General features: G+C 40.8%; 3 protein-coding genes across 10 annotated transcripts; 1 reads left to right on the top strand and 2 right to left on the bottom strand.

The window, feature by feature from the left end:
- Nucleotides 1–33,730: 33,730 nt before the first annotated feature.
- Nucleotides 33,731–34,262, bottom strand: LOC119234391 (60S ribosomal protein L38-like). Its single transcript, XM_037497301.1, has 3 exons — nucleotides 34,158–34,262; nucleotide 34,044; nucleotides 33,731–33,837 (listed from the first exon to the last, which is right to left on the bottom strand). Exons 1-3 carry the CDS (start codon nucleotides 34,260–34,262, stop codon nucleotides 33,731–33,733), a joined length of 213 nt encoding a protein of 70 aa, XP_037353198.1.
- Nucleotides 34,263–44,188: 9,926 nt separating this feature from the next.
- On the bottom strand, nucleotides 44,189–52,261 carry TIGD4 (tigger transposable element derived 4). 2 transcript variants are annotated; one of them, XM_037496924.2, is made up of 3 exons: nucleotides 52,181–52,261; nucleotides 46,541–46,622; nucleotides 44,189–46,374 (listed from the first exon to the last, which is right to left on the bottom strand). In XM_037496924.2, exon 3 carries the CDS (start codon nucleotides 45,830–45,832, stop codon nucleotides 44,294–44,296), a length of 1,539 nt encoding a protein of 512 aa, XP_037352821.1. In that variant the 5' UTR covers nucleotides 45,833–46,374; nucleotides 46,541–46,622; nucleotides 52,181–52,261; the 3' UTR covers nucleotides 44,189–44,293. The 2 variants fall into 2 exon arrangements, with proteins under 2 accessions (XP_037352821.1, XP_037352822.1); XM_037496925.2 differs by lacking the exon at nucleotides 46,541–46,622.
- Nucleotides 52,262–52,680: 419 nt separating this feature from the next.
- Nucleotides 52,681–126,043, top strand: ARFIP1 (ADP ribosylation factor interacting protein 1). Of its 7 annotated transcripts, XM_037497795.2 has the most exons (11): nucleotides 52,681–52,788; nucleotides 53,143–53,281; nucleotides 61,444–61,523; nucleotides 69,834–69,935; nucleotides 85,727–85,835; nucleotides 91,718–91,813; nucleotides 93,368–93,480; nucleotides 99,442–99,663; nucleotides 106,876–107,033; nucleotides 112,478–112,652; nucleotides 125,434–126,043. In XM_037497795.2, exons 3-11 carry the CDS (start codon nucleotides 61,446–61,448, stop codon nucleotides 125,587–125,589), a joined length of 1,209 nt encoding a protein of 402 aa, XP_037353692.1. In that variant the 5' UTR covers nucleotides 52,681–52,788; nucleotides 53,143–53,281; nucleotides 61,444–61,445; the 3' UTR covers nucleotides 125,590–126,043. The 7 variants fall into 7 exon arrangements, with proteins under 7 accessions (XP_037353692.1, XP_037353691.1, XP_037353694.1 ...); XM_037497794.2 differs by lacking the exon at nucleotides 53,143–53,281; XM_037497797.2 differs by lacking the exon at nucleotides 61,444–61,523.
- Nucleotides 126,044–144,179: the final 18,136 nt, after the last annotated feature.

The raw sequence follows: 144,179 nt of genomic DNA, 5'->3' as shown, positions 1-144,179 counted from the left end.
CTTTTAATTACATACAGTTCGTATATTACTACTACATTTTGCGATTTGCCAGGTGATATGTGCTCACCACAGAAACATTAAAAAATGCAGACAAGTAAATGACAGAAAATACTATCACTGTTGACTTATTTTTTCCAAATTAATAAAGATATAGTTTTTTTCAAAGAATAATTCCAAAATCATACGTGTTTTCCTGTTTTGCAAATTAAAATTTTCCTCTTAAGTGAGTATGTGAACCTCACCTATTCCCCAGGTAACTTTTTTTGTTAGGGAAGTTTATGCCAATGTGATAAATACTTATGGAACTCAATGGCCAAAACTTGTATGTTGCAGCAGTTTCTAAACCATTCAAATAGAGTGCTCGTGTTTGAAGGCCCTGCTGGAGCAGTAAATTCCCTGTGAGTCTGCTGGAGGCCCCGGTACTGTGGGGTCTCAAAATTGTGCAAGTCTGAGGAAGGAATGTTCTGCAGAGCAATGCAAGGGGCTTTTGAAGACACCTCAGGCGGGAGACGCCTCCAGTCGAGATCTTCCTCCAATGACACAGAAACCACCAGGAGGTGCCCTGGACCAAACCACCTGCCCTGCTCAAGGGAGTGGATGGCCATCATGTGTCCCCCAAAACAGAGCCGCCCTTGACCTCTACTGCCCTTGGAGCCAGAAAGGAAAGGAAAAGGAGAATTTTCCCACTGCCAAATTACACCTTCATTTATAAAATATGAAGCCAGCATTGGAATCTCTTCAAGCAGGCTCAGTCTTGTATGACTTTGCCCCTCATTCCCAAGCACCACTGATCTGCTTTCTGTCACTATAGATTAGTTTATGCTTTCTAGAGTTTTAAATAAATGCAATCATACAGAGTTGTGCCTTTGGGGTGGGGAGTTGGCTGCTCTCAGAGAAACAATTTTTTTTAAAGATTTTTTTATTTATGCATACAAGAGCTGGGGCACAGGCCAGAGATGCGGGGGTTGAGAGGATTCAACAGAGACAGTGGGGAACAGAACAGGCAGACTGACTGAAATACACTGCCGAGGGGAACAGCGGGCGAGACAGATGAGGTCTGCTACATCATGTGGATTGAACTGCAGAGGCTGCGGATTGCTTCATAGTGTGGTGTTAACCCCTTGCACCTCCTGGGAGGCCCTCTCAGAGAAACAATTTTGAGAAGTATCCATGTTGCTGCAAGTCTCATTAAACTCTGCCCTTCTTGTTGCTGACCAATGTCCACCATGTGCCTTCACTACAGTTGTTCTCTCTTCATCTGTCAGTGGACATTTCCATGGTCTCCAGGTTTGGGGCAGCCTTTTGCTTAAACCAACCAGGGTAAGAGCTCTTTAGGAAGCACCTAGAACTCCCTGCTGCCAAGGCTTCTTGCTCTGTCACAGTGGGAGTGACAGGAGCCAACTGCAGTGTGGGGACAGTTGTGGGAGAACCAAAGAGGCTTCTCTGTCCAGCCCCCATCCCAGTGGCCTCTCAAATCACAAACACTTCTTGATTGGAGTCAGGAAGGGCTGTGAGCCCACGGGGACTGGAAGGATGGGGGTGGTTCAGTGGTGACACCTTCTGTTTCTTTGGTATCTTTGGAGAAGACACAGCCCTTTGGAGAAGACACAGCCCTTCAGAGTGGGAGACTGCCGACAGCCTGCCCAGCACCAGCTCTTAGAAGATACTTTTAAGAGCTCAATATAGAACATCTATGGCAATGATCGTAAACTTGGACATAGGACCACACTAAATCGCTGGTTCTGATTCAGTCGGCCTGGGGTGAATGGCCACAGACTCTGGCTTTCTAGCAAGATCCCAGGTGGCTTGATGCTGCTGTTCTTCACACCATGCTCTTGGAAGGGGTCCATCACAGCATTTAATCATTTAATAATTGCTTTTTAACAAGTGTTTAATCACTACCTATAAACGTCCACTAAACACAGGCTAATTCCTGGCTTCTTCTCTCCTGGATTTCCCTGCAGCTGTTCTGGCTGGGGTGTCCTCCTGAACCCCCAGTGCTCCCGGGGGAGCTGGGATGACTATCAGAGATGGGTGGTGTGAGATTTCAGTGTCAAGAACAGTTGGACTAAAAAAAAAAAAAACAATTGGACTGGCAAAATATTTACTGTTTATCTTGTTATCTTTATACTTCAGTTCCTGGAAAAAGAAAAGTTCTGGAACCAAAACTGCAGAAACGGGTTATGGAATAGGCTGAGAAATTGTAAAAAAAAAAAAAAAAAAAGAAAAAAAAAGAAAGAAAGGAAATGAGGGTATTACTAGGAAAAGGAGGAAGAACTAACAATATTTCCAAAACCCGCCCAGCCCCAGCCCTAAACAGCGAATGTGAAGGGTGCTCTAAGCATAAAACCTGGATTCGCAGGAAAATGGCCCCGCAAGTCCTCCCCAGGCAACTGTTCCTAGTAAGAGCCTCTGCCCTTTTCACTGGCCCCTGATAGGCTGTAATTTGGCTCCTTCTCAGGCTGTCTACGCTGCACCCAGAGCCTAACTCTCATGGGATCTTGATTTCACGTCAACTGTCACACACTTAGGCTGGAAATGAGCTGGTTGTGGCAACTGGAAATCACAGGTCTCTGCCTGCAAAGTTGTGATGAAGTGATTCAATCATGCAGATATTAACACTCATCCCCAATACTGTGCAGGGCGCTGTGCACGCGGCTTTCCCATGAGGCATTAACTGCTGTATCTTAACTCGTTGGTGCTGGGAGTACAAACTAAAGGTTTCGTGACATCAGGGGAGAGAAGAGTCCCTTTCAGCCGTCGTCCACAGGCAGCCTGGACCACGATCACCGGAGCTGTGAGGGGGCAAGTTGGGAGAGGACATTCCGAGTGGCGGCCTCCTACATGGGAACGTCTGCCATTTGGCAGGGTGGGAGGGCACTGCCAGTCTTGCTGTTGGGATGACTGGAACAGGTAGCCAGAGGCCTACCTTCGCTCCACCTGAACTCTGTCTGAGGTTAATTGATAGAGCCCCACAGGCCCAGTGTGCTTTCATGGAACAGAACGGGGGCAGGAGGCAAGGACAACAGCTGGGAACCCACTTATCAGTCTGGCAGGGAGGACCTCGGCTAGGACGGGGCTCTGGAATAGAACAGATCTGAGCGTGATGAGGGGTGGGTCGCGAGGGAGTGCACCACTGGGGGGCTGTATGTTGGGGATGATGGAGACAAGGTAGTGATCACACTGTGATCCTGAGTTTATGGGAGCACAACAATCCCAAGGTGGGAGTTTGGGTGTCGTTAAGCCAAGACACTGATGTGAGATTGTCCAGCAGGCAGCGAGTAACACACATGTGCAGCTTCGGAAGCCCAGGGCCTCCTGGAGACAGACTAGGTCACACATGCAAGGTCCTTCGACAAGCAGGCAAAGAACGTGAGCGAGTCCAGCGGTGCAGACGGCACTCCTCGGGGGGGCTTCCCAACTGGAGACGGCGGGGCCTTTCCCTGTGGCGTCCTCAGGGACGTGGAGGAGACAGGTTCCCATTCCCTGGGGGACGTGGCACAGGGGGAGGAGTGAGGGGTGTTGCAGGACGGACAGGAAAGCCTTGGGTGGATGAGAGGACCTGGTGCTACAGGGCAGGGAGGCGGCACCCCAGGCCCCACAAACCTGCCTGCTCTAAATAGGTTCTGCCATCTGCTGCATCAACATAAAACATGAGACTTTAATGGGAAGGAACTTTAATACAATTAGGAAACAACACAGGAAAGGCAAAGAATCTAGTTTCTAAATCAAGCACCCAAAGTGACCCGTCCCCTCGTGGGTAAAAGTCCAGCCAAGCAGGATTGGCCCAAAGCAAGGCCCCAAAGCCTGCCACAAGTCCTAAGCATCTCCCAGGGGGGACCCACAGAAAAGGATCAGAAACAGCCAGACAAGTCTCGAAGGAAAAGAGCAAAATCAAAATCAAGACAAAAACCACCATTGTCACCTCCCCACGGGTCTCACCCACATCTGTGTCACCCGGTCCATGACCAAAAGGCAAGCGCAGTTTCTTCACGTATCTCTCAGCTCCACGTGCCTCCTCCAGGTCTCCTTCTGGCTCCATTCTGCTTCCTTCCTTCCTCAGTCTCCTCTGCAGCTTCTTCTCTCTGCTAAACTCCACCCTCCTTTTGGGTGGGGCAGGAAACCTGGAACCTCCCCCTTTCCTGGGGACCACACCCTTACACCAGGAGGCCCGGGCAGCGCCTTACAAAGTGCCAGGCCCTGTGCTAAGCCCAGGTGTGCTTAGATGTGTGCCCCTGAACTACTGTCTGCCTTGGGCAAGCAGAGGAGAGAATTACAGAGAAGGACTGGAGGAGAAGGCCCCAGCAGCAGGGACTCAAGATATAGCAGGTCCTCAAATAATGGCATTTCATTCTCTATAATGATGATTAGAAAAATATAAGCCAGCTTTCACTACCCCTCATTTCACTTAAAGTGGTGGGGTTTAGGGAGGACTTGCTGTACTTTGAGGCCCCTGAAGTCCAAATAGAAAGTTTCAACTTGAGAGCAGATGTTATCCCAAAAATTCAAGTAGAAAAGGAACTGAGCAGAGATGACTAATTCGGGGACTTGGAGGTCATGGTGACCTTTGGCTGCAATTTCTGCTAAAAACAGTCAGGAAAGTCATCTAAGGGATAAGGAGTGAACAAGTTATGGGGAAAGGAGGGACTTTGAGTGTCTAAGTCTTTTTGCTGAGAATTTTGGTAGTGAAAGGGAAGAAAGATGTGCTGATAGTCCTTGGGGAGATAAATTTAGGATTTTTTCATATAAGGAGTTTGGGTCGCCTGGTATTTACAGGAAGAAGGACCCAACGGAGAAGAAATGTTGAAAAATCGAGACGAAGAGTAATGGGCTAGAGTCCCAAGTGAGCACATAACTCTCTCCTTCACTGCTGGCCGCTAGGGACCCCAGTCTCCACGTAACAACCATCCCCAGTCTCCACGTAACAACCATTTTGTCCTCACCTGTGCTCGCAGCCCTTAGGGGGGCGATGGGGCTCCCAGGGGGTGGCTCCTCCAGTCCTTCCAGAGAGGCCCTGCCCTGATGAGTGGTATCTCCCTAGGGCTGATTTCTGAGCATGAATCATCAGAGTGAGCTCTGTTTCCTTATGGTGTTATTTCTGCCTTCTTACCTTTAAATAAGCTCGAAACCTGATTTTCCTTGTCCTAAAACACACTCCCCAGATAGCCAAGGGTAGCTCCTTTAAGCCCTTAAGCCATTTGTCCAGCTAGATTTCTACTGAACCCCAGTTCACATGGACACCAGGATTTGGGACTTGGTTTGGAAATTTTGCTAGTTGTCCTTCTCCCAAAAGACTTTGCATGCAAAACACCTGAACCCTCAGCTATCAAAGAACCTCCCTTATTTACACAAACAACCTGTGTTTAGCCTGCTATGGCCTCTGCTTCAATGTTGGGAGCAGGATAAATTGTAATACAGAACCAAGGTGAGTGGGGTGCATCCTTCCCTCTGAGAAGTTTAAAGGAGGAGAAAGATTAAGGCAGTTCAAGTAGGTCAGCCTGGAGCTCCGCCTTCCCCAGCCAGGCAGCCTCCCACCCACCTGTTCCTGTGTTCATTCTCCCAATCACCCCTTTAGCTCTTCACCACCCAGTTGCATTGTGGAGCACCCCCACTCTGCAGGCTCCAGAAATAAGTGGTAAAACACAGAAAAAGCCTCAGAGAATGAAACTAACCCATCAGTGACTCAGAGACCAAGACACACCCAAGTCCCATCTGCTCTCAGCCAAAGAGAGAGGGTAGAACCTTCCTGTGTGCTGTGACTTCCCTTTACCATTTAGGATCAGAGGCCTCTTTTGCTCCTGGTTCTCTCCCCTGACCCAGGAGATGAGAGCAAAGTCAATATCTAGCCATCCTGGGCAATGAGACAGAACAGGAAGTCAAGTCACTGAGGACAATAAGTATTTTATAACATTCAAAATGCTTATCTGACACCAGCCCTGCTCCTGCAGAAGCCCCACTACAGGAAGCTTCTCAACATTCTACTGCCGAGCAGTGAGAAAGCAGCTGTGGGCCACTCGCTGCATCCCCCCAGGGGGATACCCGTGTTGGTTCCACTTCCTCCTCAAACAGGATTCACTCTGGGGCTGTCCCGACACCCCAAATCTCACCAGCTTCGGCTTTTCCACTGGAACAGCTGAGCCCAGGCTCAGGCTGGCTGGGGAAGGGAAGACACAGGGACAGAGGCAGAGTGAAATTAGAGCCTTTAGCAAGAGCAGGAAGGATGCTCCACCCTGCCCGCCGCGCTGGGCCCCAGGGCCACATCTGAATAGTGCGCCTTTCCAAATAGATTTTTGTATTTTTAAATTTTCTGATTAAAAGCAAAAATAGTATGGTGAAAATTTGCAAAATTTGAAAAAATTAAGAGGAACTAAAAGTCACCCAGAAACAAACTGTATTAATGTTTTGTCTGTTGCTAGTCTTTTTCCCTCTGCAGGTAGACACAGAACAGCTACAGAGACACACCATAAAATCATCGATATTAAGGATACTCTTCGGTCATCTGCTTTTTTTTCCCGCTTGATATATATCAGACTATTTCGTTGTGCTTTTCCATGTTCGTCTACACACATATAGTGACTCCTGTTGTATCATTAGGAAGAAAAACAATAGTAACCACTAGCAGACTCTGCAGGAACTTTGCACAGTGTAAGGTTTAATGCTCATGATAACCTAACGAGGCAGGTGCTATACAATTATCCTCGTCCTACAACTGAGGAAACTGAAGTACAGAGAAGCCACACAACTCCTAAGTGGGGAGGCAGAATGTGAGCCCAGACAGCCCATGGTCCCGCCTGAGCCACTGACCACTACTGCAGTGGAACCCACTGAGTCGCCCCTCTTGTTGGAGACAACATTGCAACTCAGGGGCTCTTTTGTTCTAAACAATACTGAGCTGAACATCGTTGAGGACTCGTTCAATTATTTCTTGGCAATAATTCCTAGGCCAAAGGGAAAACTTACTTTTAAGACTTTTGAAACAAGTTGCCAAATTTCAGAATCATGACTTGGTATTCTGCATATGTGCAAACACCACTTTTTTTTTTGCATAGAAGAACAGGGTTGTAGGCCAGAGGTTCAGGGGGTGAGAGAATTCACTAGAGACAGAGTGGGGAGCAGAATGGGCAGATTTACTGAAATACACTGCTGAGGGGAGCAGCGGGTGAGACAGGAGAGGTCTGTTGCACCATGTGGGTTGCTCCCTGGCTGGGGATGGAACTTAGGCCTCAGTGGTGATAGCCCTGAGGCTTAACCCCTAGGCCACCAGGGAGACCTGTAAATACCACTTTTGATGGACATTTATCAATCCTAGTTGGGTTTTTTTTGTAATTTGATGAATATGATTCCTCAGGATTGTTTTCATGTCCATTTCCTTGTTTACTAGTTTTATGGAACTTTTTTTCATAAAATTATTGTCTATTTGCATTTTTCTTTGATAAATAGCCAAGTTGTTTATTGACCTATTTTTTCCTATTAGGGTATCTAATCCTCTTTTACTTTCTTTATAAGAGTCCTTATATTTAAGGACCTCCCTGGTGGCGCAGCAGGTTGAGCGTAGTCCTGTGAAGCTGTCCACAGCCTCTGCAGCATGGGTTTGATTCCCAGCCAACCAGGGCGATACCCACATGGCGCGTCAGACCTCTCCTGTCTTGCTGGCTACTCCCCTCAGCAGTGCTTTCGGTCCGTCTGCCTTTTCTGCTCCCCGCTCTGTCTCTGGTGAATTCTCTCATCCTCCCGCGTCTCTGGCCTGTACCTCAGCTCTTGTATGAATAAATAAATCTTAAAAAAAAAATCCTTATATTTAAGATTTTAGATCTTTTGTCTGCTGTGTTTATTGGAAACACTCGAGGTTGTTACTTGCCTTTTAATATTGTTTATTGAAGGCCTTTTTATACAGACATTTTTCATTTTTGCTGCGTCAAATTCATTGATCTTTTCCTTTCTGTTCTATCTTTAATGCTATGCTTAGGAAACATTTTTTTCTACCTCAAGAGAAGATAAATATTCACTTACATTTTCTGACAGTTCTTTTCAAACTATGTCATGCAATGGCTTTCTGATCAAGTGAGAAAAACTACAGAAAACCAAACTACTCTTCTAGCCACTCGATGGATTGCCCAGCTCCACATCTACTTTCCTGCCATTTTTAAAAAGTTCCTCTTGGGGAAAGACAGGACTCAGAGGCACTCTGTGGGTTTTCTGGGGCAGCTTATCATTCTGATTCAGAGACTTCCATTCCTCACATTCCCCCCGAGGCTTCATTTCCCACCTCAGAGGTTGCCTTAAGTGAGATTTCCCTCACTGCTGCTGCTGGAGCGGCTGGCTTGACATCTGCATACAATTGGACCACACTTCTTTCCTCTCCAGACTTCTCCAAAGAGTATGTTTAGGAAAAAAAGACACAAGAGCTTTCAGAGACATTGAAAAATGGGCCCAAGAAGGCAACATCTCCTTTCAGAAAGAGAGAGAGAGAGAGAGAGTGAGAGAGAGAGAGAGAAGAGAGACTTGACTTCATAGATTCTTGCTAAACTTTGTCCCTGCAAAAACAAGCCCACCCAGGGAACCACCCACCCCAAGGGGATCCAACCTTAAGGCTGCCTGTCATGTCCTGGTGAATGACAGGACTCATTGTATGAAGCTGCTTCCCTCAGCAGCCCCTGGAAGAAAGAAAAAGATGCCTCGAGTGTAGGAGAGTCACACACGGCTGGCAGAGTATCTTTCTAGACAAATCTACCCAGCGGGGGATGAGAGAGACTCATCCTAAATCTGAGCAAGAAGCTGGCAGTCAAGGTAATGGGATCCCTAGTGAGTGCAGAGCCCGCGGGTTCACTATTGCAATGTTTCCCTCTCCCCATTTTGAGGAAACTGTTTTCTCTGCGTGATTTCTCTTTATCTTGTGACCTCATCATCTTTAGGGCACTTGTATGAAAATCACCACTGTGGCGGTTATGTCAGGAGGCCTCTCCAAACGAGTGCTTGCTCCCTACAACAACAAAGGTACAAATGAATTTCTGCCCAAAGAAACAAAACAGGACTTTCTGCTTATAGAAACGAAAAACTGCAGAAAATCAAGGTACTCTTCCAGCCAGGTACTCTGCCCTACCAGAGGGCTGAGGGGAGGGGCTGAGTATTGGGCAAAAGAATTGGCAAAGTAATTGTGTTACAGGGCAGGGAGAGGGGCAGCCCAGACCCCACAAACCTGCCTGCTGTAAATGGGTTCTGCCATCCGCCGTATCAACACAAAACATATGAGATTTTAAAGAAAAGGAACTTTAATACAATAGGAAACAATACAGGAAAGGCAAAGAGTCTAGTTTCTAAATCAAGCACCCAAAAGTTACCCGTCCCCTCGTGGGTAAAAGTCCAGCCAAGCAGGATTGGCCCAGAGCAAGGCCCCAAAGCCTACCACAGTCTAAAGCATCTTCTAGGGGGACCCACAGAAAAGGATCAGAAACAACCAGACAAGTCTGGAGGGAAAAAATAAAAATCAAGACAAAAACCAACAATGTCACCCCCCCACGGGTCTCTCACCCACATCTGTGTCACCCAGTCCATGACCAAAAGGCAAGCTCAGTTTCTTCATGTGTCTCTCAGCTCCATGTGCCTCCTCCAGGTCTCCTTTTGGATCTTCATCCTGCTTCCTCCCTTCCTCAGTTTCCTCTGCAGGCTTCTTCTCTCTGCTAAGCTCCACCCTCCTTTTGGGTGGGGCAGGGAACCTGGAACCTCCCCCTTTCCTGGGGACCACCCTGTTACAATTGCATGGTGGAAACCAGACTTATGGAGGCGATTAAGATGTATATACAGTTGTCAAATGGCAAAGCTGTGCCCCTGAAAAACATGCAGTTTTAAACCAATGTTACTTCAATACACTCTTTTTTTTTTAATGAAAGGAACTTTTTTCCAGTTAGGACAGGAAGGACTAGAACCATCCTGCTCAGCCTCTCAAGAAATAAGATGTCCCATAGTCCCATAGTTCTCCCTGTCCCCTTCCACCCCAGCCCTGCAAGATGCCGGCCTGCCCGTGCATCCCAGCAGGGAAACTACCCTGGAGCCAAAATGAGCAGCCACCTGTCCCTTCTCCTGCAGCAAAGGTCCATCAAACTTAGACACAGAGAAATGCGTGAAATATCAACTTACAGTACTTTTTCATTTCTTCTATCACAAACACACCGAATGCAGTCTTAGGCCAAGGAGTGCTGGGGGCAGAATAACAGTAAAAAGTAGAAATGCAAAATCCCAAGAGCCTCAGTACATCCCACTATCATATTATAACCAACCATTTTTTTTTTTTAGTATACTTCCTATTTTAGGACAGTTTTAGATTCCTGGAAGTCTTGTGGAGACAGTGCAGAGAGTTCCCACATATCCACTTTCACTTCCTCCAGTGTTGACATCCTACATTAGTACAGTGCGCTTCTTACAATGAAAAACCAACATGACACCTTATTATTGACTAAAGTTCATACATGATGCACATGTTCTTAGATTGCACCTACTCTCCCTTCTCTGTTCCAGGATCCCACCTGCATTTATTTGTCAGGTGATCTCAGGGTCCTCTTGGTTCAGATTTTCCTTGCCTTGATGGGCTTGACAGCTCTGGGCATGAAAGGTGCCCTTAATGAGGGTTTGTCCGATGTTTTTCTCAAATGTTGGACATGGGGCCTCCCTGGTGGCACAGAGGGTTAAGCACCGCACTGTGAAGCAATCTGCAACCTCTGCAGCACAAGTTCAATCCCCGGCTGGCCAGGGAGCAACCCACATGGTGCAGCAGACCTTTCCTGACTTGCCCGCTGCTCCCCTCAGCAGTGTGTTTCAGTCAGTCTGCCTGTTCTGTTTCCTACTCTGTCTCTGGTGAGTCCTCTCACTCCCCTGCATCTCTGGCCTGTACCCCAGCTCTTTTATGCATATATAAATAAATCTTTAAAAAAATGTTGGACAGAGGTTAATGTCTTTTTAGAAGCAAAATCATAGCGCAAAGGGCCAATCTCATCACATCACATCAAGGTACATTCTATCAAAATGACTCATCACTGTTTGTGTTAAACTTGGCCCCCTGACTTGAGGAAATACCTGTCAGGTTCCTCCTGTAAGTTACTCTTCCCAGCCCTGCCCCACCTTCCACTTTACTCTTAGGAAGAAAGTCTGTGTTCCATCCACACTTCAGAGTGGGAGCTAGGAAGGTTACATTATTTATCTGGAGTGGTTCTGCATTTTTCTCTTCTTCACCATTCATTTATTTATTCAGTTATTTACTTGTATCACTATCGATTCATGGACATTTATACTTTAGGTTACAATCTAACACTTTATTAACCAATAGTAAAAAAAAAAACAAAACTTGTTATTTATGTAGAATTTTGGGTGGGAACAAAAGTAAACCAAATAGTATTATCAGCCCTCAAGTACCAATCACCCAGCCCATGACTGATAAGTCCTGGGCAGTGCTGCCCCCCATTAAATCATCCCAACCCTAAATATTTCTGTGTGGATCTCTAAAAGACAGGATTTAAAAAAAAACTAATTCAATGATCACAGCTAAAACAGTTAGTAATAAATCTTGAAGACTAAATAGTCAATGTTTAAATTTCAAATTATTTCATCATTGTATATTTTAGTTTTACTTTTAAATCAAGATCTGAATAAGATCTATACATTGTGATTTGTTGATATGTCCTTTAGTTCTTTTTAAAAATCTATAAATTCCCCATTTAGCTCTTGTGTGGGCTCTCTCTCTCTTTCTCTATCTCTTTCTCATAATATATTTGATGAAGGAATCAATTGAGTGTCCTGGGAGTATTCCACTCTGGATTTTGATGGCACCCTGGGGGTGTACTCAGCATCCCCCTGGGTTCTGTAGCTCCTTTGCATTGGTAATTGTACCTAGAGTCACTAATAGTTCTGAAAGCATCTATCACTGGTGTAGCCAAAGACACAGAAGCTGGTCTGGCCCAAGATGTGTTCAAGCCTTGAACTCGTGTTGCCTGAAGATGGAGCAATTTCTGTGTCTTCAGAACCACATCCTCTCCTGGAGCTGGCGAGCATCCCTGCTTGCTGTGAAATCTGTAGTATATGAACTTGGCATTCTTTGACTGCAGAATCCCCACAGAATTCAGGGTCAAAGTGGTCTGTGTGGATCTCCAGGTCCTGTTTCCACTCATTTAAAAATGTTTTGGGGTTTTTTATTAGCAGTTGCTAATGTTATAAGATTCTTAACTAGTCAAACTTCTGTACCTGTGATCAGAATCAGTTACATGATACGGACATAGTATGGGGCCTCTTGTTCAAACTCATGAAGAATTTCGAGGCAGCAACAGGAAAGCAGTAAACGAGCACGGTCCTTTCAAGCATAGGACCTGAGTGCCCGCTGGCACGTAAGCCAGTCTTGCCTATGATCCTCCTTTGGGATTAACCTGGGCGATGCCCACTCTTACCCCATCCTTGAATCACTCAGGTCAACAGAACAGCATTTTTACAGAACAGAACACTACCAGCCCAGAATTCACTTCATGGAACACCATGAAAACCTAACTCCGACACCCCTCCAGGGCAAATACCCCCTCATTAGCTCCCGGGGACACAGATGCAGAATTGCGCAGTCTCTGCTCTTTATCCAGGGCCAGTGGGACTGTTTCCTGGCTGGTTGCACTTTGGGGAGTTCAGATTCCAAGAGCCCCATCTTCAGGATGATGCTCCCAATGGAAACTTTCTTGTTCTTAAGAGTTCTTCCTTAATATAGCATCAAAATGCCTGCAACTTATTCTCATGTGGCTCAGGGTATGTGTGTATATATCTATAGCATATACGTAGTGGTAAGGGAAGGCGTCAGAGTACTCCATGTGGGATCTGGGGGAAAGGCTGTTCCAAAACAGAGATGTGCAGGAGCAGAGCTTTGAGCTGGAGTGTCCTGCCCAGGCACCTCAGTGGCAGGGCTAAGCTTAAATTTTGACTTTTAAATCTGAACATGTAGTCCTCACAGATCCCACTTTGCACCTTTGCAGGGATTTTACCAGCAGGACTTCCTCAAACTACAGTGTGAGCTCAAGAGAGAAGGAACCTTGTTAGCCCTGTACCACCACACCCAGCAGGAGGGCAGCGCTGCAGCAGTTGTTGCTCAATGATTCAGTGCTGACTGATGCACAGTGTCTGATAAATGATCACACGATCCTTCACTCAAGATCGTGCCCAGGCCTGTCTCTGGCTCGTTCTCCTGTGCTCTGCTGGCTCAAGAAGAAATCAGTGTTGTCAATTAACTTGACTGGTCAAATTTCACGCTGCAGCTTCTCTGGACTAAGAGAGATTACAAAGAAAGCAAAGGAAGAGGATAGTGCTGTTGTTACAAGGACGAACATCTATCTGTGGAACTGATGTTGGGAAGAGCAGAAGAGGAGGCAAAAGAGGGCTAGTGTTCTGCCTTTCAAATTATTCCATCGAAACAGTGTGTGAGCCCACCTGCCCTTCCCTTTTATAGACCCCCCTTAAATGTGTGTGTGGGGGGGGGCATGGGGAATTGCTGCTGAGTGTTATTTCATCTTTGCTCAGCAAGCCCTCGTTTATCAAAAATAGGAATTCAAAGTTATCATGGTTAAAATGCCACTAAAACCACTCACCAGGCTTCCCAGTGGGTTTCTCAACCCGCTGAATGAAGCTCCTAAGGTTTAGGCATAACCCACCCACTGATTTTATTATTATAATTTTTTTAGCCTGGCAATACACAGTAGCAGGCAGGATTTAATGGGAGATTGATATTGACCTGCTTAGAATCTTGATGAGCTGGCAGAATACAGTGGAATCCAGGGCCACATTTATTTTTTTCATTATTTTTAGCAGACAGGCTTATTCTGGTGCATAGAAAAAGAAAATGACTTTCTGAGAGATCAAATAAAATGATAATTCCCCATCTTAAATATTCGAGGAGGCCACATGCGGCAGAGCTCAGCACACTTGTCGGACACATTTCAAGAACAGCAGGTTTCTGCAGACATGTGGGGTGGTTCCCCGTCTTGTGCAAATGTGTGTACTTATTCACCTTAAACACTTTGAGATTGTCATATTAAATATGAAAAGTAAAAATAGGGTTTTCCGTGTCCTATAAATAGTATTTATGAACTAAATTGACTTGTATGTCAGAGAGCAAACACCAGAAGTATGCAAGGAGCTAGAAGCTTGAAAATCTAAATGGAAATCTGTCTGTCTAGATAGACAGATAGAAAGGCAGATAATTTTCCAGACCAAGTAAACAAAGGGAGAATAATGATGAAGTATTCCAAGGCTTCTCTTTGCTGCAGACTGTAAAATCTTTTTAGGAATATCCACCTGTTTAGACGAGAGAGCCCCTCGGCCTTGACGCAGGTAACACTTCTTGCATTTGACTCTTTGCCTCAGGCCAAGTCCATGGGCATATCAGAAATGAGGTGATTCCTTTTCAGGAACAAATATCAGTTTAACCAGTGGGCAAATGAATAGGTGAGTGTCCTGATAGCAGACAGACACTGAAGCAGACAGCTTGAAAGGACCTGTAGCTTCTCCCCCAAAGAAACAGAGTTGGTTAGCTCAGCCAGTCCAATATGGACAAGAAAAATTGGCATTAACTTAAAAAATTGCAGCTGAGCTTGCGTCACACAAATAAGCAATCTGAGCAATCTAGAGAATATAACAATAAAACACCTCCTTTAGAAGAATTGTCACACAAGTATTTGTTAGAAGTCATTGTAAGTTTTAAGAACAAATTTAAAAAGATAAATCAGTTTATTTTAGATGATAATCAAGAATCTAAAATGACCTCAGAAATGAAAGGAAAGTCTGAGTTCCTTGTCTTATTTTTCCTTTAATTCTTTACTTCTGGATTTGTTTTGTTTTGTTATGTTGCTTCTAAGCTGGGGTAAGTCCGTTGTTAACAGTAACCACCTGTTTAGACGATTTAGATAAACCACCTGTTTAGAGATTAAACAGGTAGGAAGAGATATAGGCACATTTGCTATTAAATTACTCTGCAAAACAAATGACTTCAATAAGCGAATTTTAAAAAATGGTTTGAAATCTGAAGCCATTTTCTAAGCCCTATGTTTATATATTAATCTGATAACTTTATAAAAGTCCAGGTTTTCATGAACTCATTTAGAAAAAAAAATTTGTTACTTACAGATCTTGGAAACAAAACACCACCTTTTTTTCATTTTTAATCTCCTTTTCTTTATTCATATAAGTAAAATAACGATTGCTGTCATACGGTTGCTTAAAAACAAAAAGCCCCTACGTGAAGATTTTCAGCTAAGAGGACTGATCACAGGGACAGCTTTGGTCTCTCTTGCCTGTAACAGCACCATCCTTCCTCCGGCCACCTCTGAGAGGTGCGTGTGCAGAGAAATAAGCTGAGGACTTCGGCACCTCTCTCTGGGAAGCTCAGATTGGGACCTTCTCGTGTGGGATGTCTAGGATAAAGAACACACAAGATGGGAACTGGGAGACTGAGCTTAGTCCTGGCAGTGCCACCACCTGTGTGACTCTTGGCAAACTGCTGAACCGCTGGAGGCCTCACCTAAAAAACAAGGAGGAAACTAGGTCCGTGGGTCTTACTTAGCCTGTCATTCATGATCACTAAGGTGTTCAAAGGTATAATCCAGGCCTATAAACGTTGTACAGGGAAAACTGCATTTTACTTCCACAAACCTCTATGCCTCCCAGTGCGCAGGTAAACAACAAAGCTGAATCAAGAAACCCAGGGCATGGATCAAGAAGATGTGGCATATATACACAATGGAATATTATTCAGCAATCAAAAAGATAAACTCATGCCATTTGCAGCAACATGGATGGAGTTAGAAGGAATTATGCTCAGTGAAATAAGCCAGAAGGAAACAGAAAAATATCAGATGGTTTGTTTCACTTATAGCAGGAATATAGGGGAAACAAATAAGACATCAGTGTAAAAATTAACAACAGTACAAACACAACAAAGCAAAAACGGACAATTATAAATCAGAGACATCCTGCAGGGGAGGAGGCGGGAGAGGGATCAGAGGGAGGGAGGGAGGGAGGAGCCCAGGGGACTGAGGTGATGGTACACGGGTGCATCGGGGAAGGAAACTCTATGGGGACTACACCTGAGGCGGGGGAAAAATATTGCTTAAAAATGAACAACAGTGTAAAAAAATAAAATAATAATAATAATAATAAAAAAGAGAAAGAAAGAAGCCCAGGGCAGATGGTTTCAGGGAACCACGGCCCAAGGATTTGGTGACAGGGATGTTCCTGCTTTCCACTCGGGCTCACACAGAGAGGACATCCCCCAGCAGGGCAGGGATTGAGGTGCTGGGTAGCTCCTAGGTTAGCAAACAGCCAGTGGTGTGGGAATTATGTTTTGGGGAGTAAGAATAGATTCTACAGTTTAATTTTGGAGATGAGGGGTAGTAGGTAGACAGCCTTACGAGTTGCATAGGCTGGGCTGTGGGTAACCATTCAGGGCACAGATGGGATCTTCTGAGTGGGGAAATGAAAATTCCTATGACTGGAAGTCAGCACTGTCCAATCTTCCCACTGAAGCTGCTGCCAGCAGGCAAAGGAGAGCAGCCTCTGAGGTCTGGAGACAGGAGAAAGCCCAGACAGGAGCAGCCTAGACAGAAGAAATGAAAAGACACTTCTCCAAACAGCAAATGCATTGGCCAACAGTCATATGAAAAAATGTTCAACATCATTTAGAATCAGGGAAATGCAAATCAAAACTACAATGAGGTGCCACCTCACACCAGTGAGAATGGCCCATACTTAAAAAAACTGGCAACAAATGCTGGCAAGGATGTGGAGAAAAAGGAACCCTCTGACACAGCTGGTGGAAATGCAAACTGGTCTAATTACTATAGAAAGCCGTGTGGAGGACCCTCCTATTACTAAAAATGGAGCTACCATATGACCCAGCAATTCCACTACTAGGAATCTACCCAAAGGACACAAAAACATTAATTTGAAAGGAAATCTGCACTCCTATGTTTATTGCAGCACTATTTACAATAGCTAAGATACAAAAACAACCTAAATGCCCCAAAAACAGATGAATGGATCATGATGTGGTACATATACACAATGGAATACTACTCAGCAATCAAAAAGGATAGCCCACGCCATTTGCAGCAACATGGAAGGAGCTGGACGGGATTATGCCCAGTGAAATAAGGAAAAAGAAAAACATTGAATGGTTTTACTTACATGAGGAACATAGGGAAACTGAACAAAGTGTCAAAAAAATAAATGACAAAACTTTCAGGCAAAATATAGATCTGAGGCAAACAGCAGGGGAGAGGGTGGGAGAGGGATCAAAACAAGTGTGGAGAGAGCTCAAGGGACTATGGGGACAGTTCACAGGTGACGTGGTGGTGGGAGATTTACAGGGACTACACCTGAGGGAAGAAATGAAATACTGTATGAAAATGAACGGCAGTGTAAAAAAATGGAAAGGTTTAATAAAAATAAATGAACTAATTAAAAATAAATAAAATACACTAATGAAAGCAAAAAAAGAAGAAGGAGCAGCCCAGAGGCACCAGCCACAAACTCAATGTTTCTTTTAAGTGTCCTGTTCATCTTTAATATTCTTGTGAATATAATACTTTTGTTCTTAATGTTTGTTTTCATGTATCATTTAGGTTACATACTAGTTAAATTCTTAAATATCTTCTCAAATCCTCAAGTAAAATGGTGTTACAAGAAAGTATATTTTATGTGTGTGATTTCTCACATCCACACCCAGAGTGCCCTTGTATTCTCCAGGGAGATATGCAAATTCTCAAGCATTCATTCAGCAAACATTGATTAAGTGCCTCCTCTGGGCCAGATGGTAAGAAGAGAGAAGTGAGTAATTACTAGTGAGGACCCTTCTCTCATGGGGTGATGGTGTGTGTCACATTCCCCTCTGGGGAGCATAAATTCTAGAAGTCTGTGAGTGTGGTTTGAGAAGTATAGATGGAGCAGATCATAGACTAGATCTCAGTGCAATGGACAATAGGCCGTAATGAGAAAAGAGAATTTATTCTGAGTAGGAGATGCAGACAGGAAGAGGAGAAACAGATTCAGAGAGTGGGCAGGAAATGTATAAAGACACATAATATATACGATGTAGTTCTTAGTAGAAATATTTGAAAAAGACAGCACAATGGAGACAGGATTGACTTCTACAGGGGAAGAGATGGTGGCCAGAGGAGCGTTTTAAAGGATGAAGAGGAGCCGGCCACGTAGACACGGGGAAGGGTGTTCTGGACGACAGCTGTGGGCAGCACGTGTGTTCTCAGTGTGTCAGTGCAAGGGAGGGAGAGGCGAGAAGGTGGCTAGAAATGAGGCAGAGGCCATATTTCAGGAGGTGCTGTGAATGCTGGGACTTCACCGGAAGGGAGTGGGGAGTCACTGAAAGGTTTTTTACAGGATGATGAAAGGATCAAGCTTGTTTTTAAGAAACATACCTCTGGAAACAGTGGGCGGTTCTAAAAGGCAAAAGAGGCGGCTGAAAGACAACTTTTTTTTTTAAGATTTATTTTTATTTATGCATACAAGATCTGGGGTGCAGGCCAGAGATGCGGGAGGTGAGAGGACTCACCAGAGACAGAGTGGGGAGCAGAACAGGCGGATTGACTGAAATACACTGCTGAGGGGAGCAGCGGGAGAGACAGGAGAGGTCTGCCGTGCCATGTGGGACACCTCCACGACCAGGGATCAAACTCATGCTGCAGTGGCTGCAGATACCTTCATAGTGCGATGTATTAACCCCTTGTACCACCAGGGAGGCCCCTGGAAGACAGCTTTTGAGACTTAAAGTCTAGGCAAGAGCTAATGAGAGCCGAAATGAGGAGCCTGCTTTAGGGATGAAGAGGGTAGACCCAGCAGTGATGATGAAGGTGATGATGAAGAGGATGATGTTATGGCAATAAAGATATCAGGTAAGATTAATAAAAAAGTTGTATTGTTTTATCATGCTAGGTACTGTTCTAAGGACATTTCATGAATTTTTTACTAATTCACTCAATATATGTTTGTTGAACACCTACTGTGTGCCAGACATGTCTAGGAGAAGACAGACAATAAGCCAGTGTTGGTCCTAAACAAAAGCAGTCAGTTATTCTATCAGCAAACTGGGTTTATTTGGAAATGAAACCGCAGAAGAGAGGTGTAGGGTAAGGAAAAATGTCAGGCTTTTCTGCCCTCCCACCATCAGGATAGATGAAAGAACCCTGCGGTCCTGAATGCATGCCTGATGGCAGGTACCTGGAATAGGGTCTGGGCATAGGTAGATGGGATTCACCTGGGCTAAGACTGGGCTTTTAAGGGTGGCATCACGGGGAAGCCAGCAGAAGCCAAAAGAGAAGCCAAGAAAGAAGCGGCAGAAGCCGAGAGAGAGGCAAGAGAAGCAGAAGCCGAGAGAAGGTTGGAGAGCCCAGAGTGAAGACTTGCTGGGGCCTGGGAGGCTTGCCAGCCTCCCGGCCCCCCAGCACCCCTGCCTGCCATATGCCGGGTAAACCCCAATAAAAACCTGCAAAAGCCACTGAGGGCTCCAGGACTCCTCCTTTACCTGGTCTGCTGGATCAGAAACCTGCACTGTGGTCCTTCCTGACCCTACAAGAGGGCACTCCCTATATCTGAGACTGGCAACTCCCTAAGTGAGTGCCAAGGCACAGGGGTCAATGGACCCTAGCCAGGAGCTTAATTCATCTTAGGAAGAAGACAACAAAGAGAACATATGCACATGTGCTCCACATTCAAACTCGTTCAACATGAAATAAAATTTAAATTCAATTCCTTCAGTGCATTAGTCACATTTCAAGTGCTCGGCAGCTACCCTGGCAGACCGAGCAAATATAAACCTTTCTATCATTGCAGAAAGTTCATTTGGAAAGCCCTGGCCGACAGTGTGACCATGGCAACACCTGGCTGAGGTCAGGTGGAGGACGAGATGGCTGGAGGAGAGGTGGGTGGTGGAGGATCATCTGTAAGCAATTTGAAACTGCTAAGACTTAAGACGGGGTTAATATTGGAGACAGTGAAGGTGAGACAGACAGTAAAAGAATCAAAAATTGATCAAAATGACTGGAGACTAATGGCAAGGTGATTGTAGAGTAAGGTAAAAAGTATCAGGCTTTTCTGCCCTCCCGCCATTAGGATGGATGACGGAACCCTGCTGTCCCGAATGCATGCCTGATGGCGGGCACCTGGAGAAGGGTGTGGGCCTATGTAGATGGGATTCACCTGGGCTAAGACTGTGCTTTTTAAGGGTGGCATCACGGGGACTTCAGCAGAAGCAGAGAAGAAGCCAAGAGAGAAGCAGAAGCAGAAGAACCATGAGAACAAGGCTACCAGAGAACGCCAGAGAGCCCAGATAGTGTGAGGGCCAGCCTCCCGGGCCCCTGGCACCCCTGCCTGCTGTGTGCCTGGAAAATCCCAATAAAAGCCTGCAAATGCCACCGAGGGCTCCAGGACTCTCTCCTCCTTTACCCCGTCTGCTTGGGTCATAGAAAACCTCTGTGACCATTCCTGCCGTTACGGTGATCAAAGCTGGGTGCTTTATGAGGGGGCTGAGCCAGTATGGTCTAGAAGCTGCTAAGAAGAAGGAGATGAGTAACACCCACCTCCCAACCCTGAGGGGAGGACTCAGCCTGCTACTGAGGGCTGCAGGAAAGCAGGGTCCTGGGGCACAGAGTCTGTCAGTTTGGAGGTGAAGGGGCCACTCAGAGGCGAGGTCAGGGGATGCAGGGTTTTGCTGATAATTGACCCAAGTCCAGAAGGTGGATGACAGGGTTTCAGGAGATGCGGAGGGGTAGTAGAGGAGGTCAGCAAAGGGGTTGCACTGAGTCCTAGGGAAAGTAGATTCTCAAGAATAAGAGAAGACTTGAGAGGCCCAAGTCTTGTGGGGATGGAAATCTGCAGGGATAGGGGACATGATGGCGCTAGTCTTGATGGCCACAAGGCAGATAGTGAGGGATCTGGGGGTCTTGATAGGAACTGGAGAGGTTCTGGGGATCCCCCTTCATGATGCATGGATCTGGAACAGAGTGGTCTTACAGTGACTCCTCTCTCGACTGCTGTCTACAGGTGGCTTTATTTAATTCCCAGGAGACTAGGCAGTGAATACTGTTGTTATTCTGATTTCACAGAAGGCATGCCCACCCCCACCAAGCAACTGGGGTGCAAAAACAGCCGGATCTGGCGAATGAAGCCTTGAAATTAGCAGTCGAATCTGGTGTTAATCACCAGTGAGGAAGTGGAGCAAGGCAGTCTGTTTGGCTATGAAAGTGCAAAACAAGAAATGAGGAGAAGCAGGTTCCCACCGAACAGGTTTTGAGTTGAAGGTGCAGATAGAGGGAACTGACAAGTGGAAAGGGGCTGAAAGTGCCAGAAATACAGGAGGAGGCTTGGCCCATGGGTCAGAGCAGGAGAGGTTGATCTGAAACCTGCAGTTCAAGCTGCAGCAGGCTTTTCAGTCCCAGATCTTCCCCGGTAGAGGTCTTACTACAACAGGGAAAACGGAATTGTTTTCTAGAGGTGAGAAACAAGAGGAGATTAGAAGTGAATTTCAATTTAGGAACTTGATAAAATCCCAGCTGTTGCCCTCAAACGATTCATAAAATATCTTTTCACTAACCTGTGTTCTGAAGGAGTCTTTCTGTTTTATTGCTACTTCAAAGCTTATGCTTTTGAAATATTGCTTTAACAGTGACCTCTAGTGTTGTGAAAAGATCTCTGCACTCAAACTTCCAAACTTCCAGTTACAAAATAAGCCGCAGAGAGGTGCACAATATAGGGACTATAGCTAATAACACTGTATGGCATATTTGAAAGTGGCTAAGAGAGCGAGTCTCCAAAGTCAATCACAATAAAAAATTTTTTTGTTGACTATGTATGGAGATGGATGTTAACTAGGTTGAATGTGGCGAACATTTCATTACATAAACAAATCCAGCTGTGGACTTACTGGGTTGCATACCTGAAATCAATGATGTTATATGTCATCTGCACTTCAGGTGGGGAAAAGGTGAGCTCTCTGCCACCACTGAGGCAGACGGAAACCTTGATTCCCTAACCCGAGATTCACCGCACAGGTTGATGTTGCCAGAATGTACCTTAATAAATTATTCAGGTCATCTTTCTGCCTTTAGTGAGGATATTGCTTGAACAATTCCAGATCACTTCCCTTCAAGGCAGATGTAATGGAGCTTGAGAAAGTTCAGAGAATGGCAACGAGGGTACACAAGGGGGAGAGGTCCATCCCTTATGAATAGGTTTAATAAAAAAAGAAAAAGCACTAGACTGGAAAGTGGGCCCATGTAAACTCTGAAGTAAGAGTACAAACCTCTCCAACTGCTAGATCCAAGAGGCTCCTCTTTAAAACTATGAAGAGGTCCCTTTAGTATAATACTGGCCCCCACTTGTGGACATTTGTTTCTTGGAAGGTGTGCAGGACTGGCATGACTTCTTTCAGCCCCCCAAGGATCCCCTTCACCCCCACTGCCCAAGACCCTCCCCTGCATTCCCCCCAGATCTCCTTGAACCTGGGCAGCTCCCGAGAGTCCCTGCTCATTCTCACAGGCTCCCTCGGGAAGCTGATGGTGGGGAGATGGGGGAAGGGTGTCCAGAGGAGATGGCCAGATCAGAGGCCCAGAGGAGAGAGGACAGCCCAGAATAGGAAGTTTAAGGGGTGTCTGCTACAAGGCTGGTTTTACTTCTGCTCTGTAGTATTACCCAACGGACAAAAGGAGCCTTCACAAACAGCAGAGAACACCTCTGTTGTTTTCACATGAGGTGGAGAAGCGCGGTTGGTGTCTAAATATGGAAACAGCTGTCTGTGGTGTGGCAGTGTCCTGGGGAGGAGAGAGGACCAGGTCCAGAGGGCTAGAATGAAGAGGAAGGGATTTCTCTGGTGTTTCTTGGGTAGAGGCATGAAGGGGGGCTCTCGAGAGATCACCTGACACATGTGGGGCCGCGGCCTGGTGCTCGTTGTTTGTGCACTTCCTTAACTGACTAAGTAATGATGTAAGATGTTTAAAACAGAGCAGTGAAATAAAACTCTAATACATGCTTTAAAAAAAAAGAAAGAAAGAACGAAAGAAAGAAAGAAGTAAAAGAAGTAAAAGAGAGCGAGAAAGGAAAGAAAAAAGAACAGCAAGAGTCTGTTTTCAACCCGGAGTTGAGCAGGGCATTATGTTAGCTCCAGAGTAGACAGGCAGGGGGCAGGGAGCGCTGGCCGGATAAGAGGACATGGTTTCAGCAAAAAAACCATAGCCTCTGCAAAGGGCCAGGAGTTAGAAGCACCCCTGCCTGGCAGTGCCGCAGGCTGATGCCGGAGGAGACACATTATGGGCACTGCTGCCCCACAAGAGGCATGATGCCCTAGAAGAGTCCCCTACTCTCTCTGCGACTGGCTAGGGTGCACTTGACTTTCAGAAACAAGAGATCCCTGGCTAAGAAATAAAAGCAGACTCGCCCCACTCCCCAATGTGTTCGAGTGAAAACTGGTAACAAAATCAGGTGCCACTCTAAGAGCAGACGCTGGAGAAGAACCATGCAGGGTCTGGAAGGAGAATCGCACCCAAGATGCACCCATCTGTGCCATTACTGGGGTCACAAGCATCTGACCCTGCTGTGCCCAAAGCATCGCTGTTTGGACAGGTTCAGAAAATGATTTCTCTCTGTATGCTTCTGCACCTACTAGGTCAGCTCGGTAATAAATATGTGAGATCTTTATTCCAACTGCATTTGTATTCTGGTTTGAGAAGTATTGAATTCCCCTGCCTGTCAGGTCTTACAGCACTGTCCAAAAACAAGCAAACAAACAAAAAACTCTGCAATGAGGGGGCTGGGGGAGGGACCCCTGAGCACAGCTGACTTTCCCCAATGTAAACCCACCCAGTTGGTTCTCGTCTCCTCAGGTAGAGCTTGAAGAAAGGACAGACGAGGCACCATCCATCTGCCCGCACACATCCCTGCCAGCGCCCCCAGGGCACAAGCAAGTGAGCAGAGGCAAAAATCAGGATGAATGTTACAGGGCGAGAAGTCAAGATGGTGAAAGTCAAGCAACAGATGAAGTCTGAAAACTAGAGGGAGTTTGTGAAGAAGTGTTACTTAGTCAACAAAGACATTCCACAAAGGCTCACACCTTCCTTTAATAACCTCACTCTTGGAAGGCTACAGCAGAAAGAGAATTGAGTCATAAAAAGCAAAAGATGTTTGCATTACTTTCCCAGTGCTGGTGACTTAAACTACAGAAATTTGTTCACTCACAGCTCTGAAGGCAGAAGATCGAGGCATAGGTGATGGCCACAATCCCTTCAAAGGCTCTAGGAGAGGGTGCTTCTGTTCCTTCACCAAAGCTTTTGGGGTCTCCTTGTTCCGGGGCTGTGGAAACGCAGCTCTCATCTCTGCCTCTGTCTTTACATAGCATCTTCCCTGTGTGTTTCTATGTCTTTCTTCTTTTTATAAGAACACAGGTCATTGGATTTAAGGCCCATCCTAAATCCAGGTAATTTCATCTCCGAAAAGACCCTATTTCCAAGTAAGTCCACATCTGTGGTTCTGGTGGACATGAATTGGGGGAAGAGGATACATTGTTTAACCCACTACTTTATGTGACCCATTGCAGACAATGGACAAAAGGGGGAGATTGTGCATATAAGATGGGCAATTTGTTTGTGATTACCTTGTCATTACTCTTTGTGATTACCTTGTTTTTCTTACCACAACTGCCTACCTGCTGATTTTTGACAATCAAAAGCCAACTTGATATTTATCTACATCCTGTAGGATACCATTCTCAGGATGGACAATGGAACAGCACTGGTGAGGGGACGTTTTAACAGACTAGGACATTTTTTCCCATATGCTTGAGGGCTCTGAGTTAAGGTGCCCGAGGCTCCCCACCCAGTCTCAGCTAACAGAAGTCACTGAGCAAGAGCTTCTGGGTTCCACCTTCCAGATTCTTCAGGGCCCAATAAGGATTAAGGGGAGCATCAGAACTGCTGGTTAACTTGTTTCAATTACACAGAAAATTCCAAATTAAGGGAAATGTATGAGTATTACCTCCATTTTTGTTGGCACAATTATGAGAAACAAATATAATAATATTATAATGAATGATAACGATAAAACATGAGAATAAATCAAACATCTGTGCTCCACTTTAAAGTACTCCATTAAACATATAACCACAAGCTGAAAATGTGTATCAAACCAACAACTATAGAAAATGCATTATGAAATGAACTTGTACATTGCAATTCTTCTAAACACGAAAAGTATGTATATATTTGTATACATACATTTCACCTGTTTATTATCAAACTAACTGTCCTTAATGCTTTGGGGATGCCAAATTATTATATATTTTATGAAATAAGAAAATATTAGATTTTTGCCTTACAAAATATAAAGGGGACAATTGTTTGCTGGTCCCATGCTTAAAAAAATACTGAATATATTTTATATTTCACCAATTTAATATTTATTGTTTTGAAATACACAATGACTACAGAAATAAATTTCAGAATGTAAAGTTCCTTTACCTTAAGAAAACCTGCGGTTTATATGTCAAACTTAAAGGATATATTGATTAAAATATGATTATCTGTGTTGTTTTGCTTTAAAGGAAGAGAGTTTGCAGTTAAGGAAAGATAGAGTATGAATGTCCTTGACACAGTAAACTCCTAAAATGTTTTCCTAATATGATTCCATTTTATATTTAAATCCAAAAATTCAAGAATACAGACCCTTTTGCAAGTCAAATTACACATCCTATTTTTCTGGAGGCAATTTTCAGGAGGCAGGCTGTTCCAGCGACAGCTCTCCAGGCACTGTGGGATCAGCCAGGGGGAGACTGCAGCTGGGAAGCCAGACCCAGACTGGGCAATATTATTCCACCCAGGACCTTTGCTTCTCTTGCCCCTAGGCCTTTGCCCCGATTGACCACTGTCTGCCAAAAACTGATAGGAATGGCAGGGTGACTAGATATCACTGCAATCATTTTCAAATGTCCCAGTGTCTCAGTAAGTTTTCAGATGGACCTTCAATCCCTGAGTACCTGCTCGTCCAAGGTAGAGCAAAGGGATTGGCTAACGGTCCCATCACATTTTATCTTCTTTACCCCCTTGATGCTTTTGTGCTGTGGTTTCTGTATGTCCCTCCCTGTATAGGTAGGAGAAGAGGCAAAAGCATGAGATACCTTACTAGGAATGGCTTTAGTCGGTTGCTTGTAATCAGAAAAACATAGATTGTCTTCTAGTCTTTCTGAATATTTCAAACTTTTACACACTAAAGTCATATTCATTGGGTTTTAAATGGTTTTTGAATTACAACCAGTTACCTATGAATCAATATCCAGTATAAAGTCATATTCTAAGTGATATATGTATGCTACAACTATCTAATTGATCCCTATAGAAAAAGTGAACCAGATGTGAGTGCAGGTATATGCATACCTTTGATGGATTCCCACTGAAATCTGATCTCCACCTCCATGGAGATACAGTTTAACTTGGCGCAACAAACTGCTCAAACCCTGCCTTCCAGAGAAGCTGGCATAGACTCGTGAATGGTGGGAGTCTGCAAAAGATAAAAAACACATATCAGCTGCTTCTTGATCTTTGTTCTGCTTCTGCAACTCATGCATAATATATATTATGTCCTTGGAAATGGGCTTTTATCTCCTGTCTCCTCCCACCATCATGTCAGAGTCTAATATATCATAGCGTAAGCCAGACATAAGCATCCTTTTGGAGTGAGCTGGCCAGTAAATTAACTTATGCTAAACGGCTGTCTGCCCATGACCATCAACTCTATCATCCTTGTCTGTCTTTTCTCCTCTTTCCCAGACATTTCATTTCACTGTGGATGACATTTCATTTCATTCTCAATACCATTTCATCTCCTTGCAATGTATGAAATTTTTCAGTGAACAGGATACTCACTGACCCTTCTGAAACTGACAAGGATACTAGCACGCCCAAAACATGTTCAATAATACAACACTGCTTGGCTTCCCTTCTAGTCTCATCCAAGCTCATCTATACTTCAGGGGCTGAGTTATTAAAAAGAGCACCTGTCCCACCTGTGCTTGATTTCTCCAACTGGACTGGGCCTTCACTGTAGACACACACACACACACACACAGCCTCAAGGATAGACTGTCATGGAAGGTCCTTCACAGGCCAGTAGGCAAAGGTCACCAAGAAATCAAAACTCAACAGCTCTTTTCTGTGTCCTTGCAGTGAGACCTTGGATGCTGGTCACCTGGAGAGCATTTGGTTGCTATGTGCTTTATGATAATGTAAAGAGATGTATATTCTTAGGTTAGTAACTTTCTGGAATCCTCTATAAACATACTAGAGTTGTAACTTCTCCCTACCTCTTCAGTCCAGATAAGGAATTATTTTTGTTATATAACTATTTATTAAGGTCCTACTAAGTGCCAGGATGTATGTTAAATGTTGAGGAGACAATGCTGGAAAAAAACATCAGGCTTAGTTCTTTACAGAGTTTATGGTCTGGTTGAGGAGCTGAGCCTGAAAACTATTAAGCACATGGGAAGCACAGAATGCTACAGAAGCACAAGAAAAATCCCTTATACAGGGCTCAGGTATCAGGAGGATTTCCAAGTGGGAGCCATGTTTAAGCTAAGCCCTGATGAGTGAGTGGAAGTGACATAAGAGACTAGCGAGGGGGCACAGAAGAACTTTCCTGTGCATGAACACTTTGTTGTAAACACACACACACACACCCTTCTCCAGGAACTGTAACTGACATCTTACTATATATGCTCTCCTGAAACCTGAGAGATAATTTCTGGTCTGTCGTCCAGTCCCTACAGCTCAACTTTGTCCCCCCTCACTCCCAGCAACCGTGATCAGAGGCTCCCAGGAGGGGAAATGTCTCTCCCGTAGAGCAACAATGGCCAAAATGACAAAGATGTTTGTGACAGTTCTTAAGTGCTGGCATGTGATTCATTTCCTTGGATTCTTACAATTTGTGAGATTTTATTATGCTCATTTAATAGGTAAAGTAACCAAGGCCCAGAGAAGTTATCTAACTTGGCCATGATCACACAGCTTATAAATGGCAAACTGGGACTCAAATTGACTCCTAAGAGGTTTTGACATTTGTAAGATGTTTTAGACAGTGTCTGGTGCATAGCGAACGACACCTGTGTTGGTTAAACAAATAATGAAAAAAGGTAATAAAATGGGTCTTCTGATTATAAAAACTTTTGCCTAAATCAAAATGTTTCTCTTGTGGAGCCTCCCTGGCGGCGCAAGGGGTTAAGTCTCAGCACTATGAAGCTATCAGCAGCCACTGCAGCATGAGTTCAATCCCAGGCCAGGGAGCTGACCCACATGGCACGGCAGACCTCTCCTGTCTTGCCTACTGTTCCCCTCAGCAGTGCATTTTAGTCAATCTGCCTATTCTGCCCCCTACTCTGTCTCTGGCAAATCCTCTCATCCCCTCACCTGCACCTCTGGCCTGTACCCCAGTTCTTATATGCATAAATAAATAAATTTTTTTTTAATAGAGGCATGTTTTATTTATTTGTTTGTTTGTTTTGTTTATACATGCACTGGGTACAGTCAGAAGCGCGGGAGGGTGAGAGAATTCACCAGAGCCAGAGCGGGGAGCAGAGCAGGCAGAAAGACCGAAGCACACTGCTGAGGGGAGCAGCGGGCGGCAGGAGAGGTCTGCGGGCCATGTGGGACCCTCCTCAAGTGGCCGGGGAGCAGCCGGGGATCGAACCGGTGCCGCAGAGGTCGCTGGCAGCTTCGCAACCCAGCGCTCAACCGCTGCGCCACCAGGGAGGCCCCAATAAATAAATATTTTTTAAAAATGTTTCTCTTGTGTCCTGTGGAGCAGTGAAGTTGTTTGGGGGATTTAGTAGGGGTCACTTTAAAGACTGTAGGATAAGACAATTAGAGTTCAAGGTCCACACCCTACACCCCCCAACCAGAAAGTGAAGGCTTTCCGGGGGCCGGGGGTGCGGTGCCAGGCTCACCAGTGACATAGAATGCATATATTGTAAATATAGCATGCATATATTATCTAATTCTGTACATATCATGCATTTACTTTATAAACACTCTTTGGGAATAATGGCAATTTTAACCCAAACATGAGAAAGAGAAATAACACTTCCATATTTTCAATTGTATTATGCCCTATGGGAGAAAGTAGGTCCTACCCAGTGGATCACAGATAAGAGTAAATAGCATTATCTCCTCTTCGAGAAAGACCTGGAAACGTGAAATTTGAGAGATTTACATTTAAACCCCAAACCTTCAACCGCAGCCAGTTGCAGATTTGGGGTTTAAATATAAATACCGTTTGTAATAATGGATCCAATAAACCCTCTTACAGGATCATTGTGAAGAAGGCCTTCTTGAGTTTCACTGCTGAGTCTGGGCTAGAAGTGTCTGACACAGAGTAACATTGGTAAGTGCTCTGTAAATATTTGTGGAATGAATGAATTGAAGTGAGAGTATGAAACTTTCTAGCCCAGCATCTAGCTCACCAAAGATGCTTTATTTTCTTCCGGGGAAGATGAATGAATGGGTGGACAAAAAGAATGCTTTTGGAGAAGCACTAGAGTGAAATACTAATGGCAATAATGATAACACTTACATAGTCTGTGCTCCAGACACTAGTCTATGTGCTCACATTTTAACTCCTGTGCCCTTAGGAAAATTGTTTAACCTCTGTCTGTCTCAGTTTGCACATCTACAAAGTAGAAATATTAATGGTAGTGACCTCATAGCTTTGTCGAGACTGAAACTGGCAAATCCACACGGAATTCTTAGAACGAGTCCTCGTACGTAGTAAGTACTCAATATGCTTTCTCTGTGGTTAGGTTGTGCACTTCTGAGTTCGATAAATAAATGCTTTACAAATTCTGAGTTGAGTTTAAGGTCAGCAGTACAAGCATTTCAGAGGACATAGGACTTAAGCTGGATTGTCACTAAATTTGAGTGGCAGAGCAGAGTGGAAGGGAATTCCAGGAGGAGGGAGCTAAGACGCTGGGGATGGAGTTAAGAGTCGTCCTCTAAAGCGGTTGGATCCCAGCGTGACCATTCACTATTTTCCCCACCTGCCAAGTCAGGGTAATATCTGCCCCACGGGGCTATTGTTAATAGGGCGTTATATGAACTTGTGAACATGAAGTTCTCAGCATGGTGCCAGGTACATTGTGCGCACTCAGTGTAGGTGACTAGTGTTACTGTTACCAAGAGCAATAGGAGGGCAGAAAGAGAAGCTGGTGAGACAATAAGAAAACCAGTGGTTCTTCATCTTCGCCCTTCTTAGTAGCACAAACCTGGTTTAAACGGAGTCTTAAATTTTAATGGTTTGGATTCGGGGGTGAGGCGTGAAAACTGAACCTGAGCATACTACTTAAAATAACTATTGTTCTTATTTTTAAATTGGCTAATGTTAATGGTTCTGTGAAACTAAATTACAAGAGTGTAAAACAAATAGTCAGCTTTTCGGGGAGAAATGATTGCACTTTCTTTAAGCCCTTTCGTGCTGAGAGAATTGAGCCCTACATCACTTTTCTGTTGCTGGGGCAGGGGACAAGCAGAAACACGAGGTGGATCACTTTCCAGCCACTCCTTTGCATGCTCAATATAGTAAACTTCTAGGTCCCAAAATAATCTTCTTGACCTCAGCACTCTTTTGGATTCTGGTATTCCCTGTCTGAGCCTCGCGCCCAACCCCAGATAACTTACGGAAATATAAGCTGAAGCCTTTCTTTGCTCCTATCTATGACATGAATTGTTACTTTACTCAAGGGAACGCTCTCTCTGTGAAGATTACCTGCACATTTGGAATGGAAGGACCTTTTTTCATTGGAGCTTTATGCAATCAAGGGTGGAGTTCTGTGTATTTATATACCGTCTGCATAAGACCTAAGTGAATTGACACACTGTTTGAAATATTGTAAATGTACACTCTTCCTTAGCTACCATACAGGCAATATCAACTGAAAAACATTGGGAAATTCCTCCCACCTGGATTTATTACTCTGCACTCCACCTGTCCAGGCCGGGGCCCTCTGCGTGAAGCCATCCTGACCTAGCAGCTCACCCCAAGCTCCTTCCCCTCTCTTCTGTCACACCATTGCGAACTTAGCCAGCAATGGGTTTTATCATCCAATGTGCTCACTGTCTTCCCAATAAGATGACAAAATCCAAAGCGGAGGGCAGTCTAACTGCTCTTCTCTGCCATCACTACCAAGTCCCATGCACTGGCAGGGTAACTTTTTAGCCTTGGGTGGCAGAACTCCTCCCAGCTCTGAAATAGCTCGAGTAATAACGATGGCATGATTGCATAGTTATTTTCTTTGCTCCCAAAACAGAAAACACTTCATTCCTGAGAGGTCAACTTGAGGACAGGCATGTTCAGTTTTTAAACACTGTTTTTGATGCTTTACTACATGATAGAGTCAGCTAGTGTAGCAACGAGCCAGTCCTGATTATGGAGATTCAGTCTGTGACTCATTCCGGACTCTGTCCAGCTTCTAGAAAGCCCAAGGCTTCAAACAGTTCTATTTATTAATTGGATTTGGCAAGAAGAGTCAATTCTTTGTAAAAATACACAAGCGAGCTATTAAAAATAACATTCAAAGAAGAAAGTTAAATATAATGTGCAAAGGACCCAATTGCTTAATTCAATTACAAGTTTAGAAAAATAATTCTATTAAAATCTAAGTATTTCTTGGTAATGTTGAAGTGTTAAAAAGAGGAATACATATGGGATATTAGCTGAGTCTCCTCAGAGGTTGAGGTGGTTTTTTTTATTTCCCCCACATTTTGTATAGATTTTAATCAGGAAGACTCTATAAATGGTAGAAAGAGGAAGCAGGGTTTCTTAAGAGCAAGTGTCTTGAAATTTTATGCAATTTTTACACATGTCTTTTTTTCAGAGAAAATCCAAAGCTTTTATTTGACTTCTCAAAGGGGGCTGTTAAAAAAGAATTAAAAACAGAGGCGTCCCTCCTACTCCAAGTTTGGGAGAAGGAGTAGCTTCCAGATTACACTTATTCCCAGTGTGTCTCTAGCTCCAATGCAGTTTTCACTTAGTTCAGAATAAACAAGCAAACAAAGAAAACAACTATCTTTAATAGTCTCCAAAAAAAAAAAAAAACCAAACCCCCACGGATAGTATTTATTCAGCTGCTAACGTCGTCCAAGCCTCCCCTGGGCTCAGGAACCTGACAGGATTTCTAGACTTGCTATTGAGGACTTTGAACATCTGGAGTCCTCAGAGGAGTCGGGCTGCGAGGTCATTAAAAAGTGCTCGCTTTTTTGTTTGCCTGATTAAAAACTAGCATCATCTCCCTCAGGCCCCACAAAACCCACTAGAAGTGCTTAACTGATTCCGCCCCCCTCCAGTGGAACCACTCTCTGGACAGTTCATTAGGAGCTTCCTTTCCTAGAAGCTTTGTTTTCAAGCCGCTCAGCAGTGTCTATTACACATGCCACCAAAGCAAAAAAACAGTCGCCTGAGCTTGTGCAGAAAGTTCCTACAGAAAATAAAAATCAAAAAGACCACCTTCCAACCAGGGGCAGTGGACAAAATAAAGAAGTCTGCCTTCTTGTTAGTGAAATGGGGTGGGAGAAACGGGCTTTGAAAGCCCCCTGCCCACCAGTGCGTCCTCAGTGCCACTGCTGCTGGGGACCGTGGTCGTGACAGCGGTGACAGACTTTGGAGGGGACAGAAGATCTGAGAAGATTGCTCCTGGCTCTTGTGCTGTTGGGGGCTGCAGAATAGGATTAAAATACCAAGGATGATACAGAAAATAAAAAATGAGAGGACAAGCCTTATCTGTTACGCTTTCTGAGTCCTGAAACAGGTTTTTACCCTTCCTTCTCACCCCCAGAGCCCCGTTCTGTCGCCCAGAACAGCACGGTGTTTCCGCAGTGGGTAAGGGAAGGGAGGTATCATTAGAGGATCCTTCTTAGACATTTCGCCTTTTGTCATTTTTCTTAAGCATCTTTAAATCCTCCTTTTGATCCTTGCATGTTAAAATACATAGCTTTGGGGAGATTATTTACTTCTTTTCCAAAAGCCTTGAAGATGTTTTATTACAAATAGGTTGTTAATTCCCTGTGAGGCCATTTGAGAGCATTGGCCTCATATAATTCAAGCTGCCCCATGAAAAACTGCATCTCAAAGCAGAGGATTGGGGTGATTACGATTCAGCCTTTGCTTCCTTCTTTTTTTTTTTTTTTTTTTTTTTTTTTTTTAAATAGAGGCATGTTTTATTTATTTATTTATTCATTTATACATGCACTGGGTACAGTCAGAAGCGTGGGAGGGTGAGAGAATTCACCAGAGCCAGAGCGGGGAGCAGAGCAGGCAGAAGGACCGAAGTACACTGCTGAGGGGAGCAGCGGGCGGCAGGAGAGGTCTGCGCGCCATGTGGGACCCTCCTCCGGTGGCTGGGGAGCAGCCGGGGATCGAACCGGCGCTGCAGAGGCTGCTGGCAGCTTCGCAACCCAGCGCTAACCGCTGAGAGGCCCAGCCTTTGCTTCCTTCTTACCTACTACAGTCATACATATTTATAGAGATGTGGCTGTCAAGAATTTCATTGTTGTTGTAAAAGCATATGTCTTATAACCATATCTATTTGTTCCATATATACACTTTTATTCTAGGTTGTAACTTCTAAAAAAATTATTTTCTTAAGAATTAAAAAATTTTTAATACAGTTCAAGTCATCAGGCCCAGCTCACTTCAACTCCTTTACTGCCAAACCTGGGGGCAGGGACTGCTTCAGCTTCTCTACCTTCTCTTTGTCTGTGATGACCAAGGTGTACAGGTTTCTGCTGCATTGGACTTTATTTTTTTTTTTTCTATTTTTTTTTTTTTTAAATTTCATTTATTTATTTATTTATTTATACAAGCACTGGGTACAGTCAGAAGCGCGGGAGGGTGCGAGAATTCACCAGAGCCAGAGCGGGGAACAGAGCAGGCAGAAGAACCGAAGTACACTGCTGAGGGGAGCAGCGGGCGGCAGGAGAGGTCTGCGCGCCATGTGGGACCCTCCTCTGGTGGCCGGGGAGCAGCCGGGGATTGAACCGGCGCTGCAGAGGCTTTGGGCAGCTTCACAGCCCAGCGCTCAACCACTGCGCCACCAAGGAGGCCCTGCATTGGACTTTAAACTTCACATTATCCTTGTTTTTCTTGATCTTCACAGACTTGGCATCCTTGTGCCAGGCTGCGAGCAGAAAGTCCTTGATTTCCTCAATTTTGTGAGGCATGGTTGGTTACAGGGCATTCAGGACCTTGCGGCCGGCACAGCCACTGGCGAGAAGGAGGCCGGAAGCTAAAAAAAATTTTTTTTAAAGGTTTATTTATTTATGCATACAAGAGCTGGGGTGCAGGTCAGAGATGCGGCGGGTGAAAGGATTCACCGGAGACAGAGTGGGGAACAAAACAGGCAGATGGACCGAAATACACTGCTGAGGGGAGCAGCAGGAGAGACAGGAAAGTTCTGCTGTGCCATGTGGATCACCTCCCTGGCCTGGGATAGAACTTATGCTGCAGCGGCTGTGGATAGCTTCATAGTGCTGTGTCTTAACCCCTTGCGCCACCAGGGAGGCCCCTAGGTTGTAACTTTATTATTAACTTAAAGGAAAAGGTTTCAGCAAATTGGTATGTTGACAGGAAGGGGAGAGAGGTCAGTTCAGGTCCTGGTCCACGTTCAGGAATGGGAAGACTTTCCTTCCTTACCTCCTAATCTTGCCAGGTGTTCAGGGCCAACTGCTCTTCTTGTGCAGTTCAACGTTGTTTGCTCACGTGCAAAAGGACACAAATCTGCCATGACTGGAATCATTTCTGTAAGGTGCTCACCAAGCCAAGTTCTGGCTGCTGTCAAAGAAGTTTTCCCTGGGGATGCAGAGAGGAGAGACCATGCCCATTCCCTGACTCATCCCTGTGGGCAAATCTGCACAGCAAGCTCCGTTCTCACAGTTCCTTGACCTTCAAATAACGTTCCTCTCAAGTGACCTTGGCTATAACTTTCTTCATTATCACATGGACCCAGTGATCTCTCTGTGCCGGGCCTTTTTCTCTCTTTCCTGCCACACCTGGAAGGGATGTTTTGTCATCTTGGACTTTGACTCCACTTTCCTCAAGCTCTGCAGGAGCTGGGTGTCACTCTCAAGGTGTGACACTCTCAAGGTGCTCTGCCTCTAGAATCACTGCTGCAAAACCAACATTGAACATTATCTCACTTTTCACCTTTGTTGCAAAAGTAGAACCTCTCTCGGATTTCTTTCAATTAGCAAAAATAGGCGTTAATGTAGGTATTTCATGAAAGCCAATGCTAACTTTCAAAAAGTGGGGGATAACTATGTTTTGCTATGGTTCAGACTTTGGGGAAAAAAAGATGAAGAGTCTTCTCATTTTTTCCTACATCTTTTCTATAAATAAGAAAGCTAATGTTTCCCCAGCCCTAACTATAGGCCTGTCGTTGCAGGACCTGGCCTCTATCTGCTTCATCACACTTGTCCTTTCTCGAGATGCTTTCTTTAATTTCTTATCTGATTCAGGCTCCTTCCTTCCCAGAGTCTTTGCCCAGAATAGTTTTCTTCACTTCCTTTGCTTAGATAGTGCCTGTTCATATCTCAGGCCCCAGCTCCTGCTCCTTCTTTGGTGAGTCCTTTCTGATCCTTAAGACTAGGTAAATTCCTGCACATGAGTTTATAGAAGCAGATGATTTTCCTTCAGCATATTTAGTGAAGTTGCATTTTATGTTTCTTTGTGTCATTATTAAGTAATGTCTGCCTCTTTCACTAGGTTGCCCATGACATGAGGGCAGGGATATATTTTCCCATTCTCACCATTATATCCTCAACACCTGGCATAATGTGTGACAGGAATGAACTATTATATTTACTATAATAGTTGACTAACTTTTAGTCACTAGGCTTGAATCAGTACTATTTGGAAAAACCCCTGAGTAATTAAATTAGGTAAGATGAATCTGGATTTCCTAAGATTTTGTGTGATTCTCTAACAGAATAATTGAATCTGGCAGACAATGATCAAATTTGGAAGAAAAAGACTCAAAGTTGAAATTCCGCAGCATAAGCTAAGTAATTATTCTTATTAGCTTTGTAGTTGACTTAAATCGTACAACACAGAGCAGAAATATAATTCTAAAAAAGAAATTAAGCTTCACCTGCCCACAAGCTCCCATTTCTAGTCAGTAGCAGAAAAGTAAACAGATATTATATTTCCATTTAAATATGACTGTATTTTGGTTTCAAATTTAATTTCTTCTTGGCGATATTTGGACATTGTGGGATTTAAACTTTCCCCAGCATTGCCTCTTGGTACAAGTGCAAGAACTTGTCATATACAGAAAAATTATTACCAAAGAGTAAACTATATGGTGGTGAATTCCCCTTAGGAAATATAAAATTAGATCCTTGCCCTCATATCACACACAAAATAAGTCTAAATATGAAAACAAAACTTGTAAGCTGGTAGGAAAAAACACAGAATAACATGACCTTCAGTTAGAGACAAGAAAAGTCAAATAACTAATATTAATTATAATATAACGAATATAGCGATAAAATAACTAAAAGAAACAAAGAGAGTAAGTTATCTCTATTGGTAAATAATAATTTAGAAATGGCCTAACTAGAAGATATGCTTGGATTAATAAGAAACTTTGATGTGTCTTGCTATAAAATAGTAAAAAATCATTCATTTTTTTCTATACTCATAGTAATCAGAAAATTAAAAAGGAAAAGTATTCTACTTGCAGTATATAAACTACAAAACACTACAAAAAACTACCAAATGCTAAACTATGAAAACACTTGCAACTAAACTACAAAGCTCTTAGGATAGGGCCTCCCGGGTGGCGCAGCGGTTGAGTGCCGTGCTGCGAAGCTGTCTGCAGCCTCTGCAGCACCGGTTCAACTCCCAGTCGGCCAGGGAGAATCCCACATGGCACAGCAGACCTCTCCTGCCTCGCCCACTGCTCCCCTCAGCAGTGTATTTCAGTCAGTCTGCCTGTTCTGTTTCCCACTTTGGCTCTGGTGAAATCTCTCACCTTCCTGCATTTCTTACCTATACCCCAGTTCTTGTATAAAATAAATAAATCTTTAAAAAAATTAAAATAAAATCCTGATACTAAAAAAAAATAATAAAACCCAAACTCTTAGGATAAATTAAGAAAATAAAGGTAATCTATGGTAATATGAAACAAAATTGATTATATAAATTGATAGGTATTCGTATTATATATACTTTCCCAAACTTTTTAACTGAAATTTTAAAACTAAAATATATCAAATGAATGCTTATTTTCTTGTGAGTTTATACATGAGTCTTTTTCCAAGTTTATCATTGACTGACTTTATAATAATCCTAAGAAATTAACTTGGTAGTAGTACATAGCTGTCAGTCTTTTTTGTCATTTGTTTTATTTGGTTTCCTTACATTTTGGTATCTATTTTAATTTTTTTAAAAATACAATGATGGGGCCTCCCTGGTGGTGGAAGGTTTAAGTAGCAGCGTGACCACCAGTACCACCATGAAGGTCCACTGCAGCCTCCGGTGTTCGTCACAGACGGTGATATTGCTGTCCCACATGGCACAGCAGACCTCTCCTGTCTCCCTCACTGCTCCCCTTAGCAGTGTATCTCAGTCCATCTGCCTGTTCTGCTCCCCACTCTGTCTCTGGTGAGTCCTCTCACCTCCTCCCCCACACTGATGGCCTGTACCTAGTTCTTCTAAGGAAAAATAAATAAACAAACACTTAAAAAATACAACAATGTTAATTACATAAACAGTATAAAACTCTTAGATATTTACTCTAGAGTGTAGGGGGCAACTTCCAGAACTGTTCAGAGGAGTTGCAGAGACTCAGCCAGGCAGGTGGTAACATGAAAATGGCTCTAATCTTTACGCTCAGTTACCTGTTTCACAACAGGGAAAAGGAGGCTCGATAACACAGACAATGCCATTGCATTAACAGGAAGAGCTTAGTGGCCTACAAAGAGGAAGTTAGGGGAAAAACAAAAGCAAAAACAAGTGACAGCTCTTTCTTCCTAATACTGGAAACAAGACTGTCAGTAATTTTTCATTTAATTCTTCAATTGAACAAATATCTAAGCATATTAACATCTACTTGTATTTAATAGGTCCCATTGGGGAGATATAAAGGGATACAATCCCATCTTTAAAAAAGAACCATGATGGAGCCTCCCCAGTGGCACAGTGAGTTGAGCAGCGCTGTGAAGCTGTCTGCAGCCTTTGCAGCGTGGGTTTGATTCCCACCGGCCAGGGAGATTCCCACATGGTGTGGCATACCTCTCCTGTCTCGCCCACTGCTCCCCTCAGCAGTGTATTTCAGTCGTCTGTCTGTTCTAATCCCTGCTCTGTCTCTGGTGAACCCTCTTACCCTCCTGCGTCTCTGGCCTGTATAAAAATAAATAAATCTTGTATAAAAATAAATAAATCTTTAAAAAAACAACTCTCATTCCAAAAAAAAAAAAAAAAAAAAAAAAAAGAACCATGATCTTGTTGAGGTTTGGTGACTAAAATAAGCCAAAATGGAGTACAGTGCCACCCCAAGTCTTTTGATTTTTCTCCCCAACACATTGGCTGAGTTTTCTGATTAAAAAAAAAGTTGACTTCTTTGGGCTTAAATTGACCTGATGCATGAAGATGAATGTGCAATTTATAGTATGTGAAACCAGCAGGTCCAGTTTTTCTCAATACTATGTTCTAGTTCTTGTTTTACTTGGCAAAGAATTTTCTAGCCCTGTAGTGACAATAAGATGTTCAACAAGTAAGAGAAGATTTTAGTTCCAGAATTTGCAAGTCAAATTGAGAAAATATCTACTTCAGTTTAAGCAAATTTGCACAAACACACAAGTAAAGGAATTTAAATTTTACTTGTCTTCATTCAAGATAAACATGTATATTTAATGTCTTCTTTATTAAAAACATTCTAGCAGTTTTTAGGATTTATTTTTGCTTTTGTTTTAAGCTGTTACAGTCCCACAATCTTTTATATGGATTCCGAAACATGAAACACTCTGAAAGCTTTTTTGTAATCCATTTGGTGGTAAAAGCTCACTTAACATGAATTTATTTGGTTATAAGAATTATTAAGCTATTAAGTTATTTATAGCCTCTACATATCTGACTCCATGTGAATGTTTTATTGCAAACTTACTAACATTTGATTGTAGGCTGTGTGTATATTAACTCTTCAACTCTGAGCAACTCTGAAATATGATAAGGGACAGTGAATTTGGCTACAGTGCAACAAATGTCCTTAATGTCTGTATTGTTAGGGTTAATTTTTATCATGCACAACAGAGTTTTGAGTCAGATTCTCTGGGTTTGAATTCTAGTTCTGTCATTTGTTAGCTGTAGCTATACTCAAATTTTCTCAGCAGTAAAATGGGGATGATAACCGTTGGAGTAATTCTAAGGATTGAGGTAACACGTGCAAACCACTTAGAACAGTCTGGTAATTAGTAAACACTTAATACAAATCAGCTATTATTATAACAATGGGGTGGGGCAGTCCCTATTTCCAATAACAATGCATCTTTGCTATGCTCTTACCTATGCTTGGTGCTATCCTTTATAATTTTGCCTAATATGGTAGTGCCTACCAGTATCACACTGCTTTGCTTGCATTTCCTCGATTTCTAGTGATGTTGAAAATATTTTTACATTTTATTTGCATTTTTATACTAAGCTATTCTTGTCACTTTTCAAAAGATATCCCCTATTATATTAAAATATCAGTAAACTATTTAGACTTAACCTGTTTTCCTAGTATCTGCAAGCTTCTTTTCTCCCCTCTCCCCCTCCCTCCTATCCCTGTTCCTTCCCTTTCCTTCAGTTTATGCTAAACCTTCATCTTTTTCTAGACATGTTATTCCCTTCATTGACATATTCTCTTGCCCACATTACATTGTTTAAACTTCTGGCAGGTCAAATACTCCCTTATTTTTATTTTTCAAAATTTCCTTAGATATTGACACATTCTCCCACATAAAAATCAGCATTATTTTGCCAAATTTTCAATAAGCTTACATTGGGAATTTGACTGGAATTAACTTGGAGGAAATGGACTTGTCCTCCCCATGCACCCCTCAGTGGGATGGTGTTTGGAGATTTGTTTGGGTGGAGGTAATTAGGATTAGATGAGGTTGTGAGAATGAGTTCTTATAACAAGAGATTCCGGGTTACCCCGCCCACCCTCACCCACACACATCCCAAAGTGAAGGCACAAAGAGGTTACGTGATCATACATCAAGAAGGCGGCTGTCTGCAACCCAAAGCAAAAGACCTCACCAGAAACTGACTACGCTCCACCTTAATCTTAGACTTGCAGCCTCCAGACTAAGAGGAAAAATTGTAAATTAAACTACCCCATCAAATGGCATTTGTTATGGCAGTCCCAGCCGATCTCCACATTAGTGGTTACTTTATCTTCCTCCAGACTTGGTTACCCTCAGCTTTACAAGTGAATCACAGTCCAAGAGATAGTAGTTTCCTTCAAAGTCTTTTCATTATAATGTTGAGGAGAAAAAATGCCTCCGCCTATGTTGAATGAAACGATGTATTCAAGGATCTGCTTTCATTACACATCATTTCATTTAAAATTGCAGATTCCAAGAATCGGAGACATTGAGGACTTGCTGTGCAATTGAATCAGCTACTGTGGTGACAGGAAGGGCTACTTAGTGATATTTATGTATTGAATTGCTTTGTATGAGGATCAATTCAGAAAGAAAAAAAAAAGAACTTTCTAAGTCCCTTTATCCCTCATTCAAAATGGAAGTAATATTTTAGTCGTACAGATAGTTTGTTTCTAGAAACATGGACCTCCTGCATGCCAATGAGGACATTGGCATCGATGTCTACTGACAACAATGTCAGTACTTGGGCACATGGAAACAGCAACACGGTGCCCCCTCTCTGGTCACTCCGCCCAGTTGTAGAACACTTTAGAGTTTGCTAAATGCATTCACATGCAAAATACATTTGTCCTTAAAATAAATTCAGATGAAGGTTTCATTTTATATGTGGGGTAAACAGATTCAGAGAAAAAAAAAAGTCTTTTGCAGGTAGCATAGAACTATGACGGATTTCATTTATTCCAGTGGAATTTTCTCAGAAGACTCACCGTGCACACATCATAACTCCCAAACTAGGCTCTCTCTCCTGCGGTGGTAGGCTCTCCTCCCCACAACTGGTGTAACCTCTTGGCTGTCCTGACCACGCTATTTCTCAAGTAGCTCGTGTAGAGATCCAGCCCAGCACTGGACTCTGAGCCTGTGGTCAGGGGTGTGGAGACGCTCTTGTAAGAGGGAGACCACCCTCCTCTACTCTCCTGAGCCCCTACTGGGCCAATGATTGGGAAGGACTCTTCTTAATATCTGAGGGATTTGCTTGGGAAGCTCTAGTCTCACTCTGCTTCCCCTGTTTTTCTCTCCTTCCCCATTATTCTGCTTTGTATACAGTAAAAGGGAGGTTTGACTTTCATCTCAGATGCAAATGAAAAGCCAGGCAGGCAACATGAAACTTACAGGCCTTGATTTAGTCACTGTCCTACTTTATGATGAAGCAAACCTTTCACTAGTAGTCCAGTAGCCACTGGGAGTGAAACAGTCCCAAATTAGATTTGCTGCTTGATAAAGTAGAAAGCAGAACATTGCTAAAACAGCTGGAAGCTACAAGGCAGGTACAATGAAAATAATGCCACTTTTAATTGAAAAACAGGTGTATTCCAAGTCAAGGCCTCTTTTTTTAAATTATTTTTATTTATTTTTGCATAGAAGAACTAGAGTATAGGGCAGAGGTGTGGGGGAGGGGGTGAGAGGATTCACCAGAGACAGAGTGGGGAACAGAACAGGCAGATCTACTGAAATACACTGCTGAGGGGAGCAGTGGGTGAGACAGGAGAGGTCTGCTGCACCTTGTAAGTCACCTCCCGGGCTGGGGATCAAACTCAGCCTTCATGGTGGTAGCACTGTGCCTTAACCCCTAGGCCACCAGGTGGGCCCCTCAAGTCCTCTTTTGAAAAGACAGATGACATTTACTCCAAGTCGATACTGCTTACAGAGAAGATAAATAGGAAAGAGGTATGTAGTGATTGTCCTAGGAAAAGTGAACTTAAAATGTTTCTGTTCTTAAAATTATTTAAATCTCCCTACCTTGTGATGGACACAGAACAGTGCACATCAACAAGCTAAGATTTATCCTGAACTCGCAATCAGCAGGCATCTTTTATTATTTATAGTAGCCTTGTATTATTCTGTTATCTTTGGATTTATTTCCAGAAGTAAAGGTGGTGAAAAGAGAGTAGGTAATGTCAGCACTTTGGAAATATTTTCATTAGAACTCCACTGGGACTTCAGTGTCCTGGTGGCACTGAATTACCAAATCAGAGGTAACAGGGTCCTGAGGAGAGATTTTGGGAATAGAGCTATCAGCGTTCGAGCCAGCATGTTCTCTGAAACACTCTGCACTCAGGCCCCTACACTTAAGGGAAACATTAGAACTTCTTTTATAGAATATAGGAAAGCAGCATTGGGATAAGGTGAGAGGACTGTGTGTGTGGGGGGTGAGGTTGGCAAGGAACTACTGCATTTTAATTTGGGGCTAAGATTTTAGCTAAATGATCTTTCTAGGTTTTAGTTTTCTCATTTATAAAAATGGAGATAAAAAGTCTTATGGAATAATTCTTATAGAATATCTGGAATAATTTAATAAAACAGTTGATATCTAGCTGGAATAAAGTAGACAACAAAAGAAAAAAAACTTATTGAGGGCTCAATAGATGCCAGGTTCATTAGCTGCAGGTCAGGTTTATAAAAGCTGTCACCACGCTAAGATTGTACCACACTAAGATTTTTAATCAAATGACTAATCAAATGCTTTTAATTAAATTTAAATAACATATTTCACACTAAAAGAAACATTCTGAATTTTAATATACTTCAAAGTTTACTATTACTAAATCTCAAAAGCAGATTAAATCAGCAGTAGAAAATTCTATATTTCTTTCCAAATATGTCATTTGTTGGCAGACTAGTAATTCATAACAAAAATAATCTGCATGTTTTATGTTTTTTAAAAATACTTTTCAAAGAGAACCCCAAATTAGCTGTAATGTTAAATAAGCACAGTACATAAAATTTAACAGCAGAAAGGTCTGACACATTGTTATATTTTTCTTCTGTAGAAAGTCTATTTTATGGGTGGAAAGTAAATAATTTCAAACAATATTTTAAAATCTTCTGCAAACCAACAGAAATTTAACCCCAAATGTCGCTCACTGAATTTGAAAAAAACAAAAAAGATTAAATACATCAAAATATATTGAAAGGACACTCAAGATTATCCTGAAAATAAAATTCAGTAAAATCAAGAAAATCAATATTATAGATTAAAAGCTTTAGCTGTGGAAATTAGAAAACTAAGAACCACTTTATTTTCTTTTTAATAACTACATAAATTTTTTTTGTATTTACTTTTTAAAGAGTTACTGTATTAAAATATAAATATCACAAGAGCTTAATAAATGGTTCAATGTATTTTTCTATTAAACACACACATAGATATACAAATATTTAGGAAGAATCTGCATCATCTTCTGGTAACAGATAACAAAAAACACCTGATGATGTCATAGTCTTTCACTAAATCTTACCTAGAAATAACTTGAAAGTAGTGAAACATATTTTAATCACTTTGGTGTTTAATTGGGCCCGACTTTATGTTCAGTAGTTTTTCATAATTTTTTTATAAGGAAGATTATCTGGTTATGAAAAAAACTAATTTAAAATTAATGCTTGTTACTTAGCAGTTTGAATATAATGGTCTTTATAAAAATAAATATCCAAGCAATTGATATTTTGAAACTTAGATGAGGTAGACAAAATATTCTAGAACATGTCCTAACTTAAAAAGAAAATAGGAATCACCAATTCAACCTGGATGAATCAGAGAGGGGGAAATCCTTTTTATTTTTGACATATTTAACATATGTTTCAAGTACAAGGTCTCTGAAGTACATTTTCTACTCCCCAAAACCTTGGTAAACTGAAACTCATATATTTCATTTACATAATCTGTATTTAATCTACCTAGGAAACTTTGTTATTCAGACCAGACATTTGAGATTAAACAGATTAGCTTTTCATTTTTATGTTTAAGTGGTATTTTCCTTTTACATACCTTTTATGGTAAAAAAGCATCAGGAAAAGCTATGACTCTTCAGATATTGTACAATAAATAGTTATTTAGATGACAAAGAGTTAATAAAAATCTCAAGGTCTGCTAAAGAATTATGTAGCCCATCATTCATATCTTGACTTCTAAGAAAATTTTTAAGAGTCTCTAAAGCAGTTATTGCCTCAGTTTTTGAAGGTGAAGGGGGCTCAGTTCCCAGAGATCCACCATCATCCTCTTCATCAGAAGCATAAAATCCAGTTTCATCTGACTGACTTTCTCTGTTCCACACTGCGTCACTGCTTGGTGACCCTTCGCAAGTCTCCAGATCGTCATCCAGGGCAGCATACTCTTCCACAGATAAACCTTCAGGAAACTCCACTCCGGCTGCCTGGGCATGGGCAACCAAATCAAAACCAGTGTCCAGCTCTGCATTTGTCTCATCGCTTTCTCCCTTCTGAAATTTGAATCCGGCCTCCTCAAAGCTCTTAACAATGGTCTCTGTGGTTACAGCCCTCCAACAGAGATGCAAGGTATCAATTGCATCCAGTAGAGAAAATGTAAATTCTCTGCTACCTTCAACAGAGCTTAAAAATTTCTTGATAAGACAACGTCGATATTTGATTTTCAGGTTTTTGATAACACCCTGTTTCATAGCTATAAATTTGGAGGATAAACATGATGGAAAAAATGCTAATTCGATGGATTTTAGGTTCTTTACTTCTGGATGAGCAGGAAAAGAGTCAACAAAAATCACCACTCTTCGTTGCTGGGCTTGAAATTTCTCATCAAGCTGGCGCATCCACTGTTCAAATACAGCTGAGGTCATCCAAGCCATTCCATTAGCTTCATAATACACAGGCAATGATTTTATACCTTTGAAACAATGTGGGTTTCTGTTTTTTCCAATGACAAGCAAAGGTAGTTTCTCTGAGCCATCCATGTTTGTCCCAACCACCAAAGTTATTCTATCTTTGCACAATTTTCCAATTGAGCACGTTTCTCCTTTAAATGCAAATGTATTTGTAGGTAACATTCGATAAAATAGCCCAGTCTCTTTTATATTAAAAACATTTTTAGGATGATAATCATTTAAATAATAAGGAAGCACATTTTGGTGCCAGACAGCTGAAGGGTCTATCGATACGCCTGTAGCTTCCACAGGCTGAGCTCTGAACACCAAACCATACCTGGATTTAAAGCGATCCAGCCAACCGTTACTGCACTTAAAATCATTATGTCCCAGTTTCTGGGCAAAATCATTAGCTTTTAGACGCAACATTGGACCATTAACTGGGACATTTAGACACTGAGCAATTCGATACCACCTCATTAAAGCCTCTTCCAGATCTGTGTAAAAAGCAGTTCTCAGTCTTTTTCTCTTCGGATCAAATCTCAGAGATTCGAAGGCTTCTAGAACTTTGTCTTTATTCTTCATAATAGAAGACAGTGAATTTTTCTTTATTCCATATTCAGCTGCAATCTCTGCTTTTTTCTTGCCACTTTCTACTGCATTTATGATGTCAATCTTTTCTTCAATGGATAGGCTTTTCTTCTTCTTCACTGTTGCAGGCAGAGACGAGGCATCCACAGAAGCTTCTGCCATCTCAGTTAGTATTTCTGCAGCGGTTTTCTCAGATTCCTTGTATCTGTTTCTTTTAATTTACTTTTCCAGTATGGCACAAATTGCTGTTTTCTAGTCTACTTCATATACTGAAAGAGTCTAATCACCTTATTTCTCAGGAAATTGATGACTAAATATATTTTTTTCAAAGGATTTGAGTAAGAAAAAGGTTAGATGCAGCGAGAATATTTTAGAAGAGAAACTGCCTTCCCAGAACCTAATGTAGCTCAGTTTATAGTTTATTCAGAGTTCCAGAAGTCAAGCTAAAATAGAAATCTCATTATGTCAAGCCTGTCCAGTCCTGCTGATATATTTTTGGAACTTCAATCCTTTAAGGTGATCCATTTTATCCATGTGCGCATTCGACCTCTTATTAATTCTCCACAGAAGGCCTCAGAGATAAGGAGAAAAAGCATTCAGTAATTTTCAGGCAAAACGTTATCCATTAATTTCCAAGTATCTTCAGGGTGGAGAAGAAAATGGTAGAAAATCCTTCTAGAACTTGACAGTATATCTTCTTGTCTCTTGAAAATATTAAAAAACCCAAAACCATCAATGTTAGCAATGGCATTTTAATTGAATATCAAAAAGAACATTTATACTAATTAGTTATGCTTTTCATAATAATGAAAATAATAGGAACATATTTCTGAGAATACAATTACCAAAGCTTCTAGGAGAAATGCTTACCGCCTAAAGTGCTCCTCTGTAAAAAAGCACTCTAGCTCTACTTGGTGCATTTGAATTCTCACGTGCCTTGGAATATATACTTCTGAAATAAATCAGACACATTTAATCTGGTTTGAAAATGTAGACTTACTGAAATTAAAGCACTAAAAATGATGCTGGCAAGATCCTTGGTGGCTATTTTTTACGTGAAGTCACAGACTGCCCGCTCTGACTTCTCTAAAGAAAACATACTCAGACAGTAGTCACAAGGTTCAACTTTTAATAGCACATGGGAGACAGTGTCTCCTAGAAGTCTGGTAGAAGATGGTTCACTAAAACGCAAATCAAATTTTTCCATTATACATTTAAAAAATCTAAATCTTATTCTACCCAAGTGCTTAAAAACCTAGTAACTTTCCTTTCAATTTGACACATTAGCCACGGTGCAGAGAGGCCAGGAATAGTTGACAAAAATGCATGGGAATAGACAATGAGGTGGATATAATGCAGAAGACCTAGACTAAGAGAAGAAGGAGAGTGACTGGGTCTTGGCTTAACCTCATAGGACCTCTACCACCTTATCTGTAGAATGAAAGTTTGATCATAGTGTAAGGATATGGACTTTGGTGCCAAACAGACCTAAATTGAGAAAGTGACTGCCATTTAGTACTTATGTGCTCCTGGGTAGTTTACTTAACCATCTGAATTCCTTATTTGTAAAATAGGGGTGACTACTCCACCCCCCCATAGTTACTGCATAGTTGATGAGATTCAATGAGAGTACAAAGACTTAGCATAGTATTTAGCACTTTACACAGTCTTCAATAATATTTGAAAATCTCATCATCATTATCTATACTAATGTCCCTTTGACTGTGTCAACCTATAAAATTCAGAGTTTACAGAATCCTACTTGCAAACATAAGCAAGAGTCTCACCTTAAATATACACTGTGAGAACAGTCACAGGTCCCCAAATGGGCTCCCTGCTGCCTTCCCAGCTAGCATCCCCCCTACCAGAATCTTGGGTCTTCCCCAGGGCAAGGTAAGAAGCTAAGCAGATGTTGCTAAAATGGAAATAGCATGGGTGCTCCACCCTCTCATTCTTTTCTGATCCCCCAGGTTTCAAGATGGTACGTGATTTTTGCACAATTTTTTTGACAAAACTTTTTGTCAAAACTCCTCTTCCTTGACTGTCCAAATCAAAGAAGTAATTTTTTATCATAGGAACTACAATCATAAAAGAGCTTTTTATTGTTGTTATTGCAAAACCTTAAAAAAAAAAAAAAAAAAAAAGGTCTTAATAGCCCAATCATTGTTAGTCCAGGGCTTTTGTTTCCAACCTGCTTTACTTTCTGTATTTCAGATGACTCAGGAGGAAGGCAGAACAGGATTTATGTGGACACAATTAGCACATGGCTGAGTGCAGTCCGAAATCCAAGCTTTCTAATGTCAAGTTTACTGTTCTCTTCATCATATGCCAGGGTTCTTGAAACTGGGTGGCCTCCTCTGATATTAGTTACACATTTTGTGCCCCTAGCCCCAAGCCAAGTCAGCATTTCCAATGCCTATTCAAACACAACCTCTCCCTGCCACAAAAGCAACATCAGGGCACCATAGACCAATAGGCCACAATGAATTCTGTGAACACAAACAGCAACCAAACCAGGAAAACTGACTTCTCGAAGTAAGTAATATTTGCCCATTCACCTAAAAAAAATCTTGCCCCTATAGGAGACCTTCTTGCAATTTCTTCTCCCATTTCCTGTAATCTACAAAATATTTCAAAATAAAAATTCAAAAATTTCTTGCATTTCTTGCATACCTCCAGAAACTGAGGTAGCAAAAACCAAATTTTTAAAGAAAAGCAAAACCAAGCAAAAGTACTCTCCAAATTCAAAGTTAAAATCTCCTGACTTCTCCTTCCCTCCTTCCCTTTCTTCCTTCCATCCTTCTTGTCAGAAATAAACTCTAGCATCTCAAGTAACAAAGATTACAGAAAAAGTAAACTGAATTTCCTCCCTTACCGCATCCCAAATAAATGACTATTATACATAATCAGATATTATTGATTATTTGATCAAATTGAAAATAGTCACATGCAGGGCCTCCCTGGTGGCACTAGGGGTTAAGCACCACACTATGAAGCAATCTGCAACCTCTTCAGCACAAGTTCGATCCCAGGCCGGCCAGGGAGCTACCCACATGGTGCAGCAGACCCTCCTGACTCACCTGCTGCTCCCCTCAGCAGTGTATTTCGGTCAATCTGCCTGTTCTGTTCCCCACTCTGTCTCTGGTGAATCCTTTCCCACCACCCCACCCCCCCGCATCTCTGGCCTGTACCCCAGCTCTTGTATGCATAAATAAATAAATCTTAAAAAAAATAGTGACATGCATAAGAAGATAATAATTTTTTCTGAGTTTACAGTATGTTTCCTTCTAAACTAGCAGTCAAGTTACAATTTTCCAAGGTAAGATATACTCTATCTTTATTCTTAAGACAACCACATTGTTTAAAACAACCAGACTAGCTTTTTCCCTAAAAAAGAATAAGGCACTAATACTGCCTGATCAATGAAGCTAACAACTTTTCCACCATAGTATAACATCTGGGACTATTATTATTATTATTTTTCTTGCAGGGAGTAATGGCAAAAGTACTCGTTCTGTCAAGTAAGCTCATTATCCCTTGAAAATATTACAGCAGAAAAATGCTGATGTAGCACACAATACTTTCTTTATGTCAATAGTAAAGCTAACTGAAGAGTAAGAATGGGTAAAATTCACCAAAAAGAGACTTACCAATGGAACTCCAGAGAAAACCTTTCTACTGTTAATAAAATGTAAATCTTTGAAAAAAGGAGATAGCTTCTTTTGTTTTTGCCAATCAGAAAGGCAGTATCTAGTGTTTGCCAGGATGTGCTAACAGGGGTTGTTAGGAGGCATATAAATTGGTACAAAGCTTATGGAGGGCAAATCAGCACTGATACAAAAGGCTTAAATATGTGCATAGCTTTTATCCAGCAAGTTCATATCTAGGATACTATCCCACATGAATAATTGCAGATGTAAAAAAATACCTAGTACACAAATATATATTTTTCTATATCTATATAACAGTTACCACACATTTAGTTTCTTAAAACGACACTCATTTATCATCTAATAGGCTTGTAGGTTGAAAGCCCAGGTGGCCTCTACAGGGTCCTCTGTTTAGGGTCTCACAGGGCAGAAATCAGATGTCAGTTAGTTGGGGCTCTCCTCTGGGGGCTCCAGGCCAGAGTCTGCTTTCAAGCTCATTCACTTTATTTGCAGCCCCGACAGCTGTAAGAATGAGGTCCCTAGGGTTTTTGCTGGCTGTCAGCAGAGAATTCTCTCAGTTCTTAGAGGCCTGTGGCCATCTTCATTTCAGCAAGACAGCACCTTTCTTGTGCAGGATTTCTCTCAAGCCTCCCATTTTTCTCTTACTCTGCTACCACTAGCTGCAGAAAATACTCTGCTCTTAAAAGTCTCATGTGATCAGTTTAGATCCACCCATATTATTTCGTCTTTGATAAACTCAAAGCCAACTGATTAGTAAGCTCTTACATTTGCAAATAAATAGTACCTGCCTTGTTAAAAAATATATATTTATATCAGTAAAAGCAATAGCAGTGCAAAGGTGAATGAGCAGATAATCCCTATGTCATAAATATATATGGTGGTTATTCCCTTTTTTTCTTTCTGACCTCTTCAAACATAGCAATTGAGAGAAAAGTAGTACTCTATTCTTGCTAAGCAGAACAGAATTCTGGGGAGGCAGAATTCTTCAACCTCATGGGCAAAGAGATAGATAGGTGATAGCTAGATGGAAAGATAGGCCCCATCTAAGCAGAGATAGATTTAAAATACGATTTTTCTTAGTATGTAAAAATTTCCCACAAGTCCAAAGAATACTGGCTACTATTTCTTTTTCCCAAAGAAAGCCCACAGAATTTCACCATTCCCATCACCAATTGAAGTAGCTTCCAGGATTGTCTGCAAGCCAATCTGCATTCTAACTTCCCCAAGGGGCAGCAGATTAATACTGTGGACAGTCTTATACAGCAAAACACTGTGTATGGGACTAATTATGCACAGGACCAGCATCACACTTAGTACTACCTAACTTGATCAAATGCACTTTCACCCAGTAGAACTTGACATTAGTTCTAAGTCCACCAGAATCACTATCAAAACCACCAGCAGCTACCAAGGCAATAATCCAGTGAAGGATAAATAACAAGCACCCTTTCTAATACAAGAAACACCCACCTTTCTAATATAAGAAACACCTCTGAGCCTAGCAGTCTGATAGTGAAACTAAGTGTGTCCAAATGCAAGACACAACTTGCAAGAATCTTTAAGGCAGCAGCCAGCTCAAAAGGTTAAGTACATGTTGTTCAAGCATCACTGAGCACTGCTGTGAACCCCCTCCTAGTCACTCTTCCGAAATTCTAAGAGGAACACTTGGATATAGCTACTAATTTCCACTCCATACTTATACAATAAGAGCAGCAATTATCCTAGATTGGCATCTTTTTCTTCCATGTGAAGACAAACAGGGTGTCTCTGAACAAGAAATTCATAGTAGGCTACAGAACTTAACTTACAGTTGGAGAGAGTTGGAACATACATCTGCTCTTTTTTGATTAAGGAGAGAGCCATTTAAAACAAGAGCCTTTGATACACAGATACATGTTTTCGGATGGCAACACTGTTGTCAGAGGCGGTGTCCTGGAGATCTCACACAACAAATATCTTTATCTACTTTAGAAAGATTTGTGGTGTCACTTAATAGTCATGGCAACAGCAAGTCATATGCTTTCACTACGTTGAAGTTCCCCAGCAGTGCAGAGTCCTGCATGGAAGCATTTAGTCATTAAAAATGTCTTGTCCCTTAACGTGACAAGTAAAGGAGAAAAGGGTAAATCTCATCGAGGGCACTTGTCACCCTTCACCGTCTACAAGTGAAATGGTGGTACAAGTGAGCATGGAGAGTTGTCAAAAGAAAAGCAGCCCCGAAGTGTGAGGGAAAATGTGTGTGGTGGGTCCACTCCAGGCACTGCACGTGAGTTCAGGTAAAGGATGGCACCACCGTGGACTCACACGCCCCCTCCAACCAGTGCTGGGGACAGGGACAGACAAACAGGGTGTCTCAGTCCGGACAGGGGCCTCAACTTAGGAAACCACAAAGGGCTCTAAGAGAAGGAATCGCTGACCGGAGCCTGCAGACAGGAGGGCGAGCTGCTTAAGAAGCGACGGGGAAAGGGAGAGAGCAGAAGTCGGTCACGAGGAGAGAGAGAGAGTTGCAGGAGAGACCAGTGTGGGGACTCCCCGCCCGCGGGCGAGATGAGAAAGTGGACACAAAGGCGGCGAGTGACAGGAGCGCGGAGATGAGGGGCGCGGAGGGCCTGGGGGTCCTGGGGGGGGGCGTGAGGGATGCGGCCGGAGGGGGCCCCGGCGCTGGGGCAGCAGGAGGAGCCCCTCGCAGCCCGCCGGCCTCCGCGACCCCGCGCGCCCTCGCGCGCCCGCCCTCGGGCCCGGGGTAACCGCTGCGCGCTCGGCGGCGGCGGCGCGGAGCCCGCGCTCTCCAGGGCGCTCGCGGCGGTGAGCTACGTCCGCGCCCCTCCCGCCGGCTCACCGTGTGGCGGGGGCGCCTCACGCGCGAGGCCGGGGGGCGTGTGAGGACGGCGGGGGCTGAGGGCTTCTGGAGACGCCCGGCCCCGCAAGCCCAGCCCGGCGCGCCCGTGCGCCAGCTCCCCGCGCGGGCAGGTGCCTCGGCCCCGCGCGCACACGCTCTGCGATCCCGCGGCGGCCAGAGAATTACCGGGGCAACGGCGCCAGCGGGGCCCCGGATGTGGTTGCTAGGGCCGCAGCGCGGGGGGCGGGGCAGCCGCCCGCGTCGGGGCGGAGGCGCCTGGGGGAGGGAGGGGCGCGCACCACCGAGACGTGGCGGGGCCGGCCGCGCGCAGGAGAGAGGGGCCGTCCGGGGCCGCTTCCGGTCGCCTCACTTCCGGCTCCGCGGCTCCGGGCACTGGGGCCGCAGGGCGGGTGCGGAGGCCGCCGGCCGGAGTGTCCTCGGCGGTTGGTCAGTGGGCGGCGGTGGCAGCCGCGGTGCGCCCCGCCCCCGAGGATCCGGGGCGCGCGGGGGGAGGGGAGGGAAGCAGGCCCGGGGCGCGCTTCCGCTCGTTTCCTGCCAGGCTTGAGGCGACTCCTGGACGCGAGCGCTGCCGGGTCGCCCGCGGACAGGTGAGGGCGGAACTGGCCGGCGGGAGGAGGCGGGGAAGCCGGGCGGGGTGCGGGGGGCCGGGGGAGGGCACGTCGCCTGGGGGTGCCTGTGCGGGACTCTTGGTGCGCGTCTTCCCGCAGTCCGCGCTCTGTCTGCCCGAGGGCTTGGCCTTTGGTTTCTGCCCCTTCGTCCCTCCTGGTGCCCTGAGTGCACCCCGCGACAGCCGGGGCAGAGGGTGCTTCCAGGGCGCACCCTCTTCCAGCTCGGCGCCCCGTGGGTGGGCAGAGGGTGGCACGAGCCAGGTCTTAAGGCTCGGAGGGGGCCACCTTCGGGTTTGGGGTCCAGCCTTGAGCTCTCTGCCCCTCGCCCTGCAGCCCCACTTCCTGGCCCCCGCCGAGAGAGGAGGGAGCCCGGGAGAGGTTGTCCGGGCCGCGGTGCAGGGAGGAGCCTTGCCGAGACGTCCCAAGCCCGCCTGTGCTTAGAGACCGTCCCAGGAATGCTGGAGTTTGGGAAGTAGGTCGTGCTTGTTGTCTTTTCGCTCGTTCCCTTGCCAAGTGACTACTGTGTACGTGTCCGGGGGAAAGTTTTGTGGGGTGTGTGGGTGTGTTTAAGAACAGTGTCTAGAAGCTTTTTCCTTTTATTTTATTATTACTTCCTTTGTTTTGTTCTTATCTCCCTCTGGAGCCCTTTGATCTCTCAGTTTGTCGTATACACTTGCAGATCTTTCACCCCCTCCTATTAAGATTTTTCTCACTCCCTTCCTTTTCTCCTGGATGAAGGGTGTATCTCTCACTCCGTTCTTGTTTGGTAAGGGAGAATGGGAGATTGGTAGGGCTTTTCAGAAACCTGTGCCTTCACCTGCAAGGCCGTGTTCACGTTTGCCATTTAATTAACTTACTGGCGTAGAAATGTGCACCAGAATTGGTTATGTTAAGTCAGCCCTGTGTTAAGCTTGCGGGATTAGTTTCATTGCTGTCACAGGTTTCCCACTTCCTATTTGGTATAATTTGGTAGGTTATTTTTTGGATCTCACAACGCTCAAAAAGTTTGGTAATGTCACTTAATGATCATAGTATTCCCAGACCCAAATCATACCAAATAGGAACTTTCTGCTGTATAGTAGGGAAAACCTGCATCTGTAAGTGACTGCAAGTAGGCCATCTGTTGGTCCTGTTTTTAATTCCACTTTTTTCCGCTTGTCTTGTGTTTTTTTTTTTTTTTTCTTGTTCAACATCACTGTCACCTTCACCTGATCACATCTAACACTCATTATCTGAGAAAGTGGACAGTATTTCTAATCTTATTTTTTGGATTAAAATCTCTGCCTTGGAACTTTGGTTCCTTTTCAAATTGATAAATTATCTTTCCTTGAGTCATGGTTTGCCTTAATCCTGCGGGGTTGGGGCCCGTGGACTAGGGGTCAGTGACTTTCAGCCTCATCCCCACCTATGAAATTATAGGCAAAGTTTTGTTTGCATGCATTTCCCCCCCTCCCCATGTCCATTCATTTAATCAAATTGTCAAAGGAAATATAAAACCTCAGATACATTAAAAACCACTCCTTAGGACGAGTCTTGTTGAAGTTAATGAAACTTTTTTTATGGAACCTTATTCTTTCAAAATATAAATGGTTTTGAACCAAGGAGAGTAAAATGCAGAGATTTTGGCATTACACTGAAATCTTTTAACTACTACAAAACTTCATGGTTTCTAAATTTCTTTCTAGAACTAGAGAAGGAAGTAAAACTGCCTACTTACTTAGTTCCTGAGTCTACTTATTTAGTTCCTGATTTGTGGTTTTGAGGTTTCTTTTTAGTGATAGCTGATTGTGGCCAACGCTGTGAATATCCAGTGGATTTATAAATTGACATTTCTGCTATTGATGTGTCTTGATACATATTAAAGATCACTAGCCTGCTGAGTACAATGCAGGATAAAATAGTTAAGTTCCATTAGTGTTTTACTTTCATTTTCTTGCTTTTCACTTGAGGCATCATCTCCTGTAGACTTTTCTAGGATGTTTCAGTTGTGTCCCATAAACTTTGGTACGATGCACTTTATCTTGACCTCTCCTTACTCTCCAGTATATATGAGGCATTTTAGTGATGGTTCTCTCTCATGAATAAGTTACTATCCTTCCAAGTTTAGGAAGCATGGTTGAACTTACTGGTTTGGTTCTGAAGTGTTTGTTGGTTGAAGGTTGAAGTTCTAAGTTTAACCCTAGTTTGGTAGAATGTGAGAACTCCAAGAGAGAGACCTATACATCTTACTAGAGTCTAGAGAGTAACTAGTTCTTCTCCTCACAAAATAAAATACTTTCCCTCTGTCTGGCATCATCCTCACATGGGGAAGCAGAAAACATAACATTTCTAAGGAAGCATAACTTTTATAAAGAAAGAGCAGATGATGCTAAATTACTTTCCTTCTGAGTAAATGACAGTCAGAAGGTAGATTATATTGTAACAATATTTGTTTGCTTGCTGTGTGCTGGGCATTATACTGAGATGATTATTTCATCTAATCCTAACAGCAATTTATAAACGTGGCTAAATTTCCCATTTATTAGATGAAGAAACTGAAACTTAATGATTCACCGATACACTTTACAATATAAAGTAATGGACTCACAATTACACTGCTGGAGCCAAAATTGCACGCATGGATGGTCTGACTCCAGATTGTGATCTCTACTACTAGTACACAGTCTGCTTCCACCAAATTTACGTTGTGTCTTTTTTGGAAGAGTTAGGGTTATTGCACCATTTTCTAGCAAATGTTAGGGAAGGGTTTCTCTTAATCTTTAAGCAGCTGAACACCTGGTTGAATGTCATGCCAAAAAGAATCATAAAAATAAATGAATTTGGAGGAGGTTTATATAATGTTGATAGAATTTTCTCATGGAGATTGATAAAAATCTGTATGTGGAGTGTATATGTTTGTATTATGACATGGGGAGTGGAAATGTGAAAATAAAGGTTTTAAGAAATGAACTTGGCCTTGTAAGAGTCTGACAGTATAAATACATTTCAAAATGATAAATTTGTGATGGAGTAAGGAATAAATTAGGATGAGAAGGAGTAATTCAACAGGGAATTTAAGATAATATGGCTGTGGATAAAAAACTAGCAATATATGTATATACTGGAAAATGAGTAGTATGAAAGATGGTGAACTTATAGACTATGACAGTCTAAAAGTCATTCCAGTATTCGTTGCCGGATGTATGGGAAAAGCTATTTTTAAAAAAGAGAAATAATCTTATCTTTAGTCTTAACTTTTAGGCATTGAATAGCTCTTGGAAATTTTTAGCCATTCTATACAAGATAAACGCATATATTTCCTTTCTCCTTTATTCCTTTCTTATTCTTCTTCCCTCCCCCTCTTATTCCCTTCTCTTCCATTGCTTCTGAGATGATTATAGGCAGGTGTTGCTGGAAATGGCTCAGTTGTTTGTGAAAATACAGCAATATCTTTGCCATGGTCTCACTGCTAGCATTGGACTAGCAGCCTCCAGTTCAGGTTTTTTCTCCTTTGGGGAAGTGTGAGTGCATGTCTCTGGAGCAGGATTGAGTTGGAGGTGAGGCCTAAATCATCCAGAGGAGGGGATCTCTGGACTAGCTGCAGTTTCTGTTAGCATGAGAGTGACTTAGAGCAAGGTTTCCATTTTCCTTTTTTGCTTGATGATACACATAGAAAGTAATTCTGTTTGTAGGCACACTGAAGCCAGGCTCTCCCTGGCTCCCTGAAGGCTGAGGAGACAGGGTCGACGTGTGAGCACATCTGTAATCCTTTCTTGGCACGTTGGTTTTGCCATAGAGAAGAGGAATATGCTATTCTTTGTTTAATAACATCTATTTATTTAGCATGTAATGATTTACAAAGCACTTTCACATATTTTATTTTTACCCCAGCCATGTCAAGTAGATAGAGCAGATAGCTTTATAATGTTAGAAATGAAGAAATGGAGGTTTTAGATAAAGTGCTCTGTATTAGCTCACATACCTAATAAGGTAGATCAGGAATTGAAATCCCAGGTAGAGTTTCTGGGGGAAGTCAGTGCGGTGGTAAAGCAGTGTTGTGTAACCTCCAAATGGCTGGCACCCTGTCTATTTTGTTTCAAGTGCTACCTTCAAGCATCTGGGGCAATGCTAGTTGTCATTATTGAGTGCTACTCTGCCTAGGTTACTGCGCTTTGTAGACGCTCTCTGTGTATTAGTCTTACTTCCTAAAAGCAAATGAAGAAACAGGTATAGAAACAGCAGAAGTGTTTGGTGCAGGGTAACCCAAGCAGTGAAAAGAGAACCAGGGAACTCATCTAGAGTCATTCAACTCCAAAGCTTGTACTCTTTCACTGCCATGACTACGTGGTTTCAGGACATTGCAGGGTAAAGATGGGGTTCCAGTTAACGGGTTTGACATTGGTGGCAGAGGGGATGGTGATGACAGTGGTGAAAGGGAAGTAAGCAGGTGACTAGTGTTGTTGACAGTTTTGAGGTAGAATTTTAGAGATGATGGTTATCAAATAAAATTTCTAAGGTGTTTGGGGGTGGGGTGAGGTAGAAGAGAAATGTGGTAAAACTCAAAGGAAGTAATTTGGGCCAGTGGCACTATAGGTACTTCTAATGAAAGTGTTAAAAATGTAGATCCTTTTCATGTATGACTAAATGTTAGCTGTATATGATTAAAGGTAAGATTTACAAGATGAATTTTACTTTTTCTGTATTTCCTAATTTTTCTATGTGGCATATTAATTAAAGTAAAAAACATTTTAATTGTAGGGACCTCCCTCGTGGCCTAGGGGTTCTTAGTGCTATCATCACTATGTGGCCTGAGTTTGATCCCTGGCCAGCGAGCTAACCCACATATGGCACAGCAGATCTCTCCTGTCTCACCTGCTGCTCCCCTTAGCAGGATATTTCAGTAAAATCTTCCTGTTCTGCTCCCCACTCTATCTCTGATGAATTCTCTCACCTCCCCGCCCCCATACCTCTGGCCTACACCCCAGTTCCAAAATAAATAAATAAATATTAAATATTTTAATTATATAAGTAATATATATTCTAGAAATAAAATTCAAATACTATAAAAAGCAGATGGAATAACAATTTCTGTTTCTCTAATCTCTCTATTGTCCACACCTGCTCCCAGTTAACTCACACGGCAGTTGTTGGGAATCAGATGAAATATGTTAAGGAAGCTCTAAACCTGTTCTGTCAATACCATGGCCATTAGCCACATGTGGCTTCTTAAATTAGTTGAATTAAAATAGAATAAAAAGTTCGGTTCCTCAGTCACACCACTCACATTTCAAGTACAAGGAGCCACAGTGGCTAGTGGCTGCTTTATTGTACAGCAAGGGTATATAGCATGTCTCCAGGAACATCTGCCACACCTGCTCAGACTTTAAAATACCAGACATTAGGGGCCTCCCTGGTGGCGCAAGGGGTTAAGCACCACACTATGAAACAATACGCAGCCTCTGCAGCACGAGTTCAATCCCCGGCCGGCCAGGAAGCAACCCACATGGTGAAGCAGACCTCTCCTGTTTTGCCTGCTGCTCCCCTCCGCAGTGTATTTCAGTCAATCTGCCTGTTCTGTTCCCCACTCTGTCTCTGGTGGAGCCTCTCACCCCCCGCATCTCTGGCCTGTGCCCCAGCTCTTGTGTGCATCAATAAGTAAATCTTAAAAAAAATAAAATACTAGACATTAGTGACATCATCAATATACTGGTGAGCCAAGTTTAAAAAAAATCTGTGTTCCCTGTGGTGCCTAGCAGTTTTGTTTTAGCTGATGAAATATTATTGCCATGTTCTCTCTCAGCTTTTTGTTTTAACTAAAACCAGATGGTTCAAGTCTCATGTTTGTTTTGGCTATTTGGGAATTTATAGTGAGCTGCTTTTCTGTGATAAAGATGGCAGCTTTTCTGAGGGCATGAGTGTTTTCTGTTTTCCTCTGAGCTCTAGACCTGCACATCTTTCTAGTTGACACCCTCTCTTGAAGATCTTAACAATATCTTAAATGACATCTAAGATTAAATTAATTTCCCCTTGCTCCCCAAATAAACTATCGAATGTTGGTCATCTTTGTTCCTTATTTCAGTGAATGACTCCATCATCTTTCCAGTTATAAATTCCAGAAAACTGAGTGATCTTTAATAGCTCCCTCTCTCCGACACATAATTTGTCAACAAGTTTTGTTAATTTTACTTTCTAAATCTTTCTTAAACCTGTCCATTTCTACTACCACTACTTTAGTTTGTTACTATCATCTTGCCTGAAATTTCTACAGTAACCTCCATTCTTGTTTGCCCACTTCTGTTGTGACCCATCTCTAATCCATTATCTGTCCTGAAGGCACAGTGATATATTTTAAAACACATCTGATTGTACCTCTCCCCTTCTCCTGACTCTTTCTGTGGTTTTCCATTGTTTCTAGGGTAAATATGAAATTCCTTAACAAATACTTAGTTATCTTCCATTGGGGAAAAATACCAATGAATATTGAGGGGGTTATTATATATGGTTTTGAGGATTTAATAGAATAAAAAATTAACTTTTTAATTCTCTTCATCCTTGGTTTTCTTTACTGCTAATGTTCTTGAACTCAGGCATCCAAGAAGAATGAGGCCACAGACCACTGAAAAATTTAGAGTTTCAGCTGCTGTTCACAAGTAATTTAGTTTTGAGAGTCTTATCATTCTACTTATTTGTTTCTCTGTGGCACAGTCTAAATGGGGAAAATAAAAAGAATTCTTCAAATAGTTAATTTTGGTACTTGGTTAAAACTTGGTAATGATGGTGGAGATGGGAATCGTTGAATATCTGGCTGACTTTTAGATTGTTTCTCACTATTGCATACAATTGAGGTTAACCATATTTCACCAGTACTTTCTACTTTTGAATTATCTAACTGATGTGTCTGGCTTAATGAGCATCCTGAACTTAATTTACCACAATCTAAAGGGACTTAGTGGCATCTAGCAAAATAACTTTTATAGATCCCAGATAGTTGTTGATATAAAGACAGTAGCATAATATAAATGCTTCTCTTGTTGTCTTATTTCTTTTTATTTGGTTATTCTGTTTATGAAAGGAACGTAATTGCATATTATGTGGTAAGCCATTTTTGGGATTTTCTCTGTCATTGTGTCCACTCATAATTTTTGTAGATGAAAGCTATTAATTTTAAATGTTAACTTTGTAGCCTACTTTTTCACTGAATTATTTTTAGTTAGTTTTGCCGTTAATTCTTTGGAGTTTTTTAAATGTACTATCGTATCTGCAAATAGTGATAGCTTTACTTCTTTACTTATTCTGGTTGATTAATCTTACCTAATTGTATTGGCCAATATCTCTAATACAGTGGTGCATAGTAGCAGATGGTGGACATTTGTGCCTTGTTCCTGATCTTGGTGGAAAGGCCTCTATTTTTTATTAAATAAAAGAGATGATTATAGGACAAAAGTGTATATATATTTTTATCTTGTTGAGCAAGTCTCCTTTAATTTCTTTTCTTTTGAGTGTTGAATTTTGAATGGCTGTTGGGTTTTGTTGTTATTTATGGAATTATCCATTTTTTTCTGCTTGGACTTGTGAATATGGTATATTCTAATACATATCCTTAACCAATTCAGGAACCAAAATTCCTGAACAAATCTTCTATTTCTGGATAAATTCTACTTGTTCATGTGGTATTACTTTCTTAATGTGGTATTAGATTAGATTTGGAAACAATTAATTTATTCTCTCCAGCATGTATCAGGACTAAAAATTTGTTCCGTTGCATTATAGTACCTAATATGGTATCTTAAAATTAGATTAGATTCAGAGTGCTCTTAATCTTCTTTCTCCTTAGCAGAGTTCTTCATATACAGTAAGCACTCTAAATGTTGTTGAATAAGGTAGAAACAGAAATAGCTCATTATTCTTTAATTAAATTATTAATTAAATAATGTTTCACTTAGAGTATGAACTGTCACCTCTGTTGTCAATACTAAAGAGCCCTGGCCAGTGAGGTGAAAGAGGTCCGAAACTGCTTTTAAAAAAAAAAAAAGAAAAGAAAAGATTTATTTATTTATTTATACAAGCACTGGGTACAGTTAGAAGCGCAGGAGGGTGAGAGAATTCACCAGAGCCAGGAACAGAGCAGGCAGACTGACGAAATACACCTCTGAGGGGAGCAGTGGGCGAGGCAAGAGAGGTCTGTGTGCCATGTGGGACCCTTGCTGGGTGGCTGGGGATCGAACCAGCGCTGCAGAGGCTGTGGGCAGCTTCGCAGCTCAGCGCTCAACCACTGCGCCACCAGGGAAGGCCCTGAAACTGCTTTTTTATAGGCCATGAGAAACTAACTTTTGACTTCAGGCATCTTTGGATCTCAATTTTTTATTCTGCCAAATCAAATTGACTCTGATCTTTTAAATTCTGCTTTATACATAAAATGATTTTATGAAATTTTTTAATCAGTGAGGTATGCATTTTTATATTCTGTTTAAATACTTTATCGGAATGTTTTTAGACTTGCTTACCTGCTTTAATCAATAAATATGATTATATGTAGTTTTGTAAATCAAGTTAATTATGTTGTGGAATATTTATAAGAATATCAGTGAGGTGATGCAGCTATCTAACAAATTTTAATAAATTATTTATTTTATGCTTAACACATTTTACTTTTAGGTATGTCTGACTGCAGCAATGATACTACAACTCTTGGTGCGTCTAAACCAGCCACAGAAGTCGTCAAGTCTAATTCTGAGGTGATTGGATGGTATTTATATTGTTTCTTAAAGTCAGCCCATTTCAAAGTATTAGACTTTCCAAATTTACTTAGTTGGTCTGAACTACGTGCCCTTGTAAACAATTTTCTACCCACATAGGTATAGGAAAGGGGTGGGTGGATGAGAGATTTCTTCATAATGGGAAGTTACCATTTGCCTTCCAGCATCTGAAATTTTAGAGAATATTTAGCTCATAAAAGTTGTGGATTGAACTACAGTTTTTAATTTAAATATGAAATGAGGTGAGAGAATTCACCAGAGCCAGAGTGTTCAAGGAGAGGTAATAGTAGTAGGCAACTCACTTTTAAGCTAGTCTCCCATATGCTCTCTAATTGTTATGTATCAGAATCCAAGTATAGCGTTTTCTAAGCAAAAATATTGAATTCCAGACTCCACTTCAAATTCAGCTGAATCTGAATTTAAAGTGCTAGACATTAGGTCAAGTGTATGGGGTTTTTTGGTTGTTTTTTTCCCCTTCCTTTTTTAAGTTCCACAAGCGATTCTAATATATACCACCTAAGAGCCACTGTTCTAGTTCACTAGAATAAAGAGAAAACTGTTAATTTTATATTGAATTCAAGTCACCAAATGTTTTTGAAATGCCTAATAGTAATAAGACTCATGGATACAGTGCTGACAGTTTTACAGCGCAGCATTTCATATAGTTCCACCTTGATTCCTAGCACAGTTGGGTATAATTCAAATAAATAGAACAACTGTTTGTTTCCTCACCTTTTAGTTGAACAATTTCGGTTTTCAAAGAGGTGGTCACGGACTTAAAGGAATTGTTGAGGCTGGAACATAGAACATAGTTACAGTGCTTCTCAGCCAAGTGGTAGGCACAGTATAATTAAACCAAGACTGAGTCTTTGTGATAAGCTTTAATGTAGTATTTAGAGTGTGATAATTTACTTTTAGTCTAAAAATCAAAGGTGGGTTTTTCTGATGGACAAAATATGTACTATCTGTGATAGATTCAGGATTCTTTGTGCTTTCAACTTGTATGTTTGTCATTTGTCAAAGCAGTGTTGTTAGATTTCGTTCTGAGACACTAGAGAATAATGTATATTGCCTCTTAGTTCATGGATTTGAGTTTTTATGCTCAGATCTCTGAATCTGTACTGTTGATAATCAGAAATTTGATGCATGTAAGTTACAGAAAGGATTGGCATCCCAACAAATGCTAGAACTCATTGTAATAAATGAAAGTGTTCTGTTTGTGATCTTTGCCTATGTGATTGTCATTTAAGTAGATGCTAAATTGGATATTTCCTGTTCAATAGAGAGTTAAGCCTGGACAGCGGTGAACTGAAGGAAACCACTGTCAAGTAATTGGTCAAATTTGACTATAAATTAATTTGACTATAAAAGCATAAAAATTAATGTTAGGCATTCCTTGTGTTTTTAGAAATTCCCAAATGTGTAGCATTTGCAGGGAATATTGCAATTAAAAAAAAAAAAGGCTAGGTGTGTGGCGTATAATTTGAATTTTGTCACAGCATTGTCTGAGCTAACCAAAGTAGGACTTAGGAATATTTTGTGACTTCAGAATTCCCCATTTATTAGTATTCTGCTAACTTGAATCTACTTTTTTTCAAATTCCACAATGAAATTAGGGGGGGGTTGTTCAGATTTGCTTACAAGAATTCTTTTAATACATTTCAGCTATAGTGTATTATGACCATTAACTCTTTAGGTAAATGTTCTCTGTACATCAGACTTCAGTATCGTGGACTAAGTCTAGCAGAACTTGGCACATCATTTGGCAGTCACATGAAGGTGATAATGAATTCTTATTCCACTGTTGTAAAAGATATGTAGACATCGATTTCTTAGGAATAGAATATATCAAGATGATAATTTTAATTTCTTTAAAAGCAAAACAAAACAACATCAACAAAAGAGCCAGCATTTTGAATTGAGCCAAAACCATTATCAGTTGTGGACAAGAAGTGACTTCAAAGTGCATTTAGGTTCTGAAAAGTGAATTGTCTTGCTCATGACCACTCAGCTAGTTAATTATTGAACCCAAGCTGATGTCTTCTCAAGTGATCTTAAAATGTCTATCCTATCAAGTGACCATAAAAATGTGGTTTTATAAAAATGTTACCAGTTTTTTTCTTTTTGAATTTAAAAAAGACAACATGCGATTGCTTCATTGTACTCTAATCCAGTATTGATTAGAGCAAATAAAGGTGGGTTTTGTTCTATATATTTTTAGTTCTCAAACTTTATCTCTTGCAATGTGGCATATCTTAGAAGAAATAATAGACTAATAGGCACCAATCACTGAGAGTCTCTTAGGCGCCAGGTACTGTACTTGGATTATATATGTCATCTCATTTAATACTGTAGTATCCCTGTTTGCAGTTGAGATTCTCGCCCTCATTTTATAGATTTGGAAAGGTTGACATAGCTAAGGTGCAGAGCTGTGATTTAAATCTAAAGTAGAAAAAGTGAGTAAATTTAAGAAACTAGGAAAAAAACTTTAAAAGTAGAAACAAGGAGGCTTGAAAAACAAGCAAATGAGGTATATATTCAACACAACAATAAAAAAGGAAAGAAAGCAAAGCAGTTGTACTAGATACACTAGTAGTGTATCCTGAAATTCTTTACTGCTAGCACTTCAGTATATTACTAGTACGCATACCAATTTGCAGTGTCCATGAATAATATACTAATATTTGCATTCTCTTTTTGTAATTAACTAAGTCTTAAAAAGTGTTTTGGGTACAGATCCAGCACTCAACTTGCATGTTCATTAATAAAGGACATTTTAAATATGTAGAAAATAATGCCTTTGAGTGGTACAGATAAAGAATCTTAGCATTTCAGAGGAGAGCCAGGACAGTTGGTGACGATAGCATTTAAACTGAGTCTTGCATTATGGGTAGGATTTCAACATGTGAATGATGATAGTTACTGTTGAGCAAAGACATAGAGGCAGGAAGTTGAGAGACATGTATGAGGAAGTGTGAGTAATTAAGTTTGATTTAATAGAGTTTTTATAGAAACATAATTGGCAGAGAGAAGATAGTTCAGGACCAGGAAGGACTTTAAGTGTTAGGAGGAGTTGGTTTTATATTGTAAACATTTTGGGGAGGGAGATGCAGATTAAGCACATACACAAAGTGTGTTATAATGTGGTGTAAAGTAGTGTTTCTGCCTGTAAAGCTGGGTAAAGGGCTAAAGAGTGATGAAGAACGGCTAATTTACATCAGTCAGGGAAGGCCCTTCTGAGATAATAATTGAGTGCAAACCTGAATGAATTGAGAGAGAATCATGTGAAAATCTGGGAATAAGAGCCTTTAAGAGAAGGAAACAGCAAGGGCAAAGATTTGTGTGTTTCAGGAAGAGTGATGAAGACTCTGTGGCTAGAAATGCATGTCAGTGAGGAAAGTGTGGGAGGAAATGTGGTTCAGGTGGCAGCTAGCAGCTGGGTTAGCTTGAGGTAGAAATGCTAATGACAGGCAGATGAGGAAGATGGGGAAAGATTTGAAATGGAACTTTCAGGTAGCAGGCGGTTGGAGATATAAGACAAGTTAGGCATTAATACTAGTAGATTAAAACACTTAAGAGAGCTTTGCAGCACATGCCAAAAAGACAAAATAGTAAATGTATTCCCCTACATTCATCATTCAGATGAAATAATTATCTGAACGTTAGCACATTTCCTTTATCCATACCTTTAGAATAAGAGATTTGAGGGTCATCTACTTTTTATAACTATGAAAATGCCAAGGTAATTGTAATAAAGAGAAAGAAAGAACAAGGCTAACAGCAATACCATTTATAACCGTATTTCAACTCTGTTTGATGGTGGTCTGTCTGTTCTAGAAAGTGCAGTTATTAACCATAGTACTAAGCTAAGAAGAGTAGCTGTGCTGGTAATTACTGTTGCTGTTGGAATTGCTCCATTATTTGTCCCATTGGTCCTGAGCTGAAATAATCATACTATGATTATATTATCTTTACATAGTGTTTTCAGTTTTCTATCAATTTCATATTTGATTCTTGTAACTATATGGTACATAGATGAGGTTAATAACCTCATTTTATTATTGAGGGAATTGAAGCTTAGGGAAGTCAAGTGACTTCTGAAAAGTTACAAAAGGTAATAAATCCATGTCTCCTGATACCTGGGTTAGCTCCCCAAGACGTCTGGTAGGCTTATTTACCTAATCCTAATGCTTTTAACCAGGTTGAATTAACTTTTTAAAATCATTTTTACTAATACAGAAACCAATTTCAAAGACTTTTAAGTTACGAATTTAATAGAATTGCTTTCTCCTTTTTGTGGGCAAACAAAAATCTAAATAATTTCATTTTACACAGAAGGCATTTGTGCTTTTGGGTATTGGAATAAAATATGGCCTCTGTTGACACGCATAATTAGTCCAAGCACTGCGACCTCCATTGTCTAAAACCCTCACTTAGAACAATTTTGAATATTTGTGCCTTCTCCTTTTTCTTTTCTTCTTTCACAGTTTATTTTCTTCACTTTTTTCCTAGAATTAACAGATTAAGAATTTAGTCCTTGGGCCTCCCCTGGTGGTGCAGCGGTTGAGCGCTGGGCTGCGAGGCTGTCCGCAGCCTCTGCAGCGTGGGTTCGTTCCCTGGCTGCTGGCGAGTGTCCCACCAAAAAAAAAAAAAAAAAAAAAAAAAAAAAGAATTTAGTCCTTTCAATTAGAAGAAAATGTAATTACTTGATGGCTGAACAAAATGCCTGCTGATTTCCACAGTATTTCCTCTGGGGAATCCTGTTCTGAGAAGCCATGACTTCCTGTTTTCCTTTCTCTCTCCAGTTGGCACCGGGGGAGGAGGAGGAGGCAGTTGAAAGTGTTTTGACTCTATACTTCCCACTCTGTCCTGCCTACTGTCTTCATCATTTGCTAGTTTTCTTTTTGAATTGAATTTTGAAATGTGCAGTACATACTTGTGTCTGGCTTAATTTGCTCAACATTATGTCTGATTTCTTAGGAGTATTACTGGGTCATAGGGGGCATATGTTTAACTCTGTTAATACTGCCAAATAGTTCTCTAAAAAGATTTTCCAGTTTTTGCTTAGAGACCACCAGCCATATGTAGAGTCCAGTTGCCCCTCATGGTTGCTAACCCTTGGTTTTGTCAGTCTTTCTAATTTTGGCCACTTTGTTGATCATGTAATAGTATCTGATTGGGGTTTTAATCTGCATGGCATGTTTTTTGTTGTTGTTGTTGCTTTCTGTTGGTTTGTTTAATGAGCCGGGGGCATGCTTATAGCAGTGATTCCCAATTGCCTGTACATTACAATCACCTGGTGTGTTTTAAAAACTATTTTGACAACTTACTGATCATATATACGGAAATTTGTGGCCCATCATTGATCTCTGTGGGGTGATATTTTTACAAAGCTCCCCAGGTAGTTCTAAGATGCAGAGAGGGCTAAGAATGAAACACTCCTTCCCTGTCAAGAGACTTTGGTCTAACTTTTGGGAATGAAGCATCCACTATAAAATCTTTATTAGAGGCTTTTACTTTTTTGGTTGTAAAATATTGTAACTAACTATTAAGGTCAGTTCCATGCTCATTTTTTTGGTTTTGCATTCTTCTTCATGTTTTAAGGCTAATTCTGCCTTTAAGTTGCATTCTAGCACATGTGAATCAAGAAAATCATGTAGTGTAAAAGAAATGCACTTTTTGTTAGCACATAAAGCAGTGTCAAAGTCACACATAGTATTTGTTCAACTTTGATCTCCTTAAGCAAGACTCTGGATTTAGATTGCACTTAGTATTATTAATAAGAAGCACATGCAAACAGACATGATTTGATTGTTGATTTGTAAAATAAGAAGTGAGTAAAAATGCGTTCACCTTCTTATTTATGACTATAGTAGTAAACCTAACCTCCTTTTAATATGTAGTTTTGCCTCATGAGGATGCTTTTAGTCCCTCTCCAAATAAGTAACAGTGTAATCTGGAATGTGATAGCCATATGTTGGATTTTTAAAGATTATTTTAAGTTTAGGTCTCAGCATTGTTTCAAGTGAGTAAACTCTATAATGTGTGTGCACAAGACTTGTTTTCTGACTTGGAAATAATTTAGTGGTGGCTAAAACCAGTTTTTACTAACATGCAAGACCTGTTTGTTAAATTTCCAAGAATTTTGTAAGCCAACTGCTAAACATGGACGTTATTTTAAAATTTACTTATATAAGCTATAAGTAAAAACATATTAAAAACAAAAGTATTAATAACCTAGAACTTATCAGTTCCTAGCTATTTTTCTGTTATCTGTGCTCTTGAGGTTATTTCTGTCTGGTTATTTCTAGGGAAGAAATGTTTTAATGATATACTGCACATCTATTCTTGCCCCTGGATTCAGTGAGATTATATTGGAAGCTTGAAATTGACAATTGACACCATCAAAATAGGAAAATGTTGCAAATTCGTACTTTTTAAAAATTATCTGGAGAAGGGCCTCCCTGGTGGCACAAGGGGTTAAACACCACACTATGAAGCAATACGCAGCCTCTGCAGCATTAGTTTGATTCCCAGCCAGCCAGGGAGCAACCCCCATGGTGCTGCAGACCTCTCCTGTCTTGCCGGCTGCTCCCTTCAGCAGTGTATTTCAGTCAGTCCTGTTCTGCTGCCTTCTCTGTCTCTGGTGAGTCCTCTCACCCCCTGCATCTCTGGCCTGTACCCCAGCTTTTGTATGCATAAATAAATAAATCTTAAAAAAAATTATCTGGAGAACTGGTTGGTAAAAATTTAGTAGCACACCAGTGGCAACACTTCCTTTTATTCAGTGAGTACTTAATTGTGTGCAAGGTACTCTTTTTTAATATTTTGAATACATGTCCTTTTAAGTATTATGTGAGATACATGCATTTCTCAATTTTCATAAATGAGAAAAATAAGATTAACAAATACCACAGAACAGCCTCTATAGTCACGAGTTGCTTATTGAGGCAGATGAGAAATAGATCTTAAGGTGATGTCATCACAGTGTGAACATCCTGTAGTGTAAGGACACAAACCTAGATGGTGTAGCCTGCCACACACCCACATGTCAGGGCCCCTGTTGTATGTAAAATGCAGCACGTGACAGTATACTGTAGGACTGGGTTTTTAACCAAATCTCTCATTACCGCTCTCATTGTATTGTGCTATGTCTTGGAGGCTTTGGAATAAGTTTTATAGATACGATAATATTTGAACTAAGGCTCAAATTATGGGCAAGATTTTGTTAGATAATGATGACGGAGGAATATTTTAAAAATTGAAAACCATTTGAGCAAATATTCACAGATCTCAAAGTGATCTCAAAGTGTATTTCATTCTAGAAAAAGCAAGTAATGATTTTAGTAGTAGAGGGTCTTTAGAAGGGTAAAGAGAAGTAAAGCTTTAAAAGTTGGATTGGACGCTATTGTGAAGGACGTTGTCTTCATCAGTTCCAGCTGCTGAAACAATACCACAAACTGTGTAACTTGTAAACCACAGAAATTTATTTCTCATAGTTTTGAAGGATGGAATCCAAGAACAGGGCCTGCAGGATTCTAGTGAAGGCCCTCTTCTGGGTAGCAAACTGCTGACATTTCACTGTGTCCTCACTTGGTGGGAGGAGCTGGGAAGCTCTGTGGGGTCTTTGTTGTAGGAACATTAATCCCATTCATGAGAACTCCACCCTCAAGACCTAAGCATCTCCCAAAGGTCCCACCTTTATCTCTGCGAGTAGACAGCACTTTTAAAATTACTGGTTAAAAAGGAATGGGGGAGGTGAAAAGGGGGCCTGTTCTCTCTGAGAAGTAGAATAAATTACTTAACTTATTTACCGAAAGTTTCTGAAGTTTAATTTTTAAAATAAGGGAAAATAGATTTTTTTTTTTTAACAGATATGAAATTCTCATTTTAACTTGTAGGCCCACATGTTTTTTCGAAATCATGCACAGTTGTAGCAAGAGCTGCTTAGTTGAACTGACAATCAAGCTGGGCTTTCTGTAATAATTTTCCAAATTGTGAGTGGTAGTCTGTCCTAACTTTATTTACAAGGCAAGAACATTGATCCCCTAGTACCTATAGCAAATAACTTGTTTTTAGTAAAGAAATGTGAGTACACTTTTAAAAGGCCATTTTTCATTTTATTAGTATCATGTTTATCGTATTAGTATTAGGTAGTTACAGTTATTTAAAAAAATTTAAAGTGGGGGTGCTTAAGCATTATAAACACAAATAGTGTTTCATGTGAATACTTGCCCTTTATGATTTCATGTAATTTATGAATATTTCTTTTCTTCTTTCCTTTTTAAGGAGGCTACCATGGCTCAGGACTCTCCCAAAAATTCAGTAGCAGAAATCCCGGTTACTAGTAATGGAGAGGTTGATGACGCCCATGAACATGGCTTTAATAGGGTAAGTACACTTTACTTTCTTTTAATGCAAAGAATTGTGATAAGCTCTTCAATGTTGATGCAAAAATAATAAAGTTTAATTTAGTCTTATTTTCTTAGATTGGCTGAAATGCCAGGAATCTAATGTTATGTAAGGATTACTATGTAGGTTATGTTAGTGATTTCTCAAGATTAAGTTCCAGGCTATGGTGTTATTAGTAGTAATTCTGTTGAATTATCAGAACAAAAGTGTCAGACAATGGCATGTCATTTTATAAAACTACTTAATTTTATTTGTAATAAAGTAAAAAACTGCAGATTAATCAATTTTCTGTGTGTCCTTATATAATTCCTAAGTAGGCTGCTCCTGATTTTACTCTTCACTTTATAAAGTGGCATACTTGACTCAGTGGAAAATGAAACTTGGGGTACTTCTGGTTTCCTCTTATTTGAAATTGAAATTTAATACGTTTTAATGGAATGCCATGGGTTTAGAGACAATTTAGGCTCAGATTTTGGTTGTGCCATTTCTAGTGGTGTAACTTTGGTCAGGTATTTTAATAACCTCGTGTAGTTTTTGTTTTCTAGTCTCTAAAATGAGAATCTTACTTCCATGGGGATAAGTTAATATTGAATGAAATAAATAATGATAGTGATGGCTATTATTCCTGGAAATACATTTAACATCCCTTTTATGCTCTTTGATACATGTGTGCAAATTTAACTTTACAATAGTTTTCATAGTCTTAGAAAAGTAATGGTGGAAAGATTTGAATTATTTTTCAGTGTAAGGAGAATTTTTTTAGTTTTCACTTTGCGTTTTTAAAACTATTAAAATCAAAATCAACAAGCAACTATAAACCAGAGTCACACCGCGGGGGTGGGGGGAGGGGAGGAGGGATTAGGGTCAAAATAAGGGGGGTGGGAATTGTATGGGGAATATAACCAAGATGAAAATGCATACATTGTGCAAAAATGAAAAATGATGTGAAAAATATATAAAATAAAATGAAATTAAAAAATAAATAAATAAAAATTAAGTTTATACACACACACACACAGAAAAAAAACCCTAAAATCATTAAGAAGGTGATACTGTACATCAGGATTACTGAATCTCAGCACTACCAACATTTGAAGAAGGTAATTCCTGGTGGCGTAAGGTTATCCTGGACCTGTGGGACAATCCCTAACCTCTTCCAAGTAGATAACAGTAGCGCCCTCCAGTTGTGACAAGCAGAAATATCTCCAGTTGTGACAAGCAGAAATATCTCCGCACATTGCCAAATGTCCCAGAGGTGATAAGAAACTCACCTCTGGTTGGAGATGCACTGTTTTAGGTAGATTATTTTAGTCAATTTTAGAAAATTAGATTGAATTTCACTTTTTAAAAAAGATTTATTTTATTTATGCATATGAGAACTGGGGTGTAGGTCAGAGGTACGGGGGTGGGGGTTTGAGAGGATTCAGAGTGGGGAGCAGTACAGGTGGATCTACTGAAATACACTGCTGAGGGGAGCAATAGGCAAGACAGGAGAGGTCTGCTGTGCCATGTGGGTTAGCTCCCTGCCCGGGGACCGAACTCATGCTGTTGTGACTGGCAATAGCTTGATAGCACTGAGACTTTAACCCCCCCGCACCACCCGGGAGGCCACGAATTTCACTTACTTTGTCTCAGCAGTCCTTTGGGAAGGAATAAAGGTGTCTTCAAGCTTGAGGTTTGTTAATGTAATTGCAAATGCTTTAACTAACTTGGCTTCTGAACCCATGTGACCCAGTATAGAGTGACTCAGAAGAGACTCTTAAATTCTGAGCACACAAAGGAAGTTTTCACTTTAGGTTTTAGTTTTTCTAGTGCTTGAAAACATTACGACACACCTGAATAATAAGGAACTTAAGTCACCATCATCAGACTACCAATCACTTTATATAAATTTCTGTTAACTCTTATAACTCATTATACTGGGATCTTAGTTAATGGCTTCATCTTATTTTGGTAACAGTTCCTCTAGAAAATTTATTCTGCAAATATTTATTGCTTGTGCAAATATATACCACTGGTGATGAAATAGGGAACAAAAATGACAAAAACACCTGCCATCAGGTGTTCTTACTTTCATGGGGATAAGTTAATATTCTAATAGACTGTCTAGTCAAAGTTAAGGGCCAAGAAAAATGTGTTTTATTTTGAAGATTCACCTCCCATCTTAAGCCTATTCTTTTTCTTCTTGACCTTTTTTCCCCTTCCTTTTTCTTTTCTTTCTTTTTTTGAGATAGCTTATATACAGTAAAAAGCCCAGATGTTGTGTCCAACTTAATGGACCCACCATCTGCATCAAAATGCAGAAAAGTTCCAGAACCTTAGCTGACTCCCTGTTCCCCGCTTCCGGGTGGTACTCCTCTGTCCCTCCCTCCCAGGGTAGTCACCACTGCTCTGTTATCAAGTTGCTTATAGCTGTTCCTGACTGCATATAAATGAAATTATACAGTGTTTATTTTTTTTATTGGCTTTCACTCAACATTGTATCCATGAAATTCATACATGTTGTTGCTTTTATTTGTGATTTAGCTTTTCATTATGTTAAAATACCCCAATTTGTACATCCATTCTTCAGGTGATATTTAGGTTTTTGTAGCCGGTGGCTATTATGAATAAACCTGCAGTAACCATTCTTAAGTAGGTCTTTTGGTGTACATGATAATCACCATTTCTATTGGATATAGAGCAGGTCATCAAACAGTGTCATTTCATTCATTGTCGTTTTGTTATAACATTGATGAGAGAAAAGAATCCCAGCTAACATAGAATGAAAGGATATTATTTGAGGACCTGCTTTTGTTATTTTTGCTTCAAGTCACAGTTTCCACGAATCTGTCTTTGTCCTTAAGTGATGATTTGCTGCACATCCAAGAGTGAAATTGCCAGGCCATGGGTATACTAATGTTTGACTTTGGTAAATATTGTCAACTACTTTTATGAAGTAGCTGAACCAGTGAGAGTCCTGCCAGCAGTGAATGAGTTTTCTAGTTGTTCTACCTCCTTGCCTGCTCTGGGTATTATCATAGCTTTTATTTTCAGCCATTTCTGATGGAAGCATAATGGTATCTCATGGTTTTAATATGTTTTTATTTCTTAACATTTTCATATTTTTATTGACTATTTGGATCTTTCTGAAGTATCTTTTCACATTGTTTGCCCATTTTTCTTTTGGGTATATACCCTTTTCCTAACTTACCAATATTTATAGGAGTTATTTATATATCCTGGATATAAATTGTTTGTTTGAATATGAATTATTAGCCTTCCTTTCTATAACTTGCTTTTACATTTTATTAATGGTTTCTTTTGATAAGAAAAAGTTTTCAATTTTAATGAAGTCTAATTTATTAGTGCTTTTCTTTTAGTGATTTTTGAGATCCTTTTAAAGGACATATTTGTCTAGCTTGGTATCATTGAAGAATGTTCTTTTTTTAATTAATATTTTATTTTATATAGTTCTTACATCATTTTTCATTTTTGCACAATGTATGCATTATCATTTTGGTTATATTCCCCATACAATTGCACACCCCCCCTTATTTTGACCCTAGTGGTTCCTCTCCCCTTCTCTCCCCACTCCCCCTATAGTGTGTCTCTGGTTTATAGTTGCTTGTTGATTTTGATTTTTACTTTGTATTAGTCTTTTTCCTGGTCCCTTATTTAGGTATTCTAAATTCCTGCTATGAGTGAGACCATCTGGTATTTTTCTTTTTCTTTCTGACTTATTTCGCTGAGCATGATCCCTTCTAGCTCCATCCATGTTGCTGCAAACTGCATGTGTTTATCTTTTTTGATTGCTGAGTAATATTCCATTGTGTATATATACCACATCTTCTTGATCCAGTCATCTGTTGTTGGGCATTTGGGTTGTTTCCACAGCTTAGCTATTGTAAATAGAGCTGCTATAAACATAGGGGTGCAGGTGCTCTTTGGAATTGATGTTTCTGTGTCCTTTGGATAAATACCTAGGAGTGGAATTGCTGGATCATGTGGAAGCTCTATGTTTAGTAGGTCCAGAAATCTCCACACAGCTCTCCATAGTGGCTGGACCAGTTTGCACTCCCACCAACAATGCAGGAGAGTTCCTTTTTCTCCACAACCTCGCCAGCATTTGTTGTTGCTAGTTTTTTTAATATGTGCCATTCTCACTGGTGTGAGGTGGTATCTCATTGTAGTTTTGATTTGCATTTCCCTGATTACAAGTGATGCTGAACATTTTTTTCATATGTCTGTTGGCCATTTGCATTTCCTCTTTGGAGAAGTTTTTTTTTTTTTTTTTTAAATTTTTTTTTTTTTTTTTTATAGAGGCATGTTTTTATTTATTTGTTTGTTTGTTTGTTTTGTTTATACATGCACTGGGTACAGTCAGAAGCGTGGGAGGGTGAGAGAATTCACCAGAGCCAGAGCGGGGAGCAGAGCAGGCAGAAGGACCGAAGTACACTGCTGAGGGGAGCAGCGGGCGGCAGGAGAGGTCTGCGCGCCATGTGGGACCCTCCTCTGGTGGCCGGGGAGCAGCCGGGGATCGAACCGGCGTCGCAGAGGCCACGGGCAGCTTCGCAACCCAGCGCTCAACCGCTGCGCCACCAGGGAGGCCCTGGAGAAGTTTCTTTTTAGTTCTTCTGCCCATTTTTTGACCGGATTATTTTCTGAAGAATGTTCTTTTTCTAAAGGGTTTATTATTTTGCTTCTTATGCTTATATCTGCAATTCATCTTGAATTACTAATGTTTGTGTGTGGTGGAAAGGAGGCATTAAGATTTTCCTTTTTTCTCCTTCCTATGAATATCCATTTGTTATTCATCATTTATTGAAAAAAGTGTTCTTTCTCCACTGGAGGCTTTTGTTAATCAGATGATCATATATATATATATATATATATATGTGTGTGTGTGTGTGTGTGTGTATGTATATATGTATGTATATATGTAAGTTTATTACTGTACTCCCTGTTTTATTATTTGATCTTTTTGCCCTTCTATTAATACCACATTATCTTACTTATGACAGTAATTAAAGTTGGAATAAATATTAGCTTCAACCTTTATTCCTGGTAGTTAATTCCTCCAATTCCATTGTTCTTTAAGGTTACCTTGTACCTATAAACCCATTCATAATTCTTTTGAGTCGCACTGAAAAAATTATTTTTATCCTTCCAAATTTTAACTTTAGAATAAAGAGTTTCATTAAAGTGAGTTTAAAACATAACATCTGTATGAATTCTTTGCCTATGAAGTCAAATCCAGTTAACTTGTTGCTTTGTAAGTTTATTCATTGGTTAATGTCAGATTCTCTTTTTGAAGATTCTCCTGAAATATTATTTCACATTCTATTGAGAGAAGGTAAAGAAGGAAAAAAAATAGATCTTGTCGGGGAGCTGTCCCCTTATTGGATGTGAACTTTACCAGGGAGCAGAGCTCCTTAGAAGCAATTATCCACTTCAACCAGGCCACTCCCACTCTACCTCCCTAAAGAAATTCAGTGCATTGAAACATGTTTCTGTCCCTACCTCCTTTCATGAAAAATAAAAGCAGTATGAGAGTCTCATATATTTAATATCCTTTAATTAAAATAAAAATTGGCTATGTGCTCCTTTTCCCTGTAAGTTAAAACAATTATTCAAGAAACCTCTTCTGTTTTGACTACATTGTGCTCAAGATCTATTAGGCATATATTTGCCAAGTTTTGGCACATTTTCCTTCCTTTATTTTCTTGAGCAATAAAAGGGAAATTGCATTTAAACTCCCAATTCATGTTTCCACTTTAATATGTATATAATTTCATAGGGAAAATAAGTGTTAAAATGTGTTACTTAGAATTTGACATTATTTTCTAGACTAGTAAAGAGATCTCAAATGTAAAACTGAATCATAACCAGAGTTTTCTGAGGTAATTTATAAGTCTAGTTTTATATAAAATTAAGGTATCTGTCAAGTTGTTATAACTTGACTGGCCATTTGGCGTCACTGTGGCACAGGCAGTGAAGCTGTAAATGTTTCTGTTCCTGCTTTTGACTGTCTGCTTAGTTGTTCATTTGATTTCCTTTCTTAGTCTATCCTAGGAGAGTCCTGGTTAGATTCCTACTCAACATTCATATTTATGTAGAAATTATGATGGAAGAACTCATCCTAGAAATCCCCAGCAGCATTTTACATGTTAATATTTTTATTAAGATGAGAGCCAACAGCTATGTGTAGGGTGTGTGGGATGTATAATGATCTTAGTATATTATTGAAGTTTTTAATACTAAAAATACTTATAAGTAAAAATTAATTTGTGTTTTCAAAGATCAATAAAGTTTAATCACTAAAGAATACAAATCACTCTGACTTGCAAGCTACATGTTATTTATAATTTATGCTGTTTTAAGTGCTGGTCAAAGTATTAGATTAGAAACGTGTGATCCTTGCCATGAGTTAAAGAAGCAAATATTATAACACTGCTTGGTTGAAATGCCTTGCAAATTTGTATTGGGCAGATTTAGAAAAATTACCTTAGTACACAGAGCTAAGATGAAACTTTCCTGTGAACCCTTTCTCCAGGAAAATGTACATACACCCAAAACTTACCAAATTTTTAGAGTTTAGGGCCTGGGACCTCCCTGGTGGCGCAAGGGCTTAAGTGTCAGCACTATAAAGCAATCTGTAGCTACTGCAGCACGAGTTCAATCCCCAGCCAGGAAGGTGAACCACATGGCACAGCAGACCTTTCCTGTCTGTTGCTCCCCTCAGCAGTGTATTTTGGTCACTCTGCCTGTTCTGCTCCCCACTCTGTCTCTGGTGAATCCTCTCACCCCCTGCACCTCTGGCCTGTACCCCAGGTCTTGTATGCATAAATAAATGAATCTTTAAACAAAAGAGAGAGAGAGTTTAGGGCCTCCTATATTCTGCCTGTGGATCTTTAGGTTGCCTGGTCTTTGAAACCTCTGTTATACAAGTTTTGAGTTAAATCAAAAATTTTAGTTTGGTACAGTAGGAATCCCTTCAAGAGCCCCAAAATTCATTATTTTGCAACTGAGGGAAAGGGCCCTTGAATTTGCAATGGAATCACCATATTAACTAGCTGTGCCAAAAGCTTGTGTGATTTTACTCTTGAGTGAGAGTAAAACACTCAGGGCTTTAAGGAAATGTTTGGTGAATGAATGAATAGGTGTTAGAGCCAGCACTAGAAACAAGGTTTCTAGACTTTCGTGGAACATCAGGAAAGAGATAGGTGCTATTTGACTTGTTAAATTTTATTTGTTTGTTTCTAATTTCTTAGTGTGCTTCTTTGTGGTGGTGATTATAGTTTATATATATTCAGTCTCTATTGTTTTAAGCTTTAATGCTTTTGTTGAGGTAAGTGGTTTCTCCATTCCTCTATACTTACCAGTCCGGATAGCATACTCTAGCCATCTGGACAAGATTTGGGGAGGACACATATCTTCTCCTCACCTTAATGTTCTTATTTATCTGCTTTTTCCAAGGTATTGGAATCACCTTTGGGGCAGAGACAGAGTGTGCACACAGTACAGTTTATGATTTATTGTAGTTGCTCAATGGTGGGATGAATTCCAGTATAAGGACTTCAAGTTTAATGTTTTTGACTTCAGCCATTCTACCCTGAAGTTTGAATAGGGTATGATGACAGTTTGTCTTCATACCATTTAGTGATACAATAGAACATGCAGTTTTTGTATTACTCACATGTAAAAGCTTAGTAGCTCAGTCATTAGCAACATGGGTGTAGTGCAAGTTTTTCCAAGGATTAGTTTTTACCAAATGTATCTCTTGGACCCTTTTAGAGTATGACAAATGTTTCACAAGGTATGTCGAAGTATTTAGCCCATGCAAATCTAGATTTATTTTAATGTTTACTTTTTAAGTATAGAATATATTATTAGTGCTATTACCACAAATTAAGTTCTAAAAATATTTTATATATACATCTATTAAATTAACTGAAATTTGTGCATAAATATATTATTTTTAATAAAAGGCTGAAGCCTTTTCTAAATTAATCTGTAGATTGTGCCTTTACTTACAAGTAAAAACTATCATAAATAATTTTTTTTGATTTCTAGGGGTAATAGCTTTGAATATAGTTACAAAAAAATATATCCACAGTGAGAATCTTTGAGTGTATTCAGCATTTTGTTGATGCAAGTTGGTATGTGATTTTATTCTTACTAAACTTCAGTATTACTTAGAATCTAGACCAAGGTGGTTGAGAGGTGTGTGGCCAAGAGGACAACCGGTAAACCACTAACAGGTAGTGATACAATAAGATGTTGTAAAGTATTTGTTACCAAGGAGAGAGGGAGAGGAGGGGAGACTGGGAGAGAGAGAGAGAGAGAGAGAGAGAGAGAGAGAGAGAGAATGTGTGTGTGTGTGTGTGTGTGTATTAAAATGGAGAAAATAGCTAAGTCAGGAGGTTTGCTGTCTTGATCAGGTGGAAAACAGATATAGGTGGAGATTATAATCATAAAGTGAATTATTAGACTTAAGACAACAGATGTGTTGCTTCCTGAGGGATCACAAGGTCTAAAGACTGACCATGGAGTTCAGGTTGCCTAAGTGGAACAGGTGTTGTACTGTGTTAGTCTACTGTATCTTTTATCTGCCCCCATACTTTTTTTGGTCCCTTGTCCAACTACAAATTACCATGTCTGAATCAAAACTACCAGCTTTAGGCGTCCTACAAGTATTTTGAGCTAATAGCCTATGGGGAAAGAGAATATAGACAAACTGATTTTAATGCCATGTACAAAGTATTATGTTAGGTCATAGGTCAAGTACAACATGTTCTGAGAACTGTTAGGAGGAGTATGGAAATATTTTGAGTATTTGCTGCCCAAGCTGAATCAGAAGGATAAGCTAGTAAAGAAGGATGAAGAATGTTCTTAAAAAGGACAACTATAAAGACCTAAAAAAAGTTCAAGACTATCCACTATTGATGCAATGGAAGTTGAGGGAAGGGGGCAGATGTGAGAGAAATGAGGCAAAAGAGGTACTGCAAGAGGTTCAAACCATGTTGAGGAATTTGAACTTTACTTAAAAGCAGTGAAGGGCCCCTAAATGGCACACGGTGGACATGTCTCAACCAGATTGGCATGTTAAGAAGTTCTTAGCCTACAGTTAGAAGAATGAATGTCAAGGAGGGCAAGATTATTGACAGTTAAAATCAGGGAGTTCACCAAGGGAAGAGGAGAGGGAAGACTTGTCGGCTTGTCCCCTGAATAGAAGCTATAGGGAAAAAATCACAAGCCCTTTTAAGAGGAGGAAAACTGGAAGAATATTCTGTAAGGAAACTAAGGAAGAGAAGAGTTTATGTAATTTATAGAATGCTTGGCAAAATCTTATAGATGGTTGTTATAGTACATGCTTTGAGTATCACTCCTTTATTCAAGATTTCTCTGATTTGCCCTAATTAGAAGAGAAAGAGTAATTAATCTCTAATTGTGTTGTTTCTATACTGTAGTGTTGTACATCTTATAAGGGTGTATGTTTTAAAACAAATTTACTGAGTGTTTTTTGTTTTCTATGTGTTGGTTTTGCACTAACTATAGTTCAAAGGCAGATTATCACACTAAATTGTAAATTCTAAAATTACATTTTAACTCATTCTTAACCTGCGAAATGGAGGTAATGTTATTTTGGCTGAAAATGAGCACCATTTTTCCAGTTTTCTGGAAACTGTTACTTACAAGTATAATTCTTTTCTTTAAAAAAGACTTAAAATATACATGAAACTTTTGTCAAAAGTATTTTGTTTTTGCTTAATTGTTTGGAAATTTATTTTAAAACTATTAAAGATTCTAGCATTATCCTAATAGTTGAGTAGAAAGTTAACTTCAAATTTATCCCATTTTATTGTGCCTTTGTTAGATACAACTTTGCAAAATCTTAAACTTTTAGTTGCATGTCAGCAACATAAAAATGCAAATTAGGAATTTTATATACTTGATTATAAATGGAGTCATTGTCTCTCAAATATATTCTGGACGCTATAGAAATAAATGTACTACAGATCTTTATAAAGTTATTAAGCCAGGCGCAGCCTTATTACTGAGACACTTTAAAAATGTGAGGGTTATTTAAAAGCACATTTAAATTTATGTGAGCTATGAGGCTAAATTATATGACTTACAGAATGTGTGATTTACAATAAACAGTCAACAAGCTCATAAAATACAGTTATCTCATAAGTCATGCATTCCTCTCACATAGTCTATATCATTTTGTGTTCCACTTAGCTGCCAGACCACTGCCAAAATGATAGGTCTGTTCAGAATCTGAAAGCACCCATTTGTACCACTTTTAGTGAGGCTCCTTCTGTTAGTAACAGTTTAGATATAGAAAGACCTTACTGCTTTTCAGATTGTGTGGCAGTTTTACATAAAGGATATGACTTTTTTCTGGAAGAACTTTTGTTTGTTGAGTAAAGGACCCTAAAGTTCCCAATGGCAGGCTATTCATCTTGTTTTTAACAAGATGTCATATACTCAGAGGACTAGAAGTCTCTTCTAGACTACACTGCATGACAAAATGGAGGGTGTGCCTTGAAAATTTAGGTAATCAGGGCCTCCCTGGTGGCGCAAGGGGTTAAGCACCGCACTATGAAGCAATCCGCAGCCTCTGCAGCATGAGTTTGATCCCTGGCCCGCCAGGGAGAAACCCACATGGCAAGGTAGACCTCTCCTGTCTCGCCTGCTGCTCCCCTCAGCAGTATATTTCGGTCAATCTGCCTGTTCTGCTCCCCACTCTTATTTCTGATGGAGCCTGTCACACACCCCCCTCACATCTCTGGCCTGTACCCCAGCTCTTGTATGCATAAATAAATAAATCTTTAAAAAAAAAAAGAAAATTTAGGTAATCAGATATCCATCATAACTACTATTTAACCTGTTAGTGACTCCTCTCTTTCTCTCTTTTCAAACATTACTACTATAAGTCCCTTTTTTTTTTTTTTTTGTGGGACCCTTGCCAGTGGCTGCAGAGGCTGCAGGCAACCTCGCAACCCAGCACTCAACTGTTGAGCCACCAGGGGAGGCCCAAGTCCCTTTTTTTTGAATTTCCACAATATTCTGTGGTGATCAAATGAATAAAGTGCTTTCAGATAAGTTCCAAAAAGACACCAAATACAAAACACAACTTGTATTGCTATTTGTATGCTGTTTGAGTATAATTTTTTGTACCTTATATTTTGAGAGGTGTCTTTGGTACTTTTTCTCTTAGGGAAAGCTGAAAATCTTTGAAGACTTAGAGCAAGGCAACATCCAAGGAAACAATTCTGAAATTAGTTGACCTTAATGACTAAGCTTGTAAAGTTTAAGAAATATCTTGGTAGCTTGACAGTACTTTATTTTGTAAGTAATATGTCTAGAAAAGCTTGTCTGGTTTTAATGTAACTATGAATAAAAGGATTGATAATGTTTAAAACTAGAAACCATTGATTTAGATATTACAGAATAAACTCAGGGGCCTCCCTGGTGGCACAGGGGTTAAGACACAACCTATGAAGCTGTCCGCAGCTTCTGCAGCATGAGTTCAATCCCTGGCTGGCCAGGTAGCAACCCGTTGCGCAGCAGAACTCTCCTGACTTGTCCACTGCTCCCCTCAGCAGTGTATTTCGCTCAATCAAATAAAAAAAATTAAAAATTAACTGAAAGGGGTAAAAAATCATTAAGTAAAATAAACAGACTCAGATTTGATTTAAAAATAGTAAGTAAATAAAACTCAGTATACAGAATGATTTTTGTTTCAAGCACTCTTCAAAATAATACACAAATGAAAAGGATATTGTCCTGTGACAAGAGGTTTTAAGTGATATTAGGAAATAAGTGAAATGGAATGAAGACTATTCCTCTATTTTGTACTAATAGGAAACTATTGGTAGGAAATTACAAGTTAGAACATATTTGTGTTGATATGTTTAAACTTTAGTAGATTATGAAATAATGATTTTTAAAAGGTATTTCTTTAAATCGTTCAGAAAACATACTAAAATGAATTCTGTTACATATTGTTACCACTTCTGTTTAATTTAGTATTAAAGTAGACTGTTTTGGTGAAAAATCAGACAACAGAAAATAAAAGGAATACCAATTGAAAAAGAGGAAGTGAAACTGTCGTTGTTGGCAGACAATGTGATATTATATGTCAAAAACACTAAAAACTCCACCAAAAAGCTATTAGGAACAATAAAACATGGGGGAAAAAAATTGGCAGTACATTTCATGACATCAGTGATAAAAATGTTTTTGGAGATAGAGGCAGATTATAAAATCAACATACAAAAATCCATTGTATTTTTACATACAAACAATGAATGAGAAGAAAAAGAAATTAAGAAAATAAAAATTCCATTTACAATTGATCAAAAAGAATGGAATACCTAAGAATTAATCTAACCAAGAAAGATGAAGGACTTAAACAATGAAAAGTATAAGACTTTGCTAAACTGTACAGATCATGACACAGGCGATAGACAATCTATGCTCGTGGATGGGGAAGATCAATATAGTCAGAATTACTACTCTACCCAAAATTAGTACTTAATACTGTATTCATCAAAAATACCGTCAGTGATCATCAAAGAAATTGAACAAAAATGTTGAAATTTATATGCAGCCATAAAAGGCCTCAATTACCTAAAGCAGTCATGACAGAAAAGGAAAAGGAGAGAAATGGAGGCATCGCGTTACCTGATATTAAGCTGTACTATAAAGCAACAGTATTTAAAGCAATAATGGAATAAGGGATGGTGGTGGGGAAAAGTTTAATTTACTATCCTTCTCTTCCACACCCCTCATATTAGTCTAAAATGGGCAGACACTTATCTCTTTCCTGTCCTGCAGTATGTATAGTGTCCAGAGCAATGGCTGTCATGAAGTTGGTGCTCATTAAATGTTTGTTCAATGAATAAATAAATTCTTTGTGTTCTAGAACTCAGGCAGTACTTTTGCCCTTCCTCTTGGTTCTCATGGACATAGATCCTGCACTGAATTCCTCTTATACTTTAACACCAACTTCAACTTTTATGTTAATGTTTGCATATCTTGTCTCTCCAGTGAGGCTCGGACTGTACCTTATCTTGGCTCAGAAAGTCTAACATATAGTAAGAGTAAGCAAATGCTCATAAAATTAATTTAAAAGTAAACCAATGGCAGCTTCTTAATCTATATTAATCTATATATATTGTTGAGTCATAAGTCCTTTAGTGCATTCAACAAATTTATTCAATACATACTTGCTGAATATGTACTACAACTCAGTTACTATTTAAGGATATAACAATAAACAAAGTAGGCAATATCCCTGCTCTCATGAAAATATAGCATAGTGAGGAGAGACAAAAATAAGCAAATATACACATTATTTCATAACTGCCATGAGAACAATAAAACAGGGTAAGCAGAGTAGGGAGTTCTGGTGTAGAGGTTGTAGGGATTGCTACTTCATACAGTGTTGGCTTCAAACTTGTGTGGCTGAAGGAGCAAGTTCTGTGGATTTCTGGTAGGAGAGCATTCCAGGAAGAAGGAATAAAAGTTCAAAGGCCCTGAAACAGATGTAGTTTTATTGTTTTTGAAGAAACTGCATGAAAAAAAAAAAAAAAGAAAAGAAACTATGGCTGTAATACTGAGGCCAGTAGATGAATCAAAGTATAAAATTCCTTAAGAATATTAAATAGTCTGAATTTGACTTCGAGCCACTGGAGGGTTTTGTATAGGGGATAACTGGTTGACGTGTAGAATTAGAGGTGTGTGTCATGGATTGAAGTACTGATGCCAGTTGGGGCGGGTCTTGGAATAATCCAGGTGATGCTGGCCTAGACCATGGTGGTACTGGAGGAGGACAAGGGATGATAATTAATTTGATCCTGGATGTACTTTTTAAAAAAAAAAAAATTATACAAGAGCTGGGGTACAGGTCAGAGGCGTGGGAGGATGAGAGGATTCAGCACAGAAAGAGCAGGGAGCACAACAGGCAGACAGACTGAAAGCTCTGCTGAGAGGAGCAGCGGGCTAGAAAGGAGAGGTCTGCTGCGCCATGTGGCTATCTCCCAGCTGTCCAGGAATCGAACCTATGCTGCAGAGGCTGCGGACAGCTTCACAGCGCTGCGCTCAACCCGCTGTGCCATCGGGGAGGCCCGATCCTGGATGTATTTTGAGGATAGATCTGATAGGATCTGCTTTTGGTTTAGATGTGGGTATGAGAGAAAAAGAAGAGTCAAATTTTTAGGTAATATTTTGGTGGTAGTGATGCCATTAACTGAAAGCAGAGAAAATATGGTGGCATTATTTTGTTTTGTCTATTGCGGGATGAAGATTTCTTGTATAATCAATTCCTGTTGGACATACTAAGTTTGAGGTGCCTGACAATATCTGAGTGTGACAGTCAAAATTGAGCATTGTCAATGTATAAATAATTTTTAAGACTTGAATAAGATCACCCAAGAAATGAGTACAGAAGAGAAAATCCTCTGACCGAACCCTTGGGGACTCCAGGATTTGGAGGAGATATCAGCAGAAGAGACAGTGAAACACATCAGCTGGCATAAGAAGAAAGCCAAGAGTGTTCTGAGGCTAGGAGTTGAAAGTGTAACAAGAATTACCATTTATGTCTGTTAAGTTTTTTTTTTTGAGAGAGGGAGAAATTTTTTTTTTTTTTTTTTTTTAAAGATTTATTTATTTATTTATTTATACAAGCACTGGGTACAGTCAGAGAAGCGCGGGAGGGTGAGAGAATTCACCAGAGTGGGGAACAGAACAGACTGACTGACAAAATACGCTGCTGAGGGGAGCAGTGCGCATGTCAGGAGAGGTCTGCGCACCAAGTGGGACCCTTGCTGGTGGCCGGGGATCCAATCGGTGCTGCAGAGGCTGCGGGCAGCTTCGTAACCCAGCTCTCAACTGCTGTGCCACCGGGGGAGGCCCTATGTCTGTTAAGTTTTGACTTTGCAAATTGGAGAACTCAAACTGTTGTCAGTTTTGGAAATACAGTTATGCATTATATGTGGTAGGTGGAGTATTAAGAATGGAATTAAAGATATCTTTACTGTATCATGAACTCGGCATTATTATGAAAAGCCAACAAAATCCATTTATAGACACTACTTATGAAAATTGGGTAATACCTCATATGCAAGCCAAGGGAAAGAAACTGTTCATTAGAAATCTGTTTCTTGGCTTTCTTTTTTAACTATAATACTCAGTGTTTGGTATTTACCACGGTTAAGTCTCAATTACCAGCTAATTTGCAGTTAGGTTCACTAATATCATGTTTAGCATAAGTCTAAATAAATATTAAGAATTTCTTTTACCTCACCCTAATTGAAGTCAGAGAATCCCTCTTAAACTAGCTAACTTCAAAATCAAAGGAAAATTAATATTGCAAATGAATGATTTTATTTGTGCTGACCAGGCTTATCATGAATATATTTTCTGAGTTTTTTAATAGACGTGGTTTTTTGTCATCTTAATTTTGTTTTTTAAAATGATTTTCCAGGTGTATCAATAGAATTCGAAAATAGAATTTCTTAATATCTGCCTCCAGTTTTGCTCTAGAATAATGAATGTATTTTGTATTTGATATATACTGGACCTTTTACTAGCAAATATTGCTGAGTTTGCTGTTGATAATATAACATTACAGAATGTTTTGACAGTATAGGGAATACTACATAATAGAGAAAAAATAGTTTGGGATGTGATTAAAAGGACACAATTATGCTGAACTGTTACATGGTATGAGTTTTTTTTACAGAAACTTTCTCTTTTACTTAAATGTCACTTAGGATTTGAAGCGTTCATTACCAGCTGGACTTGGTCTCTCTGAAACCCAAATTACATCTCATGGTTTTGACAGTACCAAAGAGGGGGTTATTGAAGGAGGAGCATTTCAAGGTAAGAGCCCATATGTTTTTAAAGATGGCTCGTGTAAAGTAAAAATGCTACCTTTATTAATGAAGCATAAAAATTAAGCCCCTTATCCTGTGAGAAAACACTATTATAAATTTAATCCTTTTTCTCTTCAATTTAAATAATTTGCAAATTATTTAAGTCTTCGTTACATAAATAGATCAATAAGCAAAATTTCACTAGTTATTATTTAATAATTGACTTTAAAATACTGAAGTAAAAACTAAAAAATATACATTAAAATGCAGGTTTAGATTATTTTAGTTTGTAACCACAAAACCTATGGCTGTAAGTCAAAATTGATAGTATAAGTATACATTTCAAAAAAATTTGGAAAAGAAAACTTTTCCTACTAATTGTGGTAAACAGGACGGAGGCTTAATAGCCCACTCTCAGATTTGCTAAGAGGACTCTCAGGACTTAGTATATAGTCATATTCCCAGCTATAATTTATTACAGCAAAAGTATGCCATGCACAGTTTAGCAAAGACAAAGGATACTTGAGGCAAAATGGGGGGTTCTCAACATAAACTTCCAAGAGCTTTTTCCCAGGGCAGTAACAAAGGGCATGTTTAATAATTCCCCCCCCACCCCACCCCGCCTCCCCCAGAAGGTAAGCAGCTTGGTGTAAAATGGTTTAGGCAGGGGACTCCCTGGTGGCGCAAGGGGTTAAGCATCACCACTATCAAGCTATCTGCAGCTACTGCAGCACGAGTTGGATGGGGCTAGCCAGGGTGGTGACCTACATGGAGCAGCAGACCTCTCCTATCTTGCCCGCTGCTCCCCTCAGTGTAGATACGACTGTTCTGCTCCCCACTCTGCCTGGTGAATCCTCTCACCCCCCACACCTCTGGCCTGTACCCCAGGTCTTGTATGCATAAATAAGTAGATCTTTTTAAAAAAATAGATTAGGCATAGTAAAACAAGAGTCAATTTTATAAGCTGCTCTTTTTAAGAATAAGTAGTGAGTCCTGTTATGTTCAATTTTGTATATAACATGTATAATGTACATGTCTAAAGTTTTTTTCATTTTCACATTAGTTAACAAAAGTAGAGCTATGTAGACATTTGGGTGTAAAAGGGGCTGGTTTTTAACAACTGTAGTTAAAGTAGTAGCTATAGTTGATATTCCAGGAAGTGTATTACTTTTAATACTGCATTATTTTGCAAAATGAAAAAAATATTTCCATGCCTTTGCAGTCCTTAGCCCGCTTGCAGATAATTGTGTTTTGTATTTTTATTGCACCAAAGGTCAATACTTGATTCAACAACAACTTATATTTTGAAATATATTCTTTACTAAATGGGTCCTGGAAACAGGCATTTAGGATAATCCAGATTAACATCCTCTACTCTAGGCTGTAAAATGGACTGTCTAGTGACATCATTTATCTCCCTTTTATTCTGATGTTCAGAAAAACAAAGCTCTAGAAAGCAAGTATAAGTATAATTTTGCTAGTATAAGTATAATTTAGTATAAGTGTCAGTATCTCAGTAGTCATTGTGTAGCATTGTGACAGTCTTATCTAGGGAATAATTTTGAATTTGAAAGGGTTGACTCAGTGCCAAAAGAGTGCTTGAGGATAGAACTTTGTGAAATGTGACAGCATTTTCACTCATTACCAGTTTCCAAATTTAAACATCAACATGTAATAAAAGATACTCTTTTAAGATATTTTAAGTTTAGTTTGGTTTGACATTTGGTTTAGTCTTAAGTGAAATAGTATTATACAATAACTGATCATTATAAGCTGCCGTGCATGAGCTTGAAGATGCTGCTGTATCACACTTGCTTATAGATACAGCCTAATTCTTCAAATTGGAATGAAAACTTGTCTCATGATAATGGCAGTAATTTATGTCTCTGAACTATTACTTTTGTTATTCAAGTAACATTGGTTTCTAACATTATGTAAGTTTCAGATGCACAACATTGTATTTTGACATCTGTTGTATATATTACCTTTTGATCCCCACTGAAAGTCTGGTTTCCATTCACACCAGGCGCTTACCCTGTTACCTTTTCTGCCCTCCTCCCTATAGCTGTGATTACCAGAGCGGAAGGGGGCAAACTGACTTTAAAACATTTTTTTAATGCCAACTGCATTGTTGATCTGTATATTAAAAAGATAATCATTCTGCCCTACTCAGATTATTTATGCATTTATTGGTAAGTTACAGGTATTTTAAGTGCTCTTGTTTTAAGACGTCTTCTCTAGATCAGTTGGAAAGAACCTGAGAAAAAAATTTTAAAACTTAGGAAATAAGTCTTATAAAAGATTCTGAAGGAGTTTGGGCTTTATTAGCTCTCTGGAAGAATTCTAAGATAACTGAATAGTGACTCTTTTACTTGAACAGTTACTTCAAGGAGAGTATTAATCATTTACTCCCATCTCTGGAGTAAATTTAGAAAAAATTACATTTAAATTTAGCCTCACAACAACAAATACTGGAATCTGCCTAACATATATGTTGCCAAATTAGTAGTGGAAATCATGAATAAATCATAATTCATAAGAGTCAAGTGTACTTGGTACATGACCTGTTGTAACGGGTTTCTGTCATTGTATTCATATATTCATATTCCTAGATTTCTGTGGTTGAGATGAAGCAGAACTCATTCTCTAAATATAGTCAGTTAGCACAGATCCTAGGTTTTTAAGAACTATTTTTATTTTATTTGGTATTAGTGAGTGATTTCTGTATTTAATTTAGTATGAGTGGTTTAAAGGTTAGAATGTTAAAGATATAGACAAGTGATAATTACCCTTGAAGGTAAAGCCAAAAAATTGAATTACCTAGTGAGCTCAATACTGCTTCATTTGCTACTTTAGTCTGTTGTTACATACATTATGCACATCTCATGTTGTGTCATGGCATTATTTCTTATGCAAGATTAATAAACAGTAATAACCAGAACAACAGGGCTGTGTTCCTAGGATTATCAAGAAAGGGAACTGCAGTAGTTGTCTCTTGTTGAATACTTCTTTATAATAGAAACACTTGTGCCTTGGATGGTAGAGATAGACAAGTCTTTGTTTAAAATGATGAGTAGACTATATAAGCTATTAAAATGCATTGCAACTCAACAAGTAACTTATGAATTAGTGTTTTCTATATTGAATTTCATATTGGAGATATTATGGTATAAATTCAGAATATGGACATATTATGGAGAGTCTCTAATAAGCTGTTTTAATCTCACTGGGCCTCATTCCATGATTTAATGTTAGACTTGTTAATTTCCAGCTTCCCTTCCAGTGTTAAATTTTGTGGTCAAAATATTTAAAGAGACAAGACTCTGTCACTTCGAAAGGTAGTACCAGCCTATTTAGATCTTATGCATGTTTGGATTTTAAAATGAGATATACTCCAAACTAAGGTTTTCATATCAATAGAACTGGCTGCATCAGAACTATGTCTGGGACAAGCCCAATTTTTACTAATTGTAAGTAAATAAAATTAATGTTGATTCTATACTATTAAATGTTTTTAATTATAGTTTGATATATTATGTATTATTAGAGGAGTGGGGAAGAGTGTAACTGAGTCTTGCAGTTATTAAAATATTCTCAACCAAATATGGAAGGACCAATACTTTTTTTCAATTTTTTCTTAACTATCACTCCCCTGGATATGCACAGCCTTTAGAATTTCAAATTAAAAAAGCAATTGAGGGCCTCCCCGGTGGCGCAGTGGTTGAGCGCTGGGTTGCGATGCTGGCTGTGGCCTCTGCGGCGCCGGTTCGATCCCCAGCTGCTCCCCGGCCACCAGAGGAGGGTCCCACATGGCGCGCAGACCTCTCCTGCCGCCCGCTGCTCCCCTCAGCAGTGTACTTCGGTCCTTCTGCCTGCTCTGCTTCCCGCTCTGGCTCTGGTGAATTCTCTCACCCTCCCGCGCTTCTGACTGTACCCAGTGCTTGTATAAATAAATCTTTAAAAAAAAAAAAAAAAAAAAAGCAATTGAAACTGTACAGTTTTCTTTGTTTTGATGCTGGACATTAGCAAAGTGTTGAGTGGTCACTTTCTTACTTTGTAGATAACTAAGACTAAGAGATGTTAAGTAATTTGCCAGGGTGTTCCTATTATGATGTGACAAATGGAACTGAATTTCAAATCCAGAGTTAGAATTTAAGACTCAGTTGTGTTTCATTTAAAAACTATTCTTTCCTTTGCTTCTCAAACTTAGTTTTTATTTGGGGATCTTCTGAGTGGCTTTTGAAAAATGATAGATGCCTAATGTACAGCATGGTGACTGAATTTAATAATAAGGTACTGAGTGCTTGAAATTTGTGATAATTGATTTATGATTTTGCTAAGAAAATAGATCTCGAATGTTCTTTTTTTTTTAAATTTTTTTTTTTTAAGATTTATTTATTCTTATACAAGAGCTGGGGTACAGGCCAGAGGCGTGGGAGGGTGAGAGGATTCACTAGAGACAGAGTGGGGAGCAGAACAGGCAGACGACTGAAATACACTGCTGAGGGGAGCAGCGGGTGAAACAGGAGAGGTCTGCCATGCCACGTGAGTTTCTCCCTGGCTTGCTGGGAATCGAACCCGCGCTGCAGTCTGCGGACAGCTTCACGGCACTGCGCTCAACCTGCTGCGCCACCGGGGAGGCCCCATCTCAAATGTTCTAACCACACACACAAAGGTGACTGAGTGATGGGTATGTTAGCTTGGTTGTGGTGATCATTTCATAGTGTGTACATGTAGCAAAACATTATGTACACCTTAAATATATATGGTTGGTTTGTTTTTTTTTTAAAGATTTCTTTATTTACACAAGCACTGGGTCCAGTCAGAAGCGTGGGAGGGTGAGAGAATTCATCAGAGCAAGAGCCGGGAGCAGAACAGGCAGAAGGACCGAGGTACACTGCTGAGGGGAGCAGCGGACGCGGCAGGAGAGGTCTGCATGCCATGTGGGACCCTCTCCCGGTGGCCGCACTGCAGAGGCTGCACTGTAGCCTCACTGCAGAGGCTGCGGGCAGCTTCGCAGCCCAGCGCTCAACTGCTGCGCCACCAGGGAGGCCCAGTAAATATATGGTTTTTATTTGTTAGAGAAAGACAGAATTATAACAGCTTAAATTGTTAAAAAAAGAAAAAAAACTACAGATTCCTGTCTCTCTGATGATCAGTAGATCTTGTAGATTGTTCCAGATACATTTACAGCTCCAGAAGTGATTGTCATGCTCAATCAGAATAACACTTTGTATCAGTGCTTCTGAAACTTCAGGATATAGGCGGATCAGCCAAAGTTCTAGTGAAAATGCAGGTTTTGGCTCAGTGTGTTTGCGACAGGGCCTGAGATTTTGCATTTCTAATGAGCTCCCAGGTGGCATAACTGATGTCTGAGAATAGCAGTGATACATACCTTGTGATATTCCATTTATGATTTGGGGCTGCGGTTCCTGAGGAGACTATGGATTCATTCACATTTCTATAATACATGCCTTAGGGTTTTTACTTGAAGAGCTTTCCTTTGTAAGCATAGCAAGTTATGAAATATTTAAGCTTTAAATCATTCAACTCTGAGACTTTAATCACAGTCTATTAATTGATTTGGTAATAACAGCGTCCAGGTAAACTCCTCTTTAGCTGTGGTCTTGCCAAGTTTCTTTTTTACAGTTACGTGTTTTGTTTGCTTTTAATAGTTTAATGAAAACCCAACCTGGTTGCATCCACCTTTTATTAGTAATTTCCTACAAAAAAGCAAATATTTTAATTCCAATTTTAAATCCTAGTTTTTTGAATAATTTAAAGGAAATGTCAGCAAATCTTTATTTATTTTAGCAAATCTATATTTAAAACATACAATATGTGAAGGAAGAAAAAAGGATTTCACAGTTAAATATTTACCCTTTTCAGGTTCCCCAGCACCACCATTGCCATCTGTTATGTCTCCTAGCAGGGTTGCAGCTAGCCGACTGGCTCAACAAGGAAGTGATTTAATTGTTCCTGCAGGTATTCACTGCACTGGTTGGATAAAGCCCTTCTTGCTACTACTGAAGCTAAACTAATTCACTCAGTTTCATAATCGCTTGCCTTATATTCTTAGGTGTGTGTTTCTGGCTTTTTTGGTGGCTGCTTTTTTTTTTTTTTTTTTTTTTTTTTTTTTTTTTTTTAACAATAAGAGAAATAATCTTTCTAGCCATGCCTGTTTTTCTGGCTTTTCAGAGTTATTAGGCTTTATCTTAAACCTGTAATTTAATTCACAAAGGTTAAAAAACATTGTAAAATTTCAGACATTTTAAAGCATCCTCTCTTTGCTCTGAAAAAAGGCAAGTTCCCTTATTTCATCCTAAACTCTCAGCTTTGCTGCTCTCCCCTCTGTCTTCAGTTAAACAAAAATGGAGCCTTGAGTAACTTAGGTGGTTCATTATTTGGAATGGGCCACTTGGAAAAGGTTGTGTCTTTCTATTTTCAGTCTCACCTAATAAGTAGTTTGCAGATTGCAACAAAATATTATTGACCATTTGCAATGGTCAATGCAAGCTACTTGGGAAAAATCAATTTCTGTGCATTGAATTTCTCTACACCTAAATATTGCTCACTTAAATATAATGGCAGGAAAATAATTGAATTCCAAATATCTTTTTATATGAAATATACTTTGTATTTTGTTTCTATGAAAATTTTGTAAATAGTTAAGTGTGTTTGATTTTTGTACACCATTCTCAATCTTAGATTGTGTGAACTATGATAAAGGTTGGTCTGGTTATAAAAGTAAGTGAGAGAAGATTTTTTTTCCTGAGCCTAGCTTTAAAAACTGTTTTAAAACCCTTTCTCTTTTCTCCTTACCAGTTCTTGTATGCATAAATAATCTTTTTAAAAAATAAATTATAAAGTTTTTACCCTAACTCACTAGTATATAAATACTTTTATGAAAAACACTGTACTGTAGGAACCATATAGCTTTTATGTTATAATTTCATGGTTGTTGGAGCAATATGTTGTCGGGACTTTGAACTGCCTTTATTAATTATGGATTTAGGGGGTCCCTTTAGAAGAAAGGGTATAGGTCTTATTTTAACCCAGCCCTTCATACTGGTGGTAGCATTTTTAATGACTATTGAAATTTGAATTATAGCGCTAAATCCCACAAAATAATAGTTAGTATGCTGTTGTTACTCTATGCCTTGTAGCACAGTGATAGAAGACCACTGAGGGTGCCAGATTTTTACTGGCAGTATTTTTAGGATCATTAGGTTATAAGATTAGTTGTGGAAATTTTTTTCTCTTGAAGTAAATAACATATAGAAAAGAAAGCAGAATTCAGCATCTTTTTCTTTAAGACCAAAGGAGACAAACCACAGGGCATTGTGTCTAATTGACAGAAATAATTTTTATTAACAAATTATCCTCAGTAATCCCAGGAAGCTGTAGTCCTTCACTTTTTGGAACGTTCTTAGTTTTGAAATGCATAAGTTGTTCAATTTGAAGAACATCCAGTTTTGTTTTCTTTCCCTACTTGTCTTGATCTGGTTTGTGTTTTTAACTTTTGTTATGATCACGCAGGTGGCCAGAAAACACAGACAAAAAGTGGACCAGTTATTCTAGCAGATGAAATTAAAAATCCTGCAATGGAAAAGTTAGAACTTGTTAGAAAATGGAGTCTAAACACCTACAAGGTTTGTAATTTACATTTCCACCCTAACTGGCTCTAACAGTTTTCATTCTTATGTTATTCAAATTATTATATTGTAATTATATGAATATATAGGAGAGAATGATGCCATCTAAACAAAATAGAAATAAAAAATGAAGTATTTTGTTTTATTGTAGCTTAAATGTAGTTGAAACAGTAGCAAGAGTGTAAGAAAACTATAAAATGCATTTTAATTGATAGAGAACACTCAGTTGAACTATTGATATATTTCCTTGAAATAAATGCTGTAGAATGGCTATCGATATTTTGTACCCCCTCCCTCTTTTTGACATTTTTATAGCAACTAAATGTCAGAAAATGTCTGATCTTCCTGTAATAACTAAGCATTAACTATATAGACAGCACCAGATTGCAAATGTTGGATTTCAAAAGTTTATTAACATTTTTAAGCACATTGCTTCAGAGTAATTGGTATTTATTTTTCTTATGCCCTCTGTAAAACAAATAAATTAATCTCTGTTTGATGCATTTTGCAAATAGCTCAAGCCCCAAATCCATTTAGTACCTTTAAATCCTAAGAACGACATGACAGAATTTGTGGAATAGTTAAATGGATAAAAGCCCTAGCAGCTCAGGTTGGAGTATTCCTCATTTTGCTTGGGTCTCGTGGTTTGTTAATTAGGAGCTGTCACATTTTTATATAGTGCATGTATGTCTTTCGTATGTTTTCTCAAAAATAATACAGAAGTGGATTTATTCTTTTGGTTAGTACTTTATAAATATTTGGAATCCACTACAAAAATACAGGTTTTCTTAAGATGGTAAAAGTGCCCTGAAACATTCTCACTAGCTTTTCAGAAATTTAGCTTGTGTAAGTGTAGTGTCTGAGAAATGCTGATGTTGTCATCAGAATGTGATCCTGCCCAAACCATTCTCTTCAGGATATTCTGTTTCATCATTGCACTCTGGATAAGGGTTCTTTCATTCCATGTATTGTTCTTTCCTTTGGATTCCCTCCTATCACTGCAGTTTACACAAATATTCAAATTTCTAATCTACCTTCTCACTGATTCCACATATCCAGCCAGTTATTAAATGGATTCTGCTTCTTTAATACTCTGCCTTTATGCCTTTTCTCTGGCCCAGCCTTCATAGCCACTTTATATTTATTTCTCTCACACGGTAGTGTAATAGCTTTTTAACAAACTCTCTTGCACTATGCATTCTGCTCTGCCTAATGTGGTCACTCTTGTTTAAAATCCTTTATTCACTTCCCATATAAATGGTGTGAATCTGACCTCATCATTCCAACTGTTCTTTTCCACCTCTGGAGCCAGTGATCCATACCAAAATACCCAGACAGTTCCTAAATAAACCTTGCTTCCTCTCACCTTTGTAACTTTGTTCATGAGGCTCTGCTTGTCTAAACTGGGATTCCCCTTCATGTTTCCTGTCATTTCACTTGCTTATCTTTCGTTACCATTCACTTGCTTATCTTTCATTTGTTTATTATTTATTCAGCTATGTCTTTGTTCATTTATTCATGAAATTTGCTTCTCACTAATATTCTATATGTTTACATTTTGAACCTAACTAATATAGATCTTAATTCTAAACCAAATCCTAGCAATTACATTTAAACTTCTCTCAATGTGAGCCTTCCTCTCATGTTGTTTAGTTCACATTTTCCATGTTTCTTATATTTTTTACCCTATATTTGTATTTTCTGATCTACTCCTTTTCTTTTGTTTCTCATCTCTAAATAATCTCAGTTGAATTTTTAAGACTTCATGTTTATCCTCATATTAACATCACATTTTTGAAAAGTATATCACATATTTTCTTAATATGTATAACACATTTTTTTTTTTTTTTTTTTTTTTGGTGGGACCCTCGCCGTTGGCCGGGGATCAAACTGGCGCGTGGGCAGCCTCGCAACCCAGCGCTCAACCGCTGCACCACCAGGGGAGGCCCAACACATATTTCTTAATATATATTACGCATATTTCTTAAAGTGTGTGTTAATGAACATGACTGGACTCTGAAGTGTTGTTTGTACACATGGCCCAATAATATGTGAAGGATCTGTCTTTCTTCCCAGAGTAATCTCTTTGCTTTAACTGATACTTTTTTCATCAGAGCTTAAATTGGATAATTCAGTCTAAGTCAAAAGAAAAAAAAGTTCTAACCTACATGATTTTATGGGGTTTGTAACCTAATGTATCTGGGATGACCTAGGTCTCAAATAAAAGAAGCTCAGAGTTATTGACAGTATTGGGTCTACATAACTCTTTATGGTAGCTTTTTGACCTTTTCAGTCCAGATTGTAAGCTAACCATGGATATTCATCATCATCTGTGTAATCCAAGTTTTATTTCTGATATTGTTACTTAGGACTGGTGCTTGTTATCCTTTCAGCTGTTGCGTAGCTTAATTCTGGCTATGACTGATTCTCTCTATAGATGTCGGAATCCAAAAATTGTTCATTTTCTTATTTATCTTATCTGTGGAAATAGTTATAATGAGCTCTGGTTTATCTCCTTTTTATGTTTGTTTTTGTATTTTCTTTTTGTAGAATTGAAGTACATTCATACTTTTTTTTGTATTGATTTATTTTAGGAATAAATTTGGTTTCAGTCTTCAGGACTGTTTGGCATCTTTCCAAAAGCTTTTTAAATGCTTTAAAAAAAAAAATACTTGAGAATTTGCAATCAGTATTCACTCCCTTATCATGTTAATCTGTGTTGTCTTTGAGCCAGTATCATTTAAACATCCATTCCTGTTTTTCTTGTCATATTACCTTACTCATTTACTGGTTGACCTATTTCCCCAGTTCAGTTTTTAATATTTCTTTTTATATTTCTTGCCTATCCTTCACACTTCATAATTCTTTTAATCTCTGTCATTTGTTTCTTTTAACTTTTCCTTGTATTTAAATGTCTATTTTTTGGTATCACAGAAAAAGTTCTTGGCGGTAAACACTCAGAGTATACAGCAACTATCATCATATAAATTCATGAACTTGTATGGTGGTGATTCATGGTGTTTCATACATTATCATTTTATTTCATCTACCTCCCCCAAAATGAGGATTACATAGAACAATAATTTACTTTTGCTACTTCCTTTAACTTTGCTCCATTTGTCCTGTGATCTTTAAAATGAATTCTTAATTCTTAACTGTGGAAAATTGAATAAGACCAGCAGCTTCTTGTAAATTGTCTGCATTCTCAGGGACTTTGAAAAAGGTAGAGAACTGAGATTCTTAATTCTCTTGTATTTTAAACTTCCTTTATAATATATACCAATTTCCTGTTTTGCATGTTAATTTCAGTATATACTAGGAAGCAGTTTAAATTAAAATCTGCTCTTCAGTGATTATGTGAGAAAGTTGCTCTAATGAATGGGGAAACGATTGGTAACTTGTTTTTTGCACTACTGCTTTATCTGCAAAGCTGCACATAGGCTAATCTGTAGTGCTCTTACTCCCAGATTACTTTTGTTTTTCCTTAAGAATGTTGTCTGTACTGGAATATAAACTCTAAAATTAGTTTCAAACTTGTTTTAAGTGTACAGATTAATCTTAATATACCTTATAATAAATATCACCTTACTCTTACTACTGCCGTAGCTTCCTGGAAAGAAAAATCTTTCCTCATTAACCTTCACTCCTACTGTCTAACCTTTATTTCTGTGTGGGGGGGGACGGGGTGGGGGGGAATGGCCACTCAGATAGCAGTAACCATTTCTTTCATGTTGCCCAGTCTCCCGAACAACTTCAGTCAATTCTGACTTCTTGAATTTCCACAGTCTGTTATATTGGGTTCCTGTGGGAAAAATAGGAAAATACTGGTGAAAAAGGGAAAATACAGGTGAAAAGTTGGAATGAGCTTATCGTCTTACCATTTCAGATATTTTTGCTGATATTTTTCTCATTAAAATCATGACACCTAGAATTTAAACTTTTCTTTTGATAGAATTTTTATCTTCTAGGAGTGTTTATATTTTCCACAGTAATATTTTATTACCCTTCTGTGAGTTTGATCTCTTACCTTTCCTATCCTTTTCTAAGAATTTCTTAAAAATAAAAAGAATGCCTTTAATAAAATTATTTAGTCTTAAAGATTCTTGATTAATGAGAATAGAGAACATAACAGTGTATTTCTTTCAACTTACAGAAAACTATATGAATAGCATGTAATATATTAAGAGGTTAAATACAGATTTATGTGTATTGACTCAGAAGCATCACAAGATAAGAAAATGTTGGAAAAGAAATGTTTATGATATTGAGTAGCTCATGTTTGTTTGTTTTTATTAATTTTTAATTATTAATGATTAATTTTTAATTATTAATGATTAATTTTTATTATTAATGATTGATAATTTTATTAATTATGTAAATAATGGTTTTACTCTTTGTTAACATTTTGACAAAGAATTTCTCCCTTCAAGTATGGCCATTGTAGCTCTCCCACCACCAAAGTACCCATAGTCCTCCTAACTATCCGTTGTGTCCCTCTTCCCCCCAGTTGTCATCCATCCCTTATGTTTAATTTAAAAATACTATTTGTGATTATATATTTAAGGGAGGGTTTAGACTACCCATCAAACTACATATAGTAGTCTTGTAACATTTAGTGAAATTAAAAGAAAGAAGAGGAAATTAAACTTTTATTTCATGTACTATTTTAAATGTCACACCAAATTTTAATTATGTGACCAAACTTTGAGAGAATAATTAAAATAGCAAATTTTCAAATTTTGAAAATGGCATTTACTACTTTCAACGAATAAAATGATGAGAAGTCTGTTAGTGCCCTGTATGGGTAGCTTAAAAAATGTATTGTTGGGTGATGAAGTTGCTTATAGTTTTTTGTTTCTAACAAATATTATTAAGAAAGTTTACATCTGTGGGGCCTCCCTGGTGGCGCAAAGGGTTAAACACAGCACTATGAAGCAATCTGCAGCCTCTGCAGCACGAGTTCGATCCCCAGGGGGCCAGGGAGATACCCAAGTGGCACAGCAGACTTCTCCTGGCTCACCTGCTGCTCCCCTCAGCAGTGTATTTCATTCAGTCCACCTGTTATGTTCCCCACTCTGTCTCTGGTGAATCCTCTCACCACCACCTCCTCCCTCCCCCCACGCACCTCTGGCCCGTACCCCAGCTCTTGTATGCATAAATAAATAAATCTTTTTTTAAAAAAAGAAAGTTTACATCTATGTACTTTGAAGTTAGGTACTTAAAAAAAAATTTAAGTGCCTGTATGCTTGTTTCTGGGACAGAATAGAATAACAATAGTATATCTACCTGGGCAAAAGTAAAAGAAGACTTCAAGTATCTTTAGCCAAACAATCTCAGTCTCTCAATCTCATATTGTTTCTCTCTCTCTCTCTCTCTCCCCCCTCTCCTTTCCCCTCTCTCCCCTACCCCTTCCCCTCCCTGATTTCCCTTCACTTTATCTCTCTCATCCCCTTTCCAGCCCCTCTTCTTTCTTCTTTTTCCTTTCTTCCTTCTCTTCATTCATCTACTTACACACATACACACAGTTATTTCAGGGGAAGATAGAGGGATACAGCATTTGAAACTATTAAGAGAGTAGTAGAATTTTGGTGTTCTTATAATTCCTATATTAATAGTGTAGTATTATTTTTAATCAATGCCAAGTATACCTCTCTTGTTTTAAATAATCTGTCCAAGTGCAGTAAGCTTGAAAATGATAATGGAAAGAGCTCATCTGCAGTACATAAATTGGGTAGATAAGCACTAAAGCTTCCCCTGATTAGGGATAGTTACTAGACATACCTGGTAAGTTTGTTTGTGAGTCCAGATGAACTTCTAAGGAGACTGACAGTTCTTAATGTGGTAGACTTATTTGTTTGAAGCCAAAACATATATACCACATGCTCCAGCATTTGTACTTTAGAATCCTGTTTTATTTTTTTCTTCCTAAACAAAATGCAACTTTCTTTCCACTTTCAGTGTACTCGACAAATTATCTCTGAGAAGCTAGGCCGTGGCTCAAGAACCGTGGACCTTGAACTTGAAGCTCAGATTGATATATTAAGAGATAACAAAAAAAAATATGAGAATATTCTAAGACTGGCTCAGACATTGTCAACCCAGCTTTTCCAGATGGTGCATACCCAAAGGCAACTTGGAGATGCCTTCGCTGACCTGAGTTTGAAGTCACTAGAACTCCATGTAAGATTATTTTAAATAACTATTGTGAAGTGAGGGGGAGGAGGCTGGTGACAGAAGTATCTAAGAGGTTATTTATTACAGTTCTGATTGCTAAACTCCTAAGAAATTGAAATTTTGAGGTGTTTTTTTTGAAGATACAAGAGTTTTTGAGAAGGCCGAAGTAATGGTCAGTATAGAGACAATGTCAGCTGGAGGTTTCAGGAGAAGGCAGTTGGTTAAAGGAAAGGAAAAGGAGTTAGTAATCTGTCTGAGCCTAGAGAGAATTGTGGCTATGTACAGTTGGGCATGAGTAAAAAGTAAAATGTAAAATATCTCACCTAGTCTCTTCCATGCCTTGAACAAACTGTATTCGTGATGATACCTTTACTGAAATTATTAATATAAATAATGAATTTTACAATGAAATTATTTTTCTGTGTGTGTTTCTGTGAACATACAGGAAAGGATTTCTAAAAGTTTTTGTAAGATATTTTAAGTGACTCTGTTTATGTCTTTTTTTCTCACCTGGCTTTAAAAGGTGCAGAAATTACTTGCCTACAGACCTCAAACTTGAGTTTGATAATTTTAAGCATTGACTAGCTTCAATAATATCTAGAATTCTTGGACAAAGGGAGTTTATCTCGAGATGGTGGTATGTTATAAGAATGAAAAATAGTGAGATTTGCTTTTTACTGAGTCATTAGACAAATAGAGAAACTATTCTAATATTTGGGAAGATAAGTAATCATAACAATTGCAATTATTGAGTGTCCATAATCTCAGCACAATGGACTTGAGTACTGTATATCCATTGTGTAATTCATCTAACAATACTGCCAGCTCAGTGTTATCCTTGTTTCATCAGTGAAGATGGCGAGGCCAAGAGAGATTAGGTTATTTTAACAGATCACAACACAGAAGTAGAACTGGAATGTGCGTCGATGGCTATGTTTCCCTATGATCTCTTGCTCTCTAAGTGAAATTAAAGGGTCTGTGACCTGGAGAAAACTCCTCACAGAATGGAAAAGAAATGCCGGTGTGTAGGGCATGGGGAGATGTTGCATCTTGTCGTCAGTGCCACGCTTGGTATCCCCTGCGAGTTACAGTCGTTAACACCACTGAGGACTTTTATCATGTGCCAGATACCTGAGTGGTTCGTGTCTATATTAACTCATCTAATGCCCCATCTTAGCCAGGAGGTACTTTTTTTTAATAATCTTTTTTTCTATATGTGAAATCTTTTGTTTTTAATATAGAACTAAGAGATTAATCATCAGTATTCAAGTCCATTGGGCCTCATTTTCATTTTTGAGTCTCTTGTGTGAGCATTTCTAACTTTTTGTTAAGGATTAATATTTCATGACTTTGAGTCTTTCTTAGAGAATATTTACTTATTTTTATAATAGAATAAAACTTACTGTTTTATTTTTACCTTAGTGGTCTTTCCTCTATCTTAAAACATTTTGTTGTTTTGTCATCTTAGGAATTATGTCACCATTACTTATTTAGTTATCTCTAACAGTGTTAAAAATGACTATGATAAAAAGAAAAGAAAAGAATGATGGTATTGTCTTAGAAGGATGATGCAATAGCAAAGGGAATATTTTTTGTTTGTTGCAAAACAAACCTGTAGAAACCATTTCTGTAGTCTTTTTTTTTTTTAATATTCATGCAACATAATTGAGAATTTAGAATTTTTCATTTTCTGCCCATAATGGCAAAGAGAAGACAATACTAGAGGAAGACATTTCATAGTTACTAGACAAATCAGAACAGAACTGCAGAGACACAGCTCTGTAAAGTCTTAAGTTGGCAAAACTGATAATAATATCAGATAATACTCTCAGGCTATGAGTCCTCAGATGATATCATAGATGAATTTTCTTAAATTCAAGACTCAGTGAATAGCCATGTATTTTTCAGAATAGAAAGAAAATGGCATTTTATGGGTCAGGATTCTCTAGAGAAACAGAACCAACAGGATGTGTAGATACATAAACATTGATTTTAAGAAATTAGCCCACTTAGTTGTGTAGCATCAGTACATCCAAAACCTCAGGCGGGCCAGACAGAGATCAGGCCCCACGGAGAATTGCATTTTGAGCCCTTCTTGCTCAGGGAGGTCAGTCTTTGTTTTATTAAGACCTACAGCTGATTGGATGAGGCCCACCCACATTGTGGAGAATAAGCATGTTGAAGTCAATTTTTAAACATCTGCAATATTTATCTGCAAAATTTAATCACATCAGCAAAATCTATACCTTCATAGTGGTTTTTATGGTGTTTGACCAACTGGACAGCATCATCTAGTCATGTGGACACATTAAGTTAACCATCACAGTCAACTCTTTGCCAGCTTAGCACTATACACATCTCCTTAAACCATACTTAACCTCCAGATAAAGTCAGTATATACTTCTCCCTAACATGATATAACTACCCTGCATAGATTGACTTTTTGATTGACTTCACTTTCTTTCTTGATACCCTAGAACTTAAATACTATGATGTAAAATTAATAATACCTAAAAATTATAATATAAAGTTAATATATTACAAAGGGATACAAGGAAGAAAAAAACAAAAATATTTGCTTTATACAGACACACATTCATAACAAAATAAGGATAAAGAAGAAATGCTTAACATTTATAGTGCTCATTTCTACAAATGGTTGTGTGATCATAGCTGGTATTTGTAATTGTCTTCCACTGTTCATTCCATATTGCATGGAATATGCAATTAACCTGCCATGCGTCTTTGCCTGGTGGATAACTCAATTTTTGTTCCTAAAGGTCTAGGCCATCAGTAGTCCTGGCTGTAATGGACTGTTGAAGTTATACATTGCCCTTAATCACAGTACATGGTAGTACTATGCCCTGAGGGGTGGCCTGTACTTCCTTACCTCCATTGTAGAGTAGCCATCCAGTTTTCCCTTGTAATCAGGATCAATCACACCAGCCTGCAAAATAACCCTCTCCTTTGCCTGTTGATTCTTTTATTTTTTTTTAAGATTTATTTATTTTTATACAAGAACTGGGCTATAGGCCAGAGGCATGGAAGGGTGAGAGGATTCACCAGAGACAGAGCGGGGAGCAGAACAGCCAGACGGACTGAAAGCACTGCTGAGGGGAGCAGCGGGCGAGACAGGAGAGGTCTGCTGCGCTATGTGGGGATCTCCCTGGCCGGCTGGAATTGTGCTGCAGAGGCTGCAGACAGCTTCACAGCGCTGTGCTCAACCTGCCGCACCACTGGGGAGGCCCCCTGTTGATTCTTTTTGAGAAAGTTTGTAGAGTGGTGAAGAGCTGGTGTCCACTGCCTCCCGCTGTATGCTGTAGTGGCTAAAATCCCTGGGAGAGGCTTATCATGGCCTGGCAGGAAGTGGCATTGATGGTGTTAATGGTGGTGTGGCATCTGAGAGTTGAAGAATTTCAAGATTAATCCAATTCCTTTATTCTAGAGAGACAACCAATATTCATAAATAAAAATCAAAAACTCAGTCTTCTGTCAGGAATATAAAATGATCTTTTAATGAATCCCTGTCATATTTTATCAATAATGAAGCTGAGACCCACAGACTTTGAGATATTCAGGAAACACACAAATCCAGTCAGTGGCAGAATTGAGGATAAAAACTTACAGTTTGAATTCTGGTTTGAATTCCCAAACTAGACCTTTTATCCTTGACCATTTTATCACATGCTTTGTGGCTACTAGTTATACCATGGCCCCTCATTGATTTGTATTTTCCCAATGTATAGGTCATATCTCCATCAAGATTAGGAAAATTCATACATTCTGTATTACGGTTAATCAATTAGTACTTGTGATTCTAGATTTTAACTGCTTGAGTTATTTAGAATAATATTTGTTGTTAATTAGGAAACAATTTACATTACTAAAACTTGATGTTTTTAGATCCATCAGATGCTTCTATTATTTGTCCCCTAAAGTTTAACAGGAAATTTATGTCTGGTAAATTTATATCTGGTAAATATTGCCAATAATGGAGGAGCTGCTAGGAAGAAAAAAAAATTGAGTGTTTTGAAACTTGGTCCTCTCTTTATAGAGCAAGCAAATTTTTCAATCAGGGAACCGTATTGGCCTTCCTTGTTCTGTGACAATTATGACTAAAGCCCAGTTCTTTTTTTTTTTAAAGATTTATGTATTTATTCATTTATTTGTTTGTTTATTTATTCATTCATTTATTTATACAAGCACTGGGTACAGTCAGAAGTTGTGAGGGTGAGAGAATTCACCAGAGACAGAGCGGAGAGCAGAACAGGCAGACCGACGAAATACACTGCTGAGGGGAGCAGCGGGTGTGGCAGGAGAGGTCTGTGCACCATGTGGGACCCTCGCCAGTGGCGGGGATCGAACCGGCACTGCAGAGGCTGCGGGCAGCTTCGTAGCCCAGCGCTCAACCGCTGAGCCACCAGGGGAGGCCCAACCCAGTTCTTGATGTACATATTCTTTAATTATTTTATGTTTGGTTTATTTGTAATTGCTAAGGCAGTTGATAATAATGCATAAATGCCCCTATCCAACAGAGAATACTGAAATTATTTATCAACTAAGTCAAGTTTAGGGGTCATGTTTTGTCTTCTTTTCAGCATTAAAAAAGCATATTTAATTACATATTTATTTGCAGTTCATGCACAGACATATGTATGTTCATTTCTTTCTAGTGTTCAATTGTGTTTTATCTTTCACTATTATCTCTTACATTTATAGTAAAAGGCTTTTCATTCTTGTCAGTTTTCAGATTATACATCAAGAGCTTAAATTTTGTACACATTTTCTTTTTCTTTTATTTTTTTTAAGATTTATTTATTTATTTATTATTTATACAAGCACTGGGTACAGTCAGAAGCGCGGGAGGGTGAGAGAATTCACCAGAGCCAGAGCGGGGAGCAGAACAGGCAGAAGGACCGAGGTGCACTGCTGAGGGGAGCAGCAGGCAGCAGGAGAGGTCTGCGCGCCATGTGGGACCCTCCTCCGGTGGCCGGGGAGCAGCCCGGGATTGAACCGTCGCTGCAGAGGCTGCGGGCAGCTTCGCAACCCAGCGCTCAACCGCTGCACCACCGGGGAAGCCCTTGTACACATTTTCTTCAGAGTTGTAGGTGAGATTTACATTCATGAAACAGCAGAGCAGTGTCAGCATACTCCTTTCTGCTTTGAATTTAGACCTGTTTTTCTCATTTGTTAATGTAGGCTTCCAAGTTATGCTATTTCTCAGTCTGCTACTATTTCATCTTACTGTAGATTTTTATTTCTTTGTTTTTAGCAAATGAGCAGCCCTGTAAATTGTATAGATCTCCCTGTGGTTGACATTTGCAAAGTTAATAATAATGGAATTTTGGGCCTCCCTGGTGGCGCAAGGGGTTAAGCACCGCACTATGAAGCAACCCACAGCCTCTGAGTTCAATCCCCAGCCGGCCAGAGAGAAACATGGCGAGGCAGACCTCTCCTGTCTCGCCTGCTGCTCCCCTAAGCAGTGTGTTTCAGTTGGTGTGCCTGTTTTGTTCCCCGCTCTGTCTCTGGTGAATCCTCTCACCCCCCTGCATCTCTGGCCTGTACCCCAGCTCTTGTATGCTAAATAATTAAATGTTAAAAAAAATAATGGAATTGTGGATATTCTGAACTCTTAGAAATGAGCAGTGTTACAGGGATGCGATGTAATGATATATACTTGGTTAATACAGTGAGTAGAAAAGGTTTTCTTTTTATGAACTAAAATATTTATATCCATTTCAACTTTCCTATTTATCTTCTTTGTGTTGACTTATTTTACCTTTATCTCTTAATGATACGAAAGTAGTATGTGTTATATGAACTTTTTCTAAAAGCTTTAAGATGTTCTTCCTTCTGTGTTTTTTCTGTTTCCACTAACATTTCTGTAGTCTTTGGCATGTAACTTAGATTATAAAAACTTGGTGCCAGATATCTTTAATGATCCTGCCTTCATTTAGTTTTTACATACACTGCTTGATATTCCATTTATGAGATCCTAAACTCTGCCAATATTTGCCAATCAGGGTCTAAAATTTTGAAAATGGAGTCCGGAGTAGTTATATGAACCTCTCTTAAATGGAAAATGCTTTTAGCATAATAAAGATGATTTTACTTCTGATATTTATTGAATTATTGAGTATTTTACACTTAGAGATTTAATTGCAGGTATAGCACTAGCATTAAATATGTATTTTCCTAAGGTTCTAGTTAATTTAACATTAAATTTCTTTCAACTATAATTAAATAATGTTTTATAACAAACCTCAGAACACATTTTTTTAAAGGTTTATTTGTACAAGAACTGGGGTACAGTTAAGAGGCACGAGAGGATGAGAGAATTCACCAGCGACAGCGGGGAGCAGAACAGGCTGACTGACTGAAATGCACTGCTGAGGGGAGCAGTGGGCAAGACAGGAGAGGTCTGCTGCACCATGTGGGTAGCTCCCTGGCTGGCCAGGAATCGAATCCGGGAGGTAGAGGCTATGGACAGCCTCACAGCGCTGCGCTCAACCCGCTATGCCACCAGGGAGGCCCAGAACTCATATTTAATGACACATCTTACAAATGTTTTATTTGATCATATATGTTCCTGATAGTTAACTATTCAAACGTGAACAAAAAGCTTTCATTGCTGAAAGTTCAGAGTGAGTTCTTGCCATATCTGAAGGAGACATAGAATGCTGGAGAAGTTAAGACTCAGTTTATTCAGAGAGAATGAACTAAAGCAGGTGTTGAGTGATCCTTCCTCAGCTGTGTGCTTAGATAGACTTGAACTTGGTTGTCAGCTGGTCACTAAGTTTACAAAGAAATGTGTATTGTTAATATTTATACTTTGAAGAGATTCCATCAAAACACCAAAAATTGCCATTTGTTTTATGTCTGAAAGTTTTAGCCAATTGTTACCTAATTTGGTTGTGAAAGTTATAGTTTCACTGATTAATAATCTGCTATATTTTTCTTCCTAACAGCTGTGCTTACAGTATAATAGAGACCAAGTTTATAGTACAGAGCAGTTCAACCTTTTAAAATTATTTGATTTTCTGTATATATTTGTGCTAATGACAATTTTAGCCTACTAAACTTTTTTCATTAACTGTACATCTAGTTGTGATTCAGATTCCTATTTATTTAAAGATTGAAAGTGGTATGTTTGAGAATTTTTTTAGTCTCTTTTACTAATTTATTACAAGATAAGTTCAGGTGACTTCTTTGTTTTAGGAAGAATTTGGCTATAATGCAGACACCCAGAAGCTGCTGGCTAAAAATGGAGAAACTCTTCTTGGGGCCATTAATTTTTTCATCGCTAGTGTGAACACTTTGGTGAATAAAACCATTGAAGATACACTAATGACTGTGAAACAGTATGAAAGTGCCAGGTAGGTATACATTTTCACTGTATTGTTCTACAGACAGTAACTCACTTAGTTAAGGGTTTTGGTTGCAAGCAAAAACCCAACTCTGATCAATATGGGTAGAAAAAAGAATCTATTAAAAGATTATGGGATAGCCCACAGAACTAACACAGAGGCATAAGAATAGATTCTAGAGCAGACAAAAACCAAAGCCAGATAATGTCTCAGAAAATTCTAATGGGGACCCCAGGTAACTCTGGTACTTGATGATACTGCCACTACATGAGTTTACCTGATTGAGCACTGATTGTGGGCTTAAACCTTGCCTTCCAGGGAACAGGAGGTAGAGGGTCTCCCAGCTCCAACTTTCTTTAAAGAAATGGTACTTAGTATTCTACCAGGTAGATACTAGATGACCTTGATAATCTAGTCTAAAGTTTTACCTTTTTTCCTTAGTTACTGTTTCCCAGTGTAAGCAGTTATACTGCTTCTGCAACAGCTAGACTCATAGTTTCAATTTCTCTGAAGGTATAAACTCAGTTCTACATCCATGATTTTGTTTATGTTGCGAATACCAACTTCCTGATCGTCCATTTATCCAAATTATAATCAGCCTTCAAGTTATCTCAATTTTACCTTTTATATACATTATTTGCCTTGTATTTTCATAACTGTTTATAATGCAGTGTTTTCATACATTTTATGCACACTCACAGAGCACAATTTCTCTGTCTTATAACCATCCTGTTAGGTAAATAAAGTACATATTTAATAAATACTTATACATGTTTAAAAAGTAGCAGACCCATCATTTTCAACTTTTGATTTCAGGCCCAATTTTTTCCTCATTCATTTTTAATTTCCTTTGGGTTTTTCCCTCTGAACACTTGGACTCCTTATTTTCTGTTATGCTTTTTTATAGCATATTTAAAGATAAGTATAAACTTTACCTTTTAGAAGTATAACTTTACTCTTTTTGGCCTGTTGCCCTAGTTTAATGATGTGAGAAATGCCTATGAAAACTCTAAACTCATCTCATCTTTTTGCAATCGAGTTCTTGTTCTTAAGTATATATTTCTTTATGCCTTGCATAAGTAAAAGCCCAAATCACTTCCAAAGCTAGCTTTTGATCTTTTACGAGAAGAGATACTTCTGCCCTATGCTGCGTCTGTAATTTTCAGGTTAGCATTAACATTTGAGACTCTTACATGACCAAGACAAGTAGCCGCGGTTGTATGGTAGGAGAAGGATGGAAATGGGACTGTGTATCTTCCTTAGGATTTGGATTTGGATTTTTACTTTATTTTTTAGTTATTTACTGATATGGTATTAAAATTAGAAGGTAGAAAAAAGTAAACAGAAGAAATTATCAATAAAATAAAATAAAAACCCTTACCACATCATCAGTAATTGTTTTCTGGTTTCCATTTAAACCCTTTTGTGAAAAATCCGTTTGTGGACGTTAAAGGGTATATTATGTGTATTTTTCATTCTATAAATTTTATTTGGTTCTTTTCCAGAGCTCTCTGTTCCTTATTCATAATGTCCTGATTTGCTCATAATGAATATTTTCCCTTTATCTCCTTAATCATTTTAAGCATTCTTATATTCTGGTCTTTCAGTGTGTTATATTTCCCCCCCCCCTTTCAGATTAATATATATGAAATTTTTAAAGATGAAAATTCTTTTGTTCTGAAATTACCCTCTATCACATTTCAGTTAAAAACTACATGAATTTAGTTTCTGTTTCTCTATTTTGTAATTGTCTGCCTATCCCAAAATACATTTTAGTTACTAAAACATATTTTGGCATGTATTTTAGTCAAAGATATTTTAAAATATAAAATTTATTTCAGTCATGTATTATCTTTTCTCTTTCACCTTTTTCTTACTACCTTTTAAAAATATTAACCTGGGGCCTCCCCTGGTGGCACAGCAGATGAGCGCTGGGCTGCGAGGCTGCCCACAGCTCTGTAGCGCCGGTTGGTTCCCCAGCCACCAGCGAGGGTCCCACAAAAAAAAAAAAAAAAAAATTAACCTGTATCAAACAAAAACAGATTTGTTAGACCATTCTTCACCCACAAAAACTTTTATATTTAATTTGTAAGAGAGAAAAATATGCCTCTAGAGGCTTAATGGATTATCACGTGGAGCCAATTTTAGAGCCATGAGGGAAACCCATGGGCTTCCAACCTGCTGCTTTTGATCAGTAGACCTTAAACTTAAATTGGGTTAATCTCGTATTTTCACATCCAATTATAAAAAAATAACTTCACATCTTATAATTATAAATCTGACTTAAAGTACAGTGTTATATAAGATCTGGACTTCTGCAACGGATAGGTTTGCTAAACATTACCTTCTCAGGCATAACATTCAAAAAGTATCCCTGATTAAAAGTTCTTGGGTAGCTGACCTTTCTTCTTTGTCAAAATCAGAATTTACTGACCCTTAGGGCAGAGGTCATCCATTTGATCAGCACAAAAAAGTGGCAATTTAGGCAAATGTCCGGGTGGCCTTTTAATGCTCCTTATTATGCATTGTGTCCAAGTATTTCCTAGCCCTCCAGTGCTTCATGTATAGAAAATTTTAAAACAGCTCATTCAGCACTTCTCTACAGCAGCACCAAACAAGGGAGTCAGTTGTGGTCAACACTTTTCAGATGCGGACACCTGTTCTTTGGGAGTTCTACATAAGCCATAATGTAGTCAGCTGTCACTAACTTTATCAACATGGACTCAGTTCTGAATGGCATTTTGAAAACTCAGTGTACTTTTCTTCCTGGTGGTAATGAGCACTATTATAGAAACTCTTATGGGAAGTTTTACTTTGATACCATCTGCAAACTCTAAATGTAAAAATTAAGGGATGTGTAGTCTGTATTAAAACTTTGATTGGGCCTCCCCAGTGGTGCAGTGGTTGAGCGCTGGGCTCCGAAGCTGCCCGCAACCTCTGCAGTGCTGGTTTGATCCCCGGCCAGCGGCAAGGGTCCCACATGGCGCGACAGACCTCTCCTGCCGCACCTGCTGCTCCCCTCAGCAGTGTACTTCGTCAGTCTGCCTGTTCTGCTCCCCGCTCTGGCTCTGGTGAATTCTCTCACCCTCCCAAGCTTCTGACTGTACCCAGTGCTTGTATAAATAAATAATCTTTTTTAAAAATAAAAAATAAAACTGATTATGTTGAAATTAATCCCTCTTGTATAGAAATGTGCCCAAAGGCTATGGAAATATATTTGTCTTCATATTAAATCACCACATTACTGCTATTTTTTTGTTTCACTTTTTCCTCTTTCATTTCTTACTGTGTTTAATTTCTTATTGTCTGCTAGTAGCTAGCCCTCTTTTGATTGGCCATAATAATAAGCACTGTAAAGATGCCATTTGTTACCATGTATCCTAACTATTGATATATATGAAGTTTTGGGGATTATTTATACCTATTTATGGATGAAAAACTAAAGTGGAAAGAGATAAAGAATTAGCTCAAGCATCAGAGCCGGTGAAGGACAGAGTGGTCATTCCGTTTGGCTACAAAACCCATGGGATTGAACTCGCTTGCTACCATTACCAAGTCAGTGCTGCCTCCTTAGTCTTACATCTGCCATTGTACTGGTTTACTGAGTTCTCTTTTGCACATAAATTTTCTAATAGGTTTCCCTGCTTCTGATTGCTTAATTTTATACTCCAGTCCATCTTCATTTCCTTACACTACCGCTAGTGTCGTCTTTCTATGCTAAATAAATAGAATCTTGTCATTTTTTTATATAGTGTTCTTCCATGGCTTCCTATCACTTGTCCTGCTGCATTCAACCTGATACCTTTAGCATGGCCATTCAGTCTCTGGTTTAATCTCAGTCCTGCCTTCCTTTCTGACTTCAATTCCTCTGTTAACTGTGCTCTAACTTTAAGTTCTACCATCTAAATTACTACCCACATGTGTCTTGATATCTTAACAAATCTATGCCTTTGTCCATACCGTTCTCTTCTTGGAATGTTTTATCAATTTCCCTGTCCCACTTCACCTAGTAAGTGTAAACATCCTTTAAAATTTAATTCTTCCTCCTGATTCTCGCTATACCTTATCTCCCCCCCTCTCATTTTGATTACATTTTCTCATTTTGTTGTAGTTTCTAAGACTTCCTCTAGACTGTAAGCTTCTTGAGGATAAACTTTATCTGTTCTTCTGGCGCATGCCTGGAACATAGAGGGTGTTCACTGAGTATTTGTTAAGTGAATGAATTTATCAGAGAATGAATTATCTTCTTTTGAACCTGAAAAGATCAAGTTAGTTAAATTAGTATAAGTTGTTAGTAAGTTAGGCGTGGTGTGAGGGACTTGATGTATTTGTTGTTGAACCATATATACAATATAGTTTATGTTAATAGGGTTTAAAATATTCTCAGTTCCCAGAACAGGAGACTTGAATTGCTCTACAGATACTTGAATAAAGACCTATAGTTTTAGAGCTTAGTGATGTTTGTTTTGACTAAATCAGAGGTCACTTTGCTTCTTGTTGGATAAATCACTGTCTAATAAGCAAGATAGTGTTGTCACACACAGGGGTGGTGATAGAAGTTGTATAAGGAGCTACGGAGTTCACTATTTCAGTTAATGGTGGTGGAAGAATTTTAAAAAGAGGCATTGCAAGGAACACACAGTTGGTAAACGCTCTATAATAGATGCCCTTCTCACATTGTAATACTAATGTTACAGAAATCCATCCAGAGCTGCTGTGTCTCTTATGGTAGCCACTAGCCATATGTGTCTGTTGAACACTTAAAATATGGCTATTCTGAATTGTGATGGAAGTGTAAGATACACATTGGATTTCATAGACTCACTGCTAGGTCCAAAGGAAGTAAATTGTAGCTCATGAGCAATTTGTTTACATTGATTACATGTTACAGTGTTAGTATTTTAGATGTGTTGGATAAAATAAAGTGTTATTACCAAAGCGGGAGAAATTAGTTTTTTTGGCTTTCATGTGCCTATTAGAAAAGTTTAACTTGCTGATGTGACTTGCATTATATTTCTGTTGTGTGTTGCTGACCTAGACAACACTTCAGCTCCCCCATTGTGACTTCCTTTTACCAGTCAAATTATGTCATTCTAAAGCCTAGTGTTGCTTCACCAGCAGTAGCCAGTTTGCCTGGGGGGTTGATCGCTACCCTTGATCTTGTTGGCATTAGGTTTTGACACCATGGTTTTAAATTGGTTCTTAACTTTATCAGTTAATACTATATTTTGGGAGGAATAATTAATGAGATTAAGAAGCAACACCCCTCAAGCTTATGTTAATAGCTCTAATAGTTAAAAAAACAACACATGCATGATTTAAAGGATTTAAAAAGCGTAAGAATGAGTATTGTGTGTTAACATATGGTATGAGGCTGTTGTATATTTCCAAGTCACCCCGAGAATGTGTTTCACTGTTTCTGTGGTGTACTTTACCTTCTCTCCTCTTTCCAGAATTGAATATGATGCTTATCGCACTGATTTGGAAGAACTAAATCTAGGACCACGTGACGCAAACACTTTGCCAAAGATCGAGCAGTCACAGCATTTGTTCCAGACACATAAGGAAAAATATGATAAAATGCGCAATGATGTCTCCATAAAATTGAAATTTCTGGAAGAAAATAAGGTAAATGTATTCTTTACCTTTGTCACCCTAAAGAGAGAGAAATAGAATTACGTGTTTTTAGCAGTACACATGGGGATACAGCAAAGTCAAAGAAACAAAATCCCTGTCCTCTTTAGCTTACATTCTCAGCATTAGTATCAGTAGATAATTTTAATCATCACATTTTCTACATGAGTCGATTTGTTTTACTCATCTGATAGTGTATTAGTGTATTAGTTACTTTTATAGAGAAATCAGCTTATGTTTGTATCTGTAGTATTCTCTGCTCATAGCAGTAAATAAATAGCTGTTATCTAGACAGATTAAGCCTCTATTTCAGATACACTGGTAGTGGTCCTGAGGCACTGCACGTGCCAGAGCACTGGAGCGGCTCCATTCAGTAGGACTTAAGCCGTGATGCAAATACTCCGTCCGTGCTTTCCTGTAGCCACTTACCAAGAACGGCTATTGGTCACTTGAAACAATAGTAGTGCAGTGATTCTATTTTAATTCAACACTTAAATATTGTTGAAAGCTTATTTTAATTAAAACTTCAGTAGCCACTTATGACTAGTGTCTGTCATATCGGATAGCCCAACTTCTAAATCTTTAAAATTTTTGATTTGACAAAACTTATTTAATCTCTGTGACCCTAACTTCTGTTCAAAGGAAATAGATATATCTACTTCATATGGTTGCTTTTGAGTAATAGTAATAATGTATAAAGCTCCCAGTAAATGCTTTGACAACAACTTAAGAATTTATTAAGCGATAGCTGCTGGTATTGGGGGTAATGAGTCTTTATTACAATTTTATTGTGGAGAAAACAGGTATAACTTGTTTATTCATTTGTTAAGCAATCCAAAGAAGTATGTGCAAATTATGGGCACAGATAACAAGTTCAGAAGTAGCATGGAAATCTTCAAGATCCACAAAAGTGAGATTTTCAGCCTAACCTTGACAGTTCAAAAGTGTGTCCTGAAAGGCGGAGAGTCTGCTTGGCAGGGAGAATGGCCTGTGTATAAGAATCAAGGACTACGTATGTTTCACAAGTACACTATCAGTGTGGAGCTAAGCTTCCTGTGCCTTAAAGGAACACAGAATCAGAAACGTCATTGGTAGCCAGACTGTACTGCGCCTTGAGCAATTGAATTATGCCCTCAAAGCAGGTGCCCACTGAGCAGTGAAGCAAGAGCCAGGTCATCTCTGCAAATCTTAAATGTCAGTCAGATGGTTCTCACATGCAACTTTTTCTTTTTGTCATTGAAGAATTGTTAAAGTTGGGAGTAACAGAAGAAAAAATGATTTTACAACAGCCTTCGGGCACAGTAATTTAAAAGAAGAAAGTAGAAGCACACAAACCAGTAAGGAACCTTATAGCCAAATGAAATGATTTGAGCCTGGACTAGAATCCTTGTGATAGCAGAAGAAAGAATACAGCGATTTCAAGGCTGCATAACAGGGTTTGGGAAATAATGCAGGCAGCTAGTTTGGCTTAAAAAAGAGGCTAGGGCTGAGTGGGGGAGGATTTCTTCTATTTAACCAGTATTTAGCTTATGATGACGACAAAATACTCACTTATGGGAAGCTAATGGTGTGGATTAGGAGTTTGGATGGACAGGGTCAGGCCTTTAGAGATTAAGGTGTAAAAGTCATTGCTTTGAGAATAACATTATCATTGTCACATCACTTCCCCCTTTTAATCTTTATTACTATACATTTTTTTATAAAGACTGTTGCCTTTTCTCAAGGATTTTATGTTCCTAGATAGCCTAAAGATACTTTTTGTCTTCCTACAGTTGTCATAAAGCGGAATTTAAATTTGAACTCCATAATCATCTGTCTCAACTAAAATCGATTTTAAAACTTTGGTTTTTCAAAATCAATTTTTTTTAAAATCTTCAAAACTGTAAAGAGATAATTTTAGGCAACACATAACTACAATTTGGATGAAAACTGAGATCCATGAGAAAACTTTTCTTGTTACTGAGCAACTTTTACCCTTTTATTTTTAATAGCTTTAACAAAAGGAGGAAAAAGCAAACCTTTCAGTCTAAGAGCTTTCTGTCACTGCTGTTTGCTTTCTTAGAAGTTTGAAATACCTCAAATCTGGGTTTCTTACTCTTTTGTTAAACTGCAGCTGAATTTGTATTTTAATATCTCTGTTATATGCGGTTGTTGTCAGGTGACATACTGAACACTTGAATTTTAATTTAACAATATATACTCTTCCTATTAAATATGGTATATTGAGTGTGTTTTAAAAACACACTATGAAGAACATCTGTGAGTGTGCTATTTTTACTTTGTAATCTGGTGATGTCCTGAGGTTATTGCCTTTATTTTTTTCAGCTGGGTTGGGTATTTTTTTTGTTTTGATTTGGCTTTCTGTTCTCATGTCATGGCTTTTGGAGTATCTTCCTATAGTAACATATCTCTTCTAAAATGAGTGGCCAGGTAACCAAACATCTAGAATAGTGCACACAGTAAAAGCAAATAGTCGTTGAGTAAAGGCCAAAATCCTAATAAATTCTAGTGGTCAAACATTGTGAGAATGTTTTTGTTTCATTCTTAAAACTTAAAAAAAAAATTTTCATAGGAATTGTGACATGGATTCTTAGCTATATTTTAGAAAATAGGTGTTTACATACACTTAGTCTGCCTTCCTTCTCTGGTAAAACAAAGGGAATAGTTGTGTAAAATAGACACATTACTGTGTATACGTGTGTATTAATACTTAGTGATAAATCTACATTGTCATTTATCCATAATGGAAAAACGTGAACTCTTCCATTATGTATAATCTGTACTGTCTACCCGTGCCATGATATATTGTGTTTATCTTTAACCTCAACAACCCTTATTAACCTCTGTTTTCTCTTCCTTGTTTACTGAACAACACGGCACTGCGTAGCTGATAGGGCAGTCATTTCTCTTTAATGTTTCTTCTTTCACAAATATTTCTCCTTTTCTAGACCTTTAAATAATGTAAGGAGCTCTTTTGTGGCGTAAGGCAGTTTATTTACCTTTTCTTCCTTCTCAGGCTGAAAACAAGACTACTTTTGTAAAGAGAAAGAAAATAGACATTTCTGGTGCCCTGTTGACTTGTGAGAATAGGTCTGGTGCCTTCTTTCACAGCCCTCCTGGAGCCTGGCACTGCTGTTGAATGTAACGCGGTGATTTAGCCAGTGTGTTTGCACTTTTCACAGAACATGAGGTGTGCTGCTCTGCTGCGGGGAAGCGAGGGAGAAGGAAGTGGATGAGGATCAGCTTGGATAGGCTGGGAGGGTGAATCCCAGTTACCTCACTGTTTGCTGCAGGGAAGGCAAAGCATACACTCTCAGAAATCCTTTATTGTCTGCAGTGTACCATTAGCATGGAAAGAGGAAGCAAAACTTAGGGAAAAATAGAGAAATCAATCTGAGTAACCCATTTAAAAAAAAAAAAAACTTTATATGACTCGCAGCCACATAGAACATGGGAAAATAATTTAAAATTAATTATTTCCCTTAAGAGAACTATAACTTGAGAGTAGTAAATCTCCTTTCAAGACCCCTCACATATTAGAGGGGAGAAGACCCTGAATGTTTTGAAAGTGTCAAAGTAGGTTAGGATATAAATAAAAAGGATCCCATTAATTTTATTATGTTTTTATATTTTAAGAAAGATATGCTCTTTACAGTAATGTCAGTTAATTAGCTATAGCCATCAAATAAGGGTTTTTCCCCGTCATTGTGTGTCAGAGACTGACAAGATGCTAAGTGGTACCAAAACAAAGATGAATTGAACTCAGGATCTACCCTGGACGCATATTTGATTATTAATACAGCTACTTCATTAAAACAGAAAAATTTGTCTTAAAAATCACAGTCATTCTGAACTTTAGGTTAATGAAAAAACTGTTGTTTTTATTGACAGTGTGTTTCATATATAATCATGATACAAAAATATCCCTGTATGTTAGGGTTTCTTTTCTAATATATTACCCGATATATTATTTCTTCTCTAATGCATTCGGTTTATTTTATATGTATCTTATGAATTTAACTTTTCAAAGAAAAAAAAAAAAATCCAGTGAACTAAAGTGATGAGGCAGTGGAAAGGGGCGTGGACAGGGAATAAAAAGCCTAGAAGGAAATAAACGTACTCATGTGATGTGTAGTTGTATGGCTTTAAGACGATGCCTGTGGTAATAGGACAGAGAGTCTAGTATATTTTTATTAAAATATGCTATCATATTTTGGTATGTCTTATGAGATTGTGTTCTTAATCTTTTTTTTAAAAAGTTAATTTTTTAGCTAATTCTTGAGATCAGGGATGGAATAGGGATGTATAACTATAGAGTGGATAAAGGAAGGAAAGTATTGGTGAAATGTCCTCATTTTTCTACTCCCTAAATCATTCTGTGTCATTCCTGGGATCTTTCTGCCCCTGAGTGTACAGAGTCCTGGACAGAAATGAGTACAGGCACAGACCTGTGGACGGACTTATGATTTTATGGAAGTGCTCTGAAGCCCATTGTCGCGTGACTTCACCTGTTTGGTGAATGACAGTCTCCATCTTCTTTGGAAATCAATCTTTATATCTCTCACCTCATTGATGAAAGGAAATACCCAATACTTTAATTTCTGTACCTAAATTAAGAGTAGGAGCTCAGATGCTAATTTGAATGGTATATGCCATTTAATGTTTCCTCTAGCAACTTGAAAGTTTCTTCTTTCCTTAAATATCACTGTAGTACTCTGGGCTTTCTCCGACTAAATCATATATCACACGGTATTGTGAATGCCTAGAGGTAAGTTCCATGGGTGCATCTGTAGAGCCTTCCCTTCCTTCAGTAAATGAGTTGATGAACACCAGTCTTTAACCTGTAAACAGAGGTAGCTCTGTCTAAGGATTTTGTATGTCTATCTATGATCATAAAGTATACAGATATACATATGTATGTCTATGTATGTATATCACATATGTATATACATATGTATATCACATCAGTCTACCAATGCTGCTGCTGAGGTTCAGAGAGGTTAAGTAACTTGTAAAGTGTCACAGCCAAACTAGGATTCAAATCTAGATCTGTTTGACCCCAGAGCCCTGCTTTTAGCTCAGTATGATGTTAGGGTGCTTTTCCAAGTGAGGTTCTTAAAATAGCAAAGGAGAAGGACCTCCCTGGTGGCGCAGCGGTTGAGCGCTGGGTTGCGAAGCTGCCCGCAGCCTCTGCAGCGCCGGTTCGATCCCCAGCTGCTCCCCGGCCACCGGAGGAGGGTCCCACATGGCTCGCAGACCTCTCCTGCCGCCCGCTGCTCCCCTCAGCAGTGTACTTCGGTCCTTCTGCCTGCTCTGCTCCCCGCTCTGGCTCTGGTGAATTCTCTCACCGTCCCATGCTTCTGACTGTACCCAGTGCTTGTATAAATAAATAAATAAATCTTTAAAGGAAAAAAAAAAGTTTAAAAAAAAATGGCAAAGGAGAAGATAGGAAAGGACCTTCAACAGAACTAAGTCGGTCACATCTAAACCTGGAGCTCTTGAAAGAAGGGGAAACAGAGGAGCAAGCTAGCACTGTAAACCACAGAAGAAGGCACAGCAGACATTTTTGCTACATGGGAGAAAACAATGCAGTGGGATTCATAAGACATCATCACAGTCTTTGACCTGCACTGGCTTTTACAGATGATGTTTCATTAGTCATCTTCTTTACAAAACAGAGCTGCCTTTCCCCCCTTGTATGAGATGCTTTTTTGTAAGCCTGCCACATCAGTGATTTGTTGAAACCTATCCCAGTGAGTCAGGAAAAAAGTCTGTTCTTCTGGGCCTCCCTGGTGGCACAGCGGTTGAGCGCTGGGCTGCGAAGCTGCCCGCAGCCTCTGTAGCGCTAGTTCGATCCCCGGCCACCGGCAAGGGTCCCTGCCATGCCTGCTGCTCCCCTCAGCAGTGTACTTCGTCAGTCTGCCTGTTCTGTTCCCTGCTCTGGCTTTGGTGAATTCTCTCACCCTCCGGCGCTTCTGACTATACCCAGTGCTTGTATAAATAAATAAATAAGTCTTTAAAAAAAAAAAAATCTGTTCTTCTACCCCCACTTGTAGTTCGTATTTGTCTTTCCTTCCTTCATTCTTTGCCTAGTACCGTCACCCATATTTTTGATGATGCTTCTCTTTTTCTGCTAGAAGTTGCTTTGACATGACAGGCATTGCCAAAACTATTGCAAACTAATAAAATTATACTCTATAAACCCAGAAAAAGGCAAAGATATACTTCCCTGCTTGTTACTCTTCTGGTTTCTTTCTTAATAGAAAAACAGCAATGATGGGCAGAGAAAGCATATAACCCTACTTGTTTTAACAGGGGTAAGGAAGGGAGTGAATACTTGTTCATGGTTGGGGCCACCTTACTAAAGAATGGTTTTGTTTCAGCTTTACCTCACATGTGCAAGCCAACTTGTTGCCCCAATATTATTGTCCACTTACCTAAGCCTTCATTTTATAGAATTATTTGGAGAACCAATCATTACTTTGACAAGCTTAACAATTATACATATATTAAACTAAAACTTTCAGTTTAACTAGAAATTGCTTTAAAACAGAACTCAGTGTCACTGAATAGGAAGATATACAGTCTTAATTTGACTTGGGAAAAAAGTTCATTTGGTATAAATTGCCTTTTATGATTCTGATGCCTAAAGTTTATCTCTGAGTTTCTCAATTATTAGCTTTGTAGATGGTATTTATCTTCTATTGATACATGCTGTGTAGGTAGGAGAAAGTTTTCAGTATAATCCACTTGGCATTGTCTGTTAGTCCTGCTCGTAAATTTCTCTTAATCAGTTTCTATTTAAAAGGCCAGCTTGTCTCTCTGTCTTAGTCGTCAGTGTTGAAGTTTGTTTTGCCCTTTTACAAGTAAAGTATTGTGCAGTGTATTTTAGGTCATTCACCAGATGTTGCTATAGCGGTTTTGCTTATGTCTGATCTGTGTTGCTCATTGTTTTGCAGATCTTTGTGAAAGTTCCTTGTAACTGAGTTCACAATGATTTAGTGTATTTCTTAATTACTGTAATTGTTTCTGATGTTAGGTTTTGAAAATTTGTCAAATTTTTCGTCATCCCATTTCTGCCTGGAATTGTTACCTGTTCTTTTGCTCTTTTTATTTTAATTTTTTTTGCTCTCATTTAAAATCCCTGCTTTTCTGTTGTATTTATCCTCATAACCATTTAAATTTTTTCTAAGTTAGGACATATATAAATAAAGAGTTCAATGTAGATATTTGTTTCCGCTCTGAAGTGTTATAAAAAGATAATATGAAAGTTCATTATATGATTCTTAATTACCTTAAAAGAATTAACTTCTGTTTCTTTCGTCTGCTCCAATCCCTGTGTTTACATATTTGTTCTGAGGGTATTTTTAAATGCAGCTTCAGAGCCAGAAACAAAATTAGAATGGAGGTTAAAGCATATCATCCTATATTTCTACCCTTCCATTAATGCTCTGCCATACCTTTTTTGTTTGTTTCATACTTGTTTAAAGACTTCCCAAAGGTATATTGCCTTCTGAATAGAAGCAGATTAGAATGGGGGAAAGAACATGAACCCTTTAAGGCATCCTGAATTCCCCAAGTCCTGACCCATCTGCTTCCTGACTGTCTAATTGTAGACAAGTCACTCAACTTTGGGTCTGTTATTTTAACTGTTACGTGGAGATAATGGAAGACTGGATGGAGTAGATGAAAGGGGTGACATATCATCTGTTAACACAGCAAGTGCTTCACGAAAGTTAGTGTTACCCACTATTCTATGTCAGAGAATATTCTATCAGAATTACTTGGCTGTTTCTTTGATTGTATGTGGTTATCACTTCTCATGATCTGATAACATAGTTTTGAGGTAAATTAAGAATGTGTAATGACCCTGAAATATTTCCTCAATTATTTTGGCTTTTTGCCCCTTCTGCTAAAAGGAGGTTTTGACCTTTCTCACACCCTTACTTTCTTCCTCTAATCTGTTCTACGTGAGGAACCAGAATATCTCCTAGAATGAGCTTTATAAGACCAACTAGCCTGGTAAAGTGAACCTGATAAACAAGTCAAATAATATATTTTTAAGTATTATTGAAACTGAAGCACACATATTAACAGCACCTATTACCAAGATTGAAAAAATTAAAAATGTGTTGCAGCTGCTTTTTAAAGGGAAAATTAAGTAATATTCTAGGTTTTCAAATTCATATAGTTTAGAAAGTATATTCATGTTAGGAATTTATTTTAACTTCCTTCTTTTTAAGTTTAGTGATGGTTTGATTAAGAATCCAACCTACTATTCTTATTTAAATTTATATCTTGATTTTGAAGGCATACTAGGTAGGGTAATCAGTGCTTGAAGTCAATGCAATTTGAAGATTTGACTGTCAAATAGGTAAACTTAGATTCCACTAAAACTGAATGAGTTTAGGTATTTTAATTGAATTTGCTATGTAGTATCTCATTTCATTTGACCCTCACGACAATACTACAAATGCAGTTTGGTAATGATGTCCCTGATAAACAGATAAAGAGTTTGGCCAGTGAAGCAAGAATTAATCTGTGTCTGATATCACAAGGAAAACTGGGAAGCTGTGCAGCTAAGGTTGGCATTGCTGGCCTCCTGAATCACTTAACCCAAAACTCAGGAGGCAGTGTGTTATTTGGGATCAAGCAGTTGCAACTCAGGGAGCACAGATTTGAGTAGGAATCTGAACAGTGCCTGAGGAGGAACAAAAGTAGAGGTTCTTATGGAAAGAAAAGAGGAAGTTGGGGCCTCCCTGGTGGCACAGGGTGTTAGGACGCAGCCTATGAAGCTGTCCACAGCCGCTACAGCACAAGTTCGATCCCCAGCCAGAGAGCTACCCACATGGCGGTCTTCTCCTGACTCACCCACTGCTCCCCTTGGCAGTGTGCTTCAGTCAGTCCACCTATTCTGTTTCCCACTCTGGTGAATCCTCTCACCCCCCCCCCTCACCTCTGGCCTGTACCCCAGTTCTTGTATGCATAAAAATAAATAAATCTTAAAAAAACAAAAAACACTCTTCCTTTTTTTAAAAAAAAAAAAAGAGGAAGTTAAGATAAGTGGTTGAAAAAGAGTTCTCTAACAGTGCTGATTAGCTTAGACTACTCTTGGCTACATGTAATTCCTTACTGATCCTATCCAAAATCATCCCGGCTTGTGCTGGAGATGACTTCCCCAACATTATTTGCTTGCTGGTTTCTCAAAACAAGTGAAGTTTGGCTCAGTTCAGGAGTTCAAGGAATAGGATGAACAAGCAGGTTCTTTGGAATGGCTGCTCTGGTTCCATTTTCAAATAAAAATGTTAACTTTTATAATTTCAAAGCTCTTACTGGTATATTTTTATAAAGGAACACAGTACAAGTAATGGGGGTATTTTACAAATGACCTAGACAAATAACAAATACAAATTTGAGGAGGCTGTGACCCTTGTCAATCTATGTGGGGTGCAGTTTGTTAGGGTAGGAGCAGAGGGGAAATTCCCCCCCTCCACCTTTAGGTTCTTCTTGAGTAGATCAAGCAGTCAGAAGAACATCAGGCATTTATTACATGCATACTGGGAATTTCATAGAGAATTAGAATTCCATTTTCAATGAGGGGGATGAGGGTAGATATCCTGAGCCAGGAATGGAATAGGAACTTCAAGGAGAGGGGACAGGAGCTCACATGATGAAAGGACCCGGTGCTCTGTAAATATGTTTGCCCTGCCATCTAGATGGATTTCTCAGCTAGAAAGGTTATTTCTGGAGATAACCCTAAATCTGGGCAATACTGTGTATGAGAGAGATGTGGGTTTGTCTTGTGCCCGCTAAGTCCATTGACCTTCGCTCGGAATAATCTGCATACCAAGTGACAAAACTTGGAACCTGTCCTGAGCACCTTCTTTGGGTCTTTCCAGAAAAATTGGAAGTAAAAGTTCTCAAAGATACTGGGTTGTCGGAAAAGTCATGACCTATTTTTTTCCTGTTTTTCAAGCAAAAATGTGTTAGGACTTTCCCGACAACCCAATATGTTACATTTACTCCAGAAGTGCAGTTTGATCTTGGGATTACTTAGTAGCAGTTTGCCTCTCTATTCTCTAGCTTTTTTCTCTTATTTCTCTCATGTACCACCACCCCTGAGTCCTGCCCTCCCCAGGTACAGGTCTGTCTTCACTTCCTTTATTTCTCACCCAGCTTATCCTTTCCTCTTTCCAAGCCTGTTCTTCCCTGCTTTGATTTGCTTCCTTTTTAATGTGTCTCCTAAAATCCTTTTCCATTGCTAGGAAACAGCATTCTTCACGTTTCTAGTAGTTTACCATTTAACCTTTTGCTGCATAACAAAACAGGCAGAACTTAGTGACTTAGATCAATGATGATGCATTTTATATGGATTGTGCAGGCGGGGTCCTCTGGTTTCACTTTCAGCTGGTAGGCCGCAGGGTGGCCACAGCTGGACCAACTGATCCTTACTGGGCTTCCATTCGAAGGCAAAGGTGGCCAAACTGGGCCTCCTCACAGGGTGGCAACAGTAGCGCAAGAGGGTAGGCCTTACTTGTCAGGGCTCATTTTCTCATGTTACGTGGCCAGATTCATTTTCATTGTGGAAGATGCCCCAAGAGTGTGGATGTTGAGAAGGGGAATTCTGTGGAGCTGTAACAGTCCGCTGTATAGAATAGTCTCGCCTCTTAAATTGCCTTCTAGAAACCTGCCTTTCTCATGAATATCCTGTTCCCTTACGAATGGCTTCTTGGTTGGGACTTTGTGCTTCGAAATATCCCCCCATCTGTCAGAACCAGAGGGCAGGGAAGTTAGAGTTCGATGCCAATGTTCTAACACAGCCTTACTTTAAAAAATCCCATTCTCCACTACTTGTTTTTTAAGTTAACCCAATGTCATTTTAGTACCACTTATCATACTAATCATTTTCTCTACCCCTTGCCTTGCTTATCTTCAAACATTCATGCATTGCTTAACAACTGAGATATCTTCTGAGAAATGCATTTTTAGGTGGTTTCGTCATTATGCAAAAGTCATACGCAAACCTACGTTGTCTGACCCACTGCACATCTAGGCTCTGCGTGTAGACTCTGGGGAACCGCCATCGTGTATGTTTCTGACGTAGACATTGTGGTGCTGCCTGGCTGTATTCTGCTGTCCCTAATGCAGTGCCTGATACATAGTGTTACATGTTTTGATATCACTGTTGAAAACCAGCACCAAAGGTTTTTGTTAAATGTGTGGCTAGATAAACTCAAGATGTACCTCTTTTAGTTTGTACAGGCATTTTTTACTTCTCATTGTCTCCTGTTGTCTGGCCTCTTACCCTGTATCCCTGATTTATCTTGTTCAGCGGGAGAGAAAAAATTCATTTTGTTTTTAACAGCTTTTAGGTATATTAGCAGATGCCATAAAGGTTTTGAGTGGCTAGAGAGTTAACCCAGCTTCATCTCGAGGCTTGAGATACTAATTCCCAGGAATCTGAGCACTTACCTTGTTTCTGGCCTCCCTCCAACCTTTCACTACCCACTAAGAATATAAATTCATGAGGAATGGTGTTTTTTCCCTATATCTCCAACATCTAGAACAGTGTCTGACACATAGAATGTACTTAATAACTAGTTGTTGAATGAATAAGAAAATGGAATAAAAGATACCTAAGATATTTTAAGTAAAAACCAGTTACTGAAAGTGTATATGGTACAATCCATGTGTTTTTTAATATTATATATATATGTGTGTGTGTATGTATGTGTATATATATATATATATATATATATATCTGGAAGATATCTCAAAGGCTCCATTAATAAAATGTTAAAGTGGTTCTCTCTGTGAGTAGGAGGGACAGGGAATTAGCGCAAAGAGTGAGTCAGGAGACTTCTTTCTGGTTTGGAGCGTATGTTAGATTTATGCTCTTAATTTTGAAAATACTCTAAAATAAATAACCAATCTAAGAAAGTTTGTCATTTCCTGTATAGAAATAGAGGAAGAAATGACTTGAGAATGTGCTTGTGTCTTTGTGTGTGAATAAAGATATCAGCTCATATGTAAGATCTTATAACCTATTTTTTCACTTAGTGTTACATTTCAGACATTTTAAAATCATTAAAAATTATCAAAGCTCATTATTAACAAATATTGGATTGGATGGGTGAATCAGAATAGATTTCTATTTTATGGTTGAACATTGTAGTTATAAATAAGACCTCAGGAAGCAATTTTATTCATAAAATCTTTGTGGTGCTTTGCTCATTTCTTTAGGAATGATTCATAAAGGTAGTGTTGATTTAAACATGCTCTTGTATCATTAGGAGTAATTGAAAATAACAGTCATATGAACTTTAATGGGTATTCTGAACAATACTTGCTGCCTTTTGTTTGATGCTTTGCAATGTGATGCAGTATTTGAAAATGTACAGTGGATAGTTTTACAAAAAGTTCCACTTCAGTGATGTCTGTGCTTGATCTATAGCATATATTTTGTGGTAGTCACATATATAGTTTTCCCTCTTCAGTGTTTGAGTTTGGGTGTACTTGGTTTGAGTGGGGATTTAATGACATTTTTAATTAAATGCCATCAATAATCAGTTCCCCTTACACAGATCAGAAAGTCATCAGAGCCCCAGCAACCCTGCAATGTACAGCCCCAACGTACAGTTGGTCATGGTGAGATACTTTGTCATTACTAAAACAGATTTTCTTGAGGAGAGACACACTCTTAACTGTGACCTGAGGTAAAATCACCTGGTATCCCGTGTGCTGCTAACCTTGGCTGTTGCTCTGCTGCTTACAGGTTAAAGTCCTGCACAACCAGCTGGTCCTGTTCCACAACGCCATCGCTGCTTACTTTGCTGGGAATCAGAAGCAGCTTGAACAGACACTTAAACAGTTCCATATCAAATTGAAAACTCCTGGAGCGGATGCCCCGTCTTGGCTTGAAGAACAGTAAAATCACGCCTGGGAGGGGAAAAGAAAGTCACGTTGTTCTATTTCTAAACACTCGTCGTAGAATTAAGCCAAGTCTGGGAAAGAGAGGAGTGACCGCCATTATAGTAATTCTTGCACAAAGAGCTTTAATTTCTTTTTCATACCTTACCAATCGAGCTGTTAAATTTGAGGGGAAGGTGGGTGGTTTTAATGTAGACATAATTTCTATCATCTGAACACAATAATTTTCCTTTTTCAAGAAATCCTTTTGTATTGTGAGGGTTGGTGGCTATTTCTGTAGTTTGAAATATCGAATACAGATTTGCACTGACAAGATAAAAATTCAAGGTTTTTGGTCCTGGAAATGGGGGCCAGTTGTAACTTTTCCAAAGGGAGGTTTACATGATTTGTATCAACATCAGATATTTTATATACGAATATATTAAACATCTTTAAGAGATTCATTTTCTTGTATTGTCTTAAAAGGAAACTATTTTGCAGAGTAAAATTATATGGCGTTCCTGCAGCATCCACGCGAGGCAGCAGCTCAAGGGAATGACTGGTCTGTGGCGTTGTGGCAGATGTCTTTTTAAAAATGAATCTGTACCGTTATCATTTTGTTTAGACTCTTTCTTTAAGATGCAGGAATCATACTGTCATTTTGGTGAGACTTTTAGGCTTATGAACTTGCATCACCCACAGTCCTTGGGCAGCGGTTATGTTAGCAGTTTCTTTTGGTTTTTAATGAAACTTGCCTAAAAGAATTTTTGTAACAGGTGGTTGTGGGAATAAAAATTCTTGATGGATTCTAGGGTAAAAGTCTGTGCTTAGAAATCTAGTTTTTGGGTAAATTCCATTTTGATAGACGTGAATTCCTAAAGCAGCTTTCATTGACTTCCATATGTAACACTACCGGTTAAGCCTTAAATCACAGATATGTGCCTTCTCAGATACAGTAATTCTCATTCAACCAATGTACATAATCCATAAAGAAACCCCTTTCAGATAATGTTTGATGTGTCAGTTCCTTCCTTAGAAAGGAGCACCCTGTATAAGTGTTGGGTTACTTTGTATTAAACTACGTTTAAGATTTATGGTAAAATGAACTTTTGAGTTTACTGATAGGTTTTTCTTGGCTTCTTTTGTGAAATGAGAAAGAGAAAGGAATTTTTTCACGGGGGGAGTGAAAAGGACCTTGGGACAGTGTGATGGGCCAAGAAGAATGAGGTTAGGAAAGGCCAGTATGTTTTAACTGCTCAGCACCTTTGGTTTTGTGTTAATGTGGTTGGCCTGTTTGCTGTGTGGTTCTATCAGTAATGTACACCTTTTTAAATGGAAGTTTTCTTGATTTTTGTCATAGACGTAAGTTAATATTCTGAGTGGTATCTTTTCATCTGTTCGTTTGTTTTGTGTTGAAATGACGTACTTAAAATTACTGTTGTACACGGACTTCGGACTGTAAGATTTGTTATATATGTTCAGATGCCTTGTAGGTGGCTTTTTAATTAATATGCCTGTTTTCAGTGCTTCATACAATGTAATATGATTGTAAAGCATAAACCTATTTTAAATCATTCCCTCCTGTATATTTGTACTCTGAGAGAGCCTTATTTTATTCTTCCAGCAGAATTACTACTTGTAATAGTCCCTTTACATTCCCCAGAATGTGCCTCTGGTGTGAATTTCAGATTCTTATTAAAAGTGTTTGCTGCATCACCTTGTTTCTCTTGCTCTTTATAGTTTTAAGTAAGAAGCAACTATTTGGAGGTTCTAAGGATGCATACTATTTGTCTTTTCTCAGCTTTAAAAATAATAACCAAAAAATGGTGCTTTTGTCACTTATAATCATTGTTTCAACTCAATAAGTTACTCTTTACCTCAATCTCAGTCTTTCGGTAACAAAACATAGCTGCTCTTGCCACATTTAAATAGTAATTGTAGTACCTAAGGAATTAGTTTTATGGATTAATGATTTTTTCTGAATAAACTAAAGGTATCAGTGATTCTGAGTAGTGTGTAAATGTGCAAAGAAAATAAGTAAACTAGCATTAACCTGTGCTGTTCACTTTGTTAGGAAAACAGTTCACATTCATCATAGGAAAAAAAATCAGAAGAAAAGATTAAATAAGTACCTTCCCAAGTCAGTAAGTACTGCATGGACCCACCTAATGACCTGATGTGACCAACCACTTATGACAGAGACTATAGTTTGAATACCCTTTAACGTGCATCCATTCATCTTTGTATTCTTACCTGGTTATTGCCTTAGGTTAGATTCTCAGAAGTGAAAATGAGTCCTCAAAGTTATTTATACACTTTTAAGACTTTGATGGTTATTGCCAGTTGGCTTTCAAGATTCTTCCAATTTACACCTCCAAGAGCACATATGCGTTGCCAGTTTGGCATACTTTTTTTTTTTTTTAAAGATTATTTATTTATACAAGAACCGGGGTACAGGCCAGATGTGCAGGAGGGTGAGAGGATTCACCAGAGGCAGATTGATGAAATACACTGCTGAGGGGAGCAGTGGGCATGACAGGAGAGGTCTGCCGTGCCATGTGGGACCCTCACTGGCCGGCCGGGATCTAACTTGCTGCAGAGGCTGCGAACAGCTTCACAGTGCGGCGCTCAACCGCCTGCGCCACCAGCAGAGGCCCAGTTTAGCATAATTTTAAAGCCACTCTGCAGAAGAGGACACAATGCATGTAATCAACAGGACATCAGTTTATAAATGTATTGAGTGGAACGGGAAATTCAGGAAAACACAGGCTGAACAGTTAGATTTTGGGGGCTTACAGGGCCGGGGATAGATAGAAACGGCAGAATTTTCTGTCATTGAAATAGAAACTATTCAAGAAAAAATTCCACTGAAGATCAAGTCCATGAAATTGAACTCTTCACCCTATTAGAGTAGAAATTTATTATAAATTTATTATAAGTTTATTGGGGTAAAATAAACGACTTGAGCAGCCGGAAGTGGTTAGGCATGCTCTACTGCCCACAGGACTATGGGGGCCTGTAGTATCCAGAAGACCCAGAAGCAAAGTCAGGAAATAATTTGGTTTAGTGTAAGTGGCTGCTTTGTTTGGGAAAACCTAGTTGGCTGTTTGGTTGGTTGTCCTTAGGGTTTGATTTCTTAACTTTGAAGCCTTTCCAGCTTAGGTTTTGGTTTCCTTAAATAGCTAGGTAAAGCATTAAGGCCTCCGCAACCCAATAACCTCCCGGTTTACTTAATTTAACAATCCCAAAGCTTACAATTGTAGGACCCAAGAAGGACCTGGGCCTGAAGCAATCTAGCTGAAATCATGACTTTATGAAGTGTGTGTTCTGTATTTAAAGCACACTGTTGTCACTGGAGCTTATTCCATAGAATGTAAGAAGGTTCCTTAGAGACTGCTTAACACTTTTTTGAAGACATGACAGTCCCAGAATATGTTAAACCTACTCCCATTTCTGGTATAATGCCTTGATGTGTATTTGCAACTAAATAAATGAGTTCTTTAAATTCTACCATTCTATTGCTTAATTAAATCAATGTGTCAAATGTGTTTTTTTCTTCTAAAGTTAGATCCTTCATCACTCAATTCTAACCAAATTTAGGCATTTAAAAATAGTATTCCCCCATTAAGATGACACATCTTCATATTGGCTAAGACTATCCCGTGGCTATTTTCTGATCAAAAGACCAGTTATGCTTTGCTTTAGTTCAAAGCTTTTTCAAAGGCCACAGGTCTTTTACTATTTTATAATATAGCAAGACCTATTAAAGTGAAGTGAATAACAAGGCAAACAGCTTTCCTTTTTTGAGGACTTGCGTTAAATTTTATGTTCGCACTTGTAGGTTTCCTGTCCAACAGGTTTCCTGACATAAATGGAGCTTCATAAGAAATTGCCAAGTGGTCCTCCTAATGTACAGGAAACCGTGAAGTTCAACATTGTTTTTTATTGTGAAATAAAGGTTGACTCTTCAGGATTTGAATGCTCTGAGTGGGAATGTTTTCCCAGTGTGAATTCTGACATGGAAAGAGGAGACTAGCCTTAGAAGGAAGGGAAATTGCATTCAGTGTGAGAACGAGAACTATTTCTATGCAGTTGATTGATGGACTATCAGAGCCAGACATTTCAATAACATGTTTATAAATGAAACTTACATGGCGCACACTGAAAAAATCCACCACACTTTGTCTTGTTTGGGCCCAATCTGGGCTTTCCATGAAAAACCTCTATCAAAAATTGAGAGCTTTTCTGCAACTATGGTTTATGATGACTTCTTTATTGATAAGGAGGTGAAAGAGGAGCAATGTACTACTGTGTTGATCTTAAAAGTAGCTTTCTGTGACTTAGACTTTCATATCGCTTTGCTTTTATTCCAAGTGCATGTGTGTCTTTTTTTTTTTTTTTTTTTTTTTTGCATGTGTGTCTTATGGATGAACTGTACACCTAACTGGCATGGGGGTGCATAAGGAAGAAAATGTAACCCCTAGGTGGTCTTTGCTGTCATGGAGCTTTGATTATTGAAGGTCTTAAAAAAAGGCCAACTCTGGGCATCCCTGGTGGCGCAGCGGTTGAGCACTGGGTTGCGAAGCTGCCCGCAGCTTCTACAGCACCGGTTCGATCCCCGGCTGCCGGGCGAGGGTCCCACATGGCGCGCAGACCTCTCCTGCCACCCGCTGCTCCCCTCAGCAGTGTACTTCGGTCCTTCTGCCTGCTCTGCTCCCCACTCTGGCTCTGGTGAATTCTCTCACCCTCCCGCGCCTCTGACTGTACCCAGTGCTTGTATAAATAAACAAATAAATCAATCTTTAAAAAAAAAAAAGGGAAGAAATAGGTAGAAATAGGTAGGTAGATGTGAAGTTTCTTTGTACTACTTTTAGCTTTTCCGTTTTTAAAAAATTTTCATAGTAAGAAAAGTTTTAACGTAGAGGGGAGCGGACTGTGCCGTCTGCCCTGTGGAAGGAGCACCAGGCAAAGCAGGAGCTGCAGGATTGAGGCGTGCGGCCATCCCGGCGACGACCTGCCGGACAGCGCTCTGGAGGGCCCGGGACCGGCTCGGTGTGCGCGTGGCCCGGCCTACGTGGAGCGGGAGGTGACAACCCTGCAGGCCCAGGCTGCCCACTTGGCCCAGCAGAGAGGCCGGTGGAGCGAGGCGGTGGGGAATTTCAAGCAGGCACTCAAGAAATTGGGGGTGAGGGGAACTGGACTCCACGTATCCAGCTGGAGGTGGGTGCCCCTGCCACAGCTCTGGCGTGTCTGCTGGGCAGCGGCCATCCTTGCCTCCTAGCCCTTCCTCCCCTCCCCTGCTCCTACCACCCTCAGTGGGGCAGGAGGGAGGCTGGCAGGCCTGGACTAAAACAAGCTTTCAAACACCCCCCACCACCACCACCACACACACACGCGCACGCACACACACACGCCCAGGATTGGCCCCAAAGTACAGCTACGATCCTGCTAAGCTTCCCTTTTCCTCTAGGGTGACAGTGGGGCGGGGGTGTGAGGCGTTGGGGATACCACCATGACACCACTGGCTTCTCTGCTGCCAAATCAGAACCCCTCCTCCAGCACATGAAAGACGGTGGTTGGACCTTGGAAACAGACATTCCTAACAGTAAAGTTGAGCAGTTTTGTTAGTAAAGATTTACAGACAGGCCAGCTGAAGAAGCAGGAAAATACTACCACGTAAGACTAGAAAAAACATCTGTAGAAATCTCTCCTTTTTCTCCTGGCTCATTTTCAAATCGATGTTTTCTAAATGGCTGTTTGCAGCTACAAATGAAGTTAAATCAAAAAATAATAAAACGCTCACTTTTAGCTTAATTAACCAGTGGTCTCTTCTGTTTCCCCTCTTGTCACACGTAAGCACATACGACTACTCCAGAATTCTTAAAAGTACCTGCTATAGCTTCATGTACTGTAACAACTTATACTGCTTAAATAAACCATGGTGCACATTGATAACTTTTAATGTTGCTGTTTCAAGAGTCGGGCTTTAATCATGGCGATGGTTACTATATAATCTTCGCTCCCATCAAGTGAGCTGAAAAAAAGTCTGTTTAAGCATAAACGGTCTGGAGTATTTGCCGAATACCGGCCAGTACACCCGGGTGACTTTCATCACCTGATCTCACTGAGAGCCTCTTGAGGCTGAAGTGGGCCTCTAACAACTTCTTGCGCTGGGCTCCACCAGCTGAGGAGGACAGAACTTTAACTCCTTACTTAGATCTCTGATGATACTGCTTTTTTTAAAAAGATTTATTATTTTTATTTAGGCATACAAGAACTGGAGGGTAGGCCTGTGGGGGGGGGGTGAGAGGACTCACCAGAGACAGAGCCAAAAGCAGAACAGGCAGACCGACCAAAATACACTGCTGAGGGGAGCAGCGGGCAAGACAGGAGAGGTCTGCTGTGCCATGTAGGTAGCTGCCTGGGCGGGGATCGAACATCATGCCACAGAGGCTGGTGATAGCTTGATAGCACTGACTCTTGTAACCCCTGCACCACCAGGGAGGCCCCCTTCTATGGTATTGTTTTTTTAAAAAAAAATCAGTCTTTATGTTCTCAACTTTATTTCTTTCTCTAAAAACGCTCACTGTATTTTCTTTGTCACATTTAGTTAGCATCTCTTCCCCACCATGAAGCCAGCCATATAAAAAGAGAAATTAGTTACAAATTGAAAATGAACAGCTTGAAGTCTAATGCTATCTAATGATAAAACATCTTTTTTTTCATATACAAGAGACTGCCTAGACTCATCAGGGAAGGGAAAGCAAAATAGAGCTTCCTGGCTAGTTTCCATCAATGTTTTTGGCCTACATTGCTCCTTTGAACTTACAAAAAGAAGAAAATTCAGGCCATGAGAAGAGGCTGTTGTGTGTCTTTGGGTTGGAAGCTTTGACATCGCTGATGGCCCTGGGACTGGAGTGATGACCAGCCTCCCTGCCCCCCACAAATTGCTTCAGTCCCCGCCACTCCACACTTCCTTGCCAGTGACCTCAACACTGACCTTGACTTATTCTAGAAGGAACTGCCTGTTTAGCCCTTTTAGCTCATTTTTATGGGAAAGTCTGTTCCCTAGCGGTGAACTAGGACCACCCAATTAATTCAAAACAAACTGCATTCATGATTAATGTCGAGTCTGCTGACTTTCTGTTGTGAGAACATCACCTTCCCTTACAGTAGCCTCTCTGGGGGCTTGTGCCCCTCACCCGGGGCAGCAGGGGCAGCCAGACAGCTGCTGCTTCGCTCCTCCTTTGAGATCAGGAATCCCCATCTCTTTCCATGAAGCCCTGAAAGAAGAGGATCCAAGCCACACACTTCGATTCACGATCTTCTGCATTAAATTTCAGAAGAGAGAACTCAGTCCCGACCACCCTTCCAAACCAGGTCAAAGCTGGAGTTGTTTTTCAGTCCGGCACCGGCCACGTCGCCTTGAGTCCAGCATCAGCGCGTCTTCCGAAATGTCAGCGTCGTCTTGGGTCCAGCACCATCCACCAGCAACCAACCCTTCAGCCCCCTCGACTTGCCCCTCCCCCGCCCCATTCACCTCTGGTTACGCCATGCTGTTGTCACAGTCTAAGAGTTTATTATTTTTGTTTTGTTCTTTTGCTTTTTTTTTCTTTGTAGTCCACAAATGAATAAAATCATACAATACTTGCCTTTATCCTTTTGGCTTATTTATTTTAGCATAATTCCTTCAAGGCCCATCATTGCTGTCAAACGTGGCAAGATTTCATCTTTCTATGGCTGAGTAGTACCCCACATCCCCATCCACTCAGGCATCATCCAGCTCTTGCGCTGTTCCCTCATCTCGGCTCTTGTACGTAACACTGCAGTGAACTTAGGGAGCCTGTATCTTTTCGAATGAGTGTCTTCACATTCGTTGAGGGATACCCTGAAGTGAGATTACTGGGTCACATGGCAGTTCTATTTTTAATTACTTGAGGAACCGCCCTTCTGTTTTCCAATGTGCACTCCCAGCCGCAGTGCTCCAGCGCGCCTTCTCCTCCACTTCCTCACCAGTAGCTTATTAGTTCTTGTGATGACAGCCATTCTCGTGGCAGGACATGGAATCTCATTGAGGTTTTGATTTGCATTCCCCTCAATGAGCGACACAGAACATGCTTGATTTCTTTTTACTTAGTGGTACTAGGATATATTTGGACAGAGGTCCAATTTGTCTGTAGCTAACAGGGGAGCTATAGAGAAGCTATTGGGAAGAATTGTTGGCCAGAAGGCCTGGCAGTTGAATATCAAACCTTATTTCCATTTGCGTGTCAGCCCAAGTGCTACCACTTCTGAGAAGAAAAAAAAAATTAGTAACTTAGAGGCTCAGATGTATGGATTATACTAGGCACGTGAGGACTGGGGCACATGGGTGTTTCAAGGTCACCCAGGAGAGCCTTAGGATCTGCCAGAAAAATGGCTTTCTGGAATTTGAAAATGATTCCGATCAAGTCTGTTATTAGATCAATAACTACAGCCTGATGAAGAAGAAATCACTTTATTATGACAGGCACAAGCAGACAAAAATGTGCCTTTATTAGTTATCTCAAGTGCTTTGGCTAAAGGAGAATAACGTGACTTTTGTTAAAAATCGGAATGCTAATAAAAACTTGGTGGTGAGTCATAATCACCGTGGTTCCTTTTCCCCCGTGGCCCCTGTCACTGCTCCAGCCTTCTGAATTAGCCCCTCTGATTTCTTTATGATGTCTTTACCCAGCTTGTCACACAGGACAAAGGTCTTTGAACCACATCCAGTGACTTGTATAGACTCTGTACTGGGTGTCACAAGGGGCCTCCATTTTTATGAGCTCCTGTGCGGTGGCGCTGTCGGGGTTGAATTCCTTCCTCTGGCCTCTCCTCCAGTAGACAAGGTTTAACCTGATTGTGCCCAGCAGGCCAGGGATCAGTCTCCTTATTCAGGCCAACTGTGAACGGGGCGTGCTTGTAAAAGAAGGAATGCAAAGCTCGGAGATAGGTTCAAATGTCTGATAATGGGGGCCGGAAAGGGGGTAGTGAAGATGTGTGAACACCTAGTATATGCTTTGCCTTATTTATACTCCTTTTAACATTACAAAAGTGATCTGACCTGGTCACCCCAAAGTTTGGGTAAATAAGAATCCACAGTGAGAGGGTATCCAATGATCCTGAGGAAAGAAATTGCTTCTCTCTTTTTGGGGGGAGTGGGTGCGTAGGGTGGTGAAGCCATTTCCAACATAAAAATAATTTCATTGAAGAGTATAAATTAGATTAAATGTTCTGTATTCAATTATGTGCTTGCCCTGCATCCTATCCTTCCCCCTAGCTCCTGCCTCCCCCTCATAAAACAGACACTCGTAGACATCAGTGACCCACGGGAAGCATGGCAGAATTCAAAACTCAAAAAGAAATGGGTCGACCAATGGTGTCATCAAAGAGCTCTAGTGGGGAGCCAGCCCAGGGTTTAGAAAACAGCAACAGTTCAAGAAAAAATAAATACAAAGTTATTTGCTCTTTTCTCTAGTCCTGAGACATCATCACCAATATCACCAATAAAATAATACATTGGACCAAGACAGTTTTACTCTGATGATAATTTACCACATAGAAGTTGATCACATACGCACAAAAACACTAGATGAAAGGAATTTAGAGATGTGAGGGCAAAGTTGTTCATTCATTTTAAACTCCAAGTCGTTGATGGTTCACACCAGCTCTGAATTAGATGAAATAAAGGAGCTTCTTTCTTTGCGAGGGACCCATGAGACAGGAGCGAGAGGAGGAGGTGGTGGGTTTAACCCTCCAGACCCCTGTTCAGCTTCAGCCTGGCCAGGCCCACAAAGGGATGGAAATGGAGCTGGGACGCTGAGTATTTTGAGAAGGAGCTTCTCTGTGGCCAAAGCCAGGCAAAACTATTTTAAAAAAAACCACTTTATTGAAGCAACAGTGCATTATAACATCATGTAAGTTTCAGGGGTGTATCCGCAACACTTAATAAGCTTATCCTTGTTATTTTCTCCAAAGATGATCCATTTCAATCATTTCTGTAATGTGGCTTGAGAAATATCAAGCTTCTGAATGTTACGGGCTGGTGTTACTGCTGTCATATCCAAAGCAGTATTTCCTTCTCAGTGAACGCAGAAGCTATCGCAGAGATTGCTCGTGACTGGCCCTCTACAATAAGCACATACCTGATTTCCTACGGGAGTGAGAAAGGGCTTCACAAATTCCTGTGTCACCAGTAAGTCCTCTACCCACCTCCAGATGCCCAGGGAAACACACAGCCCACATACCAATATTGTTGACCCCCTGGGTTTCTGTTGGGGGACAGCCTAGAATGTGTATGTTCTGGTTTCAGATTACTGTTTGCTCTTCTAGGTTCTTAAAAGTGTAAACAATTGGAAAACAGTTAAAACCAGTAGCAAAAGAAACTGATAGCTGACATACTCTTCCACTTAATTCCTCTTCATTGCGACACACATACTTGGATTTGGTGACGGGCGGTGGAAAGAAGTGCAACGCTTTCATGTTCTGTTGTAAAGTGATTTCTCTCCCTAAGATTCGCATGTTGCACCTGTCAGACCTAATGTTTACAGTTAACACCAACCAGCTTTCTAAGCGCTGGGTCAGTTCAGACTAGTAAGAGGCCCAGTGGAAGGTTTCCCGGATGTGTGTTCAGTGATAGGGCATTTCGCTTTCCTCAGTGTCCTCTTTCATCTCTGCCCCCAACACACACACACACACACACACACACACACACACACACCCACACACACACACCCCTCCCCCTTCAAAGAGAGAAATGGACCATTCACTCTAAGGAAACATGGTCAGCTGGGGAAAGGGTGATCAGGTGTCTGGAGAAGGCTTGGCGTTCGTCTCTCCTCCCCAAACAAATCAGGCACTGCTATTGACACAGTACCTGTATTTACTCCAGGCAATGGAAATGCTGTTGACGCTGCCATGGGTATTAACATCACGTGCGAAAGTGTTTTCTATTTAAAACGTTCAGAAATCCCCACTTAGGATCCAGAAACAAGTTTCTCCCTCTTCGCAATCAGAGCCTAGTCATTATTTACTCTACTTAAAGGCAACTTATTATTTAAATTTCTTCGCCTGCAAAAATAAAACATCATTTGTCAGTTCGAAGTTGTTTTGGAAAATTATAGTAATACAGTGGCTGCATTTCGCCACTAGGATATTTGATGCACATTTTTATTCATAGTGGCAAGAACACCTTCTGCTGGCTTTATTGGAAACACGGTTTAGTGATTTCTTTTAGAAATGGTGGTTACTAGGGCGGTGGGTGAGTCTGTTTGGCTGCCAGTCTGTTTAACAACGGAATTAGTAGAGTTTGTTTCTTTTGCACTTTCCAATATTGTATGCAAAGACAAGCTATAATCTAAAAGCTGAACATCTGATTCATCAGATATGTATTTTAAGAAGAATAAATTAAAATAAATCTCTATCAGGGAGCACATGCGAAAGCGTGCGTGAAAGAGTGAGGAGATAGGGATAGAGAGACTTCAAAACCCCTTTGATGCCTCAGTCCTGAGTCAGATTGGATCTAGGGAACTCATGTCTGAGAGTCCATTGTGGTTCCAAAGGACCCATGAAATCAGCTCATGCACTAGACTTACTCCCCATGCAAACAGCCTGCTTGAGAGCTTTAAGCTCTAAATGGATCTTGCAATTTGACTCATTTTGGTCTGAAGGTTTTGTTCAGTGGCTCGTAATGACAGATTCAAATGTAAGATGCTTAATGTAAGAAAAATGGCAAGCTTATCCAGGCTGGGAGTTGAGGCTGGAATTGAGCAAAGGATATGGAATATTCTGGAAAGACAACCTGATTACATGAAAGGATAAGCTGCTGCGAAGTTCTGTAGAGCTAGGTGCTGCCTCCCCCCATGTGGGCCCTCGGCCACGGCTGCACCAAGCTACTGGTGCAGGGCCTGAGAGGTTTGCTGTGTTGGGAAAGTGCCATCTGGCCACATGCACGCATGGCTCACATGCCCCTGCACTAGCTGCAGGCCCCTCCAGTCACAGCCTCCAGGGCCTGGGCTGGCCGTGAGCACACTGGACTTCAGGAGCCCGTCCAGCCTTCTCACAGAGCAGCTAGCACATTTGGGGGCTCCATGGACAAAGGGCAGATCTTAACTTGCGGAACTCTCAGCCCTCCTTATTCTTGGGGATATTGTCTTGGTGCCCAGAGTTCCTGCTTGTCAGCTAGTGTGGGGTCAGGCAGGGGGCCCCTCACCAAGGGCAAATCCTGGTATGAGGAACACACTGGGGAACCAGAAGCCACTGAAAACAGATGTTAAAATAGCGCTAATATGCTTGACTAGTGGGAACAATGGAGCCCCCCAGGCGATAGCCCCTGGTCACCCCACCCTAGCTCACATCCCCAATAACTTCCCCCATGCATGTACACTCCTGACCTACTTGCCCCACCTTTGTACTTGATGCTATTAAACATGAGCCTGCCCAAGGCTCGGGGCTGCACTTTTTTAGGTGTAGCCCCCCCACCCTTGCTTCCCGCCCCAGGCCTCTCCCACTTGGACTCCGAGTCTTGCTCTCATCCGCACCACTTCCAACACTGCCGCCCCTTAACTTCTAAGTGCCAACCCAGGTGGGATGCGGGCGTGGTTAACCGTCGGCACGTAAAGACACCCAGAGGACTGTCCTCGACGTTGGCAGCCTTGGAGCCACTTCATCCAGACTTTAACTCTACTTGCGAGTTGTGCGCTGATCCCTTCAAGTGCTTTTTGGCCGCCCCCCACCCCCATCATGCACAACACAGAAAACACTGTTTTGACACCCTACATGTATCAAAAGAAGCATAACACACGCAGGGACAGCAAATGGGGCTGCTGACACGGGGCCCTTCAATCCAGGGTCAGGTGTCAGCCGCCATCTTCCTGCTGGACCAGCGCTGAACCTATAGAAGATGTTGAACACATAGGTAAGGCTCTTAGAAACATGGCCTGTCCCTTCGTGGGTCTGCCTGTGGACGGGTGGCTATCTCCTACTGGGCTACTATCTCCTACTGGGACCCCTCAGGCCCCTCAGGAAGCTCAAGGCAGTCAACAAGCTCAATCCAGCACCAGCCAGGCCCATCTGTCAAAATGAAACATCGCTGGTGGAGACCCAGGGAGCAGAGTGCATGGAAGATTCAGGGCCAGATCTTGATGGCCCACCTTGGTGATGGGGTGTGACTGAACTATGGGTCCTGCTCTCTGGGGGGGGTCCTTCTCTCTGTGTTGGGGGGTGTCTGGGCTGCATTAAAGACTCTGCCTAGATGGAGCACAAGGGACAAGGAAAGGAGACAGCGAAACCAGCATTTCCAAAGAAATGAAGCAGAGAGACAGTGCCGGTGAGGTAAAGTTACACAGTGTCTTTGAGGGTGGGAGGGGGCTCCAGGAATGTCTTTGTTCCTGGTGCTGGCATCTCCCGTCCTTATCTTCAGCCGGGGAGGTCTGTGCAAAGCATACCTCAGGGAAACATGAAAGTTTGTCAAATGCGGGATTCTTATCTCTTCTTGGTTTCATTTATGGGCAAGAAGCTCATGTATGAGACGACCCATGCCTGGCTACCGAGGCCAACAGGGAACATTTCTTTACTCTTACAAACCCTGTGCTCACAGGAACAGCAAGAAAACAAAGCACATGCTGCCCGGTGGCTTCTGGAAGCTCCTGGTCACATGTCAAGGAGCTCAAAGAGCTGCTGACACGCAACAAACCTTACCTTGCTGAGCTGGCTGGCGGCTCCCCTGTAAGGACAGCAAGTCCCTGGGGACCGGAGCAGCCTGCCGGCCTCAGAGGCAGCCACCCCAATGGCAGCTTCTATGTGTGAAGAAAATAAACATTTCATGGGCACGTGCACTGTGCTAATAAATCCATAAAAGTCTGCACAAAGCAAAACCAAACCAAAACTCTGAAGGCAGTTTCAGGCTGGGCTTCGGGAGAAGACAGAAGGAGAAAGAACACAGAGGCAGTGCGTGCCAGAGCCCAGGAGGTTCTGTCTGCCGGCCTACACAGCGCGGGGGGGCCCAACAGTGCGAGGAGAATCAGGGTAGAGCTCCAGCGCTCGCCTCACGGACACCAATCACCTGGGGAAGAGCAACGCACTTGGAAAATACGTGGCTGTAAGGAATTTTGAAGAGGAAAGCCAGGGTATCAAATGTTTTAAATCAGGTGGCAGGGCAGGGGTGTGGGCAGGAGGCATGCTGGATTTGAGAGAAAAATGAGCTGCCTTTGGGACGCTGGATTTGGACTTGAGACTTCACAGGGATGGTACAGACTCAAGAGTCCCTGACATGGAGGCGAAATCAAAAGTGGATTCACCTCGAAGTCTAAGTTTGCACGTCTTTCACTTCCCAAGGACTCATACCTAGTGTTTTAATTTATTTTTTTTAATAAGTGTATCTACTTTATTTATTTTTTTAAAGATTTATTCATTCATTCATTCATTCATTCATTCATTTATTTATACATGCACTGGGTACAGTCAGAAGCGCAGGAGGGTGAGAAAATTCACCAGAGCCAGAGAGGGGAGCAGAACAGGCAGAAGGACTGAAGTACACTGCTGAGGGGAGCAACAGGCGGCAGGAGAGGTCTGCGCGCCATGTGGGACCCTCCTTCCCCTCCTCCGGTGGCCGGGGAGCAGCCGGGGATCGAACTGGCACTGCAGAGGCTGCGGGCAGCTTTGCAACCCAGCGCTCAACCGCTGCACCACCGGGGAGGCCCACCTAGTGTTTTATTTTTATGTATGTATTTCAGTGGGAGGCATTTGTAATTTTGCCTCTGCTCAGGACACATGAAGTCGGTAAATACACACACACTTTTGGTGGAAGTAAAACTGATTCTGTTCTATACACGCATGAGATTGGGGTTAGGAGAAAAAGACAAAGAGGAGACGACAGACACAGTGGGAACCCCACACTGTTTCATGGTAAAATAAAGAAGGGCGTGCGGCCTGCTCGGCTTCCCTGGGCCACAAAGTGCCAAGGCTTAGTGGTACATTTACTCATGCACATGGGGGTTGGGGGTGCTGCAAGGACACAGAAGAGGTGAGAAAGAAAGTTGAGGGGCTAACATCCTGAACAGGACAAAGCCAACTGCGTCTGGTGAGCCTCAGAGGCACAGAACCCCAGGAAATAATCCCTGTGACTGGGAGGGGCCAGAATGCAAATTTGCTCCAGGTTTGGGGACACATCTGGACATTGCTGGTGATTCTCTGGGGGTGATGCCCTGCATTAGCCCACAGGAGAGGGGAGACCTTCCAGGGGGACTGTTGGAAGGGTACACTGACAGCTTCAGTCCCGCCCTGGGGAACCTGGAAAATAGAAGGATGACTTTGTGCTAAGAAGCTGTTGCAGGGAAAATGAGCCTTTAGACCTAGCACAGCACATGCCTTCACACCCCGCGTTCTCATTGGACTATCTGCCTTTGAAGAGCTCCCTAGCGAGTTTTACAAGCCTTGGGCCCCAACAAACCTGGACCCATCGGGTTAAAGTCTGACGGCAGTGTCTGGGAGAGGGGAGATGCACGGTGAGAAGACCCTTGTTACTGTGCTCAAGGGACAAGAAGGGTCAGCAGAGAAGGCCAGCGGGACGAAGCCGAGGCCTCAGGCAGGCTGCTGCAGAGACATCAAAGGGACTTGGGGTGGAGGACGGGTCACTGGACTTGACCCCTTGAAAAGTGACCCCTTTTAGAGGGCACACTGGAGAGGGGGGAAGCCCAGGTTGGAGGGGGCTTGAAGAACAGGAGGTTGCTTTGGGGCAGCCTCCTCAATGGAGGGGTGGACATAAAAGACAAGGGGTGGGGGGCCTTGAGAGTTTCCTGCTGTGTTTCTCCAGGTGAACGCAGGTCTGGTCTATGGTCAAGACAGGGGCTGCTGGCCTGCTCGGAGTTTGTTTTTTTGTTTGTTTGTTCAGGAGGTTTGCTTTTAAGCGAGTAGCTTCCCAGCTCTTATCCATGGGGAGGTCGGAATCAGAGGCCCAAGGGCCGTGCAGCCGGGGCGCAAGGTCGGTTATCTGGGATCAGGAGTGCAGGTAGCGATGACTTCACCCCGCAGAGGGCGCCTCCCGGGCCCGCAGCTGGTTTCCGAGCAGCCGGTTTGCCCGGGCTGGTCTTGGACGACTCCTCGCTCGCTGCCTGGCATCACCCGTCACTCAGAACAGATGCGATTACGCTGTTTGCCCAGTTCCCTCTGGGAGGAGCTTCCAGACAGCGTCTGCCCGTGCCACCAGGCCCGGGGAGGACTTGTCTTTTCCTTCTTACATGGAACTGAAAAGTTCCTGTGCTCACCATCACCGCAGCGCGTAAAGGGAAAAACAGTGCCCGACTCGCAGGTTGCCCGGCCCCAGGGAGGAGCTGACCTTTGGGAAGCTGCGGCCAGTTAGGCGGGTTGGGCCGGGAGCGCTCACCAGGGGCTGCCCGGAGTTCCCGGGAGCAGAAGTGCGGCCGGGGGCTGCCAGGCGCGCGCGTCTGTGCGCGGAGTGTGTGTGCACACGTGGGCGCGGGGTGTGCGCGCGTGTGAGCCGCGGAGGTGCCCGAGGCTGCCGCAGAGGCCCCTTGGTGGAGGCGCTCGCGGGTTCAGCGGCGGGCCTGGCGCCTCCGGAGCTGCTGGATCCAGGACCCGGCTCTTCCTCCCGGACCGTCCATCTCCGGCCCCGCCGCCCAGACCCGCGCCGGGGTTGCCCGATCGTCCCGGCCGGCGCCGGCCCTGCGGCGCGGGGCGCGGGCAGCGGGCGGCCGGGGGCGCGCAGGTGAGTGAGCCGCAGCCCGGCGCGGGCGGGAGGTGGGGGCAGGGGCCGGCAGGAAAGGGCGGGCTGCCCTTCGCGGCTGGCGCAGGGAGCAGCCTCGGCCGCGGCATTGTTACCTGGGCCGCGGCCGCGCCCCGCCCCGCCCCGCCCCGCCGCCCTCCCCCTCGCGCTGGCCGGCCGCGGGGCTGCGGAGCCGCGGGCAGAGGCGCGGAGCCGGGGAGCGCGCGCCCCGCAGCGCTGGGGGTGCCGGCCGCGGTGAGCGGCGGCCGAGCGGCCGCGGGGGAGGGTCGGGCGGCGGAGACCCGGCTGGGGAGGTCGGGGCCGGCGCCCACCCGGGGCCGAGGCGCGGGGAAGAGCGGCCGAGGGAGCGCCCGGCCGCGGCTGCGCTCCAGCCTCCCGGGAGGGCCGGGGAGGCTGCGCGCCCGCCACGTCCACTCGGGAGACGCCGGCGGCCGCGCTGTCCCGGCCCTCGAGGCGGAGGCGCGCGGCCCCGCGCCGGGACCGCAGGCGGGGTCGGTGGGACCTGGGCCGGCTGGTTCCGCGCAAGCTGCGAAGACTCGCGGGTGAGCTGCGGCCCGGCTCGGCGCGGGCGGGTCCGGGAGCGCGCAACCGGGGGCGCGGGCGGGTCCCCCGCGGGCGCGGAGCCCCGACTTGCCCTCCTGACCGGGGCCGGTGTTGGCGAGGACCGCGACCGGCGCGGCGGACCCAGGGCCGGCGGCTCTGCCCCGTGCGCGTGGCCGGCGACCCCTGTTCTGGCCGCGCGAAGCCCAGTTGGGAGTGAAGCGCTGAGCTGGGGGAACTTGGGGGAGGCTGCGCGGGGGCTGGCGGGGCACCCCCAGCCGCTGCGGAGCCCCCAGCGAGGCGCTGGCGCTTCTCCGGTTTCTCATCCCACCCATCGCCCGAGCCGCTCCTGTGTTTCTCGCCGCCTCTCCCCGGCTCGCGCGGGCCGAGTTGGGGTGCGGACGTGAGGCTGTCTCGCCCGCGCCCGGGGACCCGACCCTGGGCTTGGGAGGTGCCCCCGCGGAAGGTCGAGGGTAGGAAAACCCCGGTTTTTTTCAGGCGCAGAGACACTTTTCCTAATTAGCTCCCTTCCTCGGCTCCTGCTTGCTGGTGCCGCTGCCCCCGCGGAGGGGGCGGGCATTGGGGGTGCAGCGCGGAGGGGTGGGCGCTCGGGCTCTGGGGGCTCGGGGGCGGGGCCGGGCCACCTGCCCCGCCCCAGGAGGGGCGAGCGGGTGCGGCCGCCGCTCGGGTCGCTGGAGCCGCAGGACCGCGGACGCCGGGCGCCCCCGGGAGGCGGAGGGTCCAGCCCTTGGGGCGTCGGGCCTGTGCGCCCCGCTGTCCCGCCACGGCCAGCGCGGCCTCTCCCCGCGGGTACCCGCAGGGCGGGCGCGGCGCGTGCGGGCGCCGGTATCTCGGGCGCGCACCGGTGCCCCCGCCCCGGCGGCGCTGCCGGAGCCGCCCCGATAAGGACGCCGCGGGGTCGCGCGTGCCCGCCGGGGCCTCTCGCGGGCGTCCCTCTCGCTGTGGCCGGACGCTGGAGGAGCCTCCCCCGGGGCTGGTGCCGACGCGGCCGGGGCCACCTCGCGCGAGGGCTTCCCGGCGCCCTGGAGCCTTTCGTGCGGCCGCGCGGGCGGCCTTGGGGTGAGTGGCCGGGGCGGGGCGGGGCGGGGACGCGGTGGCCGCTGGCCGGGCAGAGACCGGGGAGCCACGCCGTGTGCGGAGGTTCTGAGGGCGAGCGCGCCGCGGGGTCCCGCACGCGCATCCATCCGGGCGGAGGAGCCGGGCCGCGGACCTTGGTTTGCGCTGCGGCGGCCGCGCGCGCTGGGGACGCGGTGACCCCGGTGCGGGCGCGGGGCTGGCACCGGCGCTTC

Source organism: Talpa occidentalis, unplaced genomic scaffold, assembly GCF_014898055.3.
Source record: "Talpa occidentalis isolate TD23 unplaced genomic scaffold, MPIMG_talOcc4v2.1 talOcc4.8, whole genome shotgun sequence".
Lineage (NCBI taxonomy): Eukaryota > Metazoa > Chordata > Mammalia > Eulipotyphla > Talpidae > Talpa > Talpa occidentalis.
This window is presented reverse-complemented; position numbering and strand designations above follow the sequence as displayed.

Coding starts and splice junctions, on each gene's coding strand:
- ARFIP1 (XM_037497794.2), top strand. CDS start 61,446: ATGTCTGACTGCAGCAATGATACTACAACTCTTGGTGCGTCTAAACCA. Junction 69,936..85,726: donor ATGAACATGGCTTTAATAGG/GTAAGTACACTT, acceptor AATGTCACTTAG/GATTTGAAGCGTTCATTACC. Junction 99,664..106,875: donor TGAAGTCACTAGAACTCCAT/GTAAGATTATTT, acceptor TCTTTGTTTTAG/GAAGAATTTGGCTATAATGC.
- LOC119234391 (XM_037497301.1), bottom strand. CDS start 34,262: ATGCCTCACAAAATTGAGGAAATCAAGGACTTTCTGCTCGCAGCCTGG.
- TIGD4 (XM_037496924.2), bottom strand. CDS start 45,832: ATGGCAGAAGCTTCTGTGGATGCCTCGTCTCTGCCTGCAACAGTGAAG.